The 144179-nt window shown below is 44.2% G+C and overlaps 2 protein-coding genes across 2 annotated transcripts; one reads left to right on the top strand and one right to left on the bottom strand.

Annotated features, from left to right (window-relative positions):
- Positions 1-60635: 60635 nt before the first annotated feature.
- Positions 60636-81923, bottom strand: LOC131080868 (uncharacterized). Its single transcript, XM_058019476.1, has 6 exons — positions 81918-81923; positions 74296-74464; positions 73242-73574; positions 72872-72941; positions 62056-62192; positions 60636-61281 (listed from the first exon to the last, which is right to left on the bottom strand). The coding sequence occupies exons 1-6, from the start codon at positions 81921-81923 to the stop codon at positions 61109-61111; spliced, it is 888 nt and encodes a 295-aa protein (XP_057875459.1). The 3' UTR covers positions 60636-61108.
- SYNDIG1 (synapse differentiation inducing 1) lies at positions 73496-126312 on the top strand. The gene is made up of 4 exons (XM_058020490.1): positions 73496-73585; positions 83413-83966; positions 91735-91872; positions 124529-126312. Exons 2-4 carry the CDS (start codon positions 83487-83489, stop codon positions 124685-124687), a joined length of 777 nt encoding a protein of 258 aa, XP_057876473.1. The 5' UTR covers positions 73496-73585; positions 83413-83486; the 3' UTR covers positions 124688-126312.
- The last annotated feature ends 17867 nt before the right edge of the window (positions 126313-144179 follow it).

Below are 144179 nucleotides of genomic sequence, written 5' to 3'. Positions count from 1 at the left end.
GCCTCTTGAACCCCCATTCTAAAAACCCCAAAATTCTACATTTTCACTCTGTGATAAATTCACTATCAATCTATTCAAACTCTTGTGGCTTGTAACTCTTCACACAAAGTTGGTAATTTTTTCCATGGGCAAAAATCGAAGGCGCAGATGTCTTTGACTGTGTGCCAAGGTTTCTGAGCCCCTTGCCAGGGTCTCAAATCCTCCAGAGCAGAGAGAGAAATGTTATGGGTTCCAACAGGTTGGAAATTGGGAACTGACTTAATGGTTCAGTGCAAACTCTTTTTGCCTTTTGTTTTCTGAAGGCTAAAGCCTCTTGTAGGTTGTGGCAAGAGCTTGGAGAGTGACAAGGTGCTGACAGCTTGTGATAGAACAGTCTGTCTGGATTGAATAATCCTTTATATCAGCTAAAATTTCTGAGTTTCAGCGCTTGTACTTGCCAGCCTTGTGATTGTCCCACCACTCTCCCTGACTGCACCATCCCTGCTGTAAGCTTGTCTTCCCTTGGTATCCAGGGAATAAGTGATCTCAGAGAGGTCTCTCTGGGAAAAGTGGTGCAAGGAACTAATAAAGTCAAGATTGGCACAAGGAACAGCTGTGGGATGTAATCCCACCTTGCAGGTTTTGTGGGAAGGGACTGTCTGCACATACAGGATAATGAGAAGGTGTCCAGGCTGTTTCTTGTTTAGGGAGGATGAAAATTTGACAAGAAAGCCTCACAGATATGTATGCTTGGCAGAAAGATTTTTGAATGTAGAATCTGAAGAAGGAATAGAGACGGAAGCAAGTTTTGATATAGAAGAATAATATGTGTAGATTGACAATTGCTGAGCCAGTCTTGCTGGACAAGTAAGAAGGCAAAGGGTGTGTTAGTTAGAAGGGTTTTTTACTTAGAGCAAAGGATAAACCCACCTCAAACAAGAAGATGTTTTTATCAAGCAGGAAGATAGCACAGACAAACAAGTCAGCAAATGTTGCAAGTAGAAAAAAGGGCTTAGAATTTTCCACTGCAAGAAAACTGAAAAACAACTTCTAGCTTAAACTGTAATGTACTAACTTTTAGTGATTGGAGAATGATAACATGAATATGGTAATTATAGCAGTTATGATAGGCTATAGATAAAAGTTAAGGTATAGATTGGTTCTACTGCATTAAGATGCTCAGCAAAGGAAAGTCTATAATGCAATGTAACCTAAACTCAGGGTCTCCAGGGCTGCCTGCAGCTGGAGCTGACAGCTGTAGGCACAGCTCTGTCACCCACGTCCCTGGGCTGCTGTAACCTCCTGGATGGAATAAACTGCATTTTGGAGGGCCCCTGGAGTCCCATGTCTCTCATTCAGGCTCTTTCTCTTTCTCTGGGCTCAGAAGCTGCCAGTGCCGGTGGACCAACATCAGCCCTCTAAGAACAGGATGAAGAGTGAGCAAATGGTTCCTTGGTGGCTGCCCTTGTAGGAAAATGAGCAGGTCAAGACTGCAGCACACTTTGCAAAAGCTAAATGCTGCTGTGGCTGTGATTGCCTAGATTGAAACTACTTCTCTGCCTTCTGTTTGTTTTGCCTGGCAACTGCTAGGCAATTACTGGAAATGAGGAAGAAAACCCTTTTCTCTCTTAAAAGCACATCAAATTGCATTCTTACAGATATGGAAGAAAGTAATTTTTCTTGGAAGCTTATCTTGGCCTGAATGGAAAGTTAAACTCCTGTGCAACCTGGGAAACACAACGTTCTCCAAGCTCAGCCTCTCATTTTCTCTGCCCATCCCCAGACTGAAAAGGTGCTGCTGCAAACTTCCATTGGTTTTTTACACTGTGCATAACTGAACTCCAGCTTGTGTCAAAGGCCATCACCATACAGAGATGAAAAACCCTTTTCTAGACCCTTGTCCCCCCCTAGGTACTGCTCAGCACCTCTGCCTACACCAGGTGCAGCTGCTGCATCCAGATGTTTGGCTTTGTGCGGCACGTTGATTAATTCAATTTCCTTTCAACTCCTCTTTTAGGATGTCTGCAGAGCCACCAGAGCTGAGTGGGAAGGGATGTGCACACTCAGCAGAAATGCCTCCCTGCCCTCTGAAATCAGTGCTGTGGGCAAGGGGATGCCACTCTGCTGGTTGCCACAGTAATGAGCCACCCTGCAAAAAACCCCACGACTTCTGTCTGCCTTGTGAGAAACGTTTCAGCCCCCAGAAATCTCTGAGTGAGGGGGAATTTCACTGCAGCATTTAAGACTCCTGTTGCTGAGCCCTCCCTGGGCTCATCAGCTGAAGGGATGGGGGGCTTCTCATCTGAATTCATACCTCAGATGGGCTTTTTTTTTTCCTTGAGAGGCAAAGGGAAGGAAGGGAAACACAGAAATGGAGCAAGGCAGCTTCTCTGCTGGTGTCTCTTTGAGCTGCTCCAGAAGAAACAGTTCTCTGACACCAATTAACACCAGCAGGGGATCTGCTGATTTTAAGTGGAACATCAAACCTCATCGAGATAGAAATAACTCTTTTATGCCTACCTCAGTTCTCAACACTATCAAATTCTGGGCCTGGACTCCTGCCAGGTCTTTTCAGAAATAATGAAATGATTGTTCTTACCTCCAAGCTAGAAAGACTTTCAACTGGAAAAAAAAAAAAAAAAAAAAGCATCCCCTGCGTTTGTTACAATTTTATCCTTCATTTTCATTAACAACTCATCCCTGGTCTAGCCTGGCAAATATGCTTATGATTGTACAGTCCATTGAATTCTTTTCACTTAGCATTTTTTTTCCTTGTCTCCTACAGGACTGAAAATTGGACTATGATGAAGGGAAATTTACTTGAAGGCAAGTCAAGGAGGAGCAGAGAAATATGGCAAGCATGGTGATGGAGAGACCCACTGGAGCAGGGAATGCCGAGGAGAAGATAAAGAAGTAGCTGATTTATGATCACCTGGTGGGAAGACAGATGGAAGATGGTCTGGGAAGCTTTTGGAGGAGTGTCCTGTGGATTATAAATGAAGTAGAGGGATGCAGGGGAAGCAGGAACAAAGCAAAGGCAACAGAAGCCACTGGGGGCTTTTTGGAGTGAAGCTCTGCCACAGCTTTGCAGCTGAAACTTTTTTCCTCCAGGCTGAAAAGTAAATTCCTCAATGCTGCCATACTTGAGGAACTCCTTTTGCTTCTGCCATATCAGAGGCAAAACAAACAAGATAAGAAGAGAATTTCCCTATTGGTATTTGGAAATGAAAGATTCATTGCAAACATCATTCCTTTAAAAAAAAAAAGTGAAAAAAATGATTGGACAAAAGAAATAATATTTTGCCCATTTCTTCAGTGTTTCCACTGAATTTGGGGAAATATTTTGGTATTTGTTGGAAATATCAAGACTATTTTGACTAAGGAGGGGTCTGAATACGCTTCTGAATTTCAAGTGCCAGCAATGCCAGAGTAAACATGATGTCATTATTAGTTATTTGTTCCTGCTCTGGAAATCCCTCTCAAACCTGAGACTGGGCCTGACAGCAAAATGTGAGGGATGGCCAATTTATGGAGTGAGACTGGTGAGAAAGTGAGAATGGTTCAATTAGGATTAGTTAAACATTCTGAAGCAATTTTCAATACCCACATAAGCACACCAAGGGTGAGATGAAGAGGAAGAAATTCTGCAGGTTTGCCTTGTGTGTGATAGGAAGTTTTGAGAGACATCACCAAGACACTGACTGTGGGCCTTTGCAGACAGAATGTATTTAATATGTGACACAAGCAAGGGAAAAACTGAATAATTCAGACTGGAGAGGACCTCTGGAGGAGTCTGGTCTGCTCCCTCTGCTCAGGGCAAGACCAGGAGGAGCAGGTTGCTCATGGCTGAATCTGTTCAGGTTTTTAATATTTCCAAGGATGAAATTATCCCATGTCTCTAAACTTCTCTTTTCAAGTTTAACCACTGACTGAATGAAAAAACCCAGCCTAACAGAAGAAGAAAATGAGATACAAATAAGATTTAGGTCCTGTGGTGTGAAGCAGCTGGCACTGAGGACTTCAAGTCCTTGAAAGAATGATGTCCCCTCTGTCACCATGAGTTACTGATTTCCTGGAGCACATCTTCTGCCCAGGTTTGTATGAAAAGCATCTCTTGGAGGCTCCAAATGTGACCCAAAGCTCAGTGAGAGGGACAGCAGGGGGATTTTATCAGATGTGGAGTCCTGCCTTGGATTGTAATCCCTGTGTGCACGGTCCAAATCAGATCAGGAAGAGTTCAAGGCAGGAGGGATGGGGCCCTCAGTGACCTGACCATCCTTGTTGCAGACATCTTTTCATGAAAATCCTTTCCTTGGGATTTTTTCCTCCTGAGAAGCTGGGAGGCCTCAGGAACAAAATGTAAACATTGATTATCTGCTGCTGTGGAATGCAACAGGTGCATCTGTGATTGGCCCATGTTGGGTGTTTGTAATTAATGGCCAATCACAGCCCAGCTGGCTCAGACACAGAGCCGAGCCACAAACCTTTGTTATCATTCTTTCCTATTCTATTCTTTGCTAGCCTTCTGATGAAATTCTTTCTTCTATTCTTTTAGTATCATTTTAAAATAATATATATAATAAAATAATAAATCAGCCTTCTGAAACATGGAGTCAGATCCTCATCTCTCATCCTCGGACCCCCCTGAACACGGTCACAATCCCTGCCCACGGATCTTTAAAGTCCTTTCCAACCCAAACAATTCCAGGATTCTATGATTCTTTGATCATATGTTTTATAATTGAGCAAATTCCTGAGTGCTTTATAGGGCTGGGCTCATAAAATCTGATCTGGGGCTCTCCCAAGCCCCTTCCTCTCTGTACTTGCTTTGCTCCCACAGGAGCTGTGACAAGAAGACAGGGACATTTCACTAATGCTTCAAAACAAACACATAAAGGGCTGAGAAGACACAAGTGGGACTCCCAAGACAGCCCACTGTTTTGTCCTTTTGCATCTAATTAGGCTGAATTTTTACCATCCTCAGCACTGAGTTTTCAGAGGAAAAAAGCTCTGTTGCAGCAGAGACTGGAGGGGGTCTGACTTAACCCCATCCCCAGCAGCACAGAGATACTTTGGCACCTCAGATGATGAAAGGCATGAAACCTATTTATTCACATGGTTTCCCACAGAAACAAGAGGACTGTGAATTTTTTCTTTTAATCAGTATCTGTCTCCCTTACTCTTCCCTCCACGCCTTTTTGCTGTTTTTGATAGTTTCCACCAATTTTACCAGGAGCTGGGAGATTGCAAAGATTATAAATTCATACAGGGTATCCCCCCCTCCTCAAAGAGGTGGCCACACAGGGGAGGCATTGCCAGAATGTTCATGTTTCATGTGGGTGAAACAACAGAAATGTGAACTTAAGACTGATTAGACAACAGAAAATCCTCAGATGAGGGATTAAACCTGTTAGCAAGGTGATCAGACTCCCACATAAGTGTCATTAGGGTTTTTTAATCTCTCTTTACACTGCCTCATTTAGCAGAGAAGAGGAAAGTCAGGGATCTCAGTGCTCTGGGATCAGCCTCAGCAACTGGATTTTCCTGTGCATTTCTCACTAGGTGAAATGACAGAGCACCAAAAAACAGCACACATAAATAACATTTGGAAATTAATCATTCCATTTCCTGCAAGTGATAAGAAAATTTACCCTGTGTGCAAGCAATTAGCAGTCATTTATGGCAATTTGTAATATTTAAATACTAAGTAAATTAATTATTTGGCATTATTTTTAGTGAGCTGATTTACTGTAATTACAATGACTAAATGAATCAATTACTTAAAAAAAAAGAAAAAGCCTCCAGACTAATATGGCAAATCAATTACTTAATATTTAATGGGAATCACTCACTGTTACAGAAAACAAGAGAGGAACAAATCCTTTAATGACATGAGAAAAATTCAATCACTGTCTGGGGGAAGGGGTTTCTGTACAACATTACCTTTACATAACTCATGAGATAAAGCAAGAGAATAGTGGGAATGCATGGGAATAGTGAATCCAGACAAATTACCTGGCACCACCAGGAGGAAAACAGCTGGGACCTGCTTTTCTGCACCATCTCACCAGGAGGAAACAGCTTTTCCAGTGAGCAGCACCTGTGCCTGGAAAGTTGTGAAAACAGATGGTGGGTGCCTGGATAAATACCACCTGTGCTGGGAAAACAAATCTGCTGTTTGGAGTCATTAGGGAAGGGCTGGAGAAGATCATTGTGGTGGCTGTGGGAGGAGGTCACTGTCAGCCACACCTAGGACAGGGTCTGCTCACCTCAGGAGGGTCTTTAGGGGATGCTTCAACAAATTCCAGTGGGGACAGTGGGAGTCTGTCACAGCTTTTGGACAAGGAAACCATGGATGAGCAGATTAGGATTGATCATGGAAATACAGTGATGGAGAAAATTTAGGAGTCAAGGGAGGGCTGGAGAAGAGAGGCTCACACGAATGCATGGGGTGAACTGCGGCAAGGATACACCAGGAGAAAACAGCTGGAGATGGGGCAGTACCCAGGGAATTTAATTCTCTTCCAGAGCTCAAGTGGAGTCTGATGAGGTTTAAATTGGACAGCAGCTTCAGTGTTGGTCATCAAAAGGTGGAGAGGAAGATGAACGGTGCTATGCAGCGTTAGGAATAACCCTCAATAGGAAACTGGGGTTAGAGCCCACCAGAACTTGGTCAAATTATTATTCCTCATCTCCTGTCCACTCTTTTAATCCAATATTATGGTAAGGGTGTATATAAATTATCTTAAAATATGGCTGGTTATGTCACAAGCAGATTTGGCAGCAGCTTGTCCCATCACCGGTGGTGGCAAATCTTAACTTTAAGCTCAGACATGGTTCCCTTGGAGATTTTCCTGTTCCTGAAAACCACAGCTGATGAGGAGATGGTTCCCTTGGAGCTTTTCCTGTTCCTGGAAACCAGAGCTGATGAGGAGATGGCTCCCTTGGAGCTTTTCCTGTTCCTGAAAACCACAGCTGATGAGGAGATGGTTCCCTTGGAGCTTTTTCTGCTCCTGGAAACCAGAGCTGATGAGGAGATGGCTCCCTTAGAGGGTTTCCTGTTCCTGGAAACCAGAGCTGATGAGGAGATGGTTCCCTTGGACCTTTTCCTGCTTCTGGAAACCAGAGCTGATGAGGAGATGGCTCCCTTGGAGGGTTTCCTGTTCCTGGAAACCAGAGCTGATGGAAGGAGTTCATCTCCCTCTCACCCGCTGAATGCCTTTGGAAAGCCTTATTACCATGCAAATGGAGATTGCACACAGGCTAAGAAAAATGCATCTGTCAGGCTGCACATATTGGGAACAGCAAATGTGAGCACAGCTGGGATTTATAGAGCAAAGGGATTTCACCTGGGGCTGCTTACACTTGTCCTGCCACTGGAAACAATAAGGGTTAATTGTGCTGCATAATTCTGACATCTTCTGATGAACAGTTCATCTCTAATTGGACCCAAAAAAACCCCAACTGCCACAGTACTGGGAAACTTTTGACCTCAAAATGGGTAGAGGAGAATTTTGACAGAGAAATTGCAAAAGTGACAAACGGGAAGGAGCAATGAAGGCAGCTGTGAGAGGGGGAAATGATGATCTAACTCAGCCATCATTTTGCAATGGATCAAGTTGTCCTCTGACTCCCATTGCAGCGAGCCTGTGGTGATGCAGGCACTGAGATGAAAGGCTTGAAGGATGTTCCAGCTCTAACCTGCTGTGGGAAAGCAACTGGATGGAGATGCCAGGGCATTCCTGACAGGGTGTGGAGTGTGATGAAATGGGCACCCAGCTGGAAGTCCAGAAACAAGTGGCTGTGTGGCTTGGGCTGCGCAGTGGAATTCCTGCCTGGGAGGGTCAGGGCATCTCAAGATCCAGAGGAAACAACTGCACTAAGCTTAGGATGTTCTGCTTTTCATCCTACATTTGTATAGCCCACATCCAGGCACAGTTAGCCATGCCTGGGACAGAATTCCTGAGGAAAGAATTCATCCAACTTTGCCAGAGACACCCAGTACAGAAGTCTATCCAGCTAAAAGTATTTTTATATCTTTCTGAATATTTTAATACATTTATAGATGTGGTGCTACACCAGCACTTCCCCAGAGTGATATGCTCTCTGCAAACTCCATAGAACATATCTTAGATTGGAGATTACAGGAAAATAATTCATTGATCTATTGCAATTGACATATGCACAGTGCAAGGCATTTGGCAATGCACATATATTGTATTTACTGAGGTAATACTGGCAAGGAGTCAGGGACAATTAACTTTGCAAAGGCCCTCAAGGGAAAAAGACAAAAGCAAGTTTATAATTTATACTAGAAATAACAGGCAAAGTCTGTGTGTGTTTAACCTGAGCTCCAGGATATACATTTCTTGGAAATGCATAAATGTGCTCCCAGGTTTTATATCTAAACATGTTTTCTTGAAACACAGCTTGATTTTCATGCTTTTCAGACTGTTTGTAAGTGGTGAGTGCAGAACATCTCTGCCTTGGATTGCAAGGGGTGTCTCTACTGCTGTACTATGAATTTTCAGGGCTTTTACCTTCCCTGCAAAAGAAAAGCTAAGAGCAGGTGGTAGTGCAGTGACCAAAAATGTGTGTCTGCATTGGATAATATAGAAATGAACACTGCAGAGCTCACATGAAAACCCTTCAGTTAAGGCATGGATACTTCCTTGAAGAATTACTTGGTATTTTTTAGTGGGAAATAGTTTTTTATTTCATTAGGCTTTCTTACTTGTGTTTTTTTTTTTTTTTTAATTTTTAATGTCAATGAATGAATGTGTACTGAACACCAAACAAAGAATTTTCATGTAGGCTTTTTCCGTACTCCTTCTCTTCCCTTCTTCCTGCTGTGCTCAACATGCAGCAGAAAAGATTTTTCTACCTAAAAATTTATTAAAAAATATATAATTCCGTGATCAATTCTATTCTTTTGACTTCTATCTCTGTAAAGATCAGTGATGTATTTCTGTGTTTGCTATGTCACATACATATAAAGTGAAGAAAATGATGTGTCTGTGATTATTGTCCCCTGCTCCTGCCCCTGGGCTCCCTTGGTGCTGTGGTGACTCCTGCTGTTGAAACAGGGCAAGCAGGTCCTAATATTGCTGATAACCAAACCTAGCAGATTGGGTTTGGGTTTTTTTCAGACATCCTAAACTCTTGTAGCAAGTTTCAATACGGGTTTATACAGCTTTGGTAGCAGCTTGGTGTTCTTGGCATGAAAAGTCTTTGGCATATGCTTTGGCACATGCCACTCCATCCAAGCAATTTGTTATTGTCTGCTCTGTTTATTTTCTCAACATCCTTCATCCCAGCAGTGCAGTTCAGCTGAATCCTCCAAAAATGAAAAGGGTAAATGTAATATGCACTGCAATATAAAGCCAGAGCATTTAACTCCACAGCAATGCTCTTTCCTCTATTTTTCAATCAGAACTGAAGAAAGCCATGGTTAATTAATTAATTACTCCACAAGACTCATCCCAAGGGAACATCTTTTCCTCTGCCACAGGAAATGTGGGTTTTATCAGTGATGCTCTTTTCCACAAAGTCTGTCTAGCTGAAAAATAGCAGCCCTAGGTGTCTGAATACACCATCTAGACTCAGAATGGGTCAGGGGTCACTTTGGGGCTGCAATAACTGAAGAGCAAACCTGCACAGAGAATTTTCTGAGCTTTTTTTTTTTTTTTGAGAAATGAAGTCTGATAGCTTTGTGCTTTGCCAGTGACCCTTCATGGAAAGAATGTGCACGACTCATTTTGATGAAGGGCAAACATTTTTCTAAAGAACTCCTACAGCAAAAAACTCTCAGGTTGTGGTGGGAGTTACCCCAGAAGAAATCACTCACAGCTGCCTGAATTGCTTTGCTCTTCTCTTTACTGAAGCCATCTACACTGATTTCTGCTAATTTTCCAGCTAATCCAGCCTTTGCTAATCCTGCCCTCCAAAGCTCTTGGTGCTGTTCTCAGCACAGAGCCATCCACAAGTTTTATGAGTGCACCCACTGGGCCATATTTCTCTCTTTGCTTAAGAGAATGTCATGCAAGACAATGTCATACTCTTAATAAATTCAAGAGATATCTCATCTGCTGCCTCCTCTTTATCCACTTGGCTGGTCACTCTGACAAGGAATGAAATTAGAAATGGTTTGAGAAAGTAGGTTCTTGAATAATCTATGCTGGCTGTTTTTATCAGTTTATTCCCTAGATGACTACTAAAATATTGTTTAATAATTTTATCTTCTGCCTTTCTGAGTATTAGATTACTGCAATTTCCTTGGTTCTTCATTCTGTCATGAAAGATGAACGCCTCTGCTTGTCTTCCTGGATTCCTCAGGTGCAGGGAATTTACAGAGATAGCCTCTAAAGGTGTGGGGATCTTCTCACCTGACTGCAAAGTGCAGGAGGAAAAACTTCAGCTGTTCCTCAGGATGTCATAACTTCTCTAAATATTCTTTAACCAGGTCTTTTCCAATTTTGATTTGCAGTGCTATTTCTTTGGAAAATGTGCACTAAACACACCTATTTTGCCCTAAATAGGAATAATTCTCTTCCAGCCTTTCAACTAGTACATTCAAAAAGGAGCTGCTGGAAAAGACTGATCTCTCACTGCCAAAGGGGATGCAAATGACTGGAGCACAAAAATGCCCAAAATCTGAGATGAGACGAAGTCACATTCCCTTTTTAAGCATTCCTTGGCTCCCATAAAGACGTGATCAAGGAGATACATTGGAGACAGGAAAGAGATGCCAGAACTGCCCACAGATGTAGCTCCAGAAACTGGGTTTGTGTGAGCCCAGCAGCCTGGCAGACAATGGCTCAGGAAGTGATTTTCTCCCTACTTGCCAAACATGAGCCATGTCCAATGTCTTAGGAGTGCTCGAGCTGGATTAGCAACACACACACATTTCCTTACAAATGTCTGGAGCATCACCTCTGCTGGATTTCTGTTCTGTGGTTTCAGCCACGTCACCCTAAATGCAGAGGGATGTACACTGCTTGCAGGAGCAATTTAGTGAACTCCCAGAGCTGTGATGTGAGCCCAGGCTTCTGCCACAGAATGAGATTTTTTAAAAGACAGCACGTGGGATAATTAATTTTTTTGCCTGCCAAATGCCTCTTAAGGCTTTTGTCTGTTTTCTCTCTCTTGCCAATTTTGGGCTGTGACAGCAAAGCTAAAAATCCAGGACATAAAACTTGCCATCGATTTCCAATACAACAGTTCCAAAGGAAAGGTCAGCAAGGGAAAAACAAACACATTGGACAAAAAGACAGCTTCACTGATGGCACCCATGGAGCTGCCCCAACACAAACAGATCTTTTATATCAACTGATAGGAGACAAAGGTCCTGGAAGGTGTGTTGGTCTTAAATTGCTGCTGCACAACCAGCCCAGCCATGCCCCTCCAATAGACAGGGGAGGCATGGCTGTGAGAAAATAATCTCTATAGAAAAAGGGAAATAATAGATAGCATTACAGTAAGGAGATAAAATAAGCATGGGTAATGCACAAAAGGCAAACAAAGTTCTTGTGATCTGAACATCAGGAAAGGAGCAATTTCAGCACCAATAAAGTTGTCATCATAAAAGCATTTTATAGGAAGGGCAAAAAAAGGATACAAAGGTATTTATGAAATTGGATGCAGTGTGTTCTGCATCCATCCATTAAATTCAGATGGGTTTGTCACGGTTTTTGTGCTTTAAATCTTTGTGGTAAATAATTTAGGCATTGTTTCATATTGTCTGCAAGTTAGAATAGGTTTCAAATTGGAGCCCAGTGCAAAGTTGTTTAATAGAAATTTTTGTGATGAAAAATTCTTCTGGTACTGACAACATCATTCACATGAGAAATAAAGAAGGCATTTATGAGAAGCTGCTGTGTGGTTTTGATAATAATGGTAACAATTATCTTGCAGCCTTTCCCCACCCTCACATTGCCACATGTTAACTAATTAACTAAATAATTAATCCCTTTTCCTGCCAAGGAGAGAGGCTCTGCATGCACAGCTGAAGGAACCATGGCACTGCAGGGAGGGGTGAGAATGTTTTTATTCTCATGGACCACTCATCACTAACCTAGAGTTTCCTCTCCTCTCACATATTATCTTAAGGTAGCTGTTTGATTGTTTGTGATATTTTCATTTGCATTGTTTTGCAGGCTAAACATGAGAGCTGGCAGTACTAGGGAAGTCAGGCTGAAAAGTGACATTCCTGGTTTAGAGTTACTTGCCACCCAAACCATGTCACCCTCTCCTCCCAGTTCTGATGAAATGGTTCTTGGAGAAGACAGGAATTTTCTTGGATACCTCTCTGCAAGGCTGGAGGTGGATTCAAATACTGCATCAAGACACCACATTTTGCTTCTAGACCTGACATTTTTGTGTGCATGAAGCCCAGCCCATGGTGATGTTCTAGAACTAGGAGTTTGTTCTTCCCACTCTCTCCATGCAAAGGCAGGACAAATATTCCCTGGGGGATTTTTGATAGCAGAAGAGATCAAACAAATCCACCATTTTATAAGGTACATACATTTACAAGCCAGATAATTCCACACATGTGGGAATTACAGGTTATTTGCTCACAGACTTTTAAAATCTGCAGAGCAGGACCCCAATATGTTTCTCCTTAGAACCCAAATCTTGACTCCTTCTTTACAACCACTCAGGCCTCACTTGAGTTCTGGGATAAATGGTTTTGCTGATTGGAAAAATATTATGTTCATATTTGAGACAAGGCAACTGAATGCCCTTTTTTGCATTTTGGGGTTGACTGGGCTTTCCTGGAAACTCTTAGGTTTTATCACCCACTTCAGATTTGAACTGCTTTCTATGCTTTCCCACAAAATAACTGTACAGCCATAATTGCATTACTCTGCACCCCCTCTCCCAAGGGTTTGGGATGTACCCAGATGCCCCAGCACAGCACAGCACTGCTCTTTGATCTGCCAAAGATCTGAGTCTGCAGCAGCACAGAATTACACTCAGCTCTCTCAAATCCCAGCACTTCACCTATTATTCCAAGAAAGTTGTCCCTGGAGGTATCAAATATAACCAGAAAGTGCTGCTGCAGCAGAGCTAAATATTTACTAATAATGTTAAACTAACACACTTTTTTTTTTTTTTTTTTTTTTTTTTTTTTTTTTTTTTTTTTTTTGCAAGGCAACATTGGCACAGAGCTCTGCTGTGAGCCATAAATACGTCTCAAGATCTCATAAAAGTAAAGCTGGAGAATTTCTGGTGCCAGAGCTGGCATCAGCTGCTGTGGATGGCCAGAGCCTGTTGATTCCAATGGGGACATAATGCTTAATCCACTGAGGATTTGCCTCCTCTTCCCTGGTGTTTCTAAAAACCTTTTTGGAGCTCCCCAGATGCTCCAGTTGGATCTCTCAGGTTGAGGAGGAAAAAGGTTTTTTATTAGGTAGCTCCTAAAGGTAGATGCAGTTTGTAGAAAATGTCAAACTAGAAATTTGTGTGCCTGATGCAGTTGATGTTGGCACCTGGACAGGTACAAATTGGTGAGGATTTCCCCTGCTGACCATCCACCTGCTCTCCACAGGAAACATCTCCATTTCTGGGAAGAGGACAGAGATTTTCACCTGTGATTTGTAAAGGAAGGCAAATATTTTTGGTGTTTTTCGCACCTTTCTTTACAAGTGGGCAGTTTTGCATCTGCCCTGCTCTGGGCAGCACTGCCAGTCATTTGAGGAGAGGAATAAAACAGAGTGGGTGAAGGGCTGTGGGATCTCCAACAGAGAGGGATCAGCACTTGCTGAGAGAAACCAGAGGGAGAACACACATTTTGTTTGCTGCCAAGGCTGTAAGGTGGGAAGGAATATCTGCTTTCTTGCAGAACAGAAGAGGGATGTTTGTGAACCTCTCCTGAGTCTTTCCTGCCACTGTCTGGTCTTGCCAGGTTGTGGAGTCCCAGGATGGAAAAACTGGCAGGAAAGGAGCTTCACTCATCTCAGGGTACCCAGAGCAATTCCCAGTGATGGTGTTGATGATCCAAGTAATGTTGAACCCCCATCATAAAGCAATGCAGAAGAAAGGGAATGCAGCATTGAAGGGATAAATAAGGAGAGAATGCAAATAAGGTTTAACAGCAGCCCACTGTGGCTTTATGGAAAATAGGTCTTGTCATAGAAATGCTGTTTTCCCCTTCACAGGGCTTCTGAGTAAAGCAGAACAAAGGACCCAGATGGACAAACAAGTAGACTCTAAGCTGAATTGGAACATCTCAGAGGAATGTGGTGTTGGATGCCATAAAATAGGAGCTTAGAGGATCAGTCTGATGCTCAAAACACTTTTATGTTCTCTCTGAAGGGTTTCAAGTAAATATGAAATCATGGCTAATAATGTTTGCCATGTTGTTGTATTTTCTCCTCTCTGTCCACCCACCTATATTCATGGTGTTTGACAGAAATCAGCATTTTTGTATCTTACATATCAAACTGTGTCACCAGCTTGGGACACAACAGTGGGACAATGTTAAAGGAGGGAAAATGGCACAACAGCAGCTGCTGACAGACACAGAAGTATTTCCTTGGGAAAACTGGGCAAAAGCCTGTCCTCATGCATTCTGTGCTATGTTCTTGAGATACACAGTAAAACACAGGGAGCTTTTTGGTCTGATTGCTTTTTTAGCCATGTTAATGAGATCCTGCCAGTAGCAGGTAAAGCAATTAAGAATAATTAAGCTGGTGATAGACACTGTGTAGTTTGACATGATTGCAGCAGCAGCTTTGAAAGGTTTGCCTGTTTGCATGAGGATTTTAAAGTGGAGCCAAGTTACAGACAGGAAGGCAACGGGGGACCGTGATCAGTGGTCATGGATTCAGACTCCCACAATATTGTGACAGACCTGTGGAGCATTTCAGAGGGTGCTCCAAGCTTACCTTCTCTTCTTGAACACCTCCTGGCCACTTCTCCTGCCTGAGGTTTGTGCTCCAGGTGCTGCCAAAGCCCTTCCAGCCCTTCCCAGCCACACCTCCTGCTGCAGCCTGCCTGGGAGCTGTGCCTGCCAGGAGCTGTGTGTCAGAGCCCCTCAGACAGAGGTGCCTTTGCAGACCTATCTCTCTCTCATTACAGCTGCCAGCTGATTAAATGAGAATTGCAAAGGCATTCTTCAGATGCAGACTGCTGCAGCCAAGTGTTTCATGAATTTACTTAGAGCTTCCAGTAAGTTACTGCTTGCAACACTGCCAGAGAGGCTGGGAGGTGATGGTAAAAAAAAAATAAATTCAATTTTCATCCAAGATGATTTTTCTTAGTTGCCTATACACTTTCCAAAGGCAGGGGCACACTGCAGGTGTTGTCATTTCCTTTGAGAACTGTTGGAAGTTTCCACACAGTTCACTTGCTTCTTTGCTTCTTGAAGATAAGGAAATGCTCCAAATCAAAAGTGGGACTTTTAAAGGCAAGATGTATAAAAATTAAATCCCCATTTCTTTTATTGCCCAGCTTTGGTACATTGACCATGGCATTTAGCCTGGTGTGCTGCTAAAGAGACATTGCTCACAGTACATTTCTCAGTCATCTCGAGGGCAGAAAGCAAAGCCTGGTGCTGTCTGAGGCCTTCCACATCCTTAAATTCCATCACTCATCAAACATTTTTGTAGCCAGCAAAACACCAGTGGCAGATGTTTTGTTTTTCAACAAGGCTTTAGTAGGCCTTGCCAATTCTGCCCTGAGTGACACTCACTGTGAAGGGTGGAACTGTGAGATGGACACGACTTACATTAAACAGGAGATTCTGGTGTGTCCTGTGCAAGGCAAGATGGATGGCCGGGGGAAGGAGTTGGAGAATTTCCACAGTGGACCCATCTTGGCTGCCCCAGCTGTAGATCACACCCCTTTCTCCACCTCCTCTTCAAGGAGAGAAAGCAAAGCTTCTCCAGCTGCTCTTTCTCTCAGTGTGGAGGCTGAGAGAAAATCCATTCCATGGATTTTCACAGCATCTGTTCCAGATGTTTGCACCTACTCCAGCAGATGTGTCAGTCCTGGAGCAGAGGAAGGCAAGAACATTGCTCCTATGGGATGCTTGTCCCATGAGTCAGGGTGCTGGGGAGCAGGGAGGAGAGGAGTTAACTTCTTGTGGGAGTGCATGTGAGGGTGGACATTCCAGTGGCAACCTGGGATCGCTGCCCCGAGGTGCTTGGTGCTGTAAAGGTGGAGTGAAACCTCAGGAAAAGGCAGGGGAATAAAGCAAAGTGTAAGAGTTGAAATGAGGGATGCGGGACTCCAGGGGCTCTCCAAAATGCAGTTTATTCCATCCAGGAGGTTACAGCAGCCCAGGGTGGTGGGTGACAGAGCTGTGCCTACAGCTGTCAGCTCCAGCTGCAGGCAGCCCTGGAGACCCTGAGTTTAGGTTACAATGCATTATGTACTTTCCTTTGCTGAGCATCTTAATACAGTAGAACCAATTTGTACCTTAACTTTTATCTATAGCCTGTCATAACTGCTATAATTACCATATTCATGTTACCATTCTCCAATCACTAAAAGTTAGTACATTACAGTTTATGCTAGGAGTTGTTTTTCAGTTTTCTTGCAGTGGAAAATTCTGAGACCTTTTTTCTACTTGCAACATTTGCTGACTTGTTTGCCTGGGCTATCTTTCTGCTTGGTAAAAACATTTTCTTGTTTGAGGTGGGTTTATCCTTTGCTCTAAGTCATAAAACCTCTTTCTAACTAACACACCCTTTGCTTCTTTAGTTATCCAGTAATTCTTTTTTTCTATATCAAAACTTGCTTCCATCTCTATTCCTTCATCAGACTCTACATTAAAAAATCTTTCTGCCAAGCATACATATCTGTGATACTTTCTTGTCAAACTTTCATCCTTTCCAGCAGTAAAGGAGATCACAGTTACAAGCCCTTGACTAAGCCATCTTTGCCCAGAATTTGTTTCAGCAGCTGTTCCCAGCAGTGCTTTGGCTGCAAAGGGCATTGTGTCAGCTGTCACCATTGCTGCACTGTTCTCTTTGCCTTAAGTGAAATCTGAGTGTGGCAGGCAGCTCAGGAAGGAGAGAAGAGCCTGGTTTATTTGTCCCACACTTGCCAGCCCCATGGCTGCAGCCCTCCCTGCGCAACAAGATGAGCAGTTTCAGGTCACTGAAATCACAAGCATCTGCTCTGACTAATGGCATAATGGTGTGGCCCTTGTGGCTGTGGCTTTGCTCAAGGCTGCAACACTTTTTGTATTCAGTCTGCCCCCAGTCCTATCATCTGCAGCATCTCTCAGAGGAAATGATGCTGAGACATTCCCCTCCCCAGCCTGTGGGCTGGAGCATGCTCAGCCTGCAGAGCCAGAGCCCTTGGGCACCCCTGGGCACCCCTGGGGACCCAGGATGGGACTGACAAGCACAGCAGGGACACAGAGAGAACTTGGAGTGCTGCTGCTCCCCTCCCTCACTGTGCTTTGCTTGCAGCTCAGCCCAGCTCTGCAGCTTCCCATCTGCTGGGCTGGTATTTCACACTCAGATTCCCTCAGCAGCAGAGGTGCACCAGCAGTGTGCCCAGGATGGAGAGATGGGTGTCTCAGTTCTGCCATCCCATCCTGCACCAGTTCTGCCATCCCATCCCATCCCATCCCATCCCATCCCATCCCATCCCATCCCATCCCATCCCATCCCATCCCATCCCATCCCATCCCATCCCATCCCATTTGTGTTATCCCATCCCACATCAGTTCTGCTATCCCATCCCATCCCATCCCACCACATTTGCTGTGGCAGCATCAGGAGCAGGCCAGCCATGGCACAGACTTTGTGCCCTGCCCTGGTGAGCGCACATGACAAAACCCAATGTTGACTCAGCTCCCTTTAAATGCCTTTTATGTGAGGCACAATCTCCACCCAATGTGGAGGCTTGGTTGCTGAGGAACCTTTCTGAAACCTTGCTGGATTCCTCAGCTGGACCACTTGGCAAACACCAGATTAGTATTTCCCCATCTGCCCAAGAGGCAAGAAAAAATAGAAACTGTGGGGCATTCACATCTCTGTCTCCCTGCTGTGCCTCTTAAAAGGAGTTAAAAAATAGAGCTGCCTCTCTGAAAACACTGCCAAAGCCACAGAAGGAGCTTGCCATAAGATAAGGCACCACAGAGGCACCTTGAGCTCAGTACAGATGGCAGAATTCACAGCAGAAAGGTGCTGATTCCAGGCCTAGCTGAGCGGAGCTCTGCTGAGCACATCCTGGCTCATGCATCCAGACAAAAGCTACCACTGTGTCAGACTGTGGGAAAGGAGGCAAACTGCTGATGCACATGGCACCTCAGTGTTTTGGGAACATTTGTGACCTGGGAACATTTGTGAGCCTGAACTAAGGTTGTAAAAAGGGGGCACTTCCAGAAAGGCTCCAGGATCCCCATTGATCTCCTCACTAATCCTTTCCCTTTCCCTTTCCCTTTCCCTTTCCCTTTCCCTTTCCCTTTCCCTTTCCCCTTCCCTTTCCCCGTCCCATTTTCCCTCTCCTCTTTTCCACCTCTCTAACTCACATTTAGTGCCAAATTAAATCCATGCCATTGGGTTTGGCCCATGGTCTGATTTACACCTGAATTTGGGCAGAGGCATCTTCCCTGGATCCCAACAGCCTCACAGCTGGGCTGCTCTGCCCCTGGGCACTGTTGTTCACCCACTGCAGCATTACTTTGGAAAAACAGGCCTCTTTCTCAGGTTGCTTTTGCAGATTAATCTTGTAGTGGCAAACACCAGGGCAAGCCAAGCCCACTTCCCCCTAGATTTACATCTCAAATCAGATTTGTGTACGAGAAAACAAGAATTTCAAGTGTTTTTTGCTGTAGCTGCACTATAAAGTGTGTCTCCTACTTGCCTCCTTTCCCAAATGAATTTTTTATTTATTTACCTAGGGTTTCAATACTTGTACAGCCATCTCAGGCACTTTGCTCTGCATGGTTTCCCATTTGCACAAAGCTCAGCAGGAGCACAGTGACCTCAGAGATATCTGATGCTGTGTTGCCTGGGCTGCAAGGTGGAGGCGTGTAGAGGCTCACTTTAAATTGTGGCAATGCAATAAAATATTCTTCTTTTATCAGGAAAGCAGGCTGAAAAGAGGTGTTACAAATTGGATCTTTTAACCACCCAGCTGAGGTATCCTGAGGAAACCTGATTTATAAGAAAAGCTGAAAATTTGGTGCCTGAAAATCAGAACCTTTAAAGCACATCAAAATTCAAACCCCCAAGACTGTTATGTGGATCATAAAACATTCTGGAAATTCTCAGCTGAGTACCTTCTTCATAGGACCTCCTGCAGGAGCTGGGGTGGCCCTTGGCATTCTGCAAAAGGCTGGGGAGCAAAGGATAATTTCAAACACAAGACCCTGATGGATTTCTCTGCTGGCAGCAGTGAGAAATACTTGTTAAACTAATAATCCTACTAGTTTCTTGTCATTTAAGTTCAGTCTAACTTATTAATTACGATTTTATTCATTTGCTGCATGACTCTGGCTGGTCACTAGATGTCACTAATAAAGAATAAGAAAGAAGAACCTCTGGGGGAACTTTTTGGGGAGGCAAAATTTAATGGACAATAGTGCCTGGGAGTGCCTCAGCCCAAACTCCTGCTAACAAAAGGGTGACACTCAAGCACCAGGATGGTTTGGGAAATTGCCACTGAAGGATTTGAAAAATGCCACACTTCTCACTTATCCATTTTTTTTCCGGTTCATGGAAACCTTCCTACTCTGTTTCCCAGCACTGGAAGAAAAGGAGTGGGCTTGAGCAGGCCAGTGTAAAATGCCACATCAACATTCCTACAGCTTTTGGGGTCTCCTGAGGAGCAAGGAGCCATCACATCTGAGACTTTGGCATGCATTTACTCAGGCATGGCCAGCATTAGTAAACTTTTGATCTGGCCTGTTTAAGATACGTTTAAAAGTCTTTGTTGCACTCCATGGTGCATCTTCTGACACGGTTTTGCTTTTGGAAAGCAAAACTGCTCCTCCCATTGCTTTTGGAGGAGCAACCAGCACACGTCGCACACTTCAAGGACTTTGAGGAGCTTGCTGTTTGTTAGCATAAGCCCAGGGCTCAGTGAGGATTTAATCCAATAAGCACAACTACCATCACACCATTAGTCTGATGAATAGACACAGCCAGAGCCTTGGATGTGTTCAGCTCAGGAGTGAATCCATCAGGGACTGAAGGTCATCCAGCTCCCCTCAGCCACAAGTTAATTGCATCCAGCTCTCCTGGATGTTCAAGGCACTTTTCAGTTACATTTCTTTTGGGTTGTGCCTTCACTGAGCATTTATAAGAGAGTGGTACCAGAAAGACAAACAACACAGGAATTAACTTTCTCTTGTCAAGAGCAGCCTTAGGTCAGACAGCCTTGGGTTATTCACAGGACTGCATGAGGCACCTCAGGCCTGCTCAGCTCCAGCCTGGTGTCCCAGTCCTGCATGCCCAGGGAATTTGGCTGTTTTTGGGGACACAAGGATGGGCTGGACAAGCCTGTCCTCCACCTTGACCTGCTCAGCAGTGTGCAAAATGCTGGAGAGCCCTATAGCAACATGAAGGAGAGGATATTCTCCTAGTTTCTCTCTCTTGTGATGTAAGGGTCTGAGGCCATATATCATGTTGCAAATTGTAGGATAGATCATGATATGAAGAGTGCAATGGGGAAGAAGGTAAGGGAGTAGAAGTCTGTTTTTAGGCTGATGGGGATTTTGAAGTTTATAATGAACTTTCAATCCCAGAAGGAGGCGAGGCTTTCTTTTCCGGAGTGGATATAGATTTTTATTGGGATTAGGCTGATTAAGAAGGAAGTTTTGACTGTGTTTGTAATTGTGCTAGGAGTGTTTTTGAGGTTGTTGGATAGAAGAGGGAAGAACTCAAGCAATGCCATCAGCACAGGGAGGGACAAAAAATTGGCAATAAGATGTTGAGAGAGAAGCTGAGACATTTAATTTGTAGAGCTGAGTACCCTCATTTTCTGACACAGCTCTGCTTCATCTATTGACCTGCAAGGAAACCTCTGCAGCCCCCAGACAGGACCATCAGCAACCACCCTTTCCTTGCTCATTTTGGGCCTGATTTTGTCAGCTTCTTTGTTTCTTGGCAGAAATGCCTGCCAGAAACCAGCAGTTTTCGTCAGTGATAAAGTCCCAACATTTCAAAAGTAATTTTTGTTTTAAATCAAATTTCAAAATAAAATGCTCTTCCCTCTCCCTCCTCCAGAAATGACTAATGAGAATAATCAAATTAAATGGTCTTGAAAACATGGAATATTTTGTTTCAACAATATCTAAATGTTCCATTTCCATATGGTACACATATTGTTATTCTACAATAACAAAGATGATGATGATGATGATGATGATGATGATAATAATAATAATAATAATACCCCCCAAATAAAATACCAGCAAATATTAATAAAACAGCTGAAATATAATATTAAAAATAATGTTTGATATTATCCTAAAAGTTCAAGTGAAATTAATGGAAATTAGTGAATTGAAATAGGATTTTATTTACTTCACCAGGATGAGACCATTTGGGATCAAAAGAAACTTACCAAGAGCTTCTTCCAGGGCTTTCCTTGTTCCACAACCTCCACTGAGGAGAATAATATTGAATTTCAGTAATTATGAAGTTATTGAAGAGAAAAAAAAACATGAATCCAAACCAAAAAGATACTCACTAGGCTTCTCAATAATCTGTGGGCCAGTGAGGGGCTGGCAAGCAACGCATCACTCTTCCTACCCAGAATGAATTGATTCTGTCACCAGCAAAATAAATGCAATCAAGCTCTTGACTTGAATCATAAATCCTGTGTAAGTCACAGTTAGCAGTAAAGTGAACTGAAGCAGATGAAAGAGTCTGACAACAGGCTGGTGCAGCAAGCAGTCTCCAATAGGGAAGGGGAATGTAAATATTTTATTTTGATATCCAGAATATTTTATTTTGATATCTTCTAGTTTTCAGTTCATGTAGTAGGAACGTAGAGAGTTGTTGCATGTCAATGTGACAGATTCTATCACCCTGGGCTTTTCCCATAGAAGCAGAGTGCCTGACCAGGTGATTTTCAGGGTGTTTAGGTCCTGGGGGCCTGTTAGGCTGAATCTGCTGAGAAATTGGTTTCAGATTTTTTTTTTTGTGCTGGGTAGACAGAGGAAGCCAATGGATGTGATCTTTTTGGATTTCAGCAATACTTTCCATACTGTCTCTCGCGGGATCCTCCTGGGCAAAATGTCCATCCCCCAGATGAATAAACACATCCTGTGATGGATGTCAGAGGAGGTTTAGGTTGGATATCAGTAAAAGGTTCTTCACCCAGAGCATGGTTGGGCACTGAACTGGCCCTCCAGGGCAGTGCTCACAGCACCAAACCTGACAATCCAAGAAGTGTTGGCAAAACATTCCCAGGCACATGGGGTGACCCTTGGGCATGGTCCTGTGCAGTTTGGGGTCACTGTTCCCTGGGGGTCCCTTCTGTGGTGCTGTGAAAAGCCCTTGCAAAAACCCCTCCAGTGGGGAAACTCTGCAGAGTGAGGATCCTTCTGTACAGGAGGCAGCTCACACAACTTCACACAGCAGCTCACCTAACACTGATCTAATTGCCTCTTTTCCTGGAGGCTGTGTCTGAGGAGATGTGACCAGGGACCTTGTCCTAGAAAGCTGTGCAGAGGAGCTTCAGTGTGGTGAAGGATCCCTCCCACACCAGCTGTCACAGACATCTTTTTATGAAAATCCTTTCCTTAGGATTTTTCCTCCTGAGAAGCTGAGAGGCCTCAGGAACAAAATGTAAACATTGATTATCTGCTGCTGTGGAATGCAACAGGTGCATCTGTGATTGGTCTCATGTGGATGTTTGGATTTAGTGACCAGTCACGGCAGAGCTGGCGCTCTCTCTCTCTGTCCGAGCCACAGACCTTTGTTGTCATTCTTTCTTTTCTATTCTTAGCTTAGCTGGCCTTCTGAGATGAAGCTTTTCCTTCTATTCTTTTAGTATAGTTATAATGTAATATATCTATCATAAAATAATAAATCAAGCCTTCTGAAACATGGAGTCAACATTCTCATCTCTTCCCTCATCCAAGAACCTCTGTGAACACCATCACAACCAGCAGCAGCAGCCAGACTGCAATGCCCTCCTCCAGCTGGAAGCTCTGTGTCTCTGTGAAATGAAAATTGTGTTTGCAATGGGTCAAGAGGAAGGGAAACTCTGGGTCATAGCACGAGGAGTTGGGAGAGAGAGACAGACAGACATCCACTGAAAAACTTGGGCAAGGCTTTGTCTGCTGGGGAGTGAGGCAGAACGGTGGACCTTTCCCACCTGTGCCAGCTATGGATGTGTGCCCTGACACTGAGCCTGCCCTTCAGGGCTTGGCAGGGGCTGCCCTGGGGCTTTAGTGCTGTAAAAACCGACAGGGTAAGAAACAATTGTTATAAAAAATGACACAGCCATGGAGTGTGGGCAGGCAAAGCCTTCCCTGAAGGTCTGGTTAATCACCCAGAGATCACCAGCACAAGAGCTGAGGTGGCAAACACCAGCCAGATACGTTGGTTAACACAACCTGACCCAAAGGCTGCCATTTAACAAGAACTTTTTACATTAAACATCTTAGGCCCAGCCCTTAGAAGGAGGTGGCACAGCTGAGGCTTTCTGTGCTGATCATGTATTCAGATTTTATCACCAAGTACTGAAAGGCTCTTGATTCACTTGATTTGTGACAAGTTCAAACATTTTCCAGTCTAACTGCTCTCAGCAGAGACAATGATGAAATCATCTCTGTGTTTAGCTCTACGCAAGATCAGTTAAAGTTCCCATGTTTAGTATTTTAAGATATATTGAGACCAAACTCCTTCACAGACAGAGAACAGAACTTCATCAGCAAACCAGACAGCATAATTAGGGGAAATACAAGCAATCTTCTTCACCTCAGCTTCACCAAACAACACAAATGAAAAACATTGCATTATTCCTCAAATGAGTTAGGGAGAGAGCTGATTAAAAATGTGGGACAGAACGTATTTCTCCTTAAAGATAGTATTTCATCTTAATAGGCTAATTCTGAATGCAGTAATATAAAAGAAAGTTTCTTTTTTGAAATGAGGCTGCAAGAAAAAAAAGTTCAAACATTCCTTTCTAAACTTGTTATCTCTGAGATCTCCTGGGGCATGGCTGCAAGCCCGCAGCACAGGAGATGGTGCTTTTTTATTTGAAAGGAAGGAGGTGGACATTCATAAACTCATCAGTCTGGTTGTGATGCCCACAATGACACTGACATCCACTCATTTCTTTCCCAAGTCCTTAAGGAAGACTAATTAGAGGGTTAAAAGCAGTCAACTCACATTTATCACAGGACAGTGGCAGTGCCAGCGACGGCATTGGTTTTCCTGGGTACCTGCCTGAAGGGGAAGGGGAAAGTGGTGGATATCAGTCAGTGCATCAGCTAACATGAGTGAGGTCTTCTGATGCTGCCTCCAGCAGAGCAAATTAATACGCAGTGTGGGTGAAGTCCCCAGGAGGTGCAAACAACACCTGATTCTAATCAATAGATTTATTAAATACAGAAATGTTTAACTGGCATGCCCCAGACAAAGTCTGAGGTTTGGGGTGACTCTGAGGGACAGGATTTGGTCAGACCAGCCTGGGTGAAGCAGGAAAATGTTCTCTCAGGTGGCACTGGCTAAAGACACATAGGGCAGGAGAATCCAGCAGTCTGAGATGAATGTCGCAGACATCTTTTATGGAAAATCCTTTCCTTAGGATTTTTCGTCCTAAAAAGCTGAGAGGCCTCAGGAACAAAATGTAAACAATGATTATCTGCTGCTGTGGAATGCAACAGGTGGATCTGTGATTGGTCTCCTGTTGGATGTTTGTAATTAATGGCCAATCACAGCCCAGCTGGCTCGGACAGAGAGTCCAGGATGGAAGCCTTTGTTATTAATTCTTTCTATTCTATTCTTAGCTAACTTTCTGATGAAATAATTTCTTCTATTCTTTTAGTATAGTTTTAATGTAATAGATATCATAAAATAATAAATCAAGCCTTCTGAAACATGGAGTCAGATCCTTGTCTCTTCCCTCATCCAAAACCCCTGTGAACTACGTGATAGGGCATGGATTATGACACTGAGAAGAAGGCATGGATTATGACACTGAGAAGAAGTGAGATGCAAAAGACAGACACTTGGGGATGCAGGATGCTCCAGCAAAAAGGCAGAGCTGGTTTGGAGCAGTGAAAATGGGAGTGCAGCTTGACAGACGCTGCTTTTGCTGTGGTCACCTCAGGGATGGGATCAAGTGTCCTGCCTGATGGTGAAGCTGTGATCCAAGAACGATGCAGAGAAAGGAGAAAGAGCAAGACAGAGGGGCCACCTGTAACACAGAGTCTGAAAGGAAAGAACTGGTTATCTGAGAAAATGAGAGACTGAGCAGAGACTTCCAATTTTTTTTTTAGTAGGTAAAAGGTGGTAGTGAAGAGATAAGAGGCTAATTGCTCTCTTTGTTGGGCCTAGGAGAGGTAAAATGGAAAAAACAGCAAGAACTCGTAATTTTCACAAGAACTTCTTGCACTTTCTCTCATCCTAACCAGCTGGCCTCAAAGAAGGGTGCTGATCCTCTGCTCCTTTGAGCAGAGTGGGATACCCTTATTAATCTTCAGCAATGGAGCCCTGGTTCCTGCCCAGCTCACATTCCTGTCGGGATGCTGTCAGAGCTGAGTGTGTTTCAGGGTGTCCTGGAGGTGACAAATTTGCCCTGGTCTGCCAGGAGTCTCTGCAAAGGTGTGCACCAGCCCTCTCCAGAGCCAGGGAGATGCTGCAATGTGTGAGGGTGGTAAGGACACCCCAGAGGTCTCAGTCTTTGTGGAACTCTGTGTTTGCTGTTGCAAGAAGAGGTGGAACAGCCTGGAAGGGGAGCTGCCTACCCAGCTCCCACAGTGGGCACTCCTGTCTCAATGCCAGATGCAAATACATCTCACTGTGTAACATTGTGGGGAGCCTTAATTTGAACTGTGTAACTCTGGGGAACCCTAATTTGTCCTTGGTGCTTGAGAAAGGGAATGATCTGAACCAGCATCATCTTGGTTGGCATTTTTCAGTATAACACCAATTAGTTTTCAATTAGAGGATTTATTCCAACTTTCACAGCATGGTTTGGTGGGAACAGGGCTTTGATTGTCATTTCCTAATGCATCCATGCTAACTCATCTGTGTGGAGCTCAGGTGCACCATGATTCAGACAAGCTGACAATTCCCCACAGTCAAAGGCAAATTTTCCAAGGTCTGTAACTGTGAGAGGTATTTTTAACACGGAACATTGCATCAATTCCAGGTATTCAGAAGCATATCAGATTCTCTTGTCTGACACACTTCCCTTTGAGATGAGCATCTAATGAATTGTCCACAGCTTCAATCTTCCCTCAAATTGCCTGCTTTTTTGGAGAGGCATAATGAATACAAATTGCATTATAGCTTTGATGCCTCTAACCAGTCACTTAACTAACACATGGTGGCAGTCCAGGTAGAGCCTGCCAGTCCTTCTCCTGCAAGAGGAAGGAGAGGAATGATAAAATGAGGAAAAAAACCCCAAAAGTGGGAAGAAGAAGATAATTCACAGTTGTTGGAAGGTTACATTGAATTGCAGCAGGACCACTGGTGCACCAAGACAGTAAAAGAAAGGAGAGTTTCTGTATTCCAGCTGGAGTTCAACACCAGAGAGCTTTTTACATTTCAAAAGATGCTTTTTGGGTGAGGAGACAAAAAGGGGACACCAAGAAACCCTGCTTCTGCTGCCTGCTCACAGAGCATGTGGCTGCACTGTGGAGCTCCATGCCACTGTCAATTGTGGGACTGAAAACATCAGGGCATTACAGAGAGAAAGTTCTCCTTTAGAAAGCCATTAATTAGAAAGTTGACAATTAGGAAGTTGACAATTAGAGCATTTACCTTAAGACTGTAATCCATATTGCTGAAGAAAAGTTGGTGTGCTCACATTAGACTCTGTTTCTTTCCAGCTAAAATTACTATTTCCCTTCAAGTTAAAACACTTTATTTTCTGCCAGACATAATGTGTGATGTACAGCCCTGTGAATTAATAAAGAACTGCCTCCCTTCAGCTTAGCTTTTCCTGCTGAGTCTGATAATGAAATTTAGTCTTCTTTTATATACTCAATTAAAGTAAGTTAAGAACTGAGAGTGTGACTTCATTTATTCTTTGGACAGCATGGATTTTCTTTGGGCTACAACAGTGGTGAAGTGCATAACCCTTTCTCACCCTGATTTTCTGAGAATAGGGATGAGAAATGGGTCGGCATGAGCCAAAGCTTGCTGGAAACAGCAAGGACCTTCCCACAGGAGTCAACATATTTAATTTAACTCTTTTCATAGATTTTTTGCAAGAGTTGAGTTTCTCTGCAGGACCCAGGGTTACAAAAGAGCTGAGCAGGTGGGACACCACCTGGGAAAGCCTGCTGGTAAACGTGGAGCAGAGGCAGCAGGGAGCAGAGGTCTCTGGAGGGGCTGAGAGGAGATTTTCCTGAGATTCTCTTTCAGGGATCCCACCTGTTTTCCTGCTGCCAGGTTGCAGTGGCCCCTGAGAGATGCCCTGCAGACTTATTTTGGAGGAGGAGTCCAGCACAGATTTGTCTACCCTCAGCTCTGACGAAAGAGTGAAGCTGCAATCTTACTTTATTAATTACCTTGTCTCAAAACAAGGTCTACATTTATTTTCTGGCTTTACTTATGGCTCATGCCTAGTCCAAAGTTCAGGGCAAAAGTCCAAAACTGTTGGTGACTGACAGAAAACTCCTTTTCTGCTCTTCAGCACTGCAATGATGATGTGGTCCTGACCTTCTCCAGGGTGATTTATCCCCAGCTCCAAGCAGGTGCAAGGCCCTGAGACACAGGAGTTATGGTGCACCCTCCTCCAGGGCAGGGTCAGTCCATCACCTGCACATCCCACAGCAATTACAGCACCCTGGTTCACTCCTCACCACGGCTGTGCTGAGCAAGGCTGGAAAACTCATCAGCCTGAAGATTTGTTGCTAATTGCCTGCTTGGAGGATGTGTATTTCATCATTTGTCCAGGCTCCCCTCCAGGCTTTTTTTTCTCTGCCCTTCTCCAGAATCCTTTACTCCTGTTCACTTCCACACCTCTCCCTGCTCTCTGGTTGTCTTTTTTCCTCTTTTCCAGCCCCCTCTGAGGGCAGTGACCTGGTGGCACCTGCCCCGTGCCTGTGGTTTAGGATGTGACCTGTCTCATACAGGCCACCACTCCTGCTCTCCCAGGAGAAGGAAAAGCACATTTATCCAGCACTGCCCTGCTTGCAGACACCAAGTTTGGACCCACCTGTCCCTGCTCTGGATCCAGCAGTTCTTGGGACTAATTTGTGCAGAACTGCACATGGAAAGGGCTGCTTTCCCTGACTTTTGGGGTCTACTAACCACCTGTCTCTGCAGAAGTCCAGCCCAACACTGTAATTATCAAAGTTATTAATAAATAGAGAATATCCCAGAAGATAGAAAACCACACATACTGTTGCTGGGAAATTCACCGTCTGTGGAAAAAGTTTTGAGGAAGGAGGCAGTTGTCTGTTTTTAATAATGGATTTCTTTGTCTGCAGCAGCATCTTGGATCTCTCCTGGCCCGTGAAAATTCCCAAACCAGTTAATTTAAGGGAAAAAAAACCAAAAACCAACCCAAGCTGAAAACCAACAAGGCTTATAATTGAATGGAAAGAATTAGCAATAATACCAGTGCTGCTGCCAGTGACAGCAGAGTAGGGAAGGTTCAGCAGCTCAGGGCTTGCTCTAGTGCCCTTCACTGGTCTTTCCTGCTGGCTCATTAGGTAGAACTCTCACAAAACAGTCAAAAATGGTTTCCCCTTAGAAAATCCGTTCAGCAGAATTATCCATCCACGAATAAATGTCAAGACAAATCTTTTCACCTTGCCCAGGTCGTTCTGATAATGTCAAGCCAGTGCGTTTCAGTCCTCCTGATGATTTGTTCCAGTGACAAAATATCCTGCTTCACAGCTTTCTCTGTTAAATTCCATTCTGGCTTTACACAAACACATTAACATTCATTTTCATCTAAATGGACCTTGCAATTTGCAGCATTAGTGTTTTGGCTCCAACATTTTTAGAGCCAAATGTGTGCTGCCTGCTTTGCTGCGGGTTGCTTTGGCATTGTTGGTTGCAAACAACCATCAGTGTTATCAGCAAGTTTGTGAAACGTGTTTGTCCAGCACTGGGCTGTACTGAGAGTTTGTAAAAGAGGGATTTTGCAATAAAATCTCAGCCTTTTTGATTGTTTGTTCCATTTATGAATTAAAGAGAGCTTGGAAACAACAGAACCTGCAGTGTGATGGAAGATCCTTCTTTCATGCATGACAAATGGTTTGGCGCTCAAAAGTCTTCAACAAATTAGCATATTGGTGCTAATTTAGCAAAGATTGGTGCTAATTTAGCAAAGATTTTTAGCATGTCCCAGTTCTGCTGTCCAAGCCTTCCTTTGCCTCCTTCAGCCCTGATCTCACTGCTAAGGTGAGTGCTGCTCCCAGAGCGGTGTTTCATTGCTCAGCTCCTTCAGTCTGGTGAGGTCCCCTCCCTTCTTCACAGCTCCTGGACCCTGCCTCTCCTTATATCTGTCTCCTGCCCAGCTGGAAAGTGGCACGTGGGAGATACATGGCCCATCTTGCTCCATGACCAGGGCATCCAGCTCAGTGAGTCATTTAGGGGAGAGCATTTTCCTTTTCTTCCCTTTGCCAAGCCCTGAGCTGAGTCTCCAGCCCAACACTCCAAGAAAAGTCCTCGCAACCACAATATCAGATGCAAAGCTCTCCTGAAACACCACCCAGGGAGGTGTCACACAGTGGGTACAGAAGGAAATGTGCAATCCCACCCTTGGCCTTTTTAAGTCTCTGCACAGGAAAGCATCTCTGCTCCTTGTGGACTAGCTGGATGAGAGGATTTCATCCCATGTAGGCATTAGTTAAATGGAAAAATGGTCTTGGAAAAAGACCCCTATCTTGCCCTTCCTGCACTCCCATGAAATCCCCACTCTCAGATGGGGAAGGGGGGCACAAGTCTGAATGGCTACAAATAACACCACTGGAGGGGTATTCCTCCAAAAAGGAGACCTACAGAGGCACAGCCCTTCACACTAATAAAGGGCCCTTTCCTCAAAACCAGTGCTCTGGGGAAGCAGAAGAAGTTAATGGCTGTGCTTCAGACAGGCTGAGACATCCATTTCTGGTAAATACATGAGGGAAATATTAGATATCAATGCAAATTCTGTCTAGCAAGCAGCCATGTGGTCTTAATTAGCAAGATTTAACTCTGTAAAAATGAAGAAATTTATCTTCCCTGCTCAGTGCTTACTGCACAGCTGGCTGTGATAAGTTGCCTGCATTTTAAGACCAGCAAATTAACTTTTTTATGCAAGCCCCTCTTGCAAAATGCCTGTGCTGATGGCAGTGAGACACTTATTTCTCATAAAAGCACCTGCTCTGCTCCTTTGAAGGGACGGGTGCAGAGATCCAAATAATTAAGTTATTTCTGCACTTTTCTGTGAAAAAGGGTATTTTTGAACTTGAAGAGGTTCTCAGAAGGCAAAACCATCTTTTGCCAACCTAAACCCCAGAGGCAAGCGCTGAAAATGTAACCTGAACTATCTGCACTCTTGGTCAGCCCGTTGCACTGGATTTGCCTCCCTTCTGGCCAGAGCAGGGACCATTTCTTCTGCTTCTTGGGCAGCTGGCACAGTAATAGATGGAGCTGGAAATATTTTGGCCATCACCTAGGTGCAAGGTGTGGGGTGAGGAGGGGAGCCACATGAATCACATCCTTCCAGAAGCAGCAAATTTCCTCCTGGCCCCTTAAAAACAAGGGAAAGTAGGGATTTAGTTTCTATCCAAACTTATCCCTGTGACTTGCAGCCTGGTGGGGACAGCCTTGGAGGTGAGTCAATCCCTGATTTGCTCCAGGCTATGATGAAAATTGCTTTGCAAGCCCCAGGGCTTCTAGCTATTGCATGTTCCTCCCTGGAGAGAGCTGCTGGGTTTCTCTCTGGAGCACTCAGGGTTTGTCTTACACAAACCTTTCCTCCAGAGGTTAATGCAGAGCGGGGCTGGCTTGGTAATGCTGCTTCTGATCTGATGCTTTGGTGAGGCTTTCCTGAAGGTAAAAGGTTAGGTTAGTGGATGTTTGAATATGTAAGCTGGGAGGTTTTAATTGAGAAACAATTCTCTCCTGCTTTCACATAAGTAAATATGTTTTCCCACATGGGTTCCTATTCATGTACCAATGCATTTCCCCATGGGAAAAGCCAGTGCTGGCTTTATGAGACATGTCCTTTTGCTAAGCAAGCTGATTTTCCTCAATATTTAACTGGGTGGGCTTTTTAATGCAGATACCCACTTAGAGTTTTCAGCCTGCTCTGTATGTTTGTTTTAAGAAATCTCAAATGAACAAATTTGTTGTGACATTCCCTACGCTCACAACAAGCAGCACACCCACTGAACCAGAACTAAGTGAGCTGGCAGAGGAGCTTTTGTTTTGTTTTCCAAAAAAAGAGAAAAGTTTGAACAAAAAAAAAAAAAATAAAGGACCTTTGAGGGGATGAAAAATATCTGCTTATGAATTTACTTCAGCAGAAAATGTGGGAAAATATTTTAAGACATGAAATCACTTTCATTTCACAGTATCATTTCAGCTGTACCAAATGCTGATCATTTCTGAATTGCACTTGTAGTTTAGAATTGTCTTTGAGGATGGAAGAAAAAAGAACAGAGGAGAAATGAGCTGGGCTGAAAAGCTGCTAAGTAAGCCCCTCCATCTGAGATCAAGCAAAATAAAATTCAAGATAAGCTTAATTATTTTGTGCATCTTTTGTTTCAGCCACTAAGCTGAATGTCTCTTATTCACACAGGACAGCTTCTTTCTTCAATTAACCATAAGAAATAGTCTGTACACAAGTTAGGGAATTTTTGTTTGCCTTTCATTTCATGCTCCCTGCAGGTGTGTGTTGGAGTTGGACAGCAAGAGCGAGACTCAGAGGTACAGGAATCCTAAAAATCAGCTCTGGACAAGGGGGCAAGTGTCTCCTGTGGCCCTCAGGCAGGATGAGCTCTGTGTTGAGTACAGCTGAGTACAGAGGGGCTTCAGGCCATCTGCTGATGCTGCCCTGCATCCCAAATCCTCCCCAAACAATCCACGTGTGCTGTCCCACATGGGGCTGGCAGTGCCTGAAGTGGGAGGGCTGTAATGGTGTTGTATTGCACTACATAGTTTATTTAGTTGTTGCTTTGCACTGGGTTTGGTATTTTGCACTGAATAATACATTTGTATCCTCATGGAATTCTCCTCTCTCATCACACAGTCTTCCCCTCTCCCCCAAAGCCCCATGGTGGTGGTCTGTCCCCATGTTACTCCTTCCCTCCCTTGTATCCCATTGGCTGTGAGGGGAGGAATAACATGGGGAGAGCCCCCTTCCCCTGGGCTTAAAATCTCCCGGGAGGAGAACCCCCCAACCTCTTCTTTGGGAGGAGACTCCTGACCTCTTTTTCTCCTTTCCTCCTCCTCTCTCGGACCCTCTGGAGTGGTTCCACAATCTCCGACCTCTTCTTCTCCTTTCCTCCTGCTCTCTTGGAACCCCTGGAGTGGTTCTGCAATGAAGGAACAATCATCCTGAGGCGAAGAGCGCCTCCAGTCTTTTGACCTTGTAAGATTGAGGAAGGGGGCAGAGGTCCAGAGCTAGCTGGATCAGACCTCAAAGGCCGCAGAGATCACCCAACGTGGGCCTCAAAACCAGCGTGGGCCTCAAACCCATTCATTACTCAGGGATTAAGAGTCTCATGCTCTACCAACTGAGCTAGGATGTGTTGGATGCACATTTAGGGATGAGACACAAAGGGCTCTAATCTGGAGCCATATCCCAGAAAAACTAGGAGGCTCAGGCAGGGGGGAAAAGCAGCAGGAAGAGGCCACACGGCGTGCCAGGCCTGCCCTGTGCGTTACGGTTCTGGGGCCTTCTGCTGCTCCAGCTCTGGCAGGTCTTGGGGAGCTTGGTGGGAATGGGAGCACTGGTGAGGGTAGATCCATGGGATGCAGAATGGCACCCCTCAGAAGGTTCTGGGAATGCAGGGAGAGCTCAGTGCTGGACCCAGGAGGTGAAGGAAGGGCTGCCACAGAGCCAGGTCTGTCTTACTGCATGGGCATTGAGGAGAGGGGAGATTCACAGTGAAAATTACACAGAGGGATGCAGGGTACAGAGCTCTGTCAAGACCAGTCCATCTCCTTGTCTCCATATGTTGCCCTGATTTTTCAAGTTTTTCTAAGCCTTCTGATGTTTACATTATTGTAACAAACTTTCTCACACAATTTATGTAAATAACTTATTGTTTTGCATTCTTTTATAGAGCAGGAGAAATTTAATAGACTGTTGGTTTGTCCAGTGTCATTGGAGAGATGGCACTGTCACCCTCCAATCCACTGTGACTTTTAGAAATCTATAAATGTTAGAGTCAGACATTAAAAATTCTCTTTTCACCTTAGAAGAGCTGCGTGTCCACGTCATGTTATTTCATGTCCTATAGTGACATCCATATCCACACCTTCCAGAAGAAAGCTTTTCCTGATGGATGCAACCACGTTTGGGATTAAACCCTTGGGTTTTCCAGTAAGGTTTCTCCAAGTGAGGCCTCCCTCAGAGCAGGGATTTCCCTGTGCAGGTGCATCCCTCAGGTACAACGCCTTTGGTCCCACACCTTGTGGCCTCTGCTTTGTCTCTCTCTGATTTTTGCCTCCTTTGTGTACATATTCCATGTAAGACACGTTGTGGGGACAGTGGCAGCAGGATACACAGGGATTTGAAGAATCCATTAACACTGCTAACATTAATTACACTGCAAAACAAAGCATCCATGAAAACATATCCCACGGGATCTAAAGCAAAGATTCATTAGTTCAAGCCAAATAACTCTTCTCCAAGCTGCCTGCCAGGGAGAGCACTCTGTGAACAGCAGCTGAAGAAAAATGAATTTATTCTGGCCGTGAGGAGCCACTGCTCCTCTCAGAGTTTGTCACCAAAGAGGGACAGAGAGACTGGAATTGCTCAAGTCACCAGCAGCACTGAAAGAATTAAGAAAAGTCCTGGAAACAGAAATGATTTTTGGTATTGTATAAGGTACCTGCTTGATCAAATAGGGCCTTTAGAATAATGCCAAGTGATTAAGCAGCATGAGTCCCCAGGACACAGGTGATTGCAGCTGGAAATCAGTGCAGAGCATGAAATGCTAATGAAAGCAGAATTGCTAGACAGGATTGAATAACTGCTCATAACTGTTTTGCTACTGGGAAGGCATAAAAACCCCCTAGGAAACAGCAACCTGTCCAAAACAAAATTATTTCCAAACTTTCACCAACGAGTAGATGCTGCAAGGCTGGGAGCTGTGGATTTCTAACCCTTCCAAAGAGTTGTTATCTAAATTTTCTTTGCTGAAAGTCAGCATTTTCTCCTTAGCAATAAAACCAGCTAATGTGGGCTTGTCTCCTAATTACATTCTTGGCATTATTGGTATCTCCAAATGACCAGTTTCAAAGGCTTTTTTGATGGGGAAGGGAGAGGGATGAGGATAAAATTTCTTGTTTTTGTAAATTTGGGGCTGTTCTGCTTTGTTTCAGATTGTCCAGTGAACAAAAAGCTGAAGGTGAAAAATGAAGTAATGCTTGGGTGGTGTGGAGTGGGCAGGAAGAGCTTCTCCAAGGCTATTTTTACCCTTTTGGCACCCACCTTTTCTTGCTGTGAGTGTGGTTCTCTGTTCTTCTTCCTTAGAGAAGGAAGCAGCACGAGGACGCTGGACATCATTCACAAAGGGCTTGGAACAGCATCTCACACCTAAAATACCCAAGAAGGGCCAGATGGACAGCAGCCAGAGTGACAAATTCCTTGGAAAGTGAGGTAATGGGGAGGAAAATTGTTTGGTAATGCTATTTCTTTTTAAACAATTCTGTCTATTTTCCGGTCACCTGCTGGGATGGCTGGGGCTGAAGATCCTCAGATGTGTGAAAAATAGAATACAAAGAGGGGATAAGTGAGCAGGGGGATGGGAAAAGCCATGCTAGTCTCAAACTAATGCAGGTGTTTTATCCATGGAAACTTGGCCTCAGAGTGCCCAAAAACTCAAAGTAGGAGTGTAAATGCAAAGTGCATAAATAGACATGAGCCATGGAACAGGGCATGGGCAGATTGGAGACATTTCTTCATTACAACTGAGTGGGTTTAGTGGAGAAGAAATAACTTTAATCTCCAACCCCAAACAGCTGCAGGAAACCCAGGGTGTGCTGTACCCCTGGCTGGGTGAAGCAGGAGGTCAGAATTTCCTGTTCCAACAGGGAGAGGGGTGCCAGGCTGAGGATGCAGAGGATCTGTCAACCCCTGGATTCCATGATTCCATCTTGCTGTTGAAATGGATGGCAGTTGGCCATCTTCCACCTGGATATCAGTCCAATTCCTCCAATTGCTTGCTCTGACACTCGTGCAGAGCAGGCTCAGAGGTCACCTGGACATGAAGAGTATAAACCCTGGGCATGAGCCACGATTAAGGGCAGAAGGAACCACAAAACCTAAAATCCACCCAAGCCCTTGTGCTTTTCATTACCTTGTGGTATCCTGGAAACAGCCAGGAGGAAAAAAAACACCTGGCATACTGATGGAAATTTGATAGCCTGAGTCTGGGCCATCCATCCATAAGTGAAAGCTGCTTGTGCAGCTTGAAAGGATTTCTGAAAGGAGATTTGTAGGAAGTTGGGAGCTTCTCTGGCACTTGGGTAAGATGTATAAATGCATGAGATTGCCAAAAATAGCCCAGAGGCTTTCCAAAACATAAACAAGCAGACTTCACTCAAGCTCACCAGGAAAGCAGAATGGATTTTTCCGTGGATGGGTTTTCAGTTTATGAACTCCTTGGAAAGACAATGACTGCTGGCCCATCCATCCAGGTCAGAGCCCCTCAATACAGCTGAAAACACCGGTAAACTGGCTTATTTCCAGAGGCATTCACAGGGAAATTGACTCTCAGACAAGAGTCAACTGCCTTGCAGTTTGGGTCTTATGACTTATGGAAATTTGCCAAGTTGCCGGGAATGATCCTGTAGGATAAGTGATGGGATTGGCAGATGATCTGGGGAAATCACTGTGGGAGGCAAAGTTGCATCTGTCCTTTGTGTCAGCAATTTACCACTTCTGAATAAAGGTGCTGAGAAACTTGTCTGTGCAGAAAGCTTGAGCTGCTGTGACAACAACTTACACAAATCAAGTTCTCTGACACAATTCTGAACAAGCACTTGGGGTAGATTATTCCAGCTTCCCTTACTCTGCAACAATGACTAATGCAAGGTTTAGGTCATCTTTAAAACAAGGCTTTCATACTGCTGTCCGTGGCACTGAAACCACTGAGATTGATTGCAGATGCAGCAAGCAGACTTGACAAATGAATGTTCCAAGTATAAACATTTGGAAAGTCAACAAAGGTAATAAATCTGTGCAGCGTATGGGGAAAAAAAATAGCTGAATAAAGGTTTTTGGGGATGTTTGGCCTGGACACTGCAGAGCTCTGACAGTTCTGGAAACAGCTATCATTATTATACATTGCTTTTGATTGCTTTATTTCATCACACAGACCCACAGGCAAAGCACGATGTGCTGCAGTGGGCATTTAACCAGGAGATGGAAAATAGTGTCTGGGATTTTTTTTGCTTTTCTCCTGCCTGGTTTGCCTAGGAGAGCAAGATTTTTGAAAGGGGATATTCATGTCCAAGTCCCATTTTTGAACGGATCTATGAACAAAGCTGAAAAGATTTTGTGAATACCCAAAGGTGCATCCTTAGGCTTTTGGGGAGCCCAGAAGGATCAGATGAACCAATTAGTATCTAATCTATGGGTGACTTTTGGATATCTCAAAAGCTTTCCTGCATCTTCCAGCATTCTTAATGATTCAAACTCCAGGTGACCAGAGCCTTAGCTAATTCCTGAAATAGAAGTTTGGCCATCCTCAGATCTGATGATAAAGCTGCTCTGCAAGCCAGGATTTCTACACAAGATGCAGAGGTTCAAAAATGCATATTTACAATTCCAGAACCTTGCATCATTTCTCAGAAGGGCTCAGCCACAAAGATCTCCCCAGCAGAGCCAAGGAAAAGTGAAGTTGCACTTGGTAGCAGACTCCATCCCAGAAATTTAATAACATTTATTCTTATGGGCATGTCAGAAATTAGAGGCTCCAATCTGGTGCTCCTGAAGTCACTGGAGAGAGGACAATTAGCACTGAGCTGTCTCTGCGAGTCCAGTATTGCATTATTCAAATCTTCTTTGCCTCTGGATTTAGGGACACTGCCTTGCAGCCATCCCAGTGATACAAAAATCTTAAATGACAAATGCCAACAAACGACACAGAATTCAGAATTACTTTGTTAGTGACTTGTTCTAGTTTTTGTTTTGCTTCTCCCTGTTCCTCCTCTGCCGTCCCGCATCCCCCATCCCCGGCAGGAGTTTCCATAGAAACAGGAATCCTCTGCATCCTCCACTGGGATCCAGGCAGCAGCACAGATTCTCAGAGCCATCGTTGTAAACAAAAAGAACACCTTTGTCAAAATCAGTGTTTCACCTGAGGAGAACACAGCAAGCTGCCACACTGCCCATGAAGGAGTTGGTGTTTTCTGCCCCGGCTCAAGAGGTGCTTTCTCCTGCAGAAGCAGGGAATTACAGAAACACAGCTGCTGGCCCTCGGCCACACGTGCCAGGATGCACAGGGCAGTGTGAAACTGCTGTGCCTGGCATGAGCACGGACATTCCCTGCAGGAGCCAGGAGCCAGCCGGGACAGGACAAACTCTGGCAGGGCTGTTCTGTGAAAACTCAGCAGAGCAGGAGATGAAGCGGCCCCGTTTCCCCACAAATCCAGGCAGTGAAATCAGTGCCTTCAAGATTTCACCTCCCATCTCTTCCTGCAGCTCTTAACTGGCACATTTCTGGGTATTTTGAGACAAAGCTTCCGCTTGTATTTTTATTAAATCACAATAATTGCATTTGAGCTGGCGTCTTAACCGAGAAACAAACCTGTATTAAGTTTTTGTGTAGTACTTAAAGAAATAATTTAGTTGTAAGAATTTTTTTATATATGGATGACTCTTGTCAAGAAACAAGCTTTACTTTTAATGTCCACATGGTCAAAAATTTGAGGTCAGTGGCTAGTCTTACAAAATCTTTGCTGCCACTTTTCAAAGCCTACAGGACCTATGCAGTGATTTTTAAAGGGAGTCTTGATCAAGTTCAGTTAATTCTGCTGGTTCATGAGAAGTATTCTAAGTAACTCACACTTCCACTTCTTCCACTTCCACTTCCATTTTCTTTAAATGGAAGTTTCTTCCTTTTGAAAACATCAGCTAATTGCAGTGCACTATGACATCAGCCCCTGCAGACTGGAAGGCACCAGTTCATACGCTGCAATACCTACAAAGCACAAAGGATTCCACTAAACAAAATTCATCATGACATTCTGCCAATTATAGTCCCTTCAAAGCTAAAAACTCCAGTTTTCTGAGCAATGCCAGGAATGCTAACAGGGATTGGACTCTTCACGACTTATTAGCTGTTACAATTTTCATATTTTTCAATGGGTGTAGAAATAAGCCTTGTCTCTTAAGAGAAGATTTACATACATGATAAATGGAAAGGAGGAAACGAATTAATTCTGATTTGTGACTCTACCTGGAGGTCATGAGCTTGCCAAAGACATCCAACAGCATCACAAAAAATAACCAACTCTTAAAACGCAGTCTGCCCAGAGTCCTGACCCCACCTTTTGATTTTATTTTCTGAAATCCAATATATCCATTTGCTGCTGTCAGTCATTCCCTTAGAGAATGACCCTGTTATTTCAGGGAAGCCCCAGACGTAGGAAATTCAAGCAGACAGAGCCAGGTTACCCACTAGAACCCTATGATTTCCTTGCAGAAGGATGAATAGTTTTCTCCCAGAGCTGCATTTCCTACTCTCTTTCTCTCTCTGCTGGTATCTCCAGCACCCTCCCAGACCTAACAAAGCAACCCAGCTGTAAAAATCTCATGCCACACTGATGGAATGCTGCACCTGCCTTCAGCCATGGCTCCATGACAGCAGCAGCTCCCTCTCCTCTAAGGGTGGAACCCCAAACCGTCTGGATTACTCAGAGTCCAGGCACGGCTCCTACCCAGAATTTTTTTCCCCATTTTCCCCCAGTTCTGTGTCTGGATGCAGACTGCTGCTCCTTCCCTAGACAATCTGCTGTGTGGAGATCTCAGTTCTGTCAATCACTTATGCTGTCTTTGTAAACTGCAGGTAATTTCTGCTCCTCTCTCCATAAAGGTTTTATTATTAAGATGCCAACATATTGCTCTGGATTGACTGCTAAAAACCATTTTGGTCTGTTTTGCTAAAAAACCATGCACAGATGAGAGATCTGTTCCACATTTCCATCTTGTGTGTGCCTGCCAGGTGACCTCCTTTGTTTGACAAATGGTTCATCATGGCTCCAAGACATGCAGAACATCCCTTTTGCTCAAAAATCCCCTTCTCTTTGTGAACCTTCAGCCACTGTGCCTTGCTCTTCACAATTCTGTCACTTGTTAAGGTTTTATCTCTTGATTATCCAGCCTAATTTCAAATTTAACCTGCTGCAAATTTTCCAGGACAGCTCATCCCCTCATAATGATCTGGTAAAGCTGTGACAGGCATATTTTTCCAGAAGGAGCATCTGATTCCCAGGAAAGTTAATGAGCACTTCCACTTTGCCACAACAGTGTAATGCAAAGTACACATACCACTGTTAAATGAACTGAAATATCACCTTTCTGATAAAAGAACACTACAGTGGTGTTCAGCTTTCCTCAGTAATATCACTAATGATCCAGTTCTCTATAAGGCTGCATTGATATGGGAACATCCAAGACATCACCGTTTTTATTTACTGGAACCTGGGCTCTCCTGCCTCCTCTGCCAAGGGGTTTGCATTTCAGTGACAGCTCTGAGATCAAGCACATCCTGTATTCCCTAAAACTGCCCCTGCTGGCCAGTGAATGCCATGATTAAAGACCACCAATCCCTTGCTACAGTGCTTTGTAGATGGAAAGACATAAGCTTTTCTTTTACTGAGAAAACACAATGCCAAACTTCTTTTCCCAACTAAGTTACCTGCTCTCATTTCCTGTTCAAATGACAAAAAACCAGCACAGCATTTGCAGAGCTCCCAGCTTTCCCTTTTCCTTCTCCATGCTGGAGGGACTGCTGTGATCTTCCCTGCTCATATCCAAGGCCATTTTCCCAAATGCCATCATCACCAGACCTCAGGCACATTTCCCACTCTGCTCTCTGTGGTTGCCCCATTCCAGGTGCCTCACATCATTATCATTGCCTTGGATACCTGTGTGGTCCTAGCATGTTTTTAACGTGCCAAGCCATACTTTTGCACCTGTAATTGCACTTTTTGTTCCCATGCCATCTCTTCCACTGGATTTCCTTTAAGGGTGGTTGCTTTGCAAGAAAGTTCAGCATCATCATCCAGCCAGCATTTCCTCCCCATAACAGAGATTGTTCCTCCATCTCAACAATAACAAAATTTTTTTTTCCTTTTTTTTTTTTTTTTAGTAAAATCTGTTTATATTGTGGGCATATTCAGTTGGTTTTATTGGGGTTTTTGGGGTTTTTTGTGTTTTTTTAGTAGGTACTACTTTCTGCCCCAAATCAAGAACTTTGGGCAGGAAGCTGCTCCTTGCAGTCCTCTGGAGAATGGATGCCAGAATTCGGCTGTGTGTCTTGTGAAACAAAGACCTCCAGATGTATCTTGGCACCAACAAATCAATATCAGTTTTCCCTCTTTAAGTAATGCCCAAGATTCAGTCTAAAATACATTTCTGGGTTACAGTTTGCAGAAGGCCTTTGGTTTGAAGCATCCTGTCACACTCACTCATCACTTTCAAAACACTCATCAAACTATTCTGCTTCCTGGTCTAGCACAATAGCTTGCTCACTTTGAGGTTTAATTTCAATCAAGATTCCTTGAAATTAATTCAGGAAAATTTCATTATTCATGCTGCTCTTTGGATTGTCACTACAGGTAGTTTATACTGTGTTCATGAGCAATAAAATATAGCTTTCTACTCCAGCAGTTTAGGCAGACCCCACTCCTATCTATTTATTCTATGTCATGATTACCATTTCTTGTAATTTCATTAAAGTACAGGATGTTTGTGGAGGTGCTTTATTTTCTGTTATGATGCTGTTACAATCTATTCCAGAAACACAGCGTCAGAAAAGTGTCAGGTTTTTTTCCCCTGGTTATTTAGTTGATTTTTTTTTTTGTTTTGCTTGCTTGTTTTCTTTTTTTATCCCTTTATCTTTAATCTGCTATAGAAGTTCTCCCAGGTCCAGGTGAAATTTCTTAACTCTCTACCAGCAGTGCTGCTGGCACACAATTAAATCTTCCTTAACCAATGTACTCCAGGGCTTTTAGAGGTCAGATATAAAAAAGATCTTCTGTCATTCTCCTCTGAACTGATTGCATTTCCTCTCTCGGATAACAGAAAACTTTTTTTTTTTTTTAAACAAAATCCCTATTTGCTTTCATTGCTTGCTGACAGCTTTCCTGGAACTGTGGTGTCTACTCTCAGTTAATTTCTTGGAGAGCTGAAATCACAGCAGTTCACTCCTCTCCCTCACTACTCTATTACACTGTTGGATTCTTGCTATGGCCTAACAGCCACAAAAGGCTTGTCTGGAGACAGTGCTGGAGTATTTTAGCAGGAACTCCCATTTTCCTGCCAACCTTTTCCCTCTCCTAGGAGGTGAGCCCTGTACCAGCAGACAACGTCCAAAGATTTAATTATATTCCAAACTGCTGTAGTTTTCATGGGGCTCTGTCTCAGGCCCCCTTAAGCCCATAAATGGTTTCTGTATATTTACTTACACTGAAAGGATTTCTCCTCCATCCATTCCCCTTTTCCCCTTGAAAACCCTACAATCACATGGCTTTCACAATATTCTGCACTGAAGCCTCACCACCCATGCTGGATGATGTTTATGTCCTGTCAGTTTTTGCATCCACCTCCTTTTGGTTTCATGTGTTGCTTCTTTTGCAATTTGCAAATTAAGGGAAATTCAGGCATTCCTCCCCACATTTCCATGGCCTGCCAGTCATCTCTCACTCTCTCTGCCCTCCTCTCCAACCACCAAATCTCACACTCTGCTCCCAAACCTCCAGAGCCTGCAGTGTTATTGCTGTGTCAGGTGAAGAAGTGGAGGAGCAAGCCCCTGGTGCACAGATGAACTCCCCTTCAATGGATGAGCCAGTGGAAAATCATTAGTGTGTGTCCTGTTTAACACAGATGGGGGATGCCAAAGGTTGTGGACAGTCCAAAAAGTGAGGTCAGATGTGAATCACAGTGGGTATGCCCAGTTATGGGGAGAAAGTTATGTCTAGGGGCCAAGGAGAAGGATGAGGGAACACTGATGAGCAGAAAAAGGTCTGTGGTGTGTGAGGCAGAGAAAGAGAAGGAACAAACAGCAGACAAAGCAGCAAATGTGATGGGAAGCTAGAGAACTGGAGGAAATTCCTGGTGCCAGCACCACTTTATCTCTTACAAAAGAACCTGAACAAAAGAGAAAAGGAACTTTTACCTTGAACTGACTTCCATCATTTGTGGTACTTAATGGACTGCAGATGGACTTGGTGTTTCAATTGTCCCAAATACCTTCAAGTCACTGCCTGCCAGCTCTCACAGCTATCAAGCTGTCCTTTTCAGGATGAATATAAGGACAGAGATTTCCACTCCTCTGGGAAAGAGCTATTAGATGCTCTTTATTGAGGAGAATTTGACAGCTGGAGTAAAACCATTTCAGTGATGACCTTTCCCACTTGACTCCTCCTGGGATTTTCTTTTTGAATTCCCACTCACATCAGTGTCACACCAGGGTCTCAGCCTGCTGAACTTGCCAGAATCCTCAGCAGCTTTCTGGCTTTTCAGCCATGGTCCATCATGCAGGTTTCCTCAGGACACAGAGGAACCTCTCCATCCAAGCTGTGCACACCCAACCCTGCCAGGGAAGGTGGGGTGTCCCCCCACCCTCTGCAGCATCACAGAGCCCAGGGCTGGGCAAGGAAGGATGGTGGGACCTGGAAAGCTCCTGAGATTGCATTAATCTGCTGACAGGGAACCACAGTGGTGGCATCATTCACATTTCTGCCATGTCTACTTCTCATTCTGGGAAGCAGGGCAAACAAATTAATTGAATTTCACTGCATCACTGGCATGTAATAAACTCATCTGATTGTTAGTCTCTCTCATAAAGACCCAGTCCCTAGAGTCAAGATGGGACAGAGCTAAGCCTTGGGAATCAGGCAGGAAAAGGAGATTCCTTGGATGCCACAAATTCAGAAGATACAGAAAAGACCTCACTGTCATAGACATCTTTTATGAAAAATCCTTTCCTTAGGATTTTTCCTCCTGAGAAGCTGGGAGGCCTCAGGAACAAAATGTAAACATTGATTATCTGCTGCTGTGGAATGCAACAGGTGCATCTGTGATTGGTCTCGTGTGGTTGTTTTTAATTAATGCCCAATCCCAGTGAACTGGCTCGGACAGAGAGCTGAGCCACAAACCTTTGTTATCATTCTTTCTTTTTCTATTCTTAGCTAGCCTTCTGATGAAATCCTTTCTTCTATTCTTTTAATATAATTTTAATATAATATATATCATAAAATAATGAATCAAGCCTTCTGAAACATGGAGTCAGATCCTCATCTCTTCCCTCATCCAAGAACCCCTGTGAACACGGTCACACCTCACCTTTTCTCGATATTTATTTTTCAATTAATAACTGGTTAAACCAATATCTTAATTAATAACTGGTTAATAAAAAACCCATATATAATAAATAAATTAATGATTTATAACAATAAATTAACCTCTTTAATCAAGACCACCTAAATCAGGATGTCAGGAAACATCCCAGAAAGTACTGTGTACTTCAACTCTGTCCTACCCATTATTCTCCCTCCCAAAAGACAGACTGATAAATGCATGCAGGGAATTCCTCACAGAAAAAAAAAAAAAAAAAAAAAAAAAGAAAAAAAAAGAAAAAAGGAAGGAGCACAAGGTCAAATCGCAGTTGTAGTGGTCACCACAGATCTCACAGTCCCAGGGCAAAATAATCTGGATTTTTTTCACGTAATGAAATGGTTTTCATTAGCTATTTTAAAAGAGAACAGATATTCTTTAGGAAAACATAAAAGAATAAAAAAAGGGGCAGTAGGGGCAGATTACAGCTCCTGGGAGGCTGTTGGGACCCCTCAGTCATAAACTGTGCTGAGCCAAGCTCTGAGGGACAGGGAGGCAGATTCAGATCTGGGACTGCACATCCAGGACTGTAAAGATGGGCTGGGGATGGAGCAAGAGTCAGGGATTTCCTCCCCAGCGTCAAAGGGAGGAGGGTAGTGAAAAAACCCCCAAAACCAGAAAGAAACCACAAAACCAGGAGACTGAATCTGATGTCTCATTAACATCACTATGTTTGGGTGTTAAATAAAAGAGGGAATTGATGCAAGTACACAATTTTATTGTTTCTAAGCATTCTTAAAGGAAAGCCAGAAGTAACAGAGGAGATGCGGCTCCATTTTCAACCAGACCTTTCAAAAAACTAGCAGTTCTTAAAATAAAGGTAATCATTCTCAGCATGGTTGATTTACATTGGTACAAGATGGGACAAAGTTTAGTTTTCAAAATCAAACTTGACAGCTGAAGTTGTAATCCCACGTCAGCAAAGGGAGGGGGTGAAGGGCAAGATCTGCTCACATCCAAAATCTAAATTTGGAAGGACGTGAGAGTTCACAGCAGGACCTGAATTGTGCCTGTGTTTGCTTATCCCCTGGCCTGCTGGAGGGACTGGGACAGAAAGTGAATCTATCTGTTTGCTCGGGGGTATCAGCACAGAAACTGAAATTATTTACCTAGCTTATGGAGGTCTGCAGAGATCAGTGCTGAACCTGAAATTGTCTGGCAGCCCATCTGTGCCTCACCAGCACAGAGACCCAGAGGGATCAGTACCAAATTCAGAATTATTTGTCTATTCACTCTTCAGCCTGTTTACTTTCCCAGCTCTGAGATAGGAAGCAGGCCAGCAGAACTATGAAGAACATCTCAGGCTTGCTCCTGAGTGGTGCAAAATGCTACCAATTGTCACAGTTGTTGGAGCCTTTATAATTTACAGTGAAATTGCTAAAACAGACTCCTTTAATGATGTGCAGGACCACTACACATTTATAAAAAGGTACCCCATGGGCCCTTTCCCTCAACTGTTTAAAGGATTTGTGCATTTATAGCCAGCCACCTAATCCCATCAGTGTTTCCTCAAGTGCCTCCCTGCCCTGAGGGAGTGGGAAGGAAAGGCTGTGGGGTCTGGTGGTGAAATGTTTTATTGTGAATAAGAGATCTTCTTTCCCTGTTGGATATTTATTAGTGGCCTGTTTCTTGAGCTCCTCAAATAAAACCACAGCACCTCATGTTTGGCTTTTTCTGCAAAGGGAGGCAGGAGCGTGGGGCCAAATCCCTGCAAGGGATGATGCAATGAACCACTGCAAGTCTGTGGTTTTCTTGTCACCTCTTGCGTGACAGGGGGGCTGCAGGTGCTCAGTGTCACAAAATGTCATTTTTGCCCGGTGCCTGACAATTGCAATTTGTCTGGCAGGTGAAAGGGATGGATCAGGAGGGTTTGTGAGCTGCTCACACAGGACACCCACCTCTGTCTGTCATTCTGTTCCCTCTGTTCCACTGCATTTCTCTCGTGGAGGGACATCTCTCTCTGAGGAGAGCCAAGGCTTATTGCAGTCACCCTCTATCAATCATGTCCAGAAAATAAAGTGACATTTATCTTGCCAAGCACTTGTCAATGCCAATTTTCAACCACCTCAAGGAAAAGATGCAATTCCTGCTCCTGTAACTGTTGAAGCAGCAGAACTGCCTGGCAGTAAGCAGGGAATTTGCTCTCCTGGCAAGGTTCCACAGGCTCTGAGGGCTGTAAGCAGCTGGTGATGCTCTTTCATGCCACCCAAAGAGTTTTGGCTAGTCAGTGCTGAAAACAAAAGCCATAACCATGTGTTTCTTTCCATGACAGCTCTCTGCTCTCTCTCAGGTGACAGCAGCCTGCTCCTCTGCATCTAGTTACTAAAAATGTAGAATTGTGCACATGTGGGAATATCACTGAGATTGGGGCCAGAAGGGAGTGCAGGGCTTTAAGACTCTATTCTGTGTGAAAAAACCTCCAATTGTGAGAAATGGTCAATCATTGAGCAGCTGGGAAATTCAAATGCTAGATAAGGAGAACAGAAATGGTTCAGAATGGTTCAGCTTTTGTAAGAGTCACAGTGAATCACGTCTTTGACAGCAGACAGCTGCAAAATCTATTGATCAAAAAAAAAAAAATTAAAATAGAAAGATGGAAAGCCATACCTGTATCGATTGGCCATTTATCATTTGAGATGTGTTTTAAAGCCAGTGGAGGAGGCAAGAAGAGCTTTAGCATTCCTGCATGAGAGATGGACTCGTGTTTCCCTGACAGCCCCAGTGCCTGCAGGCCGAACAATGCAAGCACAGCCAGATGTGCCAACAGCTGGGCAGAGCCCTTCCATCTGCATTTCTTGAATTTTGATTCCTCCTGCCATCCCTAAAAATCTTCCCAAGAACTTCCCAAGAAGCACCCCTGCTCCCATCCCAGGTGTGTTGTATTTTCTGGGACCCCTGTCAAAGGGAAGAATGATAAATCTGACTCCATGTTCTTAGTTTATTATTTCTATTATTATTTATTATTTTATGATATGATATATATATTATATTATATTATATTATATTATATTATATTATATTATATTATATTATATTATATTATATTATATTATATTATATTATATTATATTATATTATATTATATTATATTATATTATATTATATTATATTATATTATATTATATTATATTATATTATATCATAGAATGCTATACTAAAACTATACTAAAGAATACAGAAAGGATACTTACAGAAGGCTAAAAAGATAATAATGAAAACTCGTGACTCTTTCCAAAGTCCCAACACAGCTTGGCACTGATTGGTCAATAAGTCAAAAACAATTCACATGAAACCAATCAAACAACCACCTGTGGGTAAACAATATCCAACCACATTCCAAAGCAGCAAAGCACAGGAGAAGCAAATCAGATAATTATTGTTTTCATTTTTCTCTGAGGCTTCTCAGCTTCCCAGGAGAAAAATCCCAGGCAAAGGGATTTTTCAGAAAATATGACGGTGTGCTGTATGAAACCCAGTGTGCTGCACATCTCTGTGTGCTGCACATCTCTCTGAGATTCCCTCCTGTCCCTTTGGCACAGGGGAAAAGAGGCTGCAGCAGAGGACCCGTGACCACAGAAGGGGAAAGAGCAGCACAGGGCACCTTTCCAAGGAGAATCACCTCTGTTATTAACCAAAACATTGCAACTTTCAGCTGAACTGTTATCAGTATTCAAATCTGCACCCTTCATTTCCCTCTCTCTTGTTCCAGACTCCCAGGCAGGCCAACAGCAATGAAACATTTACGAATGAGGGCGAGAGGTGTGGAAAATCACAGGGTGAGGGTGGAAAAGCAGCGCAATTATTTTTGTTTAATATTAATATACTACTGAAACCTGGCTAGTAGGCATGGGACAGACAAAATGTAAATGACTTTAATGTCATGAAGCAGCTCCCAGCAGGATGCAGAAGCCTTACCCTGGTGGAAGGGAATACATGCATATTCAAAGCCTTTTACCAAAGCGGTGAAGAAAAGAGAAGCAATATTTCCTTTTGACTTGGAATTCCCACTTCTGTTCAGCTGGGAATAGAGGCATAATTAATCAAAGTATTTAAATAAGTATCTTTCTGCCTTACTCAGAGCTGTGCAAAAAAAAATTTTTACAGTTCGGTAGCTAAATCAAAATAATAATAGTATAAATATTTTTAAGATTTCTGAAATGAAGCTTCAGGCTCCCTCAAGTATTTTCAGTGAGCAGAGATAATGGATTTAACTGAAATAAGGTGTTATTCTTTCAGTTCATACTTTTGCTATTTATAATAAATAAATCATTATAAATTATTTATTTATTTATAATAAATTATATTATTTCATGTTAAGTGCTCTTTATTTATTTTAAACACACAGAGCTAAATTTGTCCCTAACAGGTTGCTCTGAAGGAAAAAAAAGTGCAGGAATAACTCACAGCCCCCTCAGGAGCTGATCACCCTCACCAAAACCCCACAGACCCAAAAATCAATGCCAGAAAAAGTTCCAAGTGTGGCTGCCAGCTCTCCACCACCATGGGAATTCTGCCTGCTTTATTTGGGTGGCACAAAGTCAATTTAAGCATAGTGCATTTTATTAAAGCCATTGATGTATTCAGTGTGAAACAAGCTGATTTTCAGGCACACACACCTCCCTGTCTTTGGGCCTAGGTTATAAATGCAAGCTGCAGCACTAAGTACAAACTGAGAATAACTGCTCAATTTAATTTTAGGCTTTAATTTGATTCATTAACTTGGTGGCACCTTGGGTGACGAAAGGTATTTGGTACCCAGGAAGTGGAGGAGGAACATTTTTAGCATGAGGAGAAGTAAAAAAGTCATTCAGTCCCCTGGGAAAGAGAGGGAGAGAGAAAATGAGAGCAGCAGGTAATTTATTGCTGGTTTAACAAGAAGCTGTAAGCTGAGAGGAGGGGATAAGAATTATAAAGTGCTGTAAAAACAACATCTCTATCGAGGCCCTGATGCTCAGTGTCCAGAGTTATGAGTTGCACTCCCCTGCCTTGTTTCTTGCTACTCTTATTTCAGACATGAAGAAGGACCTGGGAGCTCTAAAACCTTGTCCCTTTTATTCACCTCTGCGAATTGCTCCCATAAAAAACATTACCTTTCCTGATAAATCCTGCCTCCAGAACATCCTCAGAGCCTGGCTACTCCCAGCACAGCACAGCAGAGCTCAGGGCTTGGTCCTGGAGCCTGCCACAGGTAGGATCAGGGAGGTGGCGACCTGTGGGCTTTGCACATCTTTATTTATATAAATATATATTTATTTATTTGCATACGTATTTAGAAAAGAAGTGGCAAATCAGGAGGTGGTGACCTGTGGGATTTGCACATATTTATTTATATATATATATTTATTTATTTGGAAAGGAAGTGGCAAATCCCATGGAGATGCTGCTTTACACTGCACAAAACTTCATTTTTTGCTGGAAGCTGCAACTTCCCACAGGCCTTGTCTCATGGATCCACTAAAGGCAGCAGGGCATGAGGCAGGGATCCTGGAGATCCTGCCTCCTAAAAGGCACTGCCTCCTATTCCCTGAAAGAGCCTTAGGACTCCAGGCACCTCCACTCCTCCTCCCAGTCACTGATTTGAAGTGTTCTGGGGCTCTTTTGTCCAGCTTCAGACCTGACAAGAACACCCCCACACATCCTTAAGAAAATGAAGATGTTAGTGAATTAAATTCTCGGCTCTCACAAATGTCCTCTGATACCTTTGGGGACACAATGGTCCTGATTCTCATTCACATGAGGGGCTGTTTGTGCTGCTGCACTAAAAGAAATTGCTATCTAGGCTTTGCTGTAAATCCAAATTAGGCCCCTAATGCTGCTGCTGGGGAGAGGATTAAATTTATCACAAGCAATTGGTATGTAATATTTCGTATTCCCCAAGCAAATCCTCTCAGAGCAGAATGAAAGCCCATACATTGTGTATGTAATCCAAATGGAAGGACTCTTTTTCTTCATGTTAGACAAAATATTAAAAAAAATTAAAATTGACTCCTTTACAACTTTCCCGTATTGATAGATGTTTTATAATTTATTTTCATGCCAAAAAGATGCCAAAAGAAAACAAACAAAAATGAGTAAAAATAATTACCAAGGCTTCCCATGCATCCAGAGCCTGATTTACTCATTAAGGTGACAAATGACCCTGAAATTGGCTCAGCTGGTCAGAGCAGGGTGCTAATAATGCCAAGACTGTGGGTTCAATCCCATATGGGCCATTCACTTAAAGAGTTGGACATGAAGATCCTTCCGTGTCCTTTCCATCTTTGCTTCACCAAGCCCTCAGCCCCTCTGTCCCAGTGCAAGGCTCACAGCCCAGCCTGGATCCCTCCCTTTTCCTCTCCTTCCTTCCCTCCCTTCTTCTCTCCCTCCTCTTGCAGTCAAAATAACTTGTCAGCAGTCCAATTGCATTGCACTGCTTCATATTTATTCATGCTGACTTCTGAACCAGAGACAATAAATACTCCCACTTTAAGCTCTGAATCCCCCCCTTCTAGGATGCACAGCACATGGTAATCAATAAATACGCAGAACCTGCTGCTTCCACTGCCAGAGGCTTGGAAAATCCACATTCACTTCCTCCCATTCCTACTTCAGTCCTACTTCGGTTCACCTCTATTTTAAAGCACCCAGGCTGTTGGGAAGGAGGTATCCTAGAAGGATCTGCTTTGCAAAAGATTGTTTAAATCTTCTTTATCTTGCTTCTGGGTTTGATCCTGAACATACAAAAGTCAAAGCAAACTCTGCCAGAGGTGGTTGAGAGCAGCTTTGAGGATGAAGGGTGAAAATCACACTCCAGAACCTATTTCATACTTCAGTTTTGGAAAGCCATATTGAGGGCAGTAGTTCAAAGAGTTCCTTAGCAATCTTAATAGAAAAAAAAAAATAAATCAGAAAACAAAGCAAACCCCAAATAAACAGCAAACAAAACAGGCAGAAAAGGAAAAACCCACCAGAAGAATTTTTTGTTTCCTAAAACTGGCACTGCAATCACAGAGGTGTTCCCAACCATGCTGCTGGATTTTTGCTCTGGAAATACTGAGGAGGTTTTTCTTTCACCCCCAAGCTGAGGAAAAAATCAGACTCAAGCCTAGAATTGGGAGTCCCTCAGCTAAAGGCACTGATAGCAGCACTGCTATTTGTGCCTGAAGAATTAGGAGCTGAGAAATTCTCCTTCTGTTTCAGGTAGGCTGCACCCAGCCTCTGTCAGAGCATGAGCAGGTATCAGAGGCACACGTGTGCTAGAAATTAATTTATGTCATCAGATTAATTTATATCATCAAGCTAATTTATGTCATCAAGCTAATTTATATCATCAAACTAATTTATATCATCACGGTAAGAGGCACCAGTGCTTGGACAAACACTTCATCTTCTGCTCTTGCAGAAGCCAATTTTGGGATAAGGCAAAAGCATTTATATCTAGTCCAAGGGGGTTTTAGGTTTAAAGCTCTGGTCACTGGAGGGATCTAAAGATCTGTGGGGTTTCATTCATTTGTAGTTGCTGTGGTTGCCTCTAAAAGCCAAGGAACAGAGCAAGCTCTGGGTGTGGGAGCTTTCAGAAATGTCAAAGCAGGTTGGTTCCATTTTCAGAAAGAATTATCTTTACAAATGCCTAGCAGAGAACAAAGCCAGCAAAATGAGAACCCTGCTTCAAACATGTGAATTACAGATCCCTTGATCATTTTTATCTGCCCATTCATCCATTCCCTCCCCCAGGGAGTTTTGTACTGCAATATGAGCCCTTAGATGTGTCAGGAATACCAGGTAGCAGCATTAATATGCTCCCCTACCACCAAACCAGTTGCAGGAGCTTGGAGGGAGCAAAGTTTTCAGCCTTTCTGCATGCAGAACAGTGCTCAGCCACAGAGATTCAAAGCTGAGGAATCCACAGGCAGACAATCCTGCTCCACACAGCTTCTGCAGCACAATCAGCCCATGCATAATTGTTAATGGTGCTGTTAAAACTTTCATGGTGTTGTTTGCCAGATGAAGACACCTCCTTCATCCCACTGCTCACAGCTTCCACTGACAACACTGCCGTGGGGCAATGTTGACAAGAAAATGAAGGCAAGGCACATCCCACCTCCAAAACCTCCCTGATCTCAGGTCTTTGCCAAAGCTGTTTGGTGCTTCCAAGTCAAGAGGTGAGTGCTGCAACAAACGTGGGGGGATTGTCTCAAAGGCTGAAATAAAGGCAGCCTGCTGAGTCTCACCATCTTTATGCTCCTGGCAGCCCCCAGCACTGTGTGAATAAGGAGGGGCCATGCCCAGAGGGTAAATGGCACTGCCCTGGCCCCACTAAATTCTCTTTTCATCCCTCATGCTGCTGCTTGGGAGTATGGGCCATGACAGGGGGAAGTGTTAATGCTGATATCCAGTGCACAGAGCTTGGGCTTCCCTCCCAGGTTTATTTACTTATTTAGATTTAACTCACTCATTGGGCTGGACTTCCCTCCCAGCCACAGGAGGGGAGCCAAGCCACTTGTTCATCTTCAGAAATTTCAATCCTGTTACCTTGCTTCTGACTCTGCTCCTGATAGAGGCAGTGTTAGCAAGGTACCAGGTGTTCCCCACACTTGCAGCCCGTCTGGTGAGAAGGATCAGGGAAACCAGGCTGGCAGGAGGAAGGGGTAGACCTTTAACTCTTCCTGCTCCTGTTTCTGTTCCTCCTCTTCCTCCTCCAGTCCTGTTCCCCAAATACCTCCTCTGCCACTGAAACCTTCACAGATATTCAGAAATTTTGTGTACAAAATTCACATAACATTATAAAAATGTGATAAAATCTATCTGTATAATTTTGGTATTAACTATGCAAAATTTATTTAGATATAATTTTATATAATATTTATATACTTAAAAAAAAAAAAAAAGGGAGGCAAGATGGAGAACTTGATGTTTTCTGTTTGCCCTCTACAGCTGGTCACTCTCATGCTTTCTCAAAATCTCTGCTTGTCAGAGTGACTCTGAGATATGTACAAACCTCTTTACCAGCCCAGCAGCCGAAGGAGGAGTCAGGATTCTTCTGTTCTGGTTCTCAAGGTTGTTTATTTGCTGTTATCTATAATATTATTTCTCCAACCTGATGAGGTCTGTCTGGCAGGTCGGGTTGAGGCACACTGACTGCCTCAGAGGCAGTGTTGTCTTTTTATACTAAAAACTACATGTGCATTATTTACAATAATTTCCCAGTACCTATCACCTATGTTAGACAGTGAGCTTCTACCTTAAACCAATCCAAAAGTGCCAACATCACAGCAGAAGATGGAGGCCAAGAAGAAGAAGGAGAAAGACAACATGCCCAGATTCCTCCATCTTTCCTCCTGGATCCCCATTCTAAAAACCCCACAAATCTGTTTTTCACCCTGTGACAAACTAATTATTATTCTACTCTCTTGACTTGTAATTCTTCATATAAGGTTGGTAATTGCTTTTTCCATGGGTCAAAATCAAAGTAACAGGGGTTTTGGGCTCTGTGCCAAGGTCTCCAAGCCCCTTGGCAGGGTCTCGAGTCCTCCAGGATAAAGCAAGAGGAATTTTCTGGGTTCTGACAGTGCTCCACTGAGGAGCACCTGGAGGTTGAATTTCCTTACTCAGCTTCTTCCCTGCCTCCGTGCAGCCTCTCTGCTAGGCACACTAATGGGAACCTGTGGAAATGGGCATCCAGCCGCTTGGAGACACAGACCTAAGGACATTTTTTCAACCCCAGGATTGCTTCAATACAAAACCAAAGCTGTTTAAGAGCTTTGGTCCAAATTGATAACATTAAAAAGTGAGGAAAGCTACCTCAGCAAGCCTTTGCCTTTCTTTATGGTTGGAATCCTGGAGCTCTGCTTTGCCATGAAGAGTTTTCCAATTCCCTGCCTCCAGCCAGAGCAGGGTCTGTTCCGTCCATACCTGCAGTGCTCCTTGCACCAAGAAGCCTTCGTCTCATGTGGGGACTGAGCAATTAGTGGCTGCCTACAGAGCACCAAAACCTGGCCCCAGGAATGAAATGAAAGTGAAAATGGTAATTAAGCTTTCCTGACGAGAAAAAAGACAGACTCCAAGGAACTGAGCATAAAAAGAAAATAACAAAAGCTCTGTCAAAATGTACTACACTATTTTTAGCTTTTCTTTATTTTCTGGGGACAATAACTTTGCATTAATGTAGTGTCTTCCATATATTGATCAATTAAGGGTTCCTCTAACAGCCAGAAATGTTGTTGTCATCCCAAAGATGTGAAGAGTGCTGTCTTGGCCAGAGAACACCTCCTGAACCAGGGACAGAGCCCAGTTTTTGAAAATTCCACATCCTGAAGTTCCCTCACCATGGCGTCTCTCCCTTTCTTCCATCCATATTCAAAGAAAATTTAAATTGCAAGACAATAAACTCAAACAGCTTTAATATAATAACCTCCCAGAATTATTACCAAGGGAAAGGAGAGACTGGAGACCTTCCTGGATGTCCATTATCATACAATCAAAGAATCATGGAATTGTTTAGGCTCCTAGGACTTATTTGGCCTGCTCTGCAGGTGGGTGGTGTGTTGCAATTGATGGATTTTGTTGCAAAGGATGAAGCAGGGATGTGGGGAGACATGGAGGGAGCAAATTCCTGCTGTGCAAGACCTGGAGATCCTGCTCTGGTGTCTGCAGCTCTGAGGGCCAGGGAGGTCTCACCTCCACTTCTGTCCTCCAGTCCCACATTTGGAAATAATTGGACCACTGTAAAAAATGGTCTGGGCTGGAAGGGACCATAAAGAGCACCTGGTTCCACCTCCCTGCCATGCTCCTTCCTATTTCATGATTTATTTCTGATGCTGTAGGTCTGTCCTGGGTGCCAGCCCCATATTACATCCAAGGCCCCAAATCTTGCTCCTCTAGGCCCCAGTGGTCAATCCAGACTTCTCTAGGATGGCTCAATATGGACAATCCCCCAAATGGATTAAGGAGAAAGGGAAACAGTACAAGGGAAGAGTTGTGGGGATTCACCTGCTGTGGCTCCAATGGCATTACTAAAAGTAACATGGAATTGAGGTGTTGAGGAATTAATAGTGTACAGCAGTCAGCTCTGTGGGCTGGTTTAAAATTTCTCTGTGGGTTGAGAAATTAAACCCACTCAAGGCCGCTCCCCTTTCCCCCCCCACCTCTTCTGATAATGCAGGAACACTGGGAGGAATTATAGGTCAGAACACAAATTTGCTGAAAAATCCCAATAACCACAAGAATATTCATAAAAGAGTGTGGAAAAGAGGGATTTTTACCCACAAAAATTGGGTATTCACCACCAAAAAAATAAAAACACTTCCTGAAGAGAGTGTGTGGTATAGAGCAGACTAAAACCTCCCCCCCCCTTGTCTCTGTACCCAGGACACTGCCAAAAAAACCAGAAGGATAACAAATTTCATTTAATAGTAGCTTTCCAATGGCTGGAAATGAATATTTTAAAGGAAGAGTGGGGATACTCACAGGGATGATTTCACTATTATTTTGAACAACACTAGAGCTTTCTGCTTTTGTCAGGGATTGTCTGTTATTTGCACAGTGCCTAAAGCTGCTTCTCTCCCCTGGCCTGAGCCATTATGGAAATAATGAGAAGAACAACAGCAGCCACCGTGCTCTGTATGCTAATGGCCCCGAGCCGAGGTGAGGGCGGGTTACAGAGAGCTGGCAAGGATGAAGAGAGAGAAAAACAACAAGGTTTGGATATGACAGGAACGTTTAATGATGACTGCATAAACAGTGGGGAGCTGAGAGGCCAGAACTTTGGTGGAGGAGCAAAATCCTGCTGCAGGGATGCATTGGAAAGGCAATAAATGCAGCACACAGTGGTGGAACTGCTGGAAAAAGAGAATGTCATAAGGAGAATTTGTATTTTCACCCCTTTCTCTTTTTTTTTTTTTCCTTTTAATTCTTAAGAAGAAGGTGGAAAACAAACATCCTTTCTCTGAGAAAAGAATAAGAGGGATTCTATTGGTGCCACAAGAAACTGGCTGTGAATGTGAAATTCTTCATGACAAAGATGATCAGCAGACTGTGAGGATGTGTGAGCAGGCCATACCGATAAAACTGATGCATTCAGGACACACTGCACTGGAAATAAAAGAGAAGCTGTAGGATCACAAGTAAATTAAATGAAAATTAAAGCCAACCTTTAAGATGGGATGTTTAATTCTGCACTGTTCAGGAGGTACTGTCGCAGACATCTTTTCATGAAAATCCTTTCCTTAGGATTTTTTCCTCCTGAGAAGCTGAGAGGCCTCAGGAACAAAATGTAAACATTGATTATCTGCTGCTGTGGAATGCAACAGGTGCAGCTGTGATTGGCCCATGTTGGATGTTTGTAATTAATGGCCAATCGCAGTCAGCTGGCTTGGACAGAGAGTCTGGGACAGCTGCCTTTGTTACTCATTCTTTTCTATTCTTAGCTTAGCTAGCCTTCTGATGAGAATTTTTCTTCTATTCTTTTAGTATAATTTTAATGTAATATATATAATAAAATAATAAATCAAGCCTTCTGAAACATGGAGTCAACATTCTCATCTCTTCCCTCATTCGAAAACCGCTGTGAACACTGTCACAAGGTACATACCAGAATCCCACATAAAAAGAAAGGTTTTGGTAAAATGCAGGATGCTGCTTAGCCCTGGTCAAAGCTGCTTAGTCCTTTGCCTTTTGAAGAACCTGTCCCATGGGGCACACAGGATTGTAAGAAAAAATGGGCAAATCTGAGCAATTTTAGCAGATGCAAAGATGTTCACAAAGGCAAGAGGACAATAACTAAGCAGGAGCCATGCACTGCCCTGGCCCCAGTAAATTCTCTTTTCATCTCTCGTGCTGTTGCTTGGGAATATGTCAAAGCCATGACAAGGGGAAGTGTCTGGAATTTTGTGCTAGGGAGTCAAAACATTTTTTGATTTTATGAGGGATCTTTGTAGAGGGACCTTGTTTACTATATTTCCAAAAAAATACATGGAGTAAAACTCCCTGTTACCCAAATTCCTCCCAAGAACATTACATTACGATGTTCTGTTGATTTTTCTCTGACCTTTCCTACTTGTCCTTGTGTTTACTGCTTCCACCTCACAATACAGCAAACCTCTTTTGCCCCTTCCATTCCTCTGGGATGAGTCCAGTTTATGCCATCAGGCTTTTTCTGGCATATCTATTGCCTAAAGTATATATAAAAAAAACGGTAAGTTGCCTCTTCATACTCAATTGAAACAGCTAATCTATTTGATTGCTAATCATATAGAATTATTAATAAAATGTGAATATTTATCTATTTGACCCCTCTGTGAGGTGACTCTCATCAGCCCCACCCACAGCTCTGCAGTCCCAGCACCCTCTCCATCTCTCCATGTCTCCTGTCAGTCAGCAGCTCTTGCTCCAGGCACTACCTGGGGCAGATGCTGCTGGAAGCAATGCCAGACAGGTCCCGCAGCTAAGCACAAACCCTGCTGTCTTAGTGGAAAGCATGCAAAATGCATTCTTTGGAGATGGTTTTATTCCAGATTCTTTTTTTTGTTGTGTGTGTGTGAATAGCTTTTCAAACCTCCTTAATATAAAAATCCAACAGTGTATGTCTAAAAAATCTGAGTGTGAAGGGAACAGCTTTATGAAGCTAATGGCTTTCCCTCATTTCTCCTCCAAGTCATTCCAGAGGGTAGGAGGACCAGGAGTTGGAAAAGAGCTGGAAGAACCTTCCTAGGCTGGTGCTGAGGCACCCAAGCCAAACCCACCTGGAAGATAATTCAGAGCAGGTTTTGGGCTGACAGCAGCTGCCATCCTCGTGCCCAAAGAGACACCTTGGGCTGTGTTCACTGGACCAGCACACAGAGATGGACATGGCCAGATCTCTAATGTAGACCCTGGGGAGCAGAAGGCATCACCCAATCTTTCAGTCAGTACAACTCAGAGGTTTAAATGTTAATTCTTTTAGTTCTAGGGTCCCTCTTGCTTCTAAACAATGCTTTTTCAAAAAAATTATTTATTTTTTTAAATTGGGTTTAATCATTTCCCAGAGAAGTGCTGGAGACTCTGCTGTCCCTTGACCCTCAGCCACAAGCTGGGGACCAAGAGAGCTGAAAGACTGAGCCCCCCCCCACCAAAGAGCAAAAGTTAGAAAGAACTGATTTGGAAATAAATTGACTGAAAAATCTTTATTGCTAAACACAGCATATGAAATAAAAATAAAAAAGGAACACAAATGGGGTGGGAAAATTTTCGAGTTCTCAGAAAATTACTTTTCTGCCTACTGAAATGTTTCAGCAGATACATTTAGCCCAGCCTTTCTTTGCATACTGAGACAACTCAGAAAATGCTTCCTGACATGGATAAGACATTCCCTAATGCTCCTTATTTAGTATCTTCTTTATAACCAGATTTATAGCAGTAGTCCCATGAAGATAACCCTTAATGTGATGATTAGGGCAGATTTATTATTCGAGCCTAGCCCATCTTCTCCCCTTTTGCCAGTAATTTGGTGGCATACAGAGCTGAGGTTGATGGTCTGCTTAAGCATGCAGCTAGTATGAGTCTCAATTACTGAAATGAGCTATTGAGAAAAGTTTAGGAAGCCTCCCCATGCTCCTCATCACCTTCTAAACAGTCAAAGCTCTCTCACCAAGAGAAAGAGTTGGCCCTTGCTCATTTCCCTTTAGGCAATGCCATCACATTGCAGCTGCCCAGTCAGGTTCCCCCTTAGAGATAACAGCCCATCAAAAATTTACAGAGTGCCAGGGAGCTTCCAGCTCCAGCATGGCACAAATTAATAGCATCTCACATCAGCAGCAGGAAACAGAGTTGTTCTTTGGAGTTCCTCATGCCAGTAATGACAAAAGGCAGATGGGCAGGTCAGGAGCAAAACGTCCACTGCCCACAGGCAGCTCCAGGTTTCTGCATAGCTCTGATGGGACTGTGAAAGAAACCTCTAAGAAATGCACAGAGGGTTCTGTAGGCTGCTGCAGGGGCTGGGGAAGCTCTGCTGTTTCCTCCTTGCAGCAGTGCAAAGGGCTGAAGGCTGCCAACATCTCTGTCTTGACACTGTCAAGGGGGGCTATTTACAGACGTGAATGAGACGGGGCTGCTATGGAAAATGTCTTGAGCTGTTTATTTTTCAGCATCAGTCTCATTAAATGATTATGACAATGGGAAGATGCCATCAGCTCACATCCCAGGCAGCAGACCAAGAATTTAATGCTACAACTTACTTTATAAGCTTCTTGACCAATCACACAAAGCAAAAGCACATTGACAGTAGTTCTATCCAACCACCATAAGCACAGGTACCTTTGGTTAAAACAATGCTTGCTTATTTCAAATACAATACCTGCTTGTAAGCCTTAAATCACAATGCATGGAGCTCCATTATTAAGCTTTAACCTTCCTAATATCTTGCTAGATAAACTTTCTGCAGCTTAGAGAGCTCTTCAGACAAACGTTAATACACAGGCCACTGTTCGATTTGCCCTTGTTTAAATAATTTTTCTGCTGACCTATCTCATGGCTGCTGCTTTAGCTCTACTCACAGTTCTGCTGTATCTGAGGCCTGCCTTTTGCAGTGTTCCCCAAAACCCTCTGATTTTCCCTCTAATTTTGTGGATTCCCACATGTCTGGCCAGGGCACTTCTCCTGGCAGAATTCTGGGAAGAGCAAGCAGCTGTACCCCAAGGAGTGATTGACAAACTCCATCATCCACTGCAGCTGAGATGCTGGCCCGTGCTGCTAGCTGTAATGGTTGGTCCTTCACCTTTTGAATGGACTGTGAAAAAGGGCAATAAAAAATACAAAAAAAACCCCAAAACCCCAAAACCCCAACAAACAACAAACAAACAAAAAAAAAAAAAAACCACCCAAAAAACCCCAACAATTTTTTAAAAATGCAACAAAAATAAGAAAAAGTGCAATAAAAAGTACAACAAAAAAATTGGATTTTTGAATATGATAAGGTCCTTCACCTTTTGAATGGACTGTGAAAAAGGGCAATAAAAATACAACAAAGAAAAAAACAACAAAAATTTTTAAAAGTGCAACAAAAATAAGAAAAAGTGAAATAAAAAGTACAACAAAAAATTGTTTCCCCCCACAAAAAAGAAGCTTTTCTCTGTCTCACACCTCAAAGCTGCTGTTTTGCAACTCTGCCGTGTTTGCTGTGCCATCCTTCCTCTTTTCTGAGAGGCTCCTCAGAGGCTCGTTCTGAAAATCTGGCAAGACAACAACTGATCTCACCAGGGCTGCACAGTTTGTCTCTCTCTCCTTCTGTGTTATTGTAGATAATTAGGCAAAACTAAAAACAATGAAGTTGCGTGGTATTGACAAGGGATCTTTGAAGGTTTTTTTCTCCACCTGGCCTTTCTTTTCTCCAACTGAACATCATTTTGAGTACAAACAGGCTCGAAACACTCCTCATCACATGTGAAGGATTATTTTAAATATTCCTGCAACAGCAGGTCTCTGCAATCCCAAGAGGAATCCTGCAATGCTTTTTCTCACCCAGCCCTGGTGGAGTGGAGTACAAGCAAGTGAGCAGCAGCTCCCTGGGGTGGGGAAACACCCAAGAAGAAATTGAGAGGCCACAAGCACAACTATGGACACATGTATGGACACACAGGTGTCCCTTGCTCCAGCCAGCCTTGGGAGAAGGAGGGCAGCTGAGCAGTTGAGACTTGGCCACTGTGTCACGATGATCTGTCCTAGTGAATGGATGTCAGGATGGTTCGTAGGGGTGATCTCAGGGTGCAAAAACCAACACGGTACAAGGGGGTTTGCAGTGATAGTCAAAACAAATGCAACTTTATTGAATGTCCACAGTAAAATGTGATAGAGGGATTAAGGGAGAGAAAAAGATAGAGAGAGAAAAGAGAGAGAGAGAGAGAGAAAGAGGGGGATATAGCTACCAAATGTAGAGATGAAGTCCTTTGGTCCAGTCCAGTCAAGGATCCAACTGTTATGCTGGGGAGATCTCAAAATCTCTAGCTAACTCAGAGGTTTTTATTACGATAACTCTATTGAAAATTATGAGGGAGGCGGAACAGATACAATAGGGAATAGATGTAACAGGTATTCCATGTTCTCAGCAGTAAGCAAGAGCCATTGTTTTCGTGGTCCAGTGGTCACACCTGCAGGCAAACATTTGGTCAGCTTGTCTTCCCCACACACCTCCACGGGCTGGGGGTTTCAGTCCCAGTCCTTGGAAGGAGCAGAGGGGCCTTTTCACATGGGGGTTTCATGTCTCAGTCCTTGATGGAGAGGCTCCTTACATCTCAGTCTGTCTGTCATGGTGGTTGTAAAACAGGTGAGGGTCTTCTGTGGGAGACCACCCAAAACTCAGGAGAAGTCCAGCCAGGCCGACAGGTGGGACAGCTTCCAAAGCTGCTATTGTTGCAAAAAGGGCACAGTCTCCCCTTCTTAGCATACAGCAAACAACACCTGTGAAAACAATAACTTAGCACTGTGCTGTCAGGTCTCAGGGCCTTTGGTGTGTGACTTTCTCCTTCAGAGCCAGATATTCTAGACAGGGTGGGGTCTTCTCTTCAGTGGTGCCCCAATGACAATCGTGAGGCGCATGAGGGAAAATTCGGACAGACTCTCACACACTGCTCGCCACGGTGTCTCTGCTGGGGGCAGTGACACTGCTGTCCCTCCATGGGCCCTGGGGGTGCAGGACAGAGCTGGCAGTGTGAGCCAAGCAGGGCTGCAGCTCCAGTTTTCAATGCAGGCTCTTGAGGTGTTACCAGCACACAAGGGGTTTGCAGGCAGCAAACAAACACGTCCAGTCTTATGTAACCGGTCCTGAGGGGGGCTGCCAAGCAAGCACAGCTTAAAATCAATCAGGCAACAGCATGAAATGCTCCTTGGCTGAGTGCTTCCACTTGCTCCTGCTCAGCATCCAGGCTGGGACAGACATGGGCCTGTGGGAAGGGTGAGGGAGCTGCTCTGACACAGCCTCCCATGCTTGGCCAGGGCTGTCCCAACTCCAGGGACCCTCAGCTTTCAGCTCAACTTTACCCAGCACTGGGGACAAGTCTGCAGCTCTGACAAACTGCTGTGACTGTGGTTACAGAAGCTGCTGCTTCTCTGAGGCCCTGCATTTCTTGCTGGGAGCTACAGCTCTCAGTGTCCCAGTGAAAACCATCTCCCTGCCTGGAGGGGTTGGTGCACTCTGCTCAGGGGCCAGATTCCCTCCTGGTGTAATGCCTTTACCTCCAGTGTCCATGGGCAGCATCTCAGCTGGGCCTGAAGCTCCTCTGAAGCCTTTCCATATCAAGCCTGTGCTGTCACTGAGGTGATTTTTATTCTCCCTTTGTAGGAAATACAAAGCTCTGAAGAAATCATCTGCCCTAAAAGAAGAGAGATTCTGTTTAGGTATAAGGAAGAAATTTTTGATGGTGAAAGTGTTGAACCACTGGAACAGGTTGCTCAGAGAGGTGATAAATGCCCTATCCATGAAAACTTTAGAGGTCAGGTTGGATGGGGCTCTGAGCAACCTGGTCTGGTGGAAGATGTCTCTGCTTACTGCAGGGGGTTGGATTAGATGGCTTTTATGGGTCCCTTCAGAGACCAGCTATTCTGTGATTCTATGATTCCTGGAAATTCTAACTTCAGCCAAGAGCTGGAAATGCTGAAACATGCAGTTAAAAACTCATTTACTTCCCTTGGTGAAGTTTGCTTTGAGACTGAAATGCCAGAGGACCAGCTGGGATAGGCTGGAGATGAACCCAATAGTCTTCCCCAATGACTGCATTTGGAGCAAAATTATGCTCAAGGGTCCTTGTGGAGCAAAGTGCCGACCCCCAAGTCCAAGGGAATTAGAGGATTTCATGATCCTTCAATGGGGGAATTATTGCATCCTACCAAGACAGGAGTGTTAGGAGTGATTTTAGGAGAATACTCCAGATGATGCTTGAGACACTTGGAAAATCTGTGTTTGAAAAAGCCAAGGCACAACGTTGTCTAGCAGAAAAGCAGGGGTGGGAGGAGAAAGGCCAAGACACACACTCCATCACAGCACCTCAGCAGTTTTAAATTTGCTTTGCAGTGAACATTTTCCTTGAAGGTTCAGATTTCAGGGATCAAAGACAACAATCCCCTCAGGATTTTTCCAAGGTGCTTGAATATTTTCTCATCCCACCTGTTTAACTGGCCCTAAAAATGAGACATTAGGGTTTCAGTGCAGAGAATTATTCCAGTGAAACTCCTTAACTTCATCCACAAAAATATGAAGCAGTGATAATGATGAGAGAAGATGTGTTCAGACAGAGAAGAAAGATGGACCAAACATAAACCCTTACTAAACCACCTGAAATCACAGCTTCTGCAGCCTGCACCCAAGTCTTCTGGCATATGAAAAACTGAGATTATAGGCACACTTCTGTTTCTGTTAAGTGTAGATCCAACTGTTCATGTTTTATACTTTTGAAAAAGTAGAGTTAGGACAGTAAAACCCATAGGATCCTTAGGGTTTTACCTAACGAATTTCAGTCTAATCACATCAGCCGTGCCAATTCACCCCAGCTGAAGCTGGTTTACACAAAATGCAAACATCTCCTTCCTTGCCTTCTCTGTAGGCATGTTGTAGCTGGAAATTCCAGTGGTTGGAGGTGGCAAAGCTTTGACTGACCACCTCTGAGGTCAGTCCAGAACTGTGCTGGACATGGCAATTCAGGTCCAGTAGCTCTGCCTTGTCCACTATTTCAGGAGCCTGGACTGATTTCTGCATTTTATACGCTCAGCATCATTTGCTGTAGGTTTTCCTCTTGGTGATCAGTAGACAATTCCCCAGTGGAACCCTGCTCTGTATTTCCCTGGAGAAAATGAAATTTTTGGACTGAAAAGAGGAGGGAAAAGCCACTTTTTCAATATTCTTATCATTCATTAATTATGAACTGCAGTGACTATTGTAAATCCCAAGTCTTAGATTCTCTCTGCCTCCCTTGTAAGTGTTACACAGAAATGTAAGAAAGAGGAGGTTTCCTGCCCCAGTGATTCCAGTAATTTGTAGAACAGGTAGATTGCAAGAGGTGAGTAAAGCTGGCAGACTAATTGCTTGCAGGTAAGAGGCATTTAAACTGGAGGCAAGTTATTGTGAGAGAGAGATTCTGTACTAATCAAGCAAAGAAAAATTTCCAAGACACTCATAAAAACTGGTGTAACATGGTGATATTTTGTCAGTAGAGGAAGAAAAATATTGGCAATGATCTAGCACCAAAAATACAGATATTTGGATTTCAGAAGTATTGGGTTATTCATTCAAAGTATCTTTAATTGGATAGCCTGCTGTGGAATGTGGAAAGAGCTGTGAAATATGGAGAGGTTCTTAATCAGAAGTTGTGATATTTCTTCCAAAAATATGCCCCAAAACAAAACACACCCTTAAACACTGCAGTTCTCTATAAATGAAAAAATGAGGACTTGCAACACCTAAACACTGTGGAGAAAAGTTAAATTTTCATTTTGGAAGCTGCCAAAGCTCCCAGTGAGAACAAAACACCTGCTGAAAAGAAAGAAAGGGAGAACAAAACCACAAACCCCCCCCAAAACCTCAAAGAATTTCTGCTGAAAAGCAATTTTAATGGAAAAATTCAGGGCCAGATGGTGCCTGTAAAAATCAGCCTTGACTAAAGAAGAGTGTGGAAAGGAAAGGAAAGGAAAGGAAAGGAAAGGAAAGGAAAGGAAAGGAAAGGAAAGGAAAGGAAAGGAAAGGAAAGGAAAGGAAAGGAAAGGAAAGGAAAGGAAAGGAAAGGAAAGGAAAGGAAAGGAAAGGAAAGGAAAGGAAAGGAAAGGAAAGGAAAGGAAAGGAAAGGAAAGGAAAGGAAAGGAAAGGAAAGGAAAGGAAAGGAAAGGAAAGGAAAGGAACCCCCCAAAATGCCAAAGAAGTTCATCTGGAAGAGGTGGCTGTTGAACATGTACACATTTTGGATATCCCTACAATAAGATGATGAATGTCTGCTACCTCTGGCATTTTGGGATGCCACAGGAGCTTAAGAATTTGGGTCACACTGAAGGATTGTCTCCAAATGTGGCCAGGAAGGCAGGCAGAAAGCTAGAGGGCTTGAAAGGGGAGGACAGGGGGAATGCTAAATCAGTTTTTTTCCTGCCCACATAATACAGCATTTCTGCCATAACAGATTTGTGAGTATTTCTGGTAGGTTTGGGTATAAAAGGAATAGGATACAGGGTGTGCCAATTTGGAAGAAACCACTAGCATGTTATTAAATATTTAACCTTCCAAATTTAATTCATTAAATCCACTGGGAGCCGTTTCCAGATTGTGCTCTGGGAGAGGTTCCAGGTGAGCACTGATTTCAGCCCTGCTTGCTTACCCTCCCTCTGGGGCAGAAGGGACAACATGGAGTGATGAAGGGTTTGAGCTCTTTTCCAGCTCTCCCTTTTTAGGATGAGTGGCTCTGTTTCCCAACTGGTTGTAAAACCAAGTCTCTGCTCTGATTTACACCAGCTGAAGGCCTGGCCTCCAGTTCAGAGGAAATGGGCTGCCAGTTTAATTATTTCATCCCTGCTATGGTATTCATAATCTGGGAGTAAATTTTACGATGCTAAGTAACAGCAACACTGAAGATTTTGTCACATGCATGACAATTAATGTATGGTGCATGGTATTCCTGCTCCCCCTGCGCTCCCTTTTAAATGATGCCCCTTGTGATTTGAATTTCAAAGAGTATTTCTCCCAGTATTTCTTGTTATTGATGGTGACTGCTCTCAGGAGCAGCTCAGTGCTGCTTTGTTGGCTCATCAGTTTTGATTCCATGCCCAGATGCTAAGGACAGAAGCATGCAATTAATTTGGAAGCACAACCCTTGACTGATTTCAATTGGGAGATTTTTCTTGAACACCAGAGCTCTGACATGTCCCTGATCACCTTTAGTATTGTCTCTACATGGAAAATGTCTCCCTTTTCCACTACAGATCTCTTTCCTGAGAAGGCACCTCAAAATTCTGCTATATATGCAAATATATATTGTAATATACAAAGAGACCAGGAGAGAATTACAGGCTATAGGTGATCCCTTCATTGTGGGGAAAAAAAAATCTGAATTTTTGGGACTGATGAGTAAGGTGAAAAGGAAAAGGAGTTTGGGATCCAGACCTCTTCCCATGAAAGACAAGAGACAAAAAGCTGCCCTTTTTCCAAGATCATGCTTTAAAAAAAAAAAATTATTTCCCTGGAATGATAAGGGTCTTTGAAACTCCAGACTTGCTGAGGAACTTCCCTGTACTCATCCCAACCCATGCCCTGGTGCTCTGAGCCTGGAAGTTCTGGCTAGGTTAGGACAAGAGGAGCATGCCTGCCTCAAGACATCTCCACAGTCAGAGCAGGATTCCACCTTGGCAGCTAAGGCACTAGGAGCACAAACTCCTAGGCTTTCTGCATCACACAGGAACACAGGACACGCAGGGAACCTCCAGAGTACCTCCAGGGTATTTGTTAGGACATCTGCTTTGGGAAAATCCTGTCCTCTCTCTTAAGAAGTTGCTCCATGTGAACAAAACCCCACTCATCATATGTTAAAGACAGGTAAGCACAGGGAAATTAATAAGAGAAATAAATTTATGTTCCTCTCTGCAATTCAATCAGTTAATTCAATGAGCATTCCTGGCAGCCAGGTATTTTTCAGCCAGATGGATTCATTCTTTTAGTGGATCTAGTGCAATGTTGTGGGGCCACTGAAGAGTGTTCAAGCCTTTTCTCCTCAGCTACACTCCTTACAAGCCATGATGTCCTATTCTTCTGGCCTGTCTCCTCTCCTTTGCCCTTCCACATGTTTTCATATCAGGATCTTTCTCCTCCCCACCTGGGAAATCTCACTGGTTCTCATGGAGCTGTCTGGAACTTTCCTCAGCTTCTCGCTCTTGTTCTCTCTCAGGTTCAGGACCCTCCCTTGCTGTGCCCAGTGGTTTTCCATGGTCTGTCCAGGTAGACAATGCTGAGGCCAGGCCCTAAAACTGCCTCCATGCCTTAACAGGGCTGGAGGCTCTTGTCAGGCATCCTGAGGAGCAGTGGCAATGTGTCCTTACCCGGGGAGATGCAGCAGGAGACTGGAAGTGGGAATCTGATTTCCCCAGAATTTCTGTTCTTCCAATCCTTCCCTCCTGGGATCCCTGATCCCATTCCCAAACACAAATCCCAAATCCCAATCTTGATCCTGGATCCCAATTCCTGGATCTCAATCCCAGTTCCAGTACTGGACTCAATCTTGTTGACGATGGTGTGGGGGCACTTCAGTAACACCAAAATTCCCTAAATTCCTGATTCCCAGGGATCCAATGCCTCCCTCCTTGGATCCCTGATCCCAGATCCCAATTCCCAATTCCCAAATCCCAGATCCCAAATCCCAAATCCCAACCCCACTGGTACCAAACTCAATCTCATTGAGGATAGTGTGGGGGCACTTCAGGAACGCCAAAATTCCCCAAATTCCTCATTCCCAGGGATCAAACCCCTCCCTCCCTGGATCCCTAATCCTATTCCCGATCCCTGATCCCAAATCCCAAATCCCTTTGCCCACCCCTGTGGCTACCAGATTCGATCCCATTGAGGATGGTGTGGGGGCACTTCAGGAATGGCAAAATTCCCGATTTCCCCAAAATCCCTGTTCTCCCAGCCCCTCCCTCCATGGATCCCTGATCTCAAATCCCAAATCCCTTGCATACCAGACTCCTCTTTATTTTCACAGCCTGTTAGTGCAGAAAGAAAAAGGAATTTTCTTTTGGTTTTGCCAACATCAAAGCATTTTTCTAGTGTTACAGGACAGGCACTGTCTAGTTTGAATTTGAAGGGTGATGGAGAATTTGGAACCCATCAAGTCCTTTGTGCACAGCTGCTGTTGAGGCTTCTGAGCTGTGGGGCTTCACCCACACTGTGTAGGCTGCAGGCAGCCAGAAAGAGCTGGCATTCTCCTGAAATCATAGTTGCCAAGGTGGGAATCACACACAGAAGACAGCTCAGCATCCTCCTGCTTCCAGCTGCTGCCCCAGGGTGTAGCATCTCCCACAGACGCCTTGTGCTGAGTCCCTTGGCACTGCCTGGATCATCCAGGCCTTCTCCACATGCCAAGTAATTTCTTTAAGGGGGTGAACCAACTCACTGTGATGATCTGAAGTCCATTTAATTTAACTTTACCCATCAGCAATTAATTTAACCCATCAGCATGCCCAGATATAAATTCAGGTCTGAGATCCCCTACAGGACAGGATGCCTCCAACTCCTGCTTCTACTGTCCTGGCTACAGAAAGCATCAGATTTTTGGGGACTGTCTCTTACTATGTTTATACACAGGTTCCTACACACTGGGTGCCTGAGCAATCCATAATGGGTCAAATTTCATGGAACTCAGCTCCAAAAAAGTGTCTGATTTCAACAAAGCAGTCATGGCTGACAAGGCATTAAAGGTGAGATGCTAGATAACTCAGGAGATCCTTAATTGTGGCACTCGCATTCTCTGAACATGATTCCTTCACCCAGGATTCTTCTCCTGGGAAGCTGAAAGGCAGCGAGAGGCCTCAGAAAAAAATAAAAGCAATTCTTATCTCATTTGCTTCTCCTGTGTTGTGCCACTTTGGAATGTGTTTGGAGATTGTTTACCCACAGGCGATTGTTTCATTGGATTCTGCTGTGATTCTCATTGGCCAACTGGGGCCAAGCTGTGTTGGGACTCTGGAAAGAGTCACGAGTTTTCATTATTATCTTTTTAGCATTCTGTAGGTATCCTTTCTGTATTCTTTAGTATGGTTTAGTATAGTATAATATAATATAATATAATATAATAGCCTTCTGATAAGATGGAGTCCTCCTTGTCATTCTCTCCCCTCATCGGGGTTGCCTGAATTTACAATACTTAATAACTTAAATATCTTTATAAACTCAGATATTTGGTTGATATTTGACTCAGTTCGACGTCTGCAGCACCTAAATATCTCACCAGTGGCTGGTTCCTTCCTTTATAAAAAAGTCACAAGGTGGCCTTGGCATGTTTTCTGTCTGACAGATGGCCACATCCCAATTAGCACTAAGCTGTGCCTTTCCTCTCTACCTCCAAAGGCCAGTGCAAGGCAGCACAGAAATGACACAGCTCCCTCTCCCTTGGAAGTGCCCATTCTGGTCAGAGAGCCACCTTTTGGACAGGAAAGCATTGCTGCCAGAACTTGCTGTAAGGCTTCCTGGAAGAGTCCCAAAAGGTTCAAGCAGGAGGGCTGTATGCAGAGAGGCAAGGCACAGATGGCAAAAGAAAAGCAGTGCAGGTTTTTTTTTTCTGAGCCTCTGAGTCCCCCAGCTCCTGGACAAACGAGAAACTGGGCTGCTTTGGCTGAATTCAAGCAACTTGTCTAAGGCAGAGGAGATACAGACAACTCTTCCTAGAGACTGGAATATATAAAAGGTTAGTGCTGTCCCACTTTTCCTAACAGGTCCCTCCAAATTAATTTAGCACCAGATGCAAAGACCTCCTTCATCCTCCTGGCAGATGATATCTAGCAGCCACTTCTGGTTTAATTAGGCAGACAGTGATTGTGTTGAGATTTTTCCTCTGTTGCAAGTAAGTATGCATATCCAGTTTATAAAGAAGAGTTCAAAGCAATAAAATATTTGATCTTGAGCTAAGCTACATCATTCACTCAGCCAAAAAATTGTATCTTTTGCTTGTCGATTTGCTGTGAATACAGAATAAGAAAAAAACGTGCTCAGCTTGGCTTAATCCAAACTCTGATTTTTATTCTGGTTTCAGAACTACCAGCAAACAAATCAACATGAACCTCAGCACCCACACAGCCCAGCCGCTCCAGCTAACCAATTTTTCTTTCTCAGAAAGTTAAAAGCACTCCTGGCTATGCCTTTGGGGTTGGATCCAATTACATGGATTGGATTCTTTTTGCCTTTGGCAAGAAGAAATTACAGATTTTGGGCTACTTCCTGATTGCTCTGTTCCTTCACTCTGAATTATAATCAAGCTACATATGGTTGAGACCATACCAATAATTCTGGTGCCAGGATTTTTGACTGACAGCATGAGACAAAAACCCTGCACATCTCTGAGCACAGGGTCCACAGTTGTGCCCTCTGACTGATGAGCAGTTCTTTGGGTATTGTGGACCTAAAGGTCATTATTTTTATTCTGTAAATTCCAGCTCTCAGCCCTTCTCCAAAACCTTCACCTTTCCATCCTCTCCATCTCCTTCTGCTAGCTGTGTACCACAGGAAGATTTAGCAGAAGGAGTGCAGTGAAAGATTTAAGCCGGGTTCCTCTGCTAGAAAAAGGAAGTTTCTCTGTGGTGATCCCGAAAATCTGGGCTCCAGTCTCGTACTGAGGACAGGCAGGAGGAGCAGCACCTGGTGTGTCCTCTCTCCTTCCCTCTCCGGTGATAGGTGGTGCTGCTGCTCTTCCTACAGACCACCAACACACTTGCAAGGCTCTGCCTTTCCTCTTTCTCACTCCTGGTGTCCTGAGCATGCATCCTGTCATCCCAGATCCTGCCTTTGGGCAGCCGAGGATCACAGTGAAACATGACTCTCCCATTTTGGCACATCAGTGGGTGCAGCAGTTAATGGTTCTCTGAAATCCTGGAATGGTGGCCTCCACAGAGCTGTTCCTGCAGCACTGGGTGTGTGGCTCCCACACCAGGGCTCTCTGCTGCTCTCACTCTGGGCTGGTTCCCACCTGGTTTGGCCCTGGGGCTTTCAGAGCAGCTCTGTCTCCAAGGACTCTGCCAGGCTGTGGTGCAGGGCACCCAGGGCACCAAAGATCAGGACTGTGTGCTGTTCCTTAGGGTGCTGCCACTGCAGGCAGTGGCCAATTGTTGAGTCAGCACTAGCCCTGTAACAGCCCTGCTCAGGGTGAAATGATTTCCCTGAAGCTATAGTGATATATGCCTGCAAAGTCTCCTCCCTTCTCTGCCTTCTACAAACCTCCATTTCGTAAGAAAAGCTGTTTGTACATCTCTGGTCATTTCTGCTTCCAGGTGGCATTTCCTTTTTGACATCCTGCCTTGATGGCTCCCAAACCCCTAGCTCCTCACAGGCAGAAACTGAAGGACCATGGAGGCTCACAAGCCATCATGAGCTGCCCTGCTCCAACAGCCATCAGACCCAGGGAGGTGAACTTTCTTCCTCCCCACCTTTGCCCCTTTCAGATATCTCTTTTTGTTCTCTCTGTGCTTCTGCCTGCACAGCAGCTTTCCTGCATCTCCATCAGCTGTGGAGGAAAACACCTTTAGAAACAAAAATAAAGAGTTAATTACCACTGCTAGACACATGAACCCCCCAAGTTCTTGCCATGAGAAGCTGTGAAATGTGCTGGCACAATGCATTGAGGATGCATTGCACAACCTGGTGTTGAGGAGCACTCTCAGTGATGCTGCTGCACCTGAAGAGAAACCACCAAAACCACAAACAAGCCTGCTGCAGTTCACCTGCCCCACCACAAGCCACTTTCTGTTGCTATTTGAAGAATTTTCTCCAAAAATCTGCAGGGTACCAGTGAGCTGCAAATATCAAAATCAAATCAGGCACAGTCATCAGCTTTCCAGCAAAAGGAGCAGGACAATTTATGGCAAATGTAGTACCATAATTAAAACTAGTTAATTATGAGTTAATTAGTGTATTGGTAAATTCTTTGATGGTTTTGGGCAAGAGAAGAGGTTAACTAAAAGAAAGGGAGAAGTGTGCTCTGGTCTGTAGCAATGTTTGCAACCCCTGTCATTGCTGGATTGTGATTGCTCCTCTACTTAGATTTTCTTGGTTCTGCTGAAAAATTCAAGTAAACCAAATGAGACCAGATTTCCTCATGGACACAAAGTGCCATGGTATACCCAGACTGAAAGAAGAATGTGCCTAGTTTGATTCAGGGAGAATGGCAAACTCAAAGGAACAGTGTTAGAGGAAATTATTACTTCCCTGATGTCACTGAGTCTCACTTTGATAACATTATGGAAAAAATCCCATATTTTGGGGTTTTGGCCAGAAGGAAACAAACTGCCTGGAAGCAAGAAAATTTGATTTGATGATCCAGAAATCCCTTCCCCAGTCCATTCTGCATAAATGAAATTTTTTTCTTTAAAAAAAAATCCCAACAAATCTTTTTGGATTTCCCCCTATTTCACAAATACATTTGGTCACTGAAAAATCAATTTCAGCAGGAATTCACCATCCATCCAAAGCAGCTGGTACCTCCAATCAGTAGCAGTGATGACTGATGAATTTGCACTGTAGGAGCTGAAATACCTTTGGCTGCAAGCCAACCCCCCTTAAAGTTGTGTCCCTGTACAAATAGGATGGAAAGGCCTAAACGTGTTACTCGATAAAGGCATAATGATGGTGATTTAGATACTTCTATTCACAAGAAATTAAAGGTGAAAAACACTCTGGAGAATCAGGGTGATCATAATTTGGGGCTATTTCTTTCTGCTGATTATGTATGAATTGTCTCCCAGTGCCTATTATATTAAAGAAGAAACTGTTTTCTCTAAGATACAAAACCTCTCTGCACTCCAGATCAACTCAGGAATGAACAAAGGACCAGATATTTAGAAGGAGTGAAAAATCTTCTGTGAATACCACTAGGATATGCTAAACACAAAGTGAGTTTGGAACACCAATAAAATTTTGTTGAAGAGCAGAAAGCAGGGCTGGAGAAAAACCCTAAGATGGGATCAAGTGAGTTAACTTGTGTTTTGAATCTTGAACATTCTCCTTCAGCAAAGATTTGGCATGCCTGCTTTGGGGACTATGAATAACAAATGATAAATAAGCTGTGAGAAGCAGAAGCCATATCCCTGAGAGATGGAGGCACCAAAAATGCACCAGGCTTTCCATCCTGGTGTCTCTGTCCCTGTGGAGGCAAAGGGAAGCAGTGATCTAAACGGAGCATGTGATTTCCCAGCAGCGTTTTGAGCCGCGGATGTTGAAGCATCTAGAAAGAAGTGGTGACAGAGAAGCTTTTAGGCAAATGACTTGGCTAGCAGGCCTGCTGGGGATGGAAAGAGGAGTGGATGAGGGATGAGCATGGCTTACCCCTGTCGCACAGGATTGTTAGGAGAGCGGGGAACACCCCTCGATGCAGCCCAGTGCGCTCGGCATTGCGCTGTAAAAATAAACCACAAACATTTAAAGTTCTCCAGAGCTGCTGGAGCTTCCCCACGGTCCTGGGGAGCTGTGCCGGGGTGCTGGCAGTGCCTGGTGGCTGGGGCAGCAGTGCCGGTGTCCCTGGGCTGCAGGGCAAAGCGTGGGGCAGCCGGGCTGGGGTGATAGGAGCGGTGCCCGCCAGGGCTCGCTGAGCCCGGGTGTGCGGGGAACAGAGGAGAATGGATGGGAAACAGGCCTGGAGAGGAGGAGGAGAGGGAGCACAGGGGGGTCGGAGAGGGGAGGGCTTTGCCGTACTCACCCGGGGCGGGGGTTACACTCCGAGGGACGGGAGGCTGTTCCTGCTGCGCTGCAGAAGGAAAGTTGGCCGCGCTGCCGCGCAGGGCTCCTTCTCCTCCTGCCTCTCTCCCTCCGCCTGCCTCTCTCTCCCTCTCCCTCCCTCCCTCCTCCTTTTCCTCCTCCTCCTGCCGAGCGCACAGTGCCGCCGAGGCGGTGCAGGCGGCGCAGCCCCTTCTCGGCGGGCGCTGTGCATCCCCCGGGCCCGGTGCCCGCCGCCGCCCCCGCCGCGGGGATGCTGCCGGGCGGAGCGCCGGGGCGCTGAGCCGCCCCTCCGGGAGCACCGCGCCGCGGTCACCTTGCAGCGAGGTGAGTGACCCCCAGCCCAGCCCACCCTGTCCCATCCTATCCCATCCCATCCCATCCCCTCCGGGCAGCGATGCGCCAAACGCCAGCTCCGCCGCATCCCCCGGAGCATCCATCCCCGGAGCATCCATCCCCCGGAGCGCGGAGCGGAGGCGGGGGCACCGCGGCTCCCGCAGCCTACGGGGCAGCGCAGGGAAACGCGGGGGCTGAGCGGGGCCGCCCGCAGAGTGCTTCCCCAGTGCCCTGCGGAAAGCCCAAATTACCGTGCCCGGTCTTGCCCGGCGAGGTCTGGGGGGAGAAGAGGCTTTTCCAGTGCGCGGCGAGATTGGGAACATTGGAAGGGAAAGTGCGCGCGGGTTCCTCCTTTTCCCTTCCCTCCTCTTCCCCGAGAGGAATCCCATCTAGCGCACTGTGGCAGCTTTTCCTGCCAGCTCCCGTCCTCCCTGGCAGCCCAGGGAAGGGGGAGAGGGGTTGTGCAGGGGTCTGCGGGGGCAGGCAGATCTCCGGGGATGCCGAGCTCCTGGCGGCCGCATCTGCCCGCTCCCCTCGCTATCCTGCTCCGGAGAGGCGCCGGACTGAATTTCTTTTCCTTCCCATGGTCTAGTTAGAGAGCAGTGAGAGCTAAGTTGGGGAAAGGGATGGCTGAGGCACGGAGGCAGCAGTGGTCTCTGCCACCGGTGGCAGTGGGGTGACATTGGGGGCGTTCCCCGTACCTGCCCTGTTCTTCTGGATGGAGTACCCGGGTACCACTAAAGCATCCCACAGCGGGGTCAGTTCTGTAGGAAGAGGCTGGCAGTGCACTGAGACCTTTCTGGAACTGACATTCCAGGAGTACAGTCCTTCCTGGAGCAGGATGGGCAGCGCTCCCCAGCCAGGAGTGTGCTGCAGGGGGAGAGGTGCAAGGGTCTGTGTGGGACTGGCCGTGGTGGTGGGGTATAACCAACCCCACCCCGGACAGAACAGGGAGCAGGAGTGGCAGGAGTTGCTCCGGAGAGCAATCTGTTGAACTGTGCCTTTAAAATCACTGGAGGGAAACTGTAGCCTCTGATAGAATAAGAAAAAAAAAAAAAATCTAAACTGTGCAGATAGATTAAATATTCAAATTACAGTTAATTAGATATTAATCTGGTGTAAACAGGGCATTATCAACAATTAAAAGATGCTTTGATGGTCTTAAACTCAAGATGATGCATTAGCTGGCAGATTGAGGGGGATATTTGGGTATTCTAAAAAGCACTCAGGACAGAGAGTACACTTTCCTACATTCATGTATTTACATGACTTAGTTTTAATTATAGTTAATTAACTGTCATCTTTAAAGTAGCTGCAAGTTGATGGTCTGTATTAATTTCAAATTACCTCGCTCCTAAGACAATGACTGATTTTACTGGACAAGGTGACATTTTATTGGCAGTTTTGGTAACTACAAATCATGCCAGGGTGTGTGTAGGATAAACTCATTTGTAGGAATTAAATGAAGTCTCCTCTCATTAGCTGGGCAGGCAGATGTCTCACATCACTGGTGCCACACACTCTGGAATAAATCTCCCACACAGAGGAGGGCTCTTCCTTATACAAATGCAGATGTAATGCAGCATTGGTGTACACAGGCACCACCACAACACATTTCACTTGAGGGAAGGATGCTCTCAGGGTTTAAAATGCTTTTTCTTCTGAGAACAGTATTAGAGAAAATGTGCAATGTGTTTGGATAAGGCTTTTTTTTTTGTCTTTTTTTTCTCTCTACAGCAAATTTGTATCTGCAGACAGCTGTAAAATGCTTCCAGTAGAGTTATTTAATACTGTCCATGTGGCTGTTAAGATTGCAGATTACATGTGTGGTTATTAAGAGCCCAAATTTTGTTGTCTTCACTTTGGAGACTCGAATTTTCACAGGTTTTGGTTTGTACTGTGAAATTGGAAAAAAAAAAAAAGGAAAATAACTGCAGAGGTGCGCACAGGAGAAAAATACTCAGCGTGCTCATTGGCTTTGCTTTGACAAACATGAAGAGTGGCTGTGTGTAAGTGTCTGAATACACATCCTCCAGCTATCATGTCAGATGTTTCTGAGTGCCCTTTCTCTGGCAAAAAAAGCTGGAAACTACTTTGAATAATAGGGTCACAGCAAAATGTTCCTCTTTGGATGTAGATGCCTGTGACCCTGAGGTTCACGTGGAACTGCTCTAACCTGTAGCACCTGAGAATCAAAAGATTTTGTGATTTCAATTTTGGTGCTGTAAAATCAGAAGAGTGACAAACTGGTTGTTTTCACTGCACAAGCAAAGACTGCATTTTGAAGCAGTGGTGCAGAGCATGAGTGCTGTGAGTCCATGCATGCCTTTAGCATGTTTTATACCTGGCATCCCTATGGATGGGTATTTGTATCTGTGTCCCTATAAAACCTACATTTGCAAAGTTCCCTCATTTATCAATAACTCTCCAAATCCGTGATGCATTTCTGTCCTTACACTTTGAGGCTGCACAGCGGCACGAGAAGAATGAACTGACTGTTCACACCCAGCTGGCTAATTCTGGCTGAATTTTTATGGGGTTTGTGTGATTTGATTGACTGCTCAGATACCTTAAAAATCCCCAGGCAAAACAAAGAACTCTAAAACGGTATTTGCTAAAGGACAGGATCATAAAATGGTTTGGGTTGCAAGGGATATTAAGGTTATGTAGTTCCAAACCCCCTGCCATGGACAGGGATACATTCCACTAGCTCAGGTTGCTCAGGGCCCATCTAACCAGAAAACTTCCAGGGATGGGGCATAATTAAACAGTTCAGCTACTGGAGAAAGGACCTAGGAATGGCACCCAGCCTGGTGTCAGGTGCTGCAGGGCAGCTGTGCTCAGTGTGCTGCTTCAGGACATCTCCCACAGCAGCTGTCCCTTTACATACACTGTAAATCCCTTACAGTGATTTATCCAGTCCTCTCCCAGTGGGTGATGTCCCCATGTCACCCACCCACCTTCCAGCTCCTGTCCTGGTGCTCTGTGTGACAGAACAATCTCCCCTCTTCCAGCTGCACGTGGCTCACAGGATCATGGAGGCAAGGTTGTGGTGTGGATATGCTGCCAGCCCAAACCTGTGCCTCCCATACACAAGTCCCTGAGGTCCTATATCCCTTCTCCTCTCAGAGAACAAGGAGAACAGGACTTTGTGTTCAGACAATGCCCTGACTCTAATGGGCGCCAGCATTACTCATTTCCATTTTTGTTTCTGCAGGGAGGGGTGAGTGTAGGGTTAATAAAGGTCTGTAAAGGTCAAACTATGCCCCACTGATGCTGCTGCTTCATTTTCCCCTGCCTGCCCTCTCTGCCTGCAGCTACCACTCTCACCATGGCTAAATCATTTACTCTGTAAGGCTTTTGTCCCATGGTACAGTCCTGGCTCTGCAATTTTTCTGTCTTATGGAGCACAGCTGATTTTATGGCCCCAGAAGCATCTGTTTACTCTAATCATCCTTGCCCAGATGAACTGACTCCAGTAATTTTGCAGTGTTTTTCTAGCAAAGTGACTTACAGCCCTGGGGTGCTTTGCTTGGGGCAGGAGGGACAGAAACTTGCATTTTTCACCAAGTCTGCACCAGCACACTGTCCTCCTGTTGTGTCAGCACTTTATTTCCCATCTGTGCTTCAGGAATACCTCAAGCCCAGCCTGGATCACAGCACTGGGGGTTCACATGCAGAGAGAGTGTGGGGCAGTGTCTTACCCTGCTTTGCTCCCTGCCTGAAGGGTGGGAAAGCAAGCAGAGGCAGATTAGCAGGGTGTGTGCAAGAACTGGGCTCTGGGGGCTTGGCTGCCCATCAAGAATGAGGCTGGAGAGAGTTGGCAGGGCCAGTCCTGCATCCACATTGGGTGCTCCTGTCTGTGTCACAAGTTAAACAGGGATTTTAGGTCCAAGGGAGGAACAGGATTCAGCCAACAGGCAGACCAAGAGGGCCAGGGGATGCTGTGATGTTGGTATTCATGGGAGAGACTCCCAAATTCTCTTTTGGAAGGTCTTAAAGTAAGAATTGCTCCTCATGGCTCAATCTCTCCAGTTTGAAATGGGGAGTTGGAACAGGATGCATCTGCTCTGCAGTACTGGGGAACCTCTTGAAAACACAGCAGGAAGAAGACAGCCAGACTTTCTGACTACTTTCACTCTGCAGAGTAATTGCCAGAAGTGGTGCAGGTGTCAAGGTGTTTTTACACCAGTGCCTTCCACAACAGCCAGGGTTATTTACACCAGAGCAAGATGCTCTTAGTCAGGCCACTTATTTATTACCTGGAAAGTGCAGTGAATGAAAAAAGTTGTGAGTTCAGACTGAACCCCACTAAGAATTATGGCTGAAAAATTTGAGTTTTGAAGGAGAATTACTGGAAAAGTCTGAATGTGTCTTTTTTTTTTTTTTTTTTTTTTTTTTTTTTTTTTTTAATTGGAGGCAACTTGAAGCATAACGAATTAAAAGCCAGCTTGTTCAATTAAAAATAAACAAATGAAACACTGCATTTCATTTTAGCTCAGGCAAAATACTTCCATCTGCTCAAAAGGAAATACTTTGTTGCAGGAATAACATTATTATATATTAGGTCAACGCAAAGTAATTCCTCCTTTCTTCCCCACTCCATTCTTTAGTTCAGATACTGAATTAAGCAATCAATTATTCAGGCAGATATGCAGATGGTAATTGTTTTAACATATATCTCTGCACAGGCAATCAAGAGACCTGGATTTTATTTCCAGCTCTGTCTTGACATGACCTTGGGCATTTCACCATTCTCCAGGTTCCTGGTTTTCAGGAGGACAGATCACATCTCACAGCAGATTTGCTGCATATTGGTAATACTAAAATAGCATGGAGGTCTTTTTAATTCCACTGTTAGCAATGAAACATTTAGCTATCACTAATGCATGCATTCCTAATTTTCCCAGTGTGAGTAAGTTGCACTGCCTTACAAAACTCCCTGTAGTTTACTTAGTAGAGTAAAAGGAATTCCAGCTGCTGAAATACAGCATTCCCTTGAAACAAAATCTACTTTAATAAGCCCAGCTGAACCAAAGAAGGAAAATACAGGTGGGAAAGGGATTTTTGCCCTTCATTTTGTTAAATATTTCACTTTGTAATCAGCACTCCAGATCCATACATTGCCTGTGATTTCTCTCATTCATAAGGTCTGTATTTGTTGTTGCAGTTTCTAAATGTCTGGAATGCCTAGAACCATGCTGAAGCTTATTGCACTGTGCTGTAGAAACCCCCTTTTACCTGAGAGCTCATTGCCAGGGAATCTGCAGCTTATGTGGGGCTTGACTGCTCTTCAAGAGAGATTTCTCCCCTCTCCTTCCTCTGCACTGGCAGAGGAGGGGAAACCAGCTTCAAACACAGGGGCATTTTGTTCAGTCTGAATTTTTGATAGTCCTGGGGCTGAATCACATTCTGCTGGTGGCACAGAGGGTCACTGTTGCCACTTCTTGCCATTCTGGTGATGTAGCATCATGGAGGGATTTGGGAGCAGTACTTTTGGGGAGCATGGGAGACAGGTGGGAATCTGTAAGGATCAGAGGGATTAAAATCATGGGATGATCAAGTGGAAGGAATCTCAGGAGGTCTGTAGCTCTATTTCCTGCTCAGAGAGGTCAGCTCTGGGATCACACCACAATCCTCAGAGCTTCATTCAGTTGGGTCTTCAAAACCTGCAAGGATGGAGACTGAAAATCCTCATTGGGCAGCTTTTTCCCAATGTGCCTGACTGCCTTCATGGGGAAAAGGTCTCTGCTGATATCCAGCAGCCCCGTGCAGGAGCACACGAGTTTTTGATGCTTTTTTCCTGGCTGATGACCTGCCAGATCTGCAGGGAATGGCAGAGGGTACAGCCTCAGGCTTTGACAGCAGATGGGGACTCTGCCTTCAGCCTCACTTGCCTTCATCTTCCAGTTTTCTTGCCAACAAATCAGTCTGCAGGGATGGTGGTGCTTGGTCTGTGAGGATGAATGTCCTTCTGGTCTGCTCTGAGGAGGTGCCTGGAGCTGCTCAGCCACAGCTCAATGTTCCAACTCTATGGCTTGCTCAGAATTCAGGGGTTTGCATTCAGAGTCTCCCAACTGCTTATTCACACAGGACACTGGGTGCCTGGCAAGGGTCTCCAGAAGGCTGAAGAGCCCTCAAGCTGTGCAAAGTCCCATGGAGAGAGGAGGAAAACAGCATCCTGCCAGGTGCCAAGAGAGCAAAGGAGTTTTGGGATGGTGGGCAGTAACAGAGCTGGCTTCTGCTCAAACCTGGGGCACAGCATTTAGCTGTTCTCTCCCTGCCCTCCCTACACCTGGCATTTCTCAGTCTCACACCCTGTGCTTAATTAGTTTGTCAGGCACTGTCATCATAGCAGGAGGCTGCAGAACACCCAGCAGAGCGTGGCTCTCAGTGCAGCTCCTCATTGTAGCTGGGCTCTGCTGTAACACCACTGATAGCTTAATAAAGCACAGCATTGCAGGCTAGAGATCTTGGCACTGCTCGCAGCTTCTTATTAAAATAAGAAAGGAGGAGGGGGGAAATCCAAGAAATTGGAAAAAGTGAAGGTTAAAGTAATTAATGGACTCACTTTTTATAGTAGACTGGGGTAAAAATGTCTAACCCCCAAGGTAAACATTAGATTGAAGGTTGATATATTGATTATGTATCTATCTGTTAATAACTTGAACTTGGCTTTTCCTTTTGGTTCCAGTCTCAAGTATGAAAATGCAGAATTATTTCTGGTTGGCCTCAGTGCCATTGAATGATTTGTGGGACAATTAAAACCATGCTAAAACAGAAGAAACCTGAATCCAACCAATTAAAATTAACTCTGCATCTTGGAGCAGACTGAAAACCTGTCTTATTTCAAGAGCTCTGATGAATTTCATTTTCCTGTCAGCATAATTCTGAAACCTCACTGTGGTCATAGGTGATGAGAGCTTTTTTCTGCTTTGAATGTTGGCTTCCTGCAGAGAAGGCACCCTCCAGTTTCCTCAGGTGGTCTGTCAGAGGTCACCTGCTCTGGCACTGCCATCCAGGGATTCTGGGCTACAGGGGCCTGGAAACTGGGGCAATCTTAATTTTGGGACAGGCATGTGAGCTTGCCCCAGGCCATGTCCAGGAAAGCCCCTGGTGAAAGTGGAGTGGCTGGATCCATGTCCAGGGGTCCCTGCAGGCAGGACAAAGGCTCTGAGCCACTGCAGAGGCACAGGTGCATTTTCCCCTAAGCATCACTCTAAGTGACCATGTGCCACTCTCTGTCTCACCCCCATCTCAACCTGGGGGATCCCATTTCAGGAGAAATACTAATATAATTATTGATTTCTCTTTTTTCCCCTCCTCTTAATGTATTATCCTGAAAAGGCCCCAGTCCCATCTGCCTCTTCCCATTAGGCAATACTCTTGCAGGGCCAAGAATGTTGGGTCAGGCTCTGGTAGGGCAGGCAGCCAGCTGCAGATTAAAAAGCACCTGGGGTTAAAGCATTTACCCTGATTGCATGCTGCCATCCACATCTCCCTGCAGACCTTCCCTGAGGCACACTGCCTGCCCTGCTATGTGGGACTCCAGGGACGATGTCCTGAGCAATGGACTATCCCTGTTATCAAAGGAGCTCTGTGAGGGAAGGATGGTCCCTGTCTTATCCTCACCTCCTTTTGGATGTTTTTACCACTTTTTGCCCATTACCAAGGGGAAAGTGTCACTCAGAATATGCAATATTTGTTTACAAGACTGGTTGAAATGCACAGAAGGTAAGGACCTGCCACATAGATGTTTAGATCCATGGTAGGGCTGAGAAACAAAGCAGCTCCAAGGCATGCAATAAAACTGCCCTGAAATGGCATTTTCCTGAGTGCTGCTCAAGCCGGACTTTGCTGAAATGAGGTGATCACAGGCAGCTGCTAGGCCTGACCCAAGTTTTCCAGCCACTGATGCAGTGACAAAGTGTTGACCTCTTCATACATCTCTCTAGGAGATGATTTATCTGATTTGTGAGTCTTCCTCCAATTTCTGCCACATCTGTGGCATATTCCTCCTGACCACTTCACTTTGCTTGTCAGGTGGCAGGGATAAGAGTGTTTGCAAGACGGTTTGCAGTTTTTGGGTGAAATCCTTTCAGCTTCAGTAGAATTTATGACTGATGTTACACATTAGGGGGCCTCTTACATTTTCCAAGCGAGCTTGGGAGAAACTGAGCAAAGTCTGAGAATTTATTCTTTAATTGATGAGTGTTTCTCATATTCTGCCCATGGGGATGTACTTTCATACATTTTCTTTGGGAGGAGGAAGTGGAATGTTTGTGGTCAGGCAGCTGGAGGCCCAGCAGGATGATCCTGCTACCGGCATTGCCCATGGAACTTCCATGGGATCCCACCATGGTGGATTTTCTCTTCTGTAGCTTTCCTGCTGGTTCATTTATGAGAAGCACTGAAATACTTGACGACACAATAAAAATGGGGCTTCTGCATGTTAAACCAAGTGCTGTGAATGTGAACATGTCAGCACTCTGGGTCAAGCTCTTGTGCATGTTAAACAAGTTTCTTGCTTAATTGGTGGTGTTAGAACAGCTCTTAGCAGTGGTTTGAATACCTCTTGCATCCAAAAGAGAGACTGAAGTTGTTTGGAGTCTGGAGTTAAGAGGAAATAATACTGGGCTTTTGCTAGACATTGCTCTGTTAGAGGTTGTCTGACATTAAAGGGAAATAGAAAGCATTGAGTAAAAAATTAGGTATGTTTATGTGTTTGTGTACTTCATTCTTGGTTTCCTCCAGACAGCACAATGGGGACAGGTAATCCTGCATTAATAACTTGGTCTTAGAGGATCTAATATGAAGAACTTTGAATCCAGTAGTATGTCTTTAATTTTTATGCTCATGCCCAGAAACAAACTCCTGAATTTACAGTTCCTGTGGCCAATACATTAGTATTTCAAAAGGCATTTGCCTTTGACTACACCTGAGAAAAATGAGCAGCCTGGTGAGAAAGTGTTTGGGCTGGAAAAAAATGGATTTTCAAAGGATAGTAAAGCCCTTGCCAAGGGCAAAGGGTGGCTGCAGATACTGGCAGGTGAACACAGCACCTGCCCATCTTTTGCAGTTGCAGGTTTCTGAGAACTGAAAATGATTCTTTTGGGAGATATTTTTTGTTGTTGTTTTGATCTTTTTTGGATTTTTTTCCCCATCTCTTATACAAAGTGTTTAGAGGAAATGGATGTTGTTTCCAGGATGACAGCTATGTACCTGTGGGAGGCTGGAGCAGGTGCCACAACCATTCTTTGATGGGGTCCATCACCACCAAGACATTTCACCTCATCTGCTTCCTTGCATCCCATGGATGGGGGGGGGGGGGGTGTTCTTTGCCTCCTTGAGTGGAGCTGTATTTGGAGAACTAAATCAGGGTGTGCACATATATGGGGCTCTGTTTTCTCTTGAGACTGTATGGAAGACAAGCTGACTTGAGTTCTTCAATTCATTGCCTTTGACCTCATTGTTGTCATCTTGTTGCAGGGGTTCCATACTGTTGTCTCCTATCACAAAAGTTTAATTTCTTCTTGTTTCTCGTGGTCATCTCCTCAGAGCACTGACTCTTTCTTCTTCACAAAGCAGCCAACTGACACCAGTTCCCTTCTCAACCAGCCCCCCCACTTTTTTTATAGCACTTTTTTTCTCATTGGTTATTACACTGTGGCCTGTTAAAGTCAGGCCTGCTCCTAATCTTTGATAATTGGCCCAGCTGCAACTCCCTTAGGGGTAAGATTACTTTCTACACTATCTTTATTTTCTTATATTCTATCCCCCTACATCTCACCTTTGTTTTTGTTCCCTTTCTTCATCAGGAAAATGGGAGCCACTCACCCGGCGTGAGCTCTAGGGCACGGCAAAAGAAAGGCCCCGGGTGACACCTCCCAGTATGGATGGCTTGGTTGAGCAGAACAGCGTGCTGATGCACAGTAAGATCACTGAGGCTGGGAAAAGGAATGGTTTAATCAACACAAGGAACTTGGTGGCCGAGAGCCGGGATGGCCTGGTCTCCGTGTACCCCACCCCTCAGTACCAGAGCCACCGGGCGGGCGGCCTGTCCTCTCCGAGGCGCCCCGAGAACGGCAGGAGCGACCCCGTGCAGCAGCTGCTGGACCCCAGCATGCTGCAGCAGACAGTGGAGTCCCACTACAGGCCCAACATCATCCTCTACTCCGAGAACGTGCTGCGCTCGTGGGGCGAGGGCCTGGGCTCAGAGTGCTGCGAGACCACCTTCATCGAGGAGCGCTCGCCCGCCAAGGACAGCCTGGAGTACCCTGACAGCAAATTCATCGACCTCTCCGCCGACGACATCAAGATCCACACCCTCTCCTATGAGGTGGAGGAAGAGGAGGATTTCCAGGAATTAGAGGTCAGATGTCACTTGGGATATGTGGGGAAGGCAGGGAGGAGGAGGGTGTGTTTGAAATTAAAGTGTACAACCCCCTAGAGCTGGACAGCAGGGGATCAGCTGCTTTTTGGGTCAGCTGTATCACTTTCTCCTCCAACTAGGACAATGAATTTGCTCATCTTTATTTGTTGGGTAAGGTCTCAGATCTGTGGATACAGATGGCAAAATTTCCACTGGCCCTAATGGAGATCAGCATTTCCCTGTTGCCTCTGAAGGGGCTGGTCAGAAACAGAGGAAGACCCATGTGCTTAAATGCTTTGTATTGTTGGGGCTGGGAGCATCTGTCTGTCTGCATGGAGCCCATCTTACTCAGCAGGCCAACATCATCTCTTGCCTTCACCTGACTTGAGCAGAATGTTTTAAATTATTGGCTCAGGCACAACACATTTCTGTCTCGGAATGAATGCAGGAACAGAAGTCTTTGGGTTTCAAGCTGCAGTGGATTCATATCTCTGAAATAAATGATATTTTTCTGATGGAGCTAAAACACTTTTTAGACCCAAATACAATGTTTTCTTCAGTAGTCCCATGCCTCATTGATTGCTCACTGTAAAGTAACAGGGAAGGCTATGGAAACAACTATGTTCTTTCTTAAATTATGCAATTCTTTTTTTTTATATATTAGCCAGAGGCCCAAGTGTGACAGGGATTTGTGTTTGCTAGTTTTTGTGGGAATGGAGGGCGAATATAATGCTGGTGATCTGAAAACTTCCTCCACCACTGGTCAGAGACTCCTAACCTAGCAAAGACCCTCTGGCTGTCTAGAGCAAAGCTATGCCTTCAAACATGAATGTCACAGCTGATATAGGGACAGTGGTCGTGTTTCTCTGTTGCTGTGATTTTAGGTTAGGACCAAGATCTAACAAGCCCTAAAATGTCTATTTTTGCCTCCTGTAATACCAATATCTCACCCTGTGATCAGCACAGGGGAAATCCAGCAAGAGCCTGACTTCCCTTTTATTCTCTTTTCTCTCTGTATTGATAAGGTGGGAAGAGGGAAGTGTTTTTCGCAGTGCGTGCCATTAATGCAGTATTCAATGCCTCCACAGGGAGACAGAAAGCTTCTCTCTGAAGCATGTGAGAATATTAGCTCAAATCACACCCTTCCACAGAATTTCAGAATTGACTGTGGGAAGTATAATTTCCTTAATCAAAACAAAATTCGTGGTTGCTGTCTTTTTGCCCCAGTTTCTCTCATGAAGTAGTGACACAAGTGACTGCAGCACACATGGTGTTATTGACACATCTGGCCTGATATTCAGGGAGCAAAAAAAAATCTCACTCTCATCAATTCAAGTCAAGAAGACATTCTTGAGTCAACTTTTGGAGAATGAGATAAAAAAAGGCTGGGAAAATGAGCAGCATAAGGAAAAAACCTCTTCAAAGTGGTACTGGAGGAACTTGATCAGCTTTTCACAGAGAGCTTTGTGTCTTAGAAACCAGCTGTAGAACTTCATCCTCCCCTGATCTTCAGGGGAGAAATGAGACAGTAAATTTTGGTAACATGCTCTGACAGCGTGTGCATCCTTTTCCCTGGCTCCTTCTTCTTTCTGACCTGTTTCTCTGGAAACAGACCACCTGAGATGAAATGTGGCAGTTCTTGAATGAGAATAGAGCATCTGGAATCACAGATTCCCTGTCTCATTTGACCCTTTGGGGTGACACTGTGCTAACAAACACAGGTGTGTGCACAACCATCTTGACCTTTGTGTAAAGGTGCTGACAAAGTGCTCAGAATAAGACATTCACAAAGTACACACCACCCCATGGGTTGTCGTCTCCATCAAAAATTCTCCTTCACTAGAAATAGGAGAGGAGAAATCCAGGCATGGTGTGGATAAGGACATGTTTAGCTGGAAACACTTGCTTTTCTAGAAGCCTCTGCTTTGATGCCAGGGTCTGTCTCCATTGCTGCACTGAGATTTTCACACTCTTACATGAACTTTTCCCTGATCCCAAAGGACCAACCTGCTGAGCAGCTATTTGCAGCAGAAGTAGCTCAGCAGGGCAAGTAGCTTCCATTCTAGAAAGGTCCAAATTCTGCAGATGCAGCTGGTCATGCAGGAGAGGAGAGAGGAATTTGACAGCACCAGACCAGAAAAAACATGTCTGCTGTGTTGTGGTCTTCTGGTTCACAGGGGCTGTGTCTATGTGGCCAGATGCATGAGATCCTCCTGGGCTTGGCCAAAGCATAGCTTCATTAGAGACCTAAATTCATGTGTGGAGACTCTGGGAATGGAAGAGCACTACTTAAGGACAAACAGTCACTGAGTAAGGTGATGAACCATGCCAGATGGTTAGCTACACAAAACCAGCACCCGAATCACACAGCACAAGTGTGTCAGTATAGAAAGAATTTTTTTCCTGCCAGTCACTGACAAGAAGCAAACGCTTTTTTAGGGTACTAATATATGGGATGGGAGAGAGTGAGCAGCAGGACTGGGAGCAGAAGTTAGGAGGAAGAGAGTGACACAACAGAGATGCAAATTTTTCTTCCCCCTTGTGAGAGTCCTAAAGGGTTTGAGTCTGCACTGAGAGTGGCACAGGATATTGTTGTGTATCTTGTCATGTTGATTGTCAAGCCACAGCTCATCAAGGCATGGAAGCTGAAGAGCGTCACAGCAGACCAAGACTCATGTCTGCTTTGGCACTTCTTTCTGGGAGAAAACTCTATAAACTAGCCCCTTTTTGGAAACATTGGCAAAGAGGGCAGCTTTGTGCAGAAGAGCTCTTTTCTCTTGAAAACTGAGGGCTACCTCCTGTTCTCCACCTGTCAGGGGAGTCCCAGCTTGAACATCTCTGTAAAATGCCTTCTGGAAGACACACCAGCCATGGGCTTGTGAGTCATTGTTTCTCCATGTCTCCCTGGCACTGCCTGTTTTATACCAGAGTTCCTGCCTAGGGTTTTTGAGGATGGATATTAAATTTTATAGAAATGCCAAAAAATCAATCTCCTGCATTTGTAGTGTCCCCCCCCCCCCCCCCCCCACCTCAATGCAAGATTCTCAGGAGGGATACATGCAGAAAATAATTTTATTGCAGGTCAGACTGCTTCTAACATGATTGCCTATTTGAAAAGAGTTGGGCTCTTGATAACCAGAAAGGTTGCTCTTCTCTGGCAGAAAACTTTGCAGTAGAGAAAGGTTCTGGTCAAAAAGCACAGCCATTTTGGTAAATTTGGTTTTGGTTTGAAGAATTGACCAAGCCAAGGTGCAGGGTTTGCTTCTCTGTTAGCTGTCAGCCATCCTCAGGATGGGTCTATCCAGCTCAGCATGTCTTGGACAAGTTGCTGGGAAGGAGACACCTTCTTGCCTTCCCAAGCCCAGGCACTCTGAAGAACATGAGACATGAGGCAGAGGAGCAGGAGACATCCTGATCATGCGTTGTACCTTGCAGTAACATTTCACAACTTATTAGTAGGGATTTTTTACTAGCAGTGCTTCTCAGGTCCCGATGGAGTGTTGTTCAGTCTGCCTAAGAAAATTGTAATTGTCTGAAGGGAAAAACATCTCAGAAACAGCTCTCATTAGCATATAGAGCCCCGCTCTGCTCCAGCAATTTCCAGGCATGAAAACAGAAGGCTGCACATTCTGTCAGGGATTTAAACTTCTCTTTTCCATGCCCATCCCTGAAATCAAATGATTCCCTATTTAGGTATCTCTGTAAAATTTATAAATATCTTATGAGTTCTTTACGCCGCAACTAATAGACAGACAACTTGTCAAATGTGGCGGCTGTGAAATATGAAATGAGTTACAAGATGAAATACCCTCCTGTTAGAGTTCATGTGCCATCTTTTATCCAAAAATAGCATTTGTCATATTATACTCCTGCTAGTTTCCCTCCTAGCCACTAGGTAGATTGCTTATTTAGAGAAACCCAAGCTATTCATGGCAGCAAATTAAATTATTCATCTACATCGCATCAAAGAATACCTTGGAGCTGTCTCTTAAAAACCTCTTACTTTTTCCCAGCAATGTCTGAAACAATCTCTAAAAGCAAATTAAATAGAATGTTCTGGGATTGAAAGAAGAAAAGAAATGCAGTGCTTTCAAGGTATACATTTCTTCTTTTTTTTCCCACTAGAAGTTGCTGGATTCTGTGGTGAAAACTCATCCTGAGCATGAAATTGTAGAGATAGAATTTGGATCCTGTTCCATCCAACCACTCTTCTTACCATTCCCAAGCATTTCCTGAGACATTTTTTTGCAACATGAAGAGAAGATCCTGAGGAAATTGATGCCCATCAAGCCCCATGAAATCACACATGCTTTCTGTCAATGCTTCCAGCCTGTGTTCCTGCACTGGGCTGTGTCGTCAGCCTCCCTTGGCTGTAGGCATCCAGAAGGCATGTATGAGCACTCTTCGGGGGCTGTGCATGGCAGAGTTCCCTTTTCAGAGAGCTCTGCAACCCAAAGACAGGCCCTTGCAGCCTGGTTTTACTGATGAGTTCACTGGCTGTCACAGCTCTCCTCTGAACTGGGTGTACAGCATTTTTCCTGTTCTGCACCTGGGCAATGGAGGAAAACAGTGCCATAAAAACCTTGCCCAAGCTCATCTAGGGCTGTGTTGAGATTATGGGAATGTAATTTTCAGTGGTTTTGTCCCATGGCATATGCTCAGAAGAGCACAGGTGTGCTGTCAGAGGTGTGGTGCCCTGGCATGAGCTCCTAAGAGGAGTGGCACTCAGGTATGCAGTCACAGCACTGACTCATCCTACCCACAGGACACACTTTATATCTCTGAGCCCCTTCAAAGGCACTTTGTTAATAGGTTCCAAGAGTGATTACACTTTGCATTTGACTTATTTTTCTCCTGTGAAGGAGAAGCCACTCAAGTCTGGAGATACTGAGCCCTGCCAAGGGATATTAACCTCTATTAACCAGCTCCAGATGAGGGGAGCACGGCTGGGAAGTCACCTTCAGCAGTGCCCAAGTGCCCTCCTATGAATCTTGTTAATGGTAGCAATTCCCTTTCCCATCATCACTTCACTGAGTTTCCAGGCTGAAGCTCTGCAGGGATGTCTCTGGGATGCAGCCTGGGATGTGAGTGGCAGGAGCCCTGGATGAGCTGCTTGCTGTCATTTGCAGAGGGTGGATATTTGGCACACGTCTTTGAGGACTGCTGTGTCAGCTGAGAAGCAAAAAGGGGACAATCATGAAGGGTCACAGCACTTGCCCCAGCTTGTTTTAGTGCAGGTTGTTCATTGCTGTCTGCAGTGATCCCCTTCCAGTGGCAACGTGCTGGATGCCAGATCCTGAGGAGCAGCCTGGCTGTGGGGGTCCAGAAAACATCACAAGGGAGGTGATCAAAGTCCAGGGATCAAGGAGGAAGAATAGGCCTGGGCAACTACATCCAGAGGGGTTTTGCCTGTTGAGTTTTGGTGTTGCCAAGTTACATGGGAAAAGTTTTCCAAGCAAGGAGAAACCTCTGTGAACCCATTCTGCAAGGCTGGCTGCCTGACTGACAGGGCAATTTTTATACTGGGAGTTGGGGAAACAAGAGGAGCTGCAGCAGGTCAGGTTAGGGGATTGTGGCTCCTTTAAATGCCTTTAAAACTGAAAGGCAATCAACAGCAAAACTCAAAGCTGTATAGAGAAATAAATAGGCATAATTAAATAAATAGCAGGCTTTAGAGACATCACCTCTTAAGAAGTTATCAGCAAGATAATTGCTATAGTAAATAATAAATAAAGATAATAAATAATCATCCCCCTGCTGCTCAGGGATGAGTGAGTGTGTGGAGGCAGAGCATGACAAACTACAGCCTTTGACAGAAGAGCCTCCATCCAGCTGCTGCCTTCAGCATCTGCTGCATGGAGGTGAGCTCAGAACACTTGCAGGAGAGCAGAAGGATGCAGAGTGCTGGTCAGAACAGGCCATCCTGCTTAACTACATTACTGGAGCAGGCATTGTGTGGAGGGAAGCAGAGCACATATTAACTTGGAGCAGTGTTGTGTTGGTCTTTGTCAAACCAGACCACTGGACCATCTGGATTTGAAGGCAGATCCCACAGGGCCACACAAGGAATTAGTTTTGTATGCAGTGTGTGCATGTTGCTGAATTGGTTGCTTTGAAGGAAAAGAGTAAAAGGGCTGCTTCCTGAATATCCATCAGAGGCTGCTGGCAGCTGTAGCTCAGAGCAGACCCTGTTGTCTGACATCTCCAGTGTGCTTGGCAGGCTGTCTGCAGAGCAATTGTAATGTCTCAGTTGAGGTAAAGCTCATAGCTTTTAGGGGTAGCCAGCCTTGATTTAAGAAAAGTTTTTTTGTTTTTTTTTTTTTTTTTTTAATAGAAAATCCATTACAACTGCAGAAAAGGGTTCATCACCATCTCTGTTAAAAAATCTGCACCTTGTGTCTGCTTTCCTCTATTCTTCTTTCAGTCACTTCAGCTTTTCTACAGAATGAAAGAGCTGCCTCTGATCAGAAATTATCTGCTCAGGCTTATATCTGCTTCATCACTTACAGACTGTGATGAAGCTGCATCTTAAATGCACCTTACAAATGGAGTTGGCTTCCCTTCTTTGTTCCTTCCTGTGTAGATGTTTTCTGTGGCATTCTGCCTTCCAATGCCTGATTTCTGCAACAAACTCAGGAAATGGTGCCAGGGAAGGGAAGGGAAGGGAAGGGAAGGGAAGGGAAGGGAAGGGAAGGGAAGGGAAGGGAAGGGAAGGGAAGGGAAGGGAAGGGAAGGGAAGGGAAGGGAAGGGAAGGGAAGGGAAGGGAAGGGAAGGGAAGGGAAGGGAAGGGAAGGGAAGGGAAGGGAAGGGAAGGGAACCCTAACTGACAAATATAATTCTGACTTCTCAACAAGACTAATATCAAGCTTCTTCAGTGTTAGGGTGCAGCCCTTGCAGATTAGGGAATAAGTGAAGACAGAGAGCTAGGTAGCCAAATTATCAATAATCCCAATGTCAGGGGGAGCTCTGAATGGAGGAGATTCTTGGTAAGCTCAGGATGCGGTGTCCTGTTGTAAGAGAGAATGTTGGGAAGGAAGGTTTGCTTGGGGAAAGGAGTGTTTAATTGGAAGAGTTGAGGTACCTTTTGCTGTTGATTTCTTTCTGGATTTTTAAACATTTTTTTCATCCTTCTGGTTCACAGTTGGTCTGCATGGTCTGGACTTTATGATTAGAATTATTCTCTCACCCTTGGTAACTCATTGGTGAGTCAACTTGGCCTTTGGGAAGCAGCATAACTGATAATTTTGTGATTGAGCACATGGCCAAAGTTACCTGTGAAATCTCTTCCCCATTTCATCTTTATGTGAAAGAAAAGGCAATTTGAAATTTCAGAAAGGTGGCCTCCACAGATACTGTGCCAGAACACAAAAACCTGAAAATCAAAAACCTGAAAAATCAAAAGCATTTTTTGATTTTGTATCTCCCCTGTTCAGGTGAGTGCACAATTTCAAGGAATGGTTTCAGCAATACTGTGGATTTTCTCCCTCTCTCTCTCCTCCTTTATTTTTAAAAGGAAATATTCACCCTGGTTCATCTGACTAGAGAGCCCCTTCCTTTAATGGGCTTCCTTTTCAGCTGCCTGCAGTGATATCTTTACATTTGTCTTTTCTTGCTTTCAAGATCATGCAACAGTGATAAAATCTGTGACACAGTGGGTGAGGAAGAGGAGGAGAAATGGTCAAATGATGAGGGAACTGGCTGATGGCAGAGGAAGAGCAATAATGTCATTAACCAGCCCATCTGTGTTTCTCTCTTTTGCCTCTGCAGAGCGATTACTCGAGTGACACTGAGAGCGAAGACAACTTCCTGATGATGCCACCAAGGGATCATCTTGGCCTCACTGTGTTCTCCATGCTCTGCTGCTTCTGGCCACTGGGAATTGCTGCCTTTTACCTGTCCCATGAGGTAAAGTTAAACCATCTCCTGCCAGACATTCTCTAGGGCAGTGGAAGGTGGTTCAAGGGGTGGCATCTTCCCCACCTGGACGTGTGTCTGTGGTAGTGGTAGCTGCCTTTTGAGATACTTTGCTGAGGGAGGTGTCTACAAATTATTTTAGCTTTTAGTTGGTCGGGTCCATGTCAGGTTACATGTCCAGCTAAGAATCCTCTGTGGACTTGGCTTTTGAACAGAAAACACCCTTGATAGCTCAAACACTTGGCTTTCCCATTGGGAAAACAGATCTATTTGTCCCAAGCTGATAAGCTAGAATAACCTTCCAAGATTATAAAAATAATTTCTGTTCTGCAGATGTGAATTTGCTTTCCAGAAACCATTTCCTTTCCCAACAGAAAAAAATTGCTCAGTCAGTTCTTCCTTTCAAATTTTAATATGCTAATTATTTTTTTTTTTTTTACCAAAGAAGTGACTGTGTTTTGGTTTGTTTTCTTCACGAGGCAGTCTTAACATTTCTTAACTCGCAATCACCTCGTGCCCATCATTTGTTTCGACAAGTATGTCTCCATAAGTGTCTGCAGTGTAATTACTGAGTTTCCCAGCAGGGCAGATAATGTGAGGTGACAGAGAAGGAGTCACACTGGCAGCCTCATCAGCAACTGCGAGGAAACATTTGATTATATTTCTCTCTAGTGCCTATTGCAAACTACAGTCTCTGCTCCACAGCACCCTTCACATTCACCCTCTCAGCTGTCTTTCTAATCTGCCTGCACTAAACATCTACCAGCCCTGCTGATTTGTCAGACCAGAGAAGGCTCTTCAGATCTGAAGAATCCTACTCTTCAAAATCAAAACAAAAAACCTCAAAAAGAGATAGAGAACTATGTTTTTTTTTTTTACTTCAAATGAACAGTCTGTCTTTGCTCAGAGAAGCCTCTGAGACAATTAGTGTTTGTCCTGTGGAAAATAATAAGTTTTGATTGTTTGAGTTTTGATTGTTTGTGAGATAGTTTTATCTGAGCAAAGAAAGCACAGCATGATCCAATAAATACAAAACCCCCCAATGTGATTAATACTAAAAAGCAATATGACTGAGGAGCTAAGTGTGCTGAGAACCAGTGTGCAAAGGCCAGGGCATCCAGCTGTGAATGGATCCCAGGAGCCAGCATGAGTCCGTAGGAACCTCTGTCTTCCATGGGAGAATACAGAAGGTGGGAAAAGCATGAATACAGGGAAAAATGCTGGTACTATGCTGAAGGATTTTGGCATCTGAAAACCAAAACTTGGGTGCTTTTTGGTTTAGTAAAATGATGAAGAACAGCTGAATGTGGCTGCCTAAATGCATTTTTTTAAATCTCTTGTAGAAAAATGGTCCAGTTTGTTCCAGTCCAGCAAAATCACATCTCTCTGTCCTCTCCCCAAGCTCCCAGGGAGCTCCTTTCTCTCCCTGCCTTCCCACTCAGCAGGTCCATCACAGTCCTGGGAAAACACATGGAAAAAGTGAGTCTTCTGCAGAACCCCACATCCAACAAACTGGCATTTTCTGGGGGAAAAATGAAACCATTTTTAAGTCCAAACCTCCTGTGGCTGAGAGCTTGCTGAGATAGTTGGTACAAACCACCAAAACCCTGCACCTTGCTAAGCTGGTACTGACAGTGATATCAACTCATACTTGGACACATAAACCATATATGTGATTTATGTTTATATAGCTCATTCAACTTAAACTCCTTCATAACATTTCAGATCACTTGTTAATTCAAAAGAATAGTCCAGCTTTCCCCCTTCTTTATCACAAGCCAGAGGTATAGCTAAAGATCAACTCCTGCTACTCATGATCAAACCTCTTTTTCTGCAGTTGCTTGAGCTTCTGAAAATTCTGCGTTTCCCAAAGTTTCCTGAGCAGTTGTAGCAAAAAGGCCATCTGGGAATAAATCATAGCACGTAGGAAACTCAGAGATGGGGGATGGCTTTTTTGATGCAGTATACTGCACTGGCAGTGAATTTTGTTTTAAAAATCTGTTCATTTGGAGATGAAGCCTCTGTTTGCAGCAGGTGTATCTGCAGTACAGCTCATTCCACAGGCATAGGTGCTCTGTTTATTCTTGCATCACCTGCCAGCACATTTATGATGTTTACACCTGTGTCACACTGCAAAACAATGACACAAGGTTGGATGCTGTAAGAGAGCAGAGGTGCTCCTCACCAACAGAATGATTGAATTTTGGGGGGTTTGTGCTCCATGAAAGCCAGGTTGCTCCTGCAGGTGGTGTTTCTGCTCTCTGTGTAGGATTTATTGTCTCCACCAAGGCTCTTGCCAGTGTGCTGCTGACCTGGGGCTTCTTGCAGAGCCTCTGTATTGAGGGGTGCAGCTGTGCAGGGTCTGCCTCTGTGGTGGCAATGAAGGTGTGCATCCACAGGTGAGCCAGCAGGGAGGAGCAGTGGATTCAGAAATGCAATTTATGAAAGCTCAACATGTTTTTTTTCCCCATTGGGATATCCACTTTTCCAAGCAGGATGTCACCTGGTGATCTTATCCCAAGCAAAGCTGAGACTTGCTGCTTTTCACATCTTCCCTCAGAAAAACAAAGAGCTTTGAGGCCATCACTGTGCTGCCCACTTGTCCAGTTATTTCCTTCTGGTTTTATTTGTGTTTTCCTTTCCACAAGAGTCTGTTCCCACCTCCTGTAGCTGCCCAGTCCTGTGCTCCTCTCTGCTCCACTCTCAGGCAGGTGTCCTGTCTTCTCTCACATCTGCTTCTCCACAATGAGGCTTGTGAGTTTTTAGGCGTGCCATTGTTTGGATTGCCTCATTAGTCAATAGCTGAAGAGCTCAATCAAAGGAGTTTTTGTGCATTTTGCAAGGAAACCTTTGGAAAGAGGAAAGTAAATTATGTCTTTCACCAAAACTTCTTCCCCACAAGCAGTGTGTGATCAAAAACCCATCTCATTATGTTTATTTTTTCATAAATCACCACCCTCTGGAGTCTTGAGGGTTCCTCAGTTTTTATTTCCAAAGATATTTTTAGCTTTGTAGATTGTAGGTAAGTGTGAAGCCTCATAAATCAAAGAAAGAACTTTAAAAATATATCTTTTTTGTCATGTCAAGTTTACCATTGAACTTGTCAGATGATTTCTCAGGGGCTGTCAGGCTTTCTGCTTGGGCTGGGGGGTGGTGGTAACAATCTTGAAAGGTCTTTTTTGCATGAATCCTCTTTTCCCCCCTGCTTTTATTTTTAGGAACGAGAGCAATACCATGTCACACATTTCCCTCCCTACTGTAAACAGAGATTCATTATGAGAGAGCTGAGCCTTTGATGCTGTGAATGAGCTTCACTTTGTGCCTGCTCCCTTGCAGGCAGAAACACGAGCGTGCACAACACCTCCACCCAACTCTGACCTGGACACACACCTGGAAAAAACCCCTCTGCACACTTCTCCATGTGCTCAAGGTTCTCAAATATCCACCCCACCCTCCCTCCCTCCTCCCTGGCAGCAGAGTGCCCTGGGAGCACAGGGGAGCAATCCCTGCCTGTGTGTTGCTCTGGCTCCCTGCTGTAATTACCTCCCTGGCAGGGGCATGCAGGGATGCAAAGCTTTGTAATTATTTGCTCTCCTTGTCTCACTGGGTAAAGGATTTTCTACAGTTTTCACAGGGAAACAAAGTCTATGTGAGCAGAAAAAAAAGAATAGCTTGTCTTTCTTCATGATAACTTCTGAAATATTTGGTTACTTTTCATCCACTCTTCAGAGACAAGGGCTTTAGGAAAATATCTGTATTTTGACATATTTCAGTAGTCACTGGGGAGAAGGAAAGAATGTTCATGTTTCCACTGGAAGGTAGAAAATAATATGAATTCTAGCTTTTTCCAGAGTTTCAGTGCTCAGCACACATGGATTTCATGGTCCTTGCTTTTCTGGCATAGGGTTTTGACATCCAACTTCAAAAGAAGAGGACAGAGAAATAACAGCCAGGTGCTATCTGCTGTTTGTTCCTTAGAAAGGTGGCTCATACTCCCTGCATCAACAGGGAAAACAATGAGACAGAACAGCAGAATGATGTGCCACACTCCACCAGCCTGGCTGGTGATGCCCTGCTCTTATCCATCCACCCTGCTTTGTTTCTTATCTGTCCCACTTTACTCCATAAAAAAATGAATATGGTCTATTATAAAGAGCTTGACACACAGCCAGGAGCGTGTGTTTGTACAGGGGATGTGGCAACCTCTTATATCAAAGAAGAAAAGGCAAAAGAAGAACAAAAAATGTGGTATTTTTCTTTCCTTGGCAGTGACAGGCCAAGATCTATACTTGCAGGATATGCTGGTCAGCATTGCTGAAGCAATGCTAGCAAAGCAGGCAGGAGGCTTTTGCATTTTCAAGAGATTTTTCCACACTGCATTATTTCTTGGTCCAAGTAATGCTTGAACAAAAGAGCTGTCTAAAGATGATGAGCTTTAATGGAAATAAAAGGCCTTTGTTTTGCTGTCCTGGACCAGATACCAAGTCTCACAATTCTTTTGCTTAAGCAGGGCTGTTGCTTTGAGCACAGAGATTGGGTAAATGGCATTGGGTGTACTCTGGCGCTGCCCAGCCCAGTCTCTGCTGGCTGCCACACAAAGGTTTGAGCTCTCTGTGCTGTTCACTCAGAAAGCAAATCCCTGAGTTCTTTCTCCAGCTCTCTGCATGTGAGTACAGGCACACCCAGATGCCCTCTTACCCTTCTGAACTGTTGCAGTTTTGCTGCTGCAAAAGGTGATGTGTAAAACAATTAAATCCTTTTGTGCTAGGAATGAGTGAAAATAGTTTAAAATTAGTTCTTCCTCACAAGGAACTGCAAAGGAACTCCTCTAGTTGTCCTAGAGGAGCTCAGTGCTGCTGTCTTGCTGAGATGGCACAGTGCTGATGGTGTGGCCACTGCACTCACATGAGAGCCCTGGCCCTGGGAGGCTACCAGGCCATGGGCTTCTTTCAGAAGGTCACAGCTGGCTGCTGTGACACTCCTCCCCTTACTCCCATCACAAATCTGTGACAGATCTGCCAGGCAGAGGGGAATAAAATAGCAAGGCTTCTCTTCCCAGCCACAACACAGAGAGAAGCTGCCTGCTGAAGGAGCCAGGTACACGTCACCATCAGAGAGTGCTGGCTTTCCTGTGCTTGGAAAAGCAGCTCAGAAATAGATGACCCTGGCCCTGGTGACATGGGACATTTGGGTGACATCCTTTGCCTCTGCAAAAAGCTTGTGGTGTGGCTTAATGCATTCAAGAAGTTTTTTGCAACTTCTGGTCCTTTGCGAGAAGAGAGGAAAGCTTCACCCTGGATTGGGTAGAAGAGGATCTCTTTCCCTCTTCCTTCCCCCAGGCAGTTCTGCAGACAAAGAGAGCTGCTCTGAAGTGGGGCTGATGAATTCCCAGCATCTCCAGTTCTCATCTGTCCAAGTGGGAGCTGGCTGCCAGCCAGTGCTTTGCGTGTGCAGGGACGTTGCTCCTGCCAACTCTTCCCTTTGGGAAGATGTCTCCAGAGAAGTGTTTGTCTGCACAAGAAAATGGCCATTTAGAGTGTGTTGCGGACCAGCAGAGACTGTGCATCCTGGCTGAGGTCATGGGCCAGGGAACTTTGTAAGTGTCTTGTATAATTTCCTCTTCATTCCTCTTTGTCCTTTTGATCTTGTAGTTTCATTTCCAAGTCACGGAGTACGGCTACAAAAAGGAATTAAATTAATGAATGACCTGATTGCTTTAGCCCTTAAGCTAATTTTAAATAATTGAAAAAGTAGCTGGCAAATAACATTCCCTGGAGAGTTTAATTCATTATGCAGGTGTTTAATTACAAGGAAGTTTTGAGATAGGAGAGAGACCAACTTGAAGCATTTGAGGAGATGAGGGATCTTTTTTTTTTTATTTTCAAGAGCATCCTGCAAGATAGCAAGTATTGTACATGAATTTTTCTTTGCCAGTTATTTATGCCTCACACATTTTGCTAAGCCAGATACAGCCCCAGAGACTTGTCAATATAGTCATACTGCAAGGGTATAAAATATCCTGATGCCAATAGGGCACCCTCTTCATCCTGCTGTTACTTTTTGTTGCCTTGCAATTGACTTGTTATGTCACAGTTTTATGAGAATGTGAGGATTGTTCTAGTCCACAGCTGCCACTAAGCTGGAAGTGCCTGTAGTATTCACAAATTCACTCAGAAGCCTCTCTGGTGGAGTCATCAGAACAGTAGGGCAATAAATATCCCACAGGAGTTGATCAGTGTTCAGTCTCCCTGACTTTTAGTCAATTCTAAGTTTAAGGAACTTTTTAGTCTTAGGCAGTGGGGTTTTAGTATTTTGCAGTTTTTATAAATTTAGTGAGCAGGGATGCTGTTAGCAGGATTATGGAAATGGATTTGGGGCTTTTGTTAGTAATCCTCACTTATCTCAGCTAAATACTTCCATTTTTTTCCATCTCCAAAGGTAGATTTTCCAGGAAGAATTATATTTCAGGAGAGGAAACAGAAGGAGCATGTTCACAGTCTGAGGGCAGAAACAGGGCACATAATTTTGCACCCCCCATTGTCTGCCCTGCTGAAAGAGGCTTGAGAAAAAAAAAAAAAAAAAAAAAGAGACCTTTTTCCATTCCTGGGAATGGAACATGGTCCCTTCCTTCTGGCCATCCCAATGCCCATTTCCATTGTCAAGGAAGACCAAAATGCTTTGTGATGTGCTGAAGGTCTTCACATGCAAGGTGGTGAATGATCTGCTTTGAAGTCTGCTGTGGCAAGGAGAGCAGCACCCTCATCTAGAGCAGTTCTTTGGGTGCTGTTTATCAGCCCTTTCTTTCATCTCTTGCTGTGGCAGCACCCTCTTAAAAACAAGACCAGTGAAAAGAGGCCCCTCTCACTTGAAGTTCAATGTAGGCAGCAGTAAATGGATGAGGGTGTTTTCGAGGCTTGAGGTTAATATTTTATCAGTCTGCAACATACACAGAGTTTTTTAATATTCTTATCAAAGATTAACATCATGTACCAGAGACTCAGGGCTATATTCTAATCTTGAATATACAGCTTGCTATCTCTCAGCATCTCTTTTGGTGAAGGCTTCTGAATTACTACTTTGTTTGAATGCACAGCAGAGGAAATTGATCACTTCTGATTTCAATCTACACATCTCTTTCAAACAGGCTGCAGAGTATCTCTCTGAAGATTTGAATCTAGTGAGCTAGGCACCCAAAGATGCCTCCCAGACAATGGTGATTCTTCATTGAATTGACTGACTTCCCAGCAGTAGGAAAGAGATCAAGTTTTTTTTATATATTTATTTTGGGACAAGCTACAAGAACCAGCTAAAAAGAAATGGACTAGGATCTACCTGCATCTGTGCAGTTTGCATTTAAAACATTCAAATATACCTATCAAGACCTTTTTTGTCATGTTGGCAATGAAAGTATTACTCTTGGTAATAAAACCAGTTTGCAATTTTATCTGCTTGGGGTGGGAAAAACATCAGCTTTTTCATGTTGGAAAACCTTCCCCCATGCCAATTTGGTATTAAATAGACTCATTATGGGTTGTGATGAACAAGAAGTTATCAATGACATTTCCACATGCGGCATTCTTGCCATTTCTTGCATTATTTCTGAGTGGTGTGGAAGAGTCAGGGTGATCTTGCCAGCCCACACGTGTTTGCAGGAGGACTCAGCTTCCTCCAAGAGGATGGGCAAGACCAGGGGCAAGAGAAGGTGTCTTAGAGCATCCTCTGGGAAAGATGGGCTTGGCAGTCTATGCTTGACCCCTTTCTTCATCCTGCTACCATCATGAAATCCAGGAGAAAGGGTGCAATCCAACCAGACATCACCTGGAATCCCCATTCCCAATGGTGGCCAGTGGGTGTTTCTGTCTGTCCCAGAATTATGAGGTGTATCACCATGAGGGATCTTTACTTACAACTCCTGTCTCCACCAGGAGGGGTAGAAATGTGGTGGTGGGAGCAAGAAGGGCAATTTTTCTTCCCAGTTTTGTTCAGAGAGCCTTGTCTGGCTTGCATTTGGACTTTTTGTGGCTCATTCATCTGATGAGCAATCTGCAGAAGGAATTGTGGAGAATTCATTTTCCACAGATCCAGACCAAGTGGCTTCTCCCAGCATTTCCCTTTGCTCTGACAAGGACGTGCTGCAGAAGCTGGCAGTGGTCCTTGGGCTGATAATGGCACTCCAATCCTCCCAGGTGTGAGAACCCTGGAAGTGGGATTTGCTCCAGAGACACGTGGGACTTGGTACTAATTTAAATAGTAACTGTCCCAGCCTGACATTTCTGAATTTAATTCAAGACACCACACTCAGTCATTGTTCCAAAAGTGTCCTCATTCCTTGACCTTGTTGCACAGATGGCTTTGTTCTGAGCAGGTTTCTACAGGCTGCAACTAATTAAGCAATTAATTAGGAGCCCTGTTTTACACAGAAGCCATTGAAAAGCAGGAACTTCTGTGACCTCATGGGATCTTGTCAAAGTGCTGGTCCCAAGACTGTCCAAATTATCTGTGCTAAAGATTCAGGTGTTCACCCAGCCTCAGTTTGACTGACCTGAGCATCACCTGGGCCTTTCCTGATGTGTCCTCAGGATGTCACACATATTTGAAAGATTCACTTTGTTAAATGTGGTGCAGACCATGCTGTCCTGTGACATTTAGTGGCTCTTTTTAGTGTGCTCTCTAGTTGAGAGCACAAATTTCTTGTTTCCCAGCACATTCAGTACCCCCCACAGTCAAAATCCATATTTAAATCTCAAGGGCATTGTCTCTTATTTTTACCAAATCTGACTTTGTTCTGTTGAATCTTGAGCAATTTTTCCTCAATCAACCTTGTTCCAAAGCTTCAAATATTGTGATCCTAATTGTGTCAAGTAAGATTGTTCTTCCTAGCAAGTTGCAGCCTGAGGATCAATGGTAAAATATAGAAATACCACCACTTGTAAATTCTGGCAAGGTGGCTTTCTATTTATTCTTTTCACCACATGCATAGCAGCATCATGTAGTCTCTTTTAGGAGAAAATAGAGGAGAAAATCAAAAGTGGAAAAAGGAGAGACCTGCAGGGAGGGGGCTTGAACCTTGCCTGTGTAACCCTCCCAAATCATAGGGAGTCCTTTAAGCAGCTCAAGGCCCCTTTGGTGAATCCTGTAAAACTGTGTCACTGTGAGTTAGGATGTCTCAGGGAAAATCCTGACTTTAAACCCAGCCAGACACAGCAGTGCTCTGAAAGGCATAAACAGCTGTGCCCAGGGAATCTCACCAGGGCATTTCTGCCAGCCCAGATGGAAAGGATGCTCAGTTAAGCAGCCAGAACAAGAACTGCTGCTAAAGGCTGCAGTTAAGTATTTTAGTTGGTGTTTGGATGTAGCTGTGGTGGAGCTGCTGGTTATTTGTTTTTCATGATGGAAGTTCTATAAGTGGTTCAAGGACCACATTGTTCTGCTTTGCATGTGCAGGAGAAAGCCTCTCACTTTTCTCTGGTGAATTGATTTAAGAGAGAGGGGCATGTATTTATTGGAAAGCACATTAAAGGGGTTTTTTGTTAATGATAAATGGCTGAGGTTAATTTAATTTACTACTAATTCCGAAGAGAGCAAAGAGAGCCATGATGTCATGTCTTTCTAGCCCCATTCAAATGTTTCATTACCTCTTTTTCTGACTGAAATGACTCATGAAATCATAGACACTGCACATGGCAAGGACTTTTAAGTTCATCTTGTCCATCTGTCTGTCACCACTGTGTTCTTATTCAGAATGGTAAATGGGGAAACTGTGTTAGAGACAGACACAGTGTCCTCTTAAAGAATGGGGAATACTAAAAGATTCTTTACTCATTTTTGTACATCACCTGGTGTGAAAGCAGAGCCCATGAAGTGGATGTGAATTAATTCAATGCCACGTAGCACCAAGTAAAGGCTTACATCACTTCTCACAACTGCTTTGTCATGTGCTGTTTTGCTGATTTCCTTTTGCATTCAGTGGGCTACTTTTCAAAGCTAATGGCTTTCATGAGTCACTGTGAACAATAAAGACCTAGAGCATCCCTGATGGGTGACATCTGTGACTAGGGACATCAGGTTGGAGGGTAACAAATACAGCTGCTGGAAAAAGAGGTGATCTGCTGGAAATTCAGAGCATGAAAGGCAGGCCTTAGAACAAAAGCTGGTGGAAGAGAAAGGGTCTGTTATCACATTCTTTTACAGAACTTGGCATCCTCTGACCCTGAAACCACTAGGAAAAGGCTGAGGGACACACACCAGTGACTGCTCAGGAGCTGCACTCACACACAAGCCAGCCTGCCTCTCTGCCTCCTTGCACATTCATTACTGCTGTTGTGACGTCTCTGCTGACTGGAAACCCTGTGTGTTCTGTCAGAGCTGGCAGTGCAGCTCTGCATGAGCAAACACCATCACCTACACTGCTGGACAGCTCCTTTTTCATCTTGTTTTATGGCACCTGTGTTCTCTAACATGGTGAGAACCCACAGGAAATCGTTGTCCTCAGGGCTGCACGTGGAAACCCAATCCATCTCCCATGGCATCTGCCTGCTCAGCTCCCAGGAATGCTCTCACTGGGGCCTCAGCAGCTCAGGGCATGGGCTAATCCTTCCCTCTGGAGCAGAAGGGACTGGGACAGCTGCTCCCCCTCCACATGGATCCCCTGATCTCGGGTTGCTGTTGATAATTGCTGCCCCAAGATGCTCTGGATGTCTCTGCTTCGGCCCACGCAACTGAAGAATGAGTCTGGACTCTTCACTTTTCAGTCTTGAGGTTGTTTATTAATTCTTATCTATAAAATTTTCTTTCTGCTCAGCCAAGGTCCGCTCTGCAGGGCAGCCACAGGCACTCTGACCACCCCCGAGGTGGTGTTGTCTTTTTATACTACAAACTATGTATAACATATTTGCACTTAATTCCCAAAGCCCATCACCTGTGTTAGACAGTGCACTTCTACTCTAAACCAATCCCAAAGTGCCAACATCACTGCAGAAAATGGAGAACAAGAAGAAGAAGAAGGAAGGCTGGACACACCCTGACTCCTCCATCTTGTCCCCATTACCCCCATACCCAAAATCCTAAAATCCACATTTTCACCCTGTGATTATTTTTTTATTACTATTACACTTTCCAAACCTGTGTGACTCTCTCATCCTCATACAAAGCTGGCAACTTGCTCCAGGGGTCAAAATCAAATCTCCAGGTGTTCTGGGCAGCATGCCAGGGTCTCTGAGCCCCCTGATGGGGTTCTCAGCAACTCTGGACACCTGGAGGGATGCACTGAGTTCTGACACCCTGACTTCCCTGATGAGCTTTCTGTGGCAGGGATCTCTGGGAGAGTTGGCTGCCTCTGAGCCCCAGCAAGGAGGGATCAGTAGCTTGCAGCCTGTCTGCCTGTGGAAAATATCTCCATACCTACCAGCAAAGGATAACCACATCAGCACCCAGTTGGACTCCATTAATATGGCTGTCAGGAGGCAAATGTCTCTTGACATGAAATTACGTGCCACTGATCATTTCAGCTGCCAGGGCTGCTCATTAGCTCACAAAACAGGGTTTTTTTTCTTTTTTTTTCCCTAGAGAAACATCTTCAAACAGCATCTTTCACAGGCATTGCATCTGCTTCCTTGAGTGTCAGGATGTATGTGGAAGGGGCATTTTGGCACAGTTAGGAGCAGGGATCTCATTTCTGGTGCAAAATCCCAGCTAGGAGTAAAGGTCTTGAGGTCTTAAACCCATTTTGTCATGACCTCATTAAATTTCTTGAGTAAATCTCCTTATATTTGGGATATATTGGTCTTGTATTGGGAATCCCCAGTACCTTTGGCCCCTTGCACCAGCTGTGCCCCCTCTTCATTCTTCTCTTATCTCTACAAACAGAGACATGCTACCAACATCAATAATGGGCCCCCCTGGCTTTGGCAGGGCTGAGGGTGCTGGATCACCACGAGGGAATATCAGATGGCTTTATATTTGTGATTTATACAGACTGCACTGGATGGGTTTACAGCCTATCTGTGCACTCGCTGCTCTGCTGGGAGCTGTAAAGAAGAAAATCATATAATAAAAACCCTTCTGGTCCTGATGTAAAATTCAGCACAATGCATCTCTGACTGTGCCAACTCTTCCCTCTTTCTTTTGCCTGCACTTCTATTGTGTGGCACAGTTACCAGGATCATTAAATTCAATGTCTGAAGGGCAGCTAAGGCTCCTCAATGCTGCAGAGGACAGCAGGGGAAAAGGCTGGAGAAGAGATGGAGAAAAATCAGGAATGCTCTCCAAGCATGGGAAAGGCAGGAAGTATTTATATTCTTCTCCACACACTCTTCAGGATGACTAAAACACTCTCAGTCCAGTGAGATGGGTTTGATCTCAGAAAAAGCTTTCTGGAGGTAAAGAGGGTGAAATGCAGGATCATTTCACCTGGGCAGAGATGGGCAAAAGGTTTAGAGGAGCAGCCAGGAATGGCTTTGCCACTTTTATAGACACAAATGAAGATCTCTACAAGCTTTTAATTACTTTTCCTTATGCCTGTTTGCTACGCACCAGAACTGATTTATTAACATGCCTCTCCTCTGTGACTAATTTCAGTGGGGAAAAAAAAGCATAGTAATTTTTAATTTCACACAGCAGCAATCAATCTCCTTCTTAAATTAGTTTACTGGCTACTTTGATATCTGGTGCATTTGCAGTCTTTTCCCAATGATCTTATTTACAGACCTTGGGGTTGGTGAGTACTTCTTGTCTGTGTCTCCAAGCCAACTTCATTAAGAAAGGAAAATTCTTTCAAGGCATAGAGGCAGGTGAGTGGGCATGACTTTGAGCTGCTTTGAAAGGCAGCTCATTTCTTGAAAGAGCAGAAAGGTGTTGGCAGCAAATACCTGGAGCCTCTTTTCTCCCACTATTCATTTCTCCTTCAACAGGAGAAAAAAAACAACAAACATACAAACAAACAAACAACAAAAAACCCACCAACAACAACAAAAAACCCAACAAAAAAACCCTCCCAAAAACCCAACAAAATAAAACAAACAAACAAAACCCACAAAAACAAAACTCACTAATTTTTCAACCTAAGAAGTCTTTCCAGACTTCAAAAATCTTCCTCAGGATCAAATTCCAGTTCTGACATTTCTAGGCTTTTTCATGAAGAAATGGGAGGGAGGTGGGACTGATGATTAGAAATCACTTTGCAGCTCTGGAAAACCTGCATCATGAGATAAGAGGTCTCCATTTCCCATAAATGGGTGCATTTGAGGCTCTAGGATTTAATTTTCTACTTAAGGCCTATACTTTGTTTCTGAGTAATGGGACAGATCAGGACTCCAGGCTGTTTCCTTCTGAATTATTCTTGATATCCATGAAACATCGTATGCTTCCTTTGCTTTCAGCTATAATGTCCATTTTGTATGGTTTCTCACTTTTTCATGCAACTTTTGTGTCCTTCAGCTGGTGAAGTCACGAGATCCCTGTCACAGCAATTTGTGTTGTGTTTGCGTTCACTTGGTCTGATGTCATGTTTATAATATTTTGGTGAGTTTCCTAGATGGTGACCCCACTGCTTTTCAGGATTGCAGAGATCAAATCTGCATATTTTTATACTAAAATTGAGTTATTTTCTGTTTATTTTGTTAACTCTCCTACACTCTGAAAATAGTCAGTAGTCTCCTCCAGCAGGAAGACTTTCAGTGTTTTTTTTAATACTCAGTAAACCTGAAGTGATTATCTAAGAATAGTAACATTTTTTTATAGTTACATTTATCTAAGAATAGCTACAAATTCAGTCTAAGAGGCTGTGCTGATACATTTCTGGCCATCAAAAAGGGGTTGACAGCTGGTCCAAAAGCGGAATGTTTCCTTTTATTTCCCCTCCCTGCTAGAAAAAAGAACTTAAACCCAACACACAGAATTGTTACCCTGGTTTTTATTTGTGTTCTTTAGTGGTGGTAGGAGTCCCTGCAGGAACATCCTGGAGCTTCCTGGGCATGGAGCATCCTGGTGGAGCTGGAATTGGAACCAAAATATTTCCCTTTTCTCAGAACAGTTTTGCATTTCCCCAAGAAATTTTTCACAGGGACTGTCCCATTCTGTCAAATATCACAGTACAGGGAAACAAACATAAAACACATGGAAAAAAATTCCCAGCCAGGACCTGCTGGTTGTTTCTGTAAACCTCAGGTTCTGCCTTGCAGGTTTACTGGTGAAGAAAGGGCTGTGAAAAATTCCCCCTGGGTTCAGTATTCCTGGGATGCTGGGGCTCAATGTCTGTGTCAGCTGACAGCTATTTCCTCCATTGAAACTTATCCACTTAGAGCAGGAGCACTTTTAGTCTGTGCTCTGCCAGCAGTCACAGCTATTTTAATCAGCCTCTTTTGCCAATTCTGGATCCTGCACATCGTTCTGACATCCTCTTCACCCAGACCATGCAAGCAAGCAGCTGCTTTCAGAGCACCCCTCTCTGGAAGGCTGCTCCAAGCTGCAGAAGGCAGATCTGTTTGTGAATATTTAAGATCTGTCACTGGCTGTGCCAGCCAGCCTGCTGGTTCTGCTGGGATCTTCGCTGCACAAAGGAATGAACAAAGTAACAAAACAAACAAAAGGGATCTGAGATCTCTAAATTGTTCTTTTTCCATGGCAACCTCCCTTGAAGACTAGAAGGCTGTTTAGGGGAGATAGCTGAGTGTACTTTCCCAGCCTTTTTAATACTTCCCAGGGTATGTTTCCCACTGATGAAAGCTTACTGTCCCTTCCAGTGTCCATTCTTTGATGTTATGCAAGCTCAGCTGCATTTGTGCAACCTCAGACTTGCTGAGGAGCAGCAGTCCTGCTAATGGAGCAAGAAGTGATCTCCAGCCTTTTTGGATCCCAAAGAGTGGTCTCTCCTCCAAGCCTGGCAGCATTAGAGATGAGATTTCCGAGGATTCATTGCAAGACATCTGTCATGAGAATACTCTAGTCAGTATTCACTTCAGTACCAACAAAGTAGCATGAGAACTGGATTTTGTTTCATGAAATAGAACCACAGAAACAAACTTGTCTGGAGGTGTTGGACACCCCAAATCTGTCCCATTGAGGTCTGGAACATCTGCCTTCCCATCCTCTTCCTCAAACTTCTTGCTATTTTTTTGTTATCCCACAAGGACATCTCACTTCTGCTGTCTCTCAGAAGAGTCTGCAATGGGGAATTCTGTGGGTTTTTTGAGCCACAATTATCCAGACCTCTTCAAGGAGTTGGTGCACATTGGTCCTGTCTGTCCCTTTGTCTGCTGTGGGAGGATGTCCTCACCTCTGTGTTCGTGAGAGGAACTTGAGAACCTCTCTCCATGCCACTGCACACTAAGGACATGGACAAAGCCCAGTGCAGGTTAGGCTGGTGCTTTCCCACATCTGTATCCTCTCCCAGCTTGTGTGCCTGAGCAGTTGTGCCTCATCACCAAGTATCCTTGCTCTGAAGAGCTTCATTTGCACCCATTTATGGTGGAATACCAACCACAGGATGAGCAGGTCACCCAGGCTCGACTCTTGGCCCTGCTGTGTGAACTGAGATCTTGCTTTGCCCCTGAGATGATGGATGCCAAGGGCTGATTGTGTCCTTTGAAGACCCCTGACAAAGCATGGAAGTGTTCTTGCAGTTGTGGAGGGGAAGGTGTGGAGGAGAGGTGGTGCAGGCACTGAGGTAGTGCAGGCACTGAGAGGTGCCTCAGATCTGGCTGCTGTTGCTACCTGTGTGTCTTCCTAGCAGGAAAATGTTGCTAAGTTCCCCGTGCAGCCCTGGGAGCGTGTCATTCTGTGCGTGGGTGTGTGTAAAAAAGCTGTTGCAGAAAGTTTCAAAAGCAGCTTAGCAGTGAGAAGAGCTGCAGCTCGGGCCCATTTGCAAAACACGAACGCCACCTCCGCTCCGCACGGGGATCAGCTGACACTGGAGGAGCAGTGCCACTTCTTCTACTGCTCTTGCAATTTGTTCAGTGCTTCACAGAAATTATTTAGTTCAAAATATAGGTAAATTAATCAGTATCAAGGCAAGGGCAGGTAACACATCTACCACTGGCCCCTGGCGCTGCAGAGAAAGGCTCAGTGCTGGCATTCTCATGGGTTTGGCAAGGTTGCTGTAGGACAGGGTACAAGTCAGGTCTGACCAAGTTTTCAATGTTTTTCTGTATCAAAGCACCCTTGCCAGCCCACTCTGTGCCGTGAAGACCTTCACATTGTGTTGAATTTGCCAAGAGGAGATTTTTGAATAAAACATACAAATGACAATAAATTTCAAATTGCACAGAAGTTAAAGGCCTAAAGATTGCTGCTTGAGTTCTCCAGCTATTTATTCTTGACTCTTACCTTTCTCCTTCCCAGTGCTCTTTGGCATGTTGCCTAACACTGAGCTGGAGAAGGAAGTTTGCACTCCTGCCCAAAAGGGGAGATGGCACAGAGGAGAGATGAAGCATCACCTCCAGCCCACTCTGGACTCCCACACAGAACTTCAGTGTCCACCATTCCAACCTGCCCTGCTGCCCAGGGCTGCCAAAATCACCAGCAGCAGCTGTGGCTGTTCCACACCACCTCCCAAGGGATGTCAGGAGGCCTTCTGGCTTCAAAACTTCCCATTTCCTGGAACTCCCCTCCTTCCCCATCATCCCAGATGTCTCTGGACATTTGAAGGCCCTCTTACTGGCTGGTGATTGTCTGTGGGACATATTTGCTGACATTCCCTGAAAGGGTATCATCAAATGGACACTTTTATTCAGCCCCCTGCACGCAGACACCACAGAGCACATCTTAAATCTGTCTCAGCAGCAGGTTGGAAATGTCACTGAGACATTTGCTGAGGGGGTAGAGGGACAGAGTCCTGCAGCACTGCTGCCATCAGGAGTGGCAGAGCTGTGCCCTGGGACAGTGATTTTCTGTCTCTGCACGTTGTACTTATGATGCTGCTGTTGGCACAATAAACTAAGGAATCACTCTGGTGAGCAGGAATAACTACTTTTGTAACAAGGAAATATCTCCTCCAGCAGCAGACAGCTTTTCTGTAGAGGGAGATAGAAATGTAATTACAAGTGCAATATCTCTTTACCTTTGATGCTTTTGGGGTTGGGATCCTTGCCACTGTGAGAACCTCCTCTCAGAACTGAAGGTCCCCAAAGGGCGACAGTGTAATAACATTTGTGTCCCGTTCCAAGAAGTGTTGGGGCCTTCTGCTGTTTCCCAATGAAAGAGAGAAGTGTGGACAGTTGTCTTCATGTCACTAAGATGTTCTTGATTACATCTGTGTCTCTTTTACTGCCACCAGCACTTGTCCAGGAAAAGGGTCCCTATTTTCCTAGGAGTTCTACAAATCAAAGACCTTGGAAATATTAAGAAAAATGCTTCAGCCCATCCCTGAGGACTTACAGTTTAAAAAAAGTAAGACACAGAGAGGGAGAAGAAGGCAACAATGGGAAAGTGCTGGTCACCAAGGCCTCTGGCAGAGTAGCTGCCACGAAGTCATTAAGCACTGAGCAAATAATTAAAATTGTTGTTCATGAATATTTCAGTGGAATATTTTCAGAGAGAATGTATTTCAGTCATGAAACATGTATTAGCCCAGTGAGGTGGAGACATGACAGAGAAAGACAGAGGGAAGGGGAAGGAGAAGCAAACAAGAAAACTCTGAAATAATTAATCATCAAATCCTTTTCCACTTGCATGAATTCCTGCTAAAATCCTCTAATGGACAAATGCAACAGTTACATCGGACCAGGACAGGGTTTGGGCCTCACTGAGTAGCTCTCCTTCTGTAGCTCCACTTCTGCACTGTGGAAGGTCAAGCATCCACACTCTTGATATCTTTGCATCCAGCTTGACTTGCTGCCACCTGTGGATGGGGCCCACCATATTCCACAGCCTTTTGTGTAAAACTGCAGCTGAGTGAATCAGACAGGTCTGTTTATCTCCACAAGAGGTAAGAATTACTCTGAACAACTTCTGTTCACAGAGGCAGAGCAGATCTTCCTTCAGTACTCTGCTCTTACTTAGGAGCCCACACAGGAGGCGGATTTTAAAAGCAGCTTGGCACTGAGTGCCCCTTCCATCTGTTCCCAGCTGGCTGAGGTCTTGGGAAAACCCTGGCACAAGCAAATCCAAGATATGGATCCTGTGAGCTGTCAGATCCGAAGGCACAGTGGTCCCTAGCCTTCTTCAGGCTGAGGTGAAGCCCATGGCTCGTGCACTTTCAGTGTCTCAGCTGACAGATGGACATTTTTGCTGTGGCAGTGTGGCATGTGATCCCTGCCAGGAAAAGAGACATTCAGTATTTAACAAGGAAGGAGAGGCTTCAGCTGGGCTTTGCAGGAAAAGCAAACTTGAAGCACTCATCTTCCTGCCTGTACATGATGGAGTGATCTTGGACATGAGACAGCCCAAATAAAGGGACTTCCATGTGGAAGGATGTTTCCTTCCTAGATGCTGCCATCCTGCCAGATGCCCAGGGTAGTACACCCTGCTCCCCACACCTTAAAAGAAGGGGATGGGATAACAAGAAGCAAAATGCTTTCACCATGAGGACGGGGCCTGTACTGATTGCTGAGCTTTGCATTTGTCAGGATGAGTCCTCTGCTCAGCCAGGGTGTCCTGCAGAGGCTTTTATCCCTCCTCACACAACGCACCATATGGATAGGCTGCTCCTGCAGGGAGTGTGTTTGTGCATCCCTGCCTCTCCCCAGCCATCCCCTCCATGCAGGGACTCAGACAAACAGCTCTGCACACAGGGAGCTGCAGCAGCTGCTGCTCAGGCTTGGTCCACCTGCTGCTAGACAAGCCAAACAGGCTGGAGAGCAGAGCTCTCTATTCCTGTTACTCATTCCTTTTGGCATAAACAGCCAGGCCAATTAAATCACAGATGAGGAGACACTTCCTATATGTATACAAAAGAATGAGAGGGAAAGAGAAAATAAGCAGACTTCATGGTTTTGTTTGTATACACTGGAATAATTTTATATTAAAAAACTTGAACAGGTTGTTGATGACTACTGAGAGGCACGAAGAAAGATCCTTGTTAGCAATCTCTGCCCTCCCTGTTGGGCAATGAGGACTTATGTTTGTGTGCTAACGGGTTTCCACTGAGGAAAAACCCTGCTGCTGTGGAGCAGTTTGTTAAAGGGAGAAGAGACCCCCGGGGTGGACCCTTTCTCTAACCAGCAACGATCAAAGCAGCAAATATTCTGACTTGGGGCCCTGGAAAACAAAAATGAAGTGGTCCCAGAGTGCCAGCATAGGAAGTGCTGCAGCACTGCTTCATCCTACTGCTTTCTCTAAGTACAGCAAGAGGAGATTCAGGGAGCAAGGCTGCATGGAGAAAACAATACCATGACGTGGTCACAACAGGCATTGCTGAGGTGTTGGACAAAAAGAGCACCAGAGTTAGAGAATCCTTGGAGATCCATGCCTCAAGGCAGTTTGCTTTCTTCCTGAGGTCAAGAATAGAAGCTGACTCAGGCACGATGGAGGCAGAGGAAGAGTAAGCCTAGATTAAGGTCATTAGAAAGATGTTCCTGAAATCATGGAACTTAAACCAGCAGCTCTGTGCTACAAGACCTGCAAGGTTCCCCCATTTACTCTTTTTCTTATTGCCCTGCAGTTGAATGGGGGTCTCTCTGCTCTCCCTGTGATGCAGGCAGATGAACTGCTGGGAGAAGCTGCTCTTTGTGCTCGGGCAGGTGACTCACTCTTCAGCAGCCTCATTTCTGGAGCACTGCCCTGATTTATCACCAGCTTCCTGCCCTGCTCGCTGTGCAGTGGAAAGATGAGCAAAACCCTCCTGGCTGGCTCTTGGTGCTACTGGGCTCCTTGCAGCTGCTCACCTGACTGTCTTCTGCACACCTACAGCACAGCTCTTCTGTGGGGGAAGAGAGAAATCTCCTTGAATGACACCCACGCCCGTGCAAACCCTGCCCATTGAGACCCAGCAGAGCCTCTGAGTGCTGCAGTTGTAGGAGGGAGGGCTTTTGTTTACAAGAGATGAGGGGCTGGTGTCTGCTGGCATGACAACTCTGGGATGTGCTTCTGCTGGGGAATGTGGAGTTCTTGTCTTGCAGTTGCTGAGTCATAGAAAAGGCAGAGCAGTAATTTCAGGGTGCTGGCAGCTTCACACAAGGTTGGACCTCCCATTCCCATGCCAACAGCGGTGGTGACGCACGGCAGGGAATTGCTCCAGGTCAGCTGGTGAAGTTTTCCCATTGTGAGAAAGGGGATCTTGTTGAGTCTTCTGGTACTGAGAGTTGAACCTAGAGATTCCAGAACACGTGCTCCAGTTTGTGCAGCCCATGCTGCTGGCACTGGGAGGTGCTTCTCGGGGTCTCTTGCTGGTCAGAGTGACCCTGAGATGTGTTAGAAAGTCTCTTTTCCCAGCCCAGGGTTGAAGAAGGAGTCAGAACTCTTCATTTCTCAGTCTCAAGGTTGTTTATTGTATCTTATCTGTAAAATTCTTTCTCCTGACCTGCTGAGGTCTGCTCAGCAAGACAGTCCAGGCACTCTGCCTGTCCCAGGGGCAGTGTTATCATTTTATACTAAAAACTACATGTACATTATTTACAATTATTTCCCAATACCTATCACCTAGGTTAGACAGTGAGCTTCTACCTTAAACCAATCCAAAAATGCCAGCATCACAGCAGAAGATGAAGGCCAAGATGAAGAAGGAGAAAAGCTGGACATGCCCAGATTCCTCCATCTTACCCTCTGAACCCCCATTCTAAAAACCCCAAAAAAACTATTTTTCACCCTGTGATAAATTCACTGTCACTCAGAGTTTTGTGGCTTGTAATTATTCATATAAGGTTGGTAATTGTTTTTTCCAAGGGCCAAATCAAAGGCACAGGGGTTCTGGGCTCTGTGCCAAGGTCTCTAAGTCCTCTGGACAGGGTCTGGATCCCTCCAGGGCAGCCAGAGGAATTCCCTGGGTTCAGACAGGTGCTGATGGGTGTTTTGGTACGGTGCCTCTCTTACAGAACATTTTTTTCTCCTAATTCTTTCTTTCCTCCTCCAATAATGCTTTTGCAAGGAAGGATGCCAGATATTATCTTTGTGCTGCAGTGATCACACTAAGTAATGCAATTACCAGGTCTCCCCCACAGAATGAGCATCCTGGACAGGAGTCATTTCCTTAGTGTCTCCTTCTCAGCTCTGTGTTTTCCAAAGTACACCCCCAAGTCTGCAGTCAGCAGCAGAGACAAAATATCCCCTAGGTCCAGAACATCTCTTCCCAGGAGTTTATTCACTTAAACCTCCCAGCCTCAACAAGAGGAGTTGATTCCTCAGTAGGATCACATTTATGCAGAAGAAAAATGTGTTGACTACTGAAAAGCAATTAAAAATGGAATGCTTAAACACCCAAATAGGAATTTATGCACCAACTTCTTGTTGATTTGTTAAGACTTTGTGTGCATAAATATATATATTTATAAATATATATACAGCATTTCAGAAAAGAGTTTCTTTGAGAAATTTATTGTATCAGAAGGTGTCCTAAAATATTTTGTAAATATTTTATCATATCCTATCAATACATTTTCAAGCAGAACATCCTCTTTTTTTCAATTGGAAAGAAACTTGTCATCTGCAAGGTTTAGTTAATGTATATATATATGCACAAACACCCAGAAAAGCTCAGTAGCAGCTGAAATTTTGAAATAGTTCAAAATTATGTGTAGAAACTCCTAAAATTAATTTCCATAATTTAAAAAGAATTCTGATGGCATGCATTTGTGTTCAACATATTTTTTACAGTGTTTTCTGCTCTTGGTCAGAAAGAAATGAAAATTTTCGTCTCAGCTCCTTGCCTTTATCTCTGATTAATCTTCAATAGAGTTAGACTTAAAAAAAATTATTAAAAGATCTCCCTCTTCTTCTCCTCTAGAACTTTTAAAACTTTCCTTCTGGGTTTTTAATCTTATGGAATGTCATAGTTGTATTTTTAATGCATTTAAATTAATTGACAAAATCCAGACATTTTGTTTTATATGTGAAGGAAACATTAATCATTTTAATCAGAAGAGAAAGATAACACATTAAATTTTTAAAATAAAAAAACCCCAACCACCTAAGTGTCTGCGAGAAAGAGACAGATTTGTCCAGGGTTGTTTCTGTTGCTGCTCAGGAGGAATCCCAGAGCTCGGAGACACCTGAAACCCGAATTTCCAGACACTCAGCTGTGTTTGCTGCTGCTGTCTGGCTGGGAGCCAAAGCCAGGAGGCAGGAAAATGCTGACTCTGGGAGCAGGCAGGTGCTGCTCCTGGTAGGGAATGGCTGTGGATATGCACAGAAGGAACTGAAGCTCCTGGATGAAGGATAGATGGGGGGGTCGCACGGTCAGGACGGATGGAGACGAGAGATCTTTGAAGCCAGGGCTTGGAACTTGGGTTTATTGCAAAGGGCCTGGGTGCAGGGCCCTACTGGGATTTGGGGTTTATTGCAGAGGGCCTGAGTGCAGGGCCCTGCTGGGATTTGGGGTTTATTGGCAAGGGCCTGGGTGCAGGGCCCTGCTGGGATTTGGGGTTCATTGCAAAGGGCCTGGGTGCAGGGCCCTGCTGGGATTTGGGGTTCATTGCAAAGGGCCGGGGTGCAGGGCCCTGCTGGGAGCTGCCAGCCACAGCTGGAGCAGTCCCGAGAGAAGAGAGGGGGAGAGAGGATGAGGGGTTAAGTGCGTAAAAGCATAGGAGAGTAAAAGGGGTAAGAGCATAGAAAAGTAAGAGTTAAGAGGCAAGAGCTAAGAGACAAGAAGTAAGAGTGCGAAGTTCCCATTACAATACAATAAATCATCTTCTGTGTCGAATATTCTAATTCTCACTAACCAATCTAGCACAACATACAAATCCTATAGCATTTCCATACAGCCTATAAGAATCACTACAGTACCATACTGTGCTACATTTTAAACCCTAAAAACTACTCTTTAGACCCCTTCTACCAAGCTAGCAAGGTCTGCTCAGACCCTTAGACCTGCCTGCAAGCAGAGGGTCTTGTTTCATCAAAAAGAGATTACCTTCAGCCAGCCACACTGTTGTTTTCCCATTGTTCAGTAACTAAAGAATCTCAAAGCTTGCTTTCATTTCCATCTCGCTTATAGTTTCCATATTCTCAAAATCCTTTGCCAAGCAATCATATTTATAAGGCTTTCCTGTTTCATTTTCCCCAACACCCGGGATCCTACTTTTTTTGTGGGCTGGGCTTTGTGGTGCCAAGCTTGGCACTTCCTGCTTGCCACTTCTGACCATCAAGAGTTTTCTGAGGTTGAATTTAGGGCTTCCTGCTGTTTATCTGTCTCCTCTCTGTCATCATCTATCTTCAGTGTTTCCTGCTATGTCAAATGCATCCTTCCAACACCAGATCCAGATTGACTGAGTCACTTTCTTCTTGACACACATTAGAAAAGCTCCTTGCATCTTTTCAAAACGAGAGTCTTTCTTTGCAAGGAAAAAGAGCCTTGTTCATACCCTGCAAAGTGATGTATTGCAGAGCTGGCTGATAAAAAGAGCTCAGTGCAAACTGATTTGCATCTTAAAGCAATACAATTAAACCAGCACATATTCTGTGTAGACACTTTCTGTATCCTAGTGACCCTGTGATTAAGTTAGATTTCTCTCTAATTGCTGTTAAAATAGAAGTTTAGTGGAATCCACATACATTGCAGAAGCCTGAGTTTGTTGAAGCCTCCACCTTTCCTTGCAGGATTTTTCCAGAGAGAAATGTGTAAAAGACACACATCTCTAGAGTATCTTGCAAGCTCAGAAACAATGTGATTTTGAGCCCTATTTTGTAGCCACTTTGAAAAAAACATTAATTCTTCCATTGTATTAAAAAAATATGTTAGTCTCAGATCTTTGGAGAAAGTTTCCAGCTTTTCCAGCTGTTGTGATCCAGTGGGTGAGAGATGCCCCTGCCTGAGTTAATGTGCAGATAATACCACATACCAAAGTCAATAATACAGATTTTTATTAATCATAAATGTGAGGTAGAGAGACAGAAAGAAATAGAAAATATGAGGGGGTGAGAGAGATGAAGCAAAAGGTAATCATCACCTGTGGTCCCAGAAACATCCTGCGGGTCCTTCACCCTTCTTGGGAGGGGGGGAGGCCCCAGAAAGTTGTTTTTCTGGGGATTCCACCTTTGTGCACTCCAAGTTCTGTGTATCCATGGAACACAGATGCCATTCCCATCCTTTAGGGTGATGTGTGCACCAGCAAGTGCTCCCTTGCTCTCATCATGCCACAAGGGGAAATTTTGTCCTAATCAAAGACACCCTCAGGCCTGGAATTAGCACCTTTCTGTGACAAATTTCTGCCACCTGTGCTTATTTCAAGTTGCCACTGTGGTGACTTATCTTATGGCAAGTTCCTTCTGTGGCCTTGACAGTGTTGGGAGGCAGGGAATTGTGACGGTGCTCACAGGGGTCTCAAGATGAGGGAAGAGACGAGGATCTGACTCCATGTTTCAGAAGGCTTGATTTATTATTTTATTATATATATTACATTAAAACTATAATAAAAGAATAGAAGAAAAGGTTTCATCAGAAGGCTAGTTAAGCAAAGAATAGAATCAGAAAGAATGATAACAAAGGCAGCTGTCTCAGACTCTCTGTCCAAGCCAGCTGACTGTGATTTGCCATTAATTACAAACATCCAACATGGGCCAATCACAGATGCACCTGTTGCATTCCACAGCAGCAGATAATCAATGTTTACATTTTGTTCCTGGGGCCTCTCAGCTTCTCAGGAGGAAAACATCCTAAGGAAAGGATTTTCATGAAAAGATGTCTGCAGCTGGGAATTGTGTTCTGTCCTTACACCTGGCCACGGGGAGAATGGAGGCAGCCTGGTAATGTCAATTCAGACAGGAGCCTGAGTGGGATGTACCCCTGCTGAAGTTGTTTGCCTGGCAAGAGTGCTGCAGGATCATCAGGCTCTTAATTAGCTGGTGCTCTCTCCAGTTGTAAAGCAAATTGACTAAACATTCTGGCCTAGTGAAGAGATGGTTAAAACACTCACAGCCTGTGGCTCTCCTTGCCCTAAGAATTTTTTTAACGGTGCTGGGAACCCAAGAACAACTTTTTCTCAATATTTCATTGTCAGGCATTTTTTCTCATATCCCACTCCACACAATCCATGGAGTATGGTTATTGTTCCCTGTTAATCACTCCTCTGGTCATGAAGCTCCTTGTGCGTGCCTGCTAAAGCCAGTTGCAACACTTGTGCTGTGTCTCCAGGAGAGAGGGAGAAAAGAGGATTAAGTTTTAAAGAAAACAAAAATGTAATGCAAGGAAAAAAAAGATTTTTCATTTTTTTTCCCCATTGTTGGGGTTTTTTGTGGACTTTGAGAAAGTAGAGGAATGGAAAGGGGGAAAAAGCTTTCCTATGAAAGAGATAATCTTCACCATTCAATCTTTGGTGACTTTTGAAAAGCTGAGTTCACACAAGGTAAAGAGAAGGGAAGGTGAATAAGTTACCTCACATTCACTGTCAGGTGCTGCAGAGCCCACAGTGCCTGATAACTTCTTACCCCTTTAGTTACCATATTGAATTACCAAATGTTTCCCAGGAAATAGCTTGGGATGGATCTCCTTCCCAGAAAAATGAAACCGCATTGGTGAGGATCACAGGAACTGCAGATTTTGCAGGCTGCTCTGGCAGGAGCACCCAGGAACAGCCCTCTGTTGGGATCTCTCACTGGTCAGAGTGACCCCAAGAAAGGTTCCAAAGTCTCTTTTCCCAGCCTGGCGCTTGAAGAAGGAGTCAGAGTCTTAATTTCTCAGTCTCAAGGTTGTTTATTTTATCTTATCTATAAAAATTTTATCCTGGCCTGTCAAGGCCAGCTCAGCAAGACAGGCCAGGCACTCTGCCTGCCCCCAGGGTAGTGTTATATCTTTATTCTAAAAACTACGTATACAATGTTTACACTTTCCAATACCTATCACCTATGTTAGACAGTGAGCTTCTACTCCAAACCAGTCTGTAAGTGCCAACATCACAGCAGAAGGTGGAGGCCAAGAAGAAGGAGAAAGCCTGGATGTGCCCAGTTCCCTCCATTTTGCCTCCTGAACCCCCACACCAAAAACCCCAAAATCTACTTTTCCCCGCTGTGATAACTTCACTGTTATTCTACCTAAAATGTTGTGGCCTGCTGGTCTTCATACAAGGTTGGTAACTTTCTCCATGGGTCATAATCAAAACCACAGGGGCATTCTGGGCTCTGTGCCAGGGCCTCTGAGCCCCCTGGCAGGGTCTTGGCTGCTCAGGACAGCCAGAGGGATGTCCTGGATTCTGACAGCCCTCCAGGGAAAATCCCATATAACTCATGTGGAACTCACCAATTGTGCTGGCAAAAAACAAACTCTCCTAGGGAAATCAGGCTCTGCCAATAACAGTTCAGAATGTGCAGCTCTGAAAGCCCTCAATACATGAAATTGGAAGTAGATAAACAGGGTGACACAGAATACACACAGGGAAACCATGGGTGGTTGTAATGCCAAAAAAAGTATCTGGGAAAGGTACTGTGATCAATAAATGAGTGAACCTTACCTCCAGAGTTCTTAGTCTTATCTCAAAAATCATTAATATGCTAGGGGACTTTATAATTCCCAGAGATTTAGTTTCAGCTCTGGAGGGACACCTGTGGGTGAGGAAATTGATAAACTAATTCTCTGATCAAATCTCTTCCTGTCAGGAGCAGAAACCACCCCAGAGACAGTTTTAAAACTGTGCCTGATGCCTTTCCCTTGCTCTCCCCAAAATGTGGCTCAGGGTGCCCAAGGCAGAAATTCCTATCATCCTTGCCTGTTCCAAGGGTGGGAGGTGAGGACTGAGGACTGAGATCTTCTCTGGCAGCACTGAGCAGCATCCTCCACCCCTTCCCGTGCTGTGTGACTCATGCTGGGGGGAAGAGACATTGTTATGAATGTAAAGCACACACTGGCATCACAAAGGAGGAAGAGGACCAGAGACAGATAGAAGGAACCACAGGAAAAAGAAAAAAAATAAAAAGAAGAAAAAACCATAACAAAAAAAAACCCCCAAACAACAACAACAACAACAACAAAACCCAACAAAACCAAAAAAAATCCAAAAAACCAAAACCTAAAACAAACAAACAAAATGCAAAAAACCAGCCAAAAAACCAACCAAACAAGCAAAAAACCCCACAGGGCAGGTTCCCTCTTCTTTGGTACTGCAGAAAGGAGCAGCAGGTTTGGATCAGGAAAAAGAGAATCTGCTCTCTCCACCAAGCTTGCATAAGAAGTTAAAGGTACAAAGAGATGAATGCAGCTTTCTCCAGAACCTCCCTCTAGCAGGGCCTTCAGCAGTGCCCTAAAAAAATCATCACAGGGTTCTAACAGCTCTGATTTTCCTTGTGAAATGGACAGGAGACTTTCTCCAGGCGTATTTGTGTATAAGCACTTTGTGAATAACACCTTGCAAAACTTTGTACAACAGCAAGGACTTGTAAGTCTCTGAATTTTTGTGTGTAAACTGGGCTTCCCACCTGTCATCTTTTGCAAATTTTCTTCTCTTTCATCACAAAACATCTGCTTGAGGGTTAGAAGGAAAGTGGAAAGGCAAAATCATGTTCTTTACCATAAACATCTAAATTCCTGTATATGCCAGGAAAAAGAGAACTGCCTTTGTGTCTCAGGCTGAGATCTCATTCTCTCCAGTGCAATCAAATGAACAGCTGTTGCTGTGGAGCTTGTCTAAAAACATCTCTCTGCATTCTGCTCACTCAGGTCTTTTATTCCTGCTGTTCCCAACATTTGTAGTTTTATCTCTACTCAGAGACATAATCAAATGCCACAGGCAACACCAGCCAGGGGCTGAATCATATCTTTGCCTATGCCATATTTTCAAATTCCAGCAGAATTCTTTGATACCAAAATGGTGCAATGGCTGAAACACAGATTTTATGAAAGTTGAACATGAAAAAGAGACAGACTCATGCTGGTCTTCATTTTCACCCTCATCCCCTCATTCACACACTATTCTCTTGAACCTTTTATGGATTTCCAGAGATAAATATTGCTCCCAGTGTGTCTCCTTCTACCAACTCAGCATCATTTAATTTGGTGGCAGTAGCAGTACCATTTCTCAGGCCACTGCTTTTCACCTGCCACATCACTGTTCAGGAGCTTGGCAGGAAAATGTAAAGGCTGGAAGTTAACATGGTATTGCAGGGAAAAGAGGGAGGTGCTCACAATGCAGGAAATGCCACTTGAAAGGTTGAATGAACAAAGGTCAAATTAAACTACAGAGGGACTGAAACTGTTTGGATCTGTTTGGAAGTACCTGCATTTCAGGTGACACCTGCTCCCCATTGTTTCCTTAGTAATTTCCAGAAGGAGAAGTTATGTGATGGTGTTCACAGGGGTCTCAGGTTGAGGGAAGAGATGAGGATCTGACTCCATGTTTCAGAAGGCTTGATTTATTATTTTATGATATATATTACATTAAAACTATACTAAAAGAATAGAAGAATGGATTTCATCAGAAGGCCAGTTAAGAATAGAATCAGAAAGAATGATAACACAGGCTCTGTCTCAGACTCTCTGTCTGAGCCAGCTGGGCTGTGATTGGCCATTAATTACAAACATCCAATATGGGCCAGTCACAGATGCACCTGTTGCATTCCACAGCAGCAGATAATCAATGTTTACATTTTGTTCCTGAGGCTTCTCAGCTTCTCAGGAGGAAAAATCCTAAGGAAAGGCTTTTCCATAAAAGATGTCTGCAACAAATGTCTGTTTGAGCCTCATGTCCATTCACTGGGCCATCCTTCCAGCTGAAATTACAGAAACTTCTGGAAGAGCTCTTTGCCACCACAGGCTGAACTTTCCATTGGAATTTCCAAATACCTGGCAGAGCAAAGGACAATTTGTCCTTTATTTAGTTCATAATTTCTGCCTGTGGAGCTGTTTGGACTGCATAGACTCTTTGATGCTCTCCTCAGGACTGAAACCCATCCTGCCATGTCCCAATCCCTGTGCTGTCTGTCAGCCCCATGCTTTTCCAGCTGACTGGCACCTCCCTGCTGGCATTGTCGAGGTCCAGAGCCAGATCCTGACTTCACCCTTTACCCATCCATGTCTTTAGCAAGGACACTGGAGTCTTATTCTCACCATCAGTGGAAATAACTGGTGTAAGCCTGAAGGTGGGATTACTGCCCAAAAATTGGAGATTAGCAAAAGTACAAGTTTAGGCAAGTTAAAAAGAGGAGACAGAGTGTTTGACTAGAAGAAAGATAGAAGATACAGGAGCAGAAGCATCATCTGTATGAGCTACTCCTCATTCTGTGCAATTTATTTTTTTTGCATGTCACTTGAAGAAGTAAAACTCAGAATTTGGCCAGTGCCTGCATGGAGCCTGTGCATCCCTGGCCTCTCTGGCTCTTTGCTCCCATGAAGTGAAAAGAAATCCTTTCCTCATCACACCAAAGGGGTCAGGATAATCTCTTCTCCTCCTGCATGGAGCCAATCCTGCTCTCCAGCCCCGGGGAGAAGAGACAGGATTAATGATTGTGATCAGTGTGTTTCTTGTTTGCAGATACTGTGCACCAGGAGGTATTTTGAGAGTATGATATATGAGTCACTGTGGGATGCAGCAGAATGTTTTAGCCTTGCAGCTTGGAGGTACATTATTCATCTTGTCTGGGCCTGTAAAACCTGCAGCCCAGAGACACCCTGAATGTGGTCTGCAGAAGCTCAACTTGAACCTCCAGGGAAGTTCCTTGAAAGTGTTTCTTAAAAAGACATTCATTATTTTAGTTTTTAAAAAAAGAAGATAATACCTCCAGATCTCCTTACCCTTTCTTCCCCCACCCCTCCTCACTTTTCTGGCTTACTTTCAAAGCCTCTAAAGAGAAGGTTGATTGGTGGCTGGTATTTGCAAAAATCCCTTTTTTCAGCCTTGTAGCACCCAACCTTTATCACAGCTTGTGCCCCCTGCTCCTATCCAAAAGCTGCTTTAAATTGTTATATCCATCATCTGTCTGCCAGCCACAGCCTTGCCAGGGAAGGGAAGAAGTGAGTGGACAGAAGCACTGTAAAACTCCACAGATAACACAGTTTTGTTCAGGAAGAACACTAAATTTGCAGCAAATTTCAAATGCATTAGAAAAGGTTGAGACACCTGGAGTAGCTTGATGAGTCTGTAGTGAATCAAACTCTTGTTGGTAGAGCATTTGGGTCTTCATCCTTGCACCAGTGCTAGCTACACTGTTCTCTGAAACAGATGTTGCTGAAAAAGCTATGGAAAAAGTGGGTGTGATTTAGCTGTCTGATCTACACAAGACATTTCTTGACCTCGTGGATTTTGCCAAAGAGCAAACATCTCTCATGGAAAACTCAGCAGGATGTAATTGCTCTGTGTCAGGTATGAAAAGGGATGGTTGGACTCATCCCAAAGCCAAAGGACTTTCTCAAAGTGACCAAAACCACCAAAGAGCTGATCCCTGTTTAAAAAAAAAAAAAAAAAAAAAAAGATAAAAGAAAAATCAAGAAAAACTGTTCATTATTTGCTAGACACTAAACTATTACTTTTGGCCTTAGCTGCATTTTGTTTGGTAAGTATTTTCAGATCCTTTTAGCTTAAACCTGCAGAAATGCTGTCATTTTCATATAATGACGTTGAGTAGTAATGTGAGGGTTTTGCTAATTAGGAAGTGCATCAAAGAATTTTCTTATTACTAAGCAAATTCCTTCAGATTACTCTTTCACAGACAAAAGCTGGTTTCTGTGTGATTGGTTTCTCCATCTCAATGTAAATCTTTTCTACTGGCATAAAGGAGATCTATAAGATTTGTCCTTCCCATATGCCCTTACCAACGCAGTCTACTGTAAAAATTCTGTATTTAATTCTCCTAAATTACAAAATATGCATTCAGTTAAGAGGAAAAAATGCACTCAGATTAGGTAATTTGTTGGAAACTAGAATTTTTGTGAAGGCGCGGGTGTGTTCCCCAAGCAAAATCACTTTTGATCATGTTGTCTGGAGCTGCATAATTCAAAAACTTCATGGCAGCACATGACTAATACCAGATATCTGGTTTTGGCTGGGTGAACATTTTAACAAGAAACTGTTTTTTCACCATAGATCCAATCCTTTCACAAAGGCCAGGGCTGTCCTCAAAGAGTTCATCAAGGGGAAAAACCCTGTTCTTTTTGAGCAAGGTTGTTGCTACACTGAAGATCTTATCAGGAAAAAGGCTACTACTATTTGAAAAATCAGCCTTCTGAATCCTTTTTGGTCTTTCAACTCATTATTTTTGGTAAATCCAACCTCTTCTATTGAAGCAATCAAGATATACTGTCAAGTTTTCAGATTATTTGACATTTTGACTAATGGTTTCTTTTCCCTTTGACTTCCCACCTATTTTTAGGTGAAGAAATGCTGGTTTAAAACTTTACAAAGTTTCATTTAAAAGAGGTCAACTCAAATGTTGCAGATTTTTCAGTTACATAAAGTGACATTTCAGAAATGCCAATTTCAAAATGTTTTGTCATTTTTAAACTTTCCCTTCATTCTGGGGGGTCCAACCTCGGTTTATCCAGAAGTTCTGTTATGTTCATTGCTGGGCATTTACCTCAGTCCAACTTCAGTAAACAGGAACCTTCCAGACTGGTCTGTGGTGGGTAGCAGGAGCATGAGGAAAGTCTCTGAGGGGAGCTGAAGGACCAGCTCTTTCAAAAGCTTTCTCTGCTTTCCTTGCCCACACTTTTATGAGTTGATGATGACTAACATGATCCCAAAAGACCCTGGCGTTTTTTTAAAAGGAATATTCTTTTGAGTCTTTGGTGGCTCCAGACAAGAAGATCATGAAATCTTTGGTTACCTACCCTGCTGAGAGGCTTTGTGGAGTGAGTAGGATGCCTTACCCACCTAAACCAAAGGACACAACAGCAGGTGTGTAAACCTGTGTTATTTCTATCTTGCTGCTTTGAAACAGCTCCCTCCAGCCCACAGCCTCGCCTGTATTGTTTGATATTGCTTCTGCCTGAAATATTCATAAAGCATTATGCTTAAAAAATTAGGTTGATGAATGAGAAGAGACAGTTCTCCTAATAAAGTCATTGACAGAAGGGCCAAAGAGGTTTTTTGGGGGCTTTTTTATTGTGTGGAAGCTTGTCATTTGGCTGCTGAAGATTGGTCTGAGGAGCAAAAACATAAAATGAAAAAACCCAAACAAACAAACAAACAAAAAACCAAACAAAAACCAAATTAAAAAATCAAACAAACAACAAAGACCAAAATAGAGTAGTAGATGGCTCCGAAGAAGAAAGTGTCCCAGCACATTGATCATTTATGGAGACACAATTAAAACATTGAGGATTCCTCACTGATTGTAATGAGGGAACAAAGAATGTCTCAGAACTTAAGGAGCTCATTTGCTTATACAGGACCTATCTTGTAGCTGACAGATCTCTTACTGGTGTCCCTGCTTGATACCACATCATGGTCTGTAAAAAATGATGGTTCCATCACCGTCTCAATTGTACAAACAACCTCATTTGACTAAAAAATGTCTGATTGCCCACCAGTTTAACCCGTCAGCTCCCACAATCCCGTTTCAGCCAAGAAATTAGAGTGTCACCTTTGTTTCACCAGGTAAAGCAAATAAATCTATGGCATTGTTGTTGTTGTATCTCTTGCAGACAAACAAAGCAGTGGCCAAGGGGGATTTCCACCACGCGAGCTCCAGCTCCCGGCGAGCTCTCTTCCTGGCTGTCCTGTCCATCACAATTGGAACTGGCATCTACGTCGGGGTAGCTGTGGCTCTTATTGCCTACCTGTCAAAAAACAACCATCTATGAGCCTCAGGAAAGGGGGAAGAACCAGCCAAGCCAGCTCCTGCACTGCAGGAGTCCCCAGCACATCGGACTGAGCGGTTTTCCAAAAACAGACAGAAACTTTTGGGGGCAGGTACAGGATGAGATGGGCTTGTGCATTGTTGTAGGGTGGGAAGCTGGAGGGGCTGGGGGGAGTTTCACCATTTGTGATGCACAAGTCTTGCTTATCTTCATCAACCCCTGTACACAAAAGGGAAAGAAAGAGCAAAAGAGAGACAAAGAATGAAAAGGAGAAAAAAATAAAAGGAAGGAAAACGGCGAAAGTGTGGAGAAGGGTGTTTTGCCTTTGCCTTCTTTTCAATATGGTGTTTACAAGCATCTGGCAAACTGAGCTGTTCTCTTATTACCTTCTTGGTCACCTGAACTTTGCAGCCAGCATGAGCTTGTGCTTAATTTGCTTGTTAAGCACGGCACTGAGGTCTGGGAAAGCACGGACAGTGACTGGTTCTCTGAAAGAGCAATATAAAAACAAGAGGAAGGACATGGCTTGTTTTGTCTCTTGAGTGCAGTACTCGTTTGCCTAAGAGGGAATCAGACACCTCAGTGTAGAGTGGTATTGCTTACTCTTTTTGTTGGGGGTAGGTTTCCATGGAAGGATAAAAGGGAATTAAAAACATTTTTACTTCCTTTCCTTGTTTTTGGATCAAGGTGTGCCCCACAGGCCCACTCAGTGAGGAACAGCTGAGGTTACCACTGCATGACTCGGCTCTGCAGACTGAGTACAATTTCGAAGTAACGTGAGACCCGTTGTAAAATTAATTCCTCCATCCAGTCACATTGTGATAACAGCACTTTACTGTGGCATAATTGCTCATCTGGGCTGCTCCACCTTGCTGTGGAGACCTGCACAGCAGTCAGTGCAAGAAACCTGGGGAAAAACCTCAAACTGAAATACTAATAAGTTTTTAATTAAGAAAAAGAAATCACGGTGTAGCATGGGAATTAACCAGAGAAAGGAATGCTTCATACATTTCTGGGGTCCTGCTCATACACAGACCAGTGAATACCACTCAGATCAGAAGCTCACAGCTCAGCTGTGCATCAGGGACACGGCATAGCCATGGAGAGACAAGTCTGTTCCCCAAAAAGCAGAGCAGTGGTGAATTATAGGGGAATTGAACCTTGTCTTTCCTTCACTGACTGAAATGATAAATTTATTTTCTTCTTTACTTTCTCCCCACACTCAACTGTTGTTTTGTCTTACAGATTTCCCTGCATTTGACTATATTTTTTTGTCTAACCATTTCGTCCCACCCCAGGGTGTAACAGCATAGACATATATATGTAGCTACATATATATTTACACAGAGAGGGGAAAACCAATCAAATCAATTCCCATTTCATTATTCAACTGCCTCATGTTTTACAAACATGGTTTCTTTAAACAAGGATGTCATCAAAGATGTTTCCCTCCAACTCTGTATTGTGTGCCATCTTTGCTCTGGGACAGTTTTTTTCCTTTTGTTTTAGGTTTCCATTATTTTGGTTTGAATTTGACTTCTTTTGGTTTTGGGGAGGGGAGAACAAACACATGCAATCCTATTTTTCTGGTAGCTATACGGTTTATTAAAACACATGGTATACAGCTACTGGTGCTCTGTGTGACACTTTTTTTGGGGGGTGGATGCGAAGCTTTAGACTGAGTGAAACTTGGCCCAGGACACCCAGTCCAGCTACCTTGAGAGGTGCTTGTATGGACCCTCTCATGCTGCCCCTGGGCCCAAAAACCTCTTGGAGTCACCGACAGGCTTTTTGGCATTCAATTCACAGATCCATAGAATGACTTCAGTGGGGTGGGAGCTTAAAAATCATTTAGATCTAACCCCCCTGCCACGGACAGGGATGCCATCCGCATTAGATGGCAAACTGTTGGGCTACAAGCTAAGCCTGGAGACTGGCAATGTGCTCCCTGTCCCTTCTGCATATGTATTATGCATGATTTGTGGGAAATCAGTCAGTTTTTCTCATAAAGCCTGAGCTTTGGAGTACATGGTATTGAATAAAAAAACACTGATTATTCCCTTAAAGGGAAAGGAACTAGTATTTCCTAGCCTTGATTTGAAGTATACCTGGAGCTCCAAAAAATTAGAAAGCAAATACAGGTACTGTAAGGTCATTAAGCAAGCCTAACAACTACTACTACAACAACAACAACAACAACAATAATAATAATGATAATGCCATTTTGAAACCAGTCTTATGGTTGAGGACTCTGCCTTATGATCTTTGGTGATTGTGCTGGCTGAATATTAACCTGAGAGGCAAAAGCCAGCTCTGGAGCTAGGAAAAACATTCCCACAAGGGCAGCCTTAAAAATACCACAGGGGCCCTTGCACCCAGCTTTAAAAACAGCATTCCAAACACAGGGAGTTCAGCTTTCCATGTCCCCAGGGCCCCCCAGGGAACAGCAAACAGGACCAGCAGCACTCTGTGAAAGATCTGCATTGCAGGAGCACTCCTGGAAGCATCGCCTGGCTGGAAGCTGGTGTTCTTGTGCTCCACATGCTGAAGCAACCCACGGTGTGACATGGAGCTGGCACTTGGAAGGGCAGTCCAGGGTGAAGAGCTAGGAAGCTAAAGAGGGTTTGCATGCTGGGGAGGTGGACCTGGGCCCCACTGCAGATGGGAGTGGGGATGAAGCTCCCGGGGATTGCTTTTGTGCCTTAGTAGGGTCCAGTTTGCTGATTGTCTGAGCTGTGGGTCACTGAGGAGCTGAACAGGCACCTGTGTCTTCCTAAGAAAAGTGATGCTGTCATGGCCTGCTGCAACATCTCTGGTTGGCAGAGCAGATACAATCATCTAAACATCTAAAATCCTCTAAGTCTGCGGCATGAAGACCAGAAACTCCATCAACACCACTTTACTCCATGTGGTCATTCTCTCATCCTTGGAGAAGAGCAGGAATGGTCCATGTGCAGGGAGCTCCTATGTTTGGATATAGGGACATCTTTAGTTTACAATAGATCTCTTCCACCCCAGAGAGGGAGGAGAAAAGCCTTTCTGAACTGAGACCTTTTTGGTCTCAATGAGGATATGTTAAAGAAATGGCACGGGTGTCTTTAACCAGATGATAAAGATCAGCTGCAAGGAAAAATCCCAAACTGTTAACTCCAGGGTCAGAAAGCTCCAATTTAATTGTATAATGTAGGATGTCATTGTGGATTAACCTCAAAAGATACATGAGGAGTGCTGGAGATTCACTGAGAGGGAAGAAAAAAATCCTTCTTTCTGAAAGTCTCACAGTTCAAGGGAACAGAAACACTCAGCAAATAATTTGCTGGGTCAGAGACTAATATTGCATCTGTCATCTGACAGGATTTCATAACTCCCTGCTACCTCCATTGATTTTTTTTTTTGCCTTCATTTGGGAATCTCCTAGCCTTGAACATTTTTATAGCTCAGTCTGAAATTAATTCCTCCCATCATCCAGGCAATTCCCACCACAGAGCCAGCTTGCAAGAGCTCCCTGCTGAGGAAACAAGAGGGCAATGCTTGGGAACATCACTGTACACCAAGGGGAGAGCAGCAGAGGAAGCGACAGCCACCTTCTCTGGGCTGGCTGCCACGCATCTCTCACAATTTGGGAAATGCCACCTGCTGACTTGCAAAGGAAATTCAAAGGCAGCCAAAAATGTAATGCAGTTAAGTGCCTATGAACTTCACTGTAAGGAGGATATGAGAAAGGGCACAAAGAGAGAGTGGCCTGTGTTTTACACATCAGAGAACACTGCTGAAAGCCCCAGTCAGTGCTGGACCCTCAGACAGAGGGCACAGTAAGCCAAGTCTGCAGAGAAAGTGGCTCCAATCTCAGAGATCATTACACTTGTCTGAGTAAGGCAAGACCACAGGAGAGAATCTGCAGAAGGGCTGCACCTGAGAGATTTCTTCAGGGCAAGATGCAATCTAAATATCTATCCTTGGCTTAGAGAGCTTCAAATACAAGAAGGAGGCAGAGGTGGAGATGGGTGACAAGAACAATGTCAGTTTTCTTGATTAAATCAATCCAGCCCATTTCAGCCCCCTGCACCAGCATCTCTCTGTGCCAGCCAGCGCAAAGGATGCTCTGTGCTGGCTTCATGCCTTTGCTCACAGATGCTGCTGTAGTGACACACTCAACAAAGCATGATCAGGCAGCCAGGTCACCAGAGCACACAGTCCTGCTCCCCTTGTGAGCAAAAGAGCACTGGGCTTTGCTCCAGACATGGTGGCATGACTCAGTGCTGCAGACATCAGGATCACAGCAGTGCCAAAGGAAGGGGAGCAGGAGCTGCCAGCACTGTTACAAGCTTAAGGCTGTGTGGTGAGCACAACATATGTCTGCTGTTCACTAATCATGAGGCAGCTCTGGGGAACTGGCTCCAAGCAGCTGTCAGAAGGTGGGTGGCTCTCCCTTGTGCCACCAATTTCCCTCCTTGGACATGTCCAAGTGTCCTTATAACCAGGTGAGCTACACTGCAGGATCTGCAGGAGGAAGCAAAGTGGGGGGGAAGGCTCTGTGAGTGAGATGCTGAGAGGTGGGAGGTAGGAGAGAATCTGTAATTTGCTACATCCAGTTTCTGAATGCACACAGCCAGAGTGCCATGTGGCTGGGAGGAAAGCCACCCTCTCTTGGCTGATAGCTCAGTGTTGCTTTGGTCAAAACCCTCCCTCTGAAGAATTTCCTTGCAAGCAACAGACTGAGCTTGAGCAGAGGAAAAGCATCTGAAGTGATACACCAGATGGATGACAGCAGCCCTGCCTCCCCAAAACAAGGTCAGGTGTTTGCATACACATTCCATTTGTCCTTCCAAAGCGCTCAGTGGTGTCTCAGACTCCTCTTTCAGACTCCTGCTTTCTTAGTGCTCTACAGGTGCAGATACACATTTATATACATATATACTGGTACCTCTACACATAACACATCCACACTCACATACAGGCATGTGAGAAATGCTGAAAGAGAAAGGGAAATCAATTTTGTTCTCAATCAAGGAGCAGGCTGCAACTTCAGCAATAAAAATAACAGCAATGCTGCCCAATAATCACCTGCAGAGGGGACAGCAGGCTGTCAGAGCTGGACATTCCCTGCTGTATTTTTGAGTCTGCTGTTTGCTGCTTCTTTTCTTCCTTCCACCTTTGCCCAGTGCATCTTTTGCTGCCACTAAGTGGGGTCAAACTGGTGGCTGTGAATGGGAGTGGTAATAGCACATCCTCAGCAGCATCCCCTCATTGTTTTGTGTGACTGTGTACACAGGGGTTCTTGGATGAGGGAAGGGATGAGGATCTGACTCCATGTTTCAGAAGGTTTGATTTATTATTTTATCATATATATTACATTAAAACTATACTAAAAGAATAGAAGAAAGGATTTCATCAGAAGGCCAGCTGAGAATAGAAAGGAAAGAATGATAACAAAGGTTTGTGGCTTGGGCTCTCTGTCCGAGCCAGCTGGGCTGTGATTGGCCATTAATTACAAACATCCACATGAAAACAATCACAGATCCACCTGTTGAAAACAGCAGCAGATAATCAATGTTTACATTTTGTTTTTGAGGCCTCCCAGCTTCTCAGGAGGAAAAAATTCTAAGGAAAGGATTTTTCAGAAAAGATATCTGCGACAGTTTTGCAATGAAAAGGACACAGCTCTAGGAGGGCAGGCCTTGATCCGGTTTGGATTTAATCTGTCTTTTGCTAAGCCTTCAGAGCTCATCTAAGTTATCTAGACCTCTCTGGAGTCATCCTGCCATCCAGAATCTCCAGGATATTAAAGATTGTGTTCTGTATATAGGACCTTAGAGTACCTGGGGCTGCATTTCATTGTTCCATCCAAGAACAGATTATCCATCATGTTTTTAGAAGACTTGCTATAGTCCTGGTGTATTCATTATTTTCTACTCATTTGAGACATACTCAAGAAGCAAGACAGATTACAACAAATAAATAAATGCTCAAAGGAGCCAATATAGCCTAGCTAGTATAGATTTGCTTTCAAAAACAGTTTAATGAACCAACAGCTTGTATTATTACTAAATTGTTGGTAACCAGTGGCAACCCACAAAACTGAATCACAAGTAAGTAACACAAAACATCTCACCGAGGGCTGAACATGCAAGAGGAAGACTTTTAAGATAACACCTAACAGAGGCACTTCTGAAAGCAGTGTGAAATGTGAACTCCCACCAGTAACTTTCAAGCAGCCAGTGGCTTGTTGAAGCATCAAATTGAAAAAAAACTAAAACCCTGAGTAACCACCTGTTGAGTCAAGTACACAGAAACTTGGGATAAAATAAACCTTCTTGGTGGCATTCAGAGCTCTGAGGGACTGGGTGCAGACGGACATTATTTCCATTTATTATCAATTCAGCACTATGAGTTTGGTCCTGTTCAACAAGACAGATTCATGAATAGTGTGATTTACTGATACCAGAGGTCTGGCTGAATTCAGTAAGAACATCCAGAACCCAGATTCACGAATAGTGTAGTTTATTGAAGCAAAGGGAAAGCAGTCTGAGGTTGCTGGTGATAAATACACAAACTACAGAGTGTGGCTGGACAGAAGGTATAGTAACAGAGATTTATTAGATATATACATTGAAATATGTCTGGGTCTGTTCCAATGCAGTTGGAGGCAAAAATCTCATGTAAAAGTGAGAGGAAGAGAGAAAAAGTCCATCAACCAATCCTGAGCAAGCAGAGGTGGTTTTCCCCTGTTTTATTCTTTCTTTCTTCTCTTCCTTTTTTTTTTTTTTTCCTGTGAAAGTCCTTTTATATACAAAAAATTTTAGTCCTTCCCAAAGAGAATGACAACTGTATGTCATAGGGTGAGTGTTGGTGACAGAGGTCATACAGGTAAGGAATATCATCTTTTCTCTTCATTTGCATTCTAAGGGGTGAGACTGCAAATAACACTTAATGAGGGTCTTGGTTACTTTTGGTCAGCATTTATGGTTGACACAAAGGTTAAACAATCACTTTGGTTCACCCCAGACATCATTTTGTTGTTAGTCCTTGCTCAAGACAGGTGCAGGATCAGCAGGAAACCCTGATCAGGCTTTTCATTAATTCATCACTGACTTCAACCAACTCTGTAGCAAGTGTGACAATTTACCACTCCTCTATTTTCCTGCTGCCCTCGAAGAGAGGAACCTGTTGGCATTAACCTGGCACACAGCAGCAATTGTTTTGTGTTTGATAAGAACATCTTTCATCACAAAATAACATTTAAACACAGACAAGTTTGTCTGCAGGAAAGTGTTCATTTCAAGGACATTTTACAATTGAGAAAATAAAAAGCAAAACCCTTTCACAATCACAAAATATTTCACACTGATGTTTTGGAGATGCAATGCCAGGTACTTTCTTTAGAAATTATTTGTCTGAAATATTTGGTACTGGTCCAAGTGCAGTTTGGGTGGCAAGAGTACATCTTGAATTTCCTAAACGACTTTTTTTGCCAGATCCAAACTGAAATTGTTGTAAACACTTTGTTTGGTTACTTTTTATAGATAACAGGGAAAGCACAATATTTTTCTCGTTTGAGCCAAGAAAAACTGTTCAGATTGCAGTATTAACCTCTCAGCTAGGAAGTCCCATTCACAGATTTTTATATATTTCATTTTTCTGTAGAGAAATTGTCCCTGGCCCTGTGTTATCTGTCCTAAGCCCCCTTGCAGTTTCTTGGAGATAATGGGAGCAGCTCAGTGGGAACCCATTCCTAAACTCCCAGGCCAGGGTGCCACAGGCATTTTGAGGAAGACTCTGGTGTGCCATCATCCCTTGTCATCTCCAAGGAGCTGTCAGCTGAGGAATGTCCTGATGGCTGAAGGTGCCCTGTGCCTGATTTGGACTGGCCCTTCTTCCACTCCAGCTCCAAAACATCATTAAAGGCATCTGGGAGGGACTCAGGGCAGGGTGAGATGTCAGAGTGGAACATCTTCCAGCAGCTGAGCTGCGGGCTCATGGCCAAGGCCCAGAGCATCCTTAAAGGCTGCATTCCTGTTTTGTTTGGCAGGGGAGTTCTCTTGAGAATGGATTTCCTGTTATTTTCACTTCCTCCCTTATATCCATCAACACAAATTATCTTTTCTTCCCTCTTTCTTGGCTTTCCTCACCAAAGGCACTGCTGGTCAGCTTATTCATCTGGAATCTGGCATTTGCTAACTGATCTGATTAGAGCTAATTACTAATTATTTGTATTACTACAACCCTGATGTTATACGCACCATGGGAATATAATTTAATTACGGAATAATATCAATCAGATGCATAAATTAAAATGTTCACATATTAATATGAACCAATTTTCTAATTTCAGCTGTATGATCTGCCAGTCTTGGAGGAGGAAAAAAAGCACTTTTTTTCTCCTCTTTCTTGGAGAAGAAAAAAAGCTCTTCTCTAAATGGGGAATCCTCCAAAATCAGGGAGTGGGGCTCACAGTTGAATGAATGGGATAATTCAATGAATTCTGGTTTGGTGTTCACACAGAAGATATCTCTTTGCAAATTTTTTTTAATTATCAAACTCCAGGAAGGCACTGTTCTTTATAAGCTCTGTATCCTCCCTGGCAATCATTTCTCTTTGAGGTCCCCCACCTGAGTTCTCCCAAGGTTTAGCTGTCCTTTCCCATGGTAATCCAGGTGTGTACGGCCATCACCCACAGGTGGATGGGACAGTTCAGTGCCTCCCTTCTAGCCACAGTTTTTTTGGACAAAGCAACAGCTGCAACATATTTCCAGCTTCTCCTGGGAGTGGAAGAGCCTTTGCCACACCCTGGCCCCATCTGGACCCAGTCAGGTGCAGAGATCTTCTGCAAAAACCAGCCAGGGACAGAGGGCTTCTCCCCGAGTTCCTCCCCTGTGACTGAGGAGCTCACTGGTTTGGTGCTCACACAGAAGACATCTCTTTCCAAAGTTTTTTATTATCAAACTCCAGGCAGGCACTGTTCTTTATAAGCTCTGTATCCTCCCTGATAATCATTTCTCTTTGAAGTCCCACACCTGAGTTCTCCCAAGGTTTAGCTGTCCTTTCCCATGGTGTGTGCAGCCATCGCCCACAGGTGGATGGGACAGTTCAGTGCCTCCCTTCTAGCCACAGTTTTTTTGGACAAAGCAACAGCTACAACATTTTTCCAGCTTCTCCTGGGAGTGGAAGAGCCTTTGCCACACCCTATCCCCATCTGGACCCAGAAATGGTGAAACTCACCATCTGCTGAGAAACGGTGAAACCCACCCTTTCCAAAGGACTTCCAGCAAATAATGAGGGACTTGTCAACTCTGCATAGCCCTATGGATGCCAATTTACTGTTCTTGTACAATGTCCATTGATGAAAGCAGCTGTGGAACAATACCAGGTAATGAATATATTGGAGGGAGCAGAAGACACATCTTGAATGTGTAACTAGATCCTGCTTTGACTCCGGTTTCTCTGCTTAATCGTGGGTGTGCTGTATGCATTCACCACACACAATAGAGCTAAACCCAGGAACTGTTTGCAACACTTGTTACCTCTGGAGAATTCAAAAATTGAGTGAAAGGAAATGTACTTCTGTTTTCTGGAATGTCAGCTGAGTGCTTATGAATTTCAAACGCTCAGCTACAGGCAGGAACTGAAATACCAGCATCTCTTGCTCCTTTTCTACAATTCTTTCTTCAGAACTCATTTTTTTTTCTTTCTTCCTTTGTTCCTTTGGTTTTCTCCACTGTTGCTGATGCAGCTTGCATTAACAAAAAGGCCTTGAATGCCACCAGCATAAGGAAGCTTTGAAAACACCAGTGTGGAGCTTGGAGAGACAAGCACTCAAACCACAAACCCAGGATACAAGGACCTGGTGAGGAAAAGTTTGAACCATGATACCTTTTGTATTTGGTGTCACCATGATACTTTCTGAAAAATCCCTTCGCCAGGATTTCTTCTCCTGAGAAGCTGAGAAGCCTCAGAAAAGAATGAAAACAATAATTATCTGATTGCTTGGGATGTGGGCTGGAGATTGTTTACCAACAGGTGAATGTTTGATTGGTTCCATGTGAATTGTGTTGACTTAATGACCAATCACAGTCCAGCTGTGTTGGACTCTGAGTCAGTCGAGTTTTTATTATTCATTCTTGTTAAGCCTTCTGTCTGTATCTTTCTCTTTCTTTAATATATTTTTAGTATAGTTAATATAATATAATATAATATAATATAATATAATATAATATAATATAATATAATATAATATAATATAATATAATATAATATAATAGCCTTCTGAGAACATGGAGTAAAATTCCCATCTCTCCCCTTGTCCTGGGGACCCTCACAAACAGCACACTTTGGTTTTCACTTTTTCTGTGTGTTTGGGTTTTGGGTTGTTGTGGGAACCCAGGCCACTGCGAACATTTCTCTGTCTGCTCTGAGGGGTTCAGACCCTCAGAGAAACACTGCCTTTGACCTTTGGCCATGGAGAGAACTTCCAAGACTTTGAGATAGACTGGAGTCTACCAAAATGTGAAACAGATAATAGAGAGTAGTGCAGTATGTCACTTGGATGAGAAATTTAGGTTTTGGGATTTTTAGTATGGTGTAGATAGCAAGCAAGATGGAGGTATTTGGGTGTAGTCCCTGTCTTCTTCATCATCATCATCATCTTCTCCATTTTCTGCAGTGTTGGTGGCACAGGGTGATTGGACAAGGAAAGCACAGTGCAGAGGTTACATGGACAGTCAAGGGATGAGTTACTGGTAGATAAGTAGAAATAATGCACTCTTTAAGAGTTAATTAGATGAGACAACTTTAAAAGACCTTGAAATGCTACATCTGGTGGCCATTTTGGAGTGCTTTTCCAGCACGCTGAGCCTGGTGTGAACAGCGTGCAAAACTTTAGATAATATAACAATAAACAAGAAGCTGAAGACCAAAAAAGTCCCATGTGTCTACTTTTTCCTGACACATTTACAGAACTGCTACAGCAGGGTTTCCCCCACCCAGGGAGCCCCCAGAAGGGCCCAATGTAAAACAAACATCAATAGGTTGGGTTTTTTTAGTAAGATTTTAGTCCTTTTGAAAAAAAAAATTGGTCCCTCAGGTTTTAGGTTTTTCCTGCTGTCCTTGGGTCCATGAGCCACTCAGCCACAGCAGAAATGAAAGGGATCCACCACCACTGGCTCTCATTGACCTTTGGGTAGAGGACAGGCAGGCTCTGCTTGCTGACCCTTCCCTCCTGTGGCAAAGACGTGGGGAGAACTGATTTGTGTGAGCAACACTCACCAATCTGACAGAAACAATTGGTCTGTGGGCTTGGATCTCTTCAGCCATCAGTTCCATGTGGAAAGCTGCAGGGAGTTGCTGAGCATCCTTTTGCGCTCTGAATTCCGAAATTAAAACGTTTCACACTTGCAGACAACTTTGAAATATTTAATTCCATCCACTTGTGCAAACTGTTCTTATTCTTTAAGACAGTGGCTAGTTATTCCAACATTATTTTCAATAAAATTGAAAATAGTTTCAAGAAAATCCATTCTCTGGAGTCAATCTTTTTATCTCCTAAGACACATAAGTTGCATTGGAATATAAGGCTACAGAGAAATTAACTTATCTTCTTCAAGTAGTCTCACTTGCTGCGTATCTGTGTACATATATATGCATGTATTTTTAGCAAATGAAGCAATAAGTGTGATTTAAAACTTCAGCTAACAGAATTATATGGTTTTATAGAGAATCAGAGTTTTACAGTTCCTGCTAATTAGTACATGATGGAGCAGCTGAAAAGCTAGACCAAAAAAGTTGCATTTAATTTTCTGACTTAATTTCAAACTACAAATTGGGCTCCCTTGGTTAGTTTTTAATTTTATGTTTAAATGCTAAAGGAATATTAAGGACTCATGATTTCCAAAATTTGTGGCTGCAAAAGTTACCAAGACAAGGAGGTTTGGTTTCATCTTGACTCTGTCATGCTTTGCTTCTCAAAGGTAAAAAAAAAGAAGAAAAGACACAGGGAAATGAAGTTTTTGAGGATAGAGCTTGAAGTGAAGATGAATGGACAGCAGATGCCAAATAAAATAAGCAGAAAATGACAAAGGAGTGGTGAAGTTACCTTCTACAAACCATTTAAATTTAAAAAAAAAGAGAAGCTGTTTCGTCCTTATCTATTTCTTCTCACACCACACACAATTACACCTCTGTCACAATTCCTGTGATGAAGAACAACCAGCTCTGATTGCTGTGGGGATTTACTGCTGCAGTTCCCTTCCCAGCAGGTTTTTTTCAGCAGTGAGTGTCATAAGAAGTCCTTCAAGAGCCTAGTTGGATGAGGTGCTTAGTTGGGCTGCAAACCTCCTTGCAGGCGCTTCCAGAAGTTTGTAATGACCCCCTCTGACACTTAGACATGCTGAATCCACTCTTTGGTCTGAAAAACCTGGAAAATGCAGACTCCAGAGCCACTCAGGCTGTGCTGTGAAACCTTTCAATGTTTTCCTCCTCTGCTTTACTATGCAACACATAGGCAAACATGCAGTGAGAATTCCCAGTCAAACACATTCCACTGTAAAAAAAACCCACAATAAAATATATCTACCAGCAGAGCCTCCCATTCCACCACGTTCCCACCTCTGTAGCTTGGCTGGATCTCAGCACCCAGGTCTGACCCAGCTCACTCCATCAAGCCACACATGAACTTGAACAGCAAAAGCATTTCAGCCCTGCATGAGCAGCAGTCCCAGCCTCCAGCACTGCTGCAAGACATTCCCCTTTAATGCTCCTTCTACTATGAGCCTTTCTCCCTCCCTTGGCTGTGGAAATTCTGGTAGGGAGCTCAGGGCACTGGGAATATTTCTCTGTCTGCCCTGACACCCAGGGGAGCACTGACTTGGACCCTCACTCATGGAGAAAGTTTCCTAGACTTCAAGATAGATTAGAATCCACAAAAGTGTGAAATAGATTATAGAGAGTAGTGTAGTATGTCACTTGGGTGAGAAATTCAGGTTTTGGGATTTTTAGTATGTTGTAGATGAGAAAAAACTGGAGGATGTTGTCTCAAGATCTTCCTTCATGCTTCTTCTTCCTTCTTCTTCATGGGTTTGGGTGATGTCTTGTAATTGGACAGAAAAGTCCACATTGCAGGCTTCCAGGGATCAGTTATCGGGTTAAAAGGGAAAATAACCTAGGTGTCAGCTTTTAATTGGATACTTTAGTCTTAAAAGACCTTGCAACAAGAGATTTTTAGCCATTTTTACAGAGCTCTTCCAGCACGCTGAGCCTGGTGTGGACAGAGTGCAAAACTGTTGATAAAAAATTAATAAACAAGAAGCTGAAGACCTGAAAAAGTCCTGTATGTCTCGTTTTCCTGACACAGAACCACTCTAAGAGGGTTTTCCCCCAACAGGGGAACCCCCAGGGAGGGGCCCAGCTTGAGGCCCAGAAATTGAGAAATTGATAACTGGTGCCCCGTGTCAAAAAGAGTGGTTTTAGCTCAAAGAGAAGGGGGAGATCCACCAGCAAAGAGAAAGGGCTACAACACACAAGACCATTCTGTTAATTAATTTGGGTAAAAAACTGACTTCTTTTGGGGAAAAAAAAAAAAAAGCAAACTGAAGTGACAGAGAGTATGAAGTTGTATTTAAAGCCTTGGTTCCCATCAAAGTGAGCATCTTCATCTGGATTTTTCTGTCTTGCCCTGTCCAGGAGACTTAGGACAGCTGTAAACTCTCCTTCATTAAGGGATGAAGAGAAAGAGCATTCCCTGGTCTGCTTCCTGATTCCTAGAGTCTTGGTTGGAAGTGTCCTGTGGGTCCTCAACATCAGGATGGCTCATCCTTGCACCTGTGGGATGTTGTCCTTCAATTCCCATCAGGTTTACCTGAGCCACTTTACCCTTCAAACTGCTTCCCATGGCATTCCCTGCTCTGAGGCACACTGGGACTCTTGTTTCTGAGAAATTCCTGCTTCTGTCTTCCCAGAGCAGTAGAACTCAGCACAGTATGGCACAGGCCAGCAACAATTTGACAAAACTGTAAAACCACAAGCAGAGTGAAAGGGATAAATAACATCAATCCAGAGCAACGCTGTAGAAATCTCCCTACAGGATCTATTCTCTGAGGAATTAAAGGGAATACAAGGCAAATCAATTGGTTTTCATGGAAAATAGGCCTTGTCAAGCAAACCTGATTTCAGTCAGTGATGAGATTACAAATTTTGTTGATAAAGGGAACTGTCCAGATGTAATAGGCTTAGATCGTCAGAGCGCTTTTGACTCAGTATGAAATTATATTTGGCTTTAAAATGTTGTGCTATGTAGCATCAATAAAGCTTGAAATAAACAGGTTAAGAACTGCCTACCTGACAAATATCAAGAAGAAACCAGTCAGGGGAAGCCAGAGCAGCCCTGGTGAGGTGACATGAAGAGCAGGACTGTGCCCAGAACTCTTTGCTGCTTCCAGCCGTGCTCTGGGAGATGGTGCAGATAAAATTGGAAAATGAAGCAAAATCCAGCAAGTCTGCAGAGACTGATAAGATGAGGCTGTGATACCAAAATATCTGGGTCACTGAGGGTGGGAGGTCAGAACTGGCTTGAATATACACAGAAACTTCTAGAAGAGGGGCTGCAACTCAAACCAGGAGTTGCAATGGCCGTAGGGCTGAATGTGGCCTCACAGAAGAAGGATTGGCAGAAAGACAAAAAACCTTTGTCTACCAATCAATGGCGTGTGGCTGACTTTTCATGCTGTGATGAGGACATCGGTTCTGGGATAAAATGAAATCTCCTGCATGCTGGAGATCAAGAAATCATGGAAATGTCAAAGACAGAGAGGAAAAAGCCTACATAAACTGTCCAGAGCAGACCCAGCCTGTCACACACAGTTCCTTGCTGCAGGTAGGGGAGATTGGAAAGGATAATCAAGCCTTAGCAGTGCACTCTGACACACAAATAGGCATGGGAATAATGGGCTGTGCAACTTCTAATTTACAGCTTCCTAGCCACTATAATTTGCAATTTTCCCAAATGAGACATTTGAATGTTAATTGTCTGCTACCAATTGCGAGATGGGCAGTACATGTCCTGAAAAATAGCAACAGCCCCTTTTGGGAACATTAAAAAAGAGCATTGCAATCTCACCTGGGCATTTTTGGGGCTTAACCAATCAAAAATTGCAGTTCTTTTTTTTTTCTTTTCTTTTTTTCTTTTTTTTTTTTCTTTTTTAAGAACAGCAGCAAGAAGCTGCCAAAAGTGTCATTTAACCATGTGGAGCTTGCCAAGGTGAGTTCAGCAGTGCTATCTTGAGACAGCTAGGCAGCATTACTTTGAAGATTTTGTTGTTTCTTTGCTTTGGTTTTGTTTTTTTTGTTTTGTTTTAAGGAAAAGGGAAAAAAAAGGAAAAAAGAAGAAATACAGTAAGGAAAGAGAAGGATAATGGCAACCTGTAGGCTTTCACTGCAGGAGAGCTGGATCTCCATGACAAAGAATGCAGGCAGGAGCTTTCTGGAGGGTACAAGGCAGCTCATTGCAGACAAATCCTAGAATCCATGTCATCCTCCAGGCCAGCTGGTCCCCCAAGGATGTGCAGGCCACCATGGCAATAACACTGCAGCTCTTCTTTCAGCAACAAATGCAACACAGGTGCAGCAGACAGAGCTGAGTGAGCTCTCCAGCAGCACAAGCAGCTACTGCTGCCAACTGCCCCCAGCTCCCAAATGACTTGGAGCAGCCCAGAGGAGGAATAAAACCAGTGCACATGGAAGGGAAAACAGGCACCGTATAGACAAGCAGTTTCTTCTTCAAGAATTTGAGAATTAACCTGCTTGGCATAGAGCTGGGCAAGAGAAGTGGTGAAAGAGCAGAAGGAATTTAGTACTGAGAGGATCATGCCTGGTTTGTGTCAGCTCATTTGGCACCACAACCAGGGCCAAGGGAGATTCCTTGTTTGGCCTTTTCTCATGGGCTGCCTGTTTCAAGCATCAAGCTGTCTCCTGTCAAGCTTTGTCTCGTTTCCCTCTCCAGCATCCACACTGCAGCCAACATTACTTTATGCAGGCCATGTTTTCCAGCAGATACCAACAGGAGTTTCTGCCTAAATTGCAGTGGGATGTGCAGAAACAAACAGGTTTCCTGCCCCACAGTGAGTATCAGGCATCACCTCTTCATTACAATCATTTCTGGTGGGCAACAACCCCTCACCACCACTGAGGGCACATGTGGGAAGAGCTCTCTGTTATGTGAGAGATGAAGAGGTTTTATTAAAAAATGTTGAAAGGGCCCTAAAGGTCTTATGCCAGTAATATCTCTCACAGACTGGCATGCAATGCTTTTGTCTTCCCAAAGACAGAAAAACCTGTCCCTCAGCCCAGGGGCTGGAGGATTCAGGAGAGAATTTCATCAGGGCTGGGAAGGTAACAGGGCTGTTCATCAGGTGGGTGGGATATGCCAGGAAATGAATCCTAAATCACATGGTGGGGAAAAGCTGTCCAGGATGTTTCTCCTGTGTATGGGCTAGCAGGGTTGAAATGGCAGCTGAACAGTGGGATTTCACAAGCTAGACATGCACGCTTTTAACCTGAAGCATCCCTGGGCTGAAAGCTTATTTTTCTGTCCACACACTGGCCATGAGAACAAAGAGCTGCCCTAGAGCCAGCCCCTTGCAGCTCCAAAACACATGGCACACAATTTCCCTCTGAAACCCAAAATGTACTGCTCACAACACTACAGCTGGATGTTGTCCCCTGCTCTCAAAATGCTGATTAAAAATTCACCACGATGTTTACAGTAGAAATTTTGAGCATAATTATCTCTGTAACCCAGGTCTCTTCTTATTTTGATAATTTCTTGCTCAGTTTAAATTGCTAAAAGGTTTGCTATACTTAAAAGGTAGCAACAGTAGACTCTCATGCAGGCTGGGATCATTTTTTAGCTTTCAAAAAAGAAAAAACAAGCCTGAAAACATGATAAATACCTCTGAATTCCAACAGCTTTTAAATGTAAACTTCTCTTGCAAGCAGATTGCATTTATGAAACATGAAAAAATGCACAGATCAAAAAAATGCACCTTTCAGTTACAGAGACTGAGCTTGATGACTTGGGAAAAGACCCCTCAAATCTTCCCTGGGTGTTTGTCACTCTGCTGGCCTGTGAGCCAGCCCAAATCTCAGTCTGAAATTGGTTTACAGGATTCTCATGGAAACTCAAAGAAAGTAGAGTGCTAATTAAGTGTTTTTATCCCTCTGAGCATCAGGTAGGACTGAAAGCAGCTGCACTGCAGTGTTTCCCCTGCAATGGCCCACTTACACCTCCTGAAGGCTCCAGACCGAGCCAGGATGGAAAATATATTTCTGCTTTTGTGTTCTGAGGGGGCAGGGGCTGTGCAGGGCTGTGGAGTGCATAAAGCTGAGTGATGCTCAAACCTGCAAGCACAAAGAGCCGCAGTCGCTGCTGGGCCATCGCAGACAGATTTCCCCTGCCAGGAAAAAGCAGGATCCCCATAGGTCAGAGCTGTTATTAATAATGTGGGGAAGTCTCATTGCACACCATAAGTGCTCATTTGACCATGATAAAGACAGTGATGAGAGGAAGCACAGAGGCCTCTCAGCTCAGTGCGAATGCTGCACTTTAAATCACAGAACAAATTCAATTCTAAGAGAAAAATGCTACAAGGCACTTGGCCAGGGTGCCCGAGCTGGAGAGTTATTTGCAGTTTCTTTCTTTCAACAGCAAGTTTTCTGAGTGAAGCTAAAGCAAATATTCACTGGGGAATCTAATTTGTAATAGACATTGAAGGCTAAAAAATTTGAAGGCAGAAGAGAGGAGATCAGACATGCTAGAAAGAGATCGCTTCACTCACATTTAAATTATTGACCCACAGACGTCTAAATAAACTCTCAAGAAAAATGTATAACAGTTCAAAGTAAGAAATTTTGGACATGCAGGATGCATTCCCCCTTGTAATATTCTATCCCCAGCCAACACACTGCATTAATGCACAAGAACTGAAGATTAAATCCTTCAAAACTGTTATCTCCCTGCTAAAACTTAGGATAAACCCAGAAGAATTTGAATTTTACCATCAAAGCAAAATTGAGTCAAAATGCCATTTAAAAATGGCATAAATTACTCTCCACAAACAGGACTGCAATCTCATGACCAGATCTGTACTTACCAGGCTTTTCTTTTTATAAGTCCCTTGTTTTGAAGTGGACTAACTCCAGGATAACAATTTTCTGAACTTCTAGGTAAGCACCTCACTTCCATTGTGAACATGAAATATGAATAGTTTGACCTGGAGGATTAAAAAAAATAATTAGAAATGCAGACTTTCATGTATGGAAACTGTTTAGGCTGAGGGGAAATGTGGGCCTGCTGCTGAATGGGGTGGGGGCCTGGTGACACAGGGCACAGAAAAAAGTGAGGTGTTGAATGAATGCCTTCTTAACTTCAGCTTTTATTAGGAAGATAAATTTCAAATTTTTGATTTTTTTTAATTTTTTTGAAAATTCAATTTGGAAACTTTTGAATATTTGAAGTTTTGAATTTTTATTTTTTTTTTCTCCTGACCCTGGAGACCAACAGGAAAGTCTGGAGCAAGATGGAAGAGAATCAGGTCAGAAAATGCCAAAACAAACTGGACACACATAAGACCATGGTGAGAGGCACTGGACAGTGCAAAGAGAGGTGGCTGATACATCCCAGCCTGCATCCCAAAGTTTCCCTCTGTTTCAGTGTTGGAAACAGCTTTGCTTCAGGGCACACTGAGCACCTTGGCAATTTTATCAGCAAGGCCCTGCTATGTGTTTCACCTGTTTGTTTGTTCAATTGATCCTCATTGGTTTGCTTTGGCACTTGGACAAAAAGAAATTAAAATTCTTAAAAATGTCGATGCGGTTGCTTAAGTGAATCCAGCAAACACAAGTGCCAGTCTCAGAAGGAAAACATACAAGCATGTTAAAATAGCAACACAGCCTCAGATGAGTCATATTCATTGAATTTTAGAACAATTTTTATTGGAGTGGACCTCCAGAGGTCAGTTAGCCCATCCATCTGCTCAAAACATGTCTAATCAGATCAAGGGATGCTTGTCAGCTCCTCATGCATTACAGCCTCTGTTTTCTAAAGCCTTTTCCACCCTTCCCAGTGCTTTACCAAGGAGAAGACAGCTACCACTGCTATTATTTACAGGAAGGAGCTGGAAGAAACAGTTTGTCTGATGAGAGCTGTAAATGAAGCACGAACTCTCCCCGTGGGTTTTTGAATCATTTCAATGTCAGGCTGTTCTGGATCGGCTTTCCAGAGGGAACACGGGACGGAGCTCAGCATGGGGCAGGTACAGTGGCACTGGAGATGCTCTCCAGCCCTACATCCCCTTGCTCACCATCGGGGCACAGCACAGCCCCCAGCACAAGGCAGAGGCTCCTGATGGCCAGAAAAGACAATCTCTGAAAGGAAACCCAGACCTTTATCTGATCAGAGCATCTCTCTTAGGTGCTGCTCTCCACTAAGTGGGATCCCAGGGCAGAAAGG

The sequence above is a fragment of the Melospiza georgiana genome, chromosome 3 (genome assembly GCF_028018845.1).
Source record: "Melospiza georgiana isolate bMelGeo1 chromosome 3, bMelGeo1.pri, whole genome shotgun sequence".
In the NCBI taxonomy this organism is placed as follows: Eukaryota; Metazoa; Chordata; class Aves; order Passeriformes; family Passerellidae; genus Melospiza; species Melospiza georgiana.
The sequence above is the reverse complement of the archived record's forward strand: the minus strand, read 5'-3'. Positions and strand labels throughout refer to the sequence as shown.

What these genes read in the sequence shown, in the direction of transcription:
- SYNDIG1 (XM_058020490.1), top strand. Translation starts at nt 83,487, where the DNA reads ATGGATGGCTTGGTTGAGCAGAACAGCGTGCTGATGCACAGTAAGATC. An exon ending in AGGATTTCCAGGAATTAGAG is followed by an intron (nt 83,967 to 91,734) that starts GTCAGATGTCAC and finishes TTGCCTCTGCAG; the next exon opens with AGCGATTACTCGAGTGACAC. An exon ending in CCTTTTACCTGTCCCATGAG is followed by an intron (nt 91,873 to 124,528) that starts GTAAAGTTAAAC and finishes TATCTCTTGCAG; the next exon opens with ACAAACAAAGCAGTGGCCAA.
- LOC131080868 (XM_058019476.1), bottom strand. An exon ending in CATCCAGAAGAACAGGGCAG is followed by an intron (nt 73,575 to 74,295) that starts GTACGGGGAACG and finishes CCTCGCTGCAAG; the next exon opens with GTGACCGCGGCGCGGTGCTC. An exon ending in GAGTGTAACCCCCGCCCCGG is followed by an intron (nt 72,942 to 73,241) that starts GTGAGTACGGCA and finishes TTATTTTTACAG; the next exon opens with CGCAATGCCGAGCGCACTGG.